The following is a 112578-nucleotide window of genomic DNA, read 5'->3' on the forward strand; positions in this document are numbered from 1 at the left end:
CTAACAAAAATCTTTACAGGGCTTTCCTCCATTACCACCCTGACATTACTTCAGGCATAGCTTGACACTATGCTTTCTCTCAGAAACACATTTTTTCTCCCTCCCCCCCCCCCCCGATAAGACATCAGTTTACTGTCCCGGTATACAAGCAGTTTTGAACTGCAAGACCGTCAGAGGTTAGTACTGCTATCTGAACTTTTCAAATATATGTTTATCATTTTGTAACGACCTTGGACACGACTGAAGAACAACAGCAGCTTCACACAGGTTGCAAACAACAACAACAAACCAACCCCCCCCCATGTGTTTACATATCTCAAACGCAGGATAAAACCTCATGCATCTGATGTACAAAGAGGACTTTGGCTTATAGCATGACCATCTGTTGGCCCCCGAGGTGCCACAAGACTCTTGGTTGTTTAAGGCAAATCACATTTCTCTACTCTTGCTAGTCTGGATTTTACATGACAAAGTCACTACTTAATATTTACACCGCAGTTGTGTTCTACTTGGTGAAAGCTTCTTGGTTAAATTTTAGAAAAGTGGAACGTCTCCCAAGAACTATAAAAATTGGATGTGAGGTGTCTATTTACAGAGATGATTATATTTGTGCCAGTACCAATAATCTGCTATCCCCTGCCATCACTCCATCGCTATAAACACATGAGCTTAGAAAACTTAAGATAACTAGTTCTCTCTGGCAAAGGAAAGTGAGGGAGAAAAAGTAGATGGATAATTAAAGCTGTATACTTCTTACGAGCTTTTAAGTTACATGGGAGGTAGATACCCAACACGTGCAACTTCCCCAGTTCTTCATACTGGTATTAAACCCTTAAAACTTTGCCTGCTTCCGATTTAAATTCTCTTTATGAGCATTGCCCAGAAAAATTAGAGACACCTATATTTGACTTAGAAGAAATTGCCGGCAAAGCTTAGCCTAGCACATTAAATGTGTACTTTTCAAGAATAATCACTGATTCCTCCTAGCTATTATCTGATGCTTGTTTTGATTAAAAATAAAATAGTAAAGGTATTCTAGTATACTCTTGTCCCCCACATCTCGTGTCTTACATACACTCATACCTGAAGACTGCAATAGAAATTCCACTCAAAGATGGAGCAATCCAAAACAGAAACGTTTTAACATTTCATCCCTCTTAAATTAATAGTTTTGTTTCTTTGTATTATCTCATCTGTCTTTCTCGTCTTAAGGCTGTAAATTGAAGTCTTGATGCACTTTCAATAAACAAATTTTATTGTAGTCTTTGTAACTTTTCCTCTTGAATATTTTAACTACTGGTTTTGATTAGTCTGGACTGGGGGAGTTCTTTTTTCACCAGTTTCAAAATCATCGTTTCAGACTCCCGTCATAGGAGAGGAATGATCCTGCACTGCCAGTGTGTGTGACACATGTTTTAAGATTGAAAAATGCAGCAAAAATGCCTGCACTCAAATGTTAGACACCACCTGCACTAGACACATATGCAAACAGGATTTTAGGGGGAACAAACTTAAATTGTACAAATAAAGGAAGCAGATCTTCCAGGGATTTCTCAAAATGTGTATTATTATTATTATTATTATTATTATTATTATTATTATTATTTTCCAATGCATATACTAGAGTTTTAGAAAAAGTTAGATGCAGCAGGTAAAGTGGATATTTACTTTCCCTTAACTGCTAGCAGGATACTCTTGTTTGCTCATAGGTTGCCTGCTTTTGCACAGGTCTGATGCAACAAAACTTCAGTTTCCCTCTGCCCTCAGTGACCTCTATTGTGGAACTTTGTTAACCTGCATTCTCAGAAGTTACTACCACGTGTGTGAAAGAGAGTATTCTTCTACAATGTCCAGCTCATAACAAATGAATGTGACCACTAGTTTGGCTAGGATAGTTGAAATTTAATTTAGCTAAATCAACTACAGTACTGAAACTTATTTTCCTGCAATGTTGTGTGTTGCTACTGCCGTTTCCAGCTGTAGGCTTACTGATATTACACTAATAATTCTTTTTTTAAAAAAATTCAAACACTGTGGCATGCAGCAGTAGGATTTATTTCAATTAAAAAGGTATTCATGAAATACATACCAGTGCCAAGGAACGTATTACATTGCCCAATAGATAATAATATACAACAAATTTAGAACTAAAAATTGGTTGATTTGGAAACAGAACCATTGGAGGGGACATTCATCTGTGAAATGTATCACACTGAAGTGCTAGAAGATGCTTGTCAAGAATGTAGTAGTCTGAAGCTCAAGGGAGTAAAAACTTACTGACAGAAAGATACCTCCCCAACTATTATTTTTCAGGGAGTTCAAATTACTTGGGCCTGAGTTACAGCCAAGTAATATTTTACAACATGTGATAACCTAAGTAAACTGATACCTATCTGATTAACTCTTGAATTGCCAGGTTCAAGATTAACAGAAATGTATTATAATGAAGGTTTCCACCCCAAACCCCACTTACTTACTTGGAAGTAAACCTCACTGAATACAATAGCACTGACTTCCAAGTAGACATGGTTGGGATTGTAGCTGAAATAATCTTCCTACCCATTATTTTTATACTACTTGTCTTGTTTTGTATATGAATAGCTTCAGAACTAGCAAATGAACTGGGGGGGCACCAAATCAGTTTTACTGGGTAAAAATAATATACCTTATACTAAACTATTTTCAAGCATGTTTCCAGATTCTAATTTGCAGGTTCAAATGATCAAACTGAGTAGAGAACTAAATAATAAGATTTAAATTCTCAAATTACTTTGTAATTTTGCAAAGTATAAAACGGCAGCTTATAATGAAGGCTGAATTCATCTGACAATGTATTTAGTATAGTTTTTCAATAAAGAATGTGTAGAAATGTCTGGCTACAAAAACAGATACAACACAAAAGAACTGCTTTGCTTCATATATATCAATATATTCCTGAATATCACATAGTGGTTTGGATCCAGACTAAGGAGCCAATCTGATACACACCAAGCTAGGAGAAAGTTCCACTAACCACATGGAACATACCTGTACTTCTGAGCAGGTATGCAAAGGACTGTGCTATAAATTAGTTGTAGCTAATTCCCATTAGGGTAGTCAGGTGAACAAAACAAGACTCCTATACCTTTAATAGTTATGAAGAGGAGGGAACATCATCAGGTGTAGCTTCTATACAACTATAAAATATATTAGAGCCTTGTCCTCTTTTTTATTAACTGACCACCTTGGCTCCATTTAAATAAATGGGACTTTAGTCATGACCAACTGTTCACATTAATTCAACAGCACAATTATACGCATTTCTACTCAGAAGTAAGTACCGTACTACTAACTTCAGTGGGACTTACTGAAGAGTTTATAGGACTGCATCCCTACTCTGGATCCAGGTTAATGGCACAATCTTAACCATGTATGCTCACAAGTAAGTCCTTCTGAATTCAGGGCTGTTTACTCCCAGGTATGTGGGTTTGGGGTTGTAGCCTAAGTGGATCTTAGTCTCAAAGCCTGCAGTCCTAGATATACTTATTTGCAAGCATATCTCACAGAAATCAGTGGTTCTTGCTTCCAAGTAAATAAGCTTAGGGCTGCAAGAGAAAATACCAGCATAACAATATTAGCAAATTGTGCAACTATAAATTGTTACTAAACCTCATAATTCAAGGTATTTCTCTCATTTTGTCGTTCTTATGAAATGTTTTAGAAAGGAATGTAATAGTGTTAAACTATCTTGACATTTTAACAAGATTACTAGTATTACATGAGTATTGCTTTGGAAACATAAGGAATCCAGTTTATCTTTATTCCTGAAATGTAAAAATATTTGCCGCAGGTATGTTGATTCTAAGAAAAGTGAAGCAACTGAGATGCAACTATGAATCTAGAACAAATCCTAGCAAGTTATTAAACAAACATTTAGGCTGAAACCCCAACACACACTTACTTGGGAATAAGCCTCACTAAACAGTGCACATAATTATATTTCACAGCTGCAGTCCTAAAATTAGCCACATAAAACCAATCAATGGTATTCACTCCCATTTTTTAAAGACTGGTAGTAAGACTGTCCATCAGCTACTTATGATGCTGAATGATGTATGGAATATCAAAATAATTTAATAATCATGATTAACTACAGGGGGATTTCATACTTGGAATCAAATCCATTGAAATCAATGAGACTTACACCCAGTTAAACAAGAATAGGACTACAGTTTATATAATCCCCCCTTTGCAAAACTTTTATTTTATTCAAATGATAATCAAAATCTTAAATTAACTGAGATTAACCCAGGCATCTGGAGTGTCTGCAGCACCTATGAAAATATTAATGGAGTGGCATTCCTAATTAACAAACACCCATCTAAATCCTACACATATTAAAAACTATACAAAACAATTACTATTATATCATATTTGCTGATCATCTTAATTCTTCAGAATCTAGGCTTTACATAAGTTTTATAAACTGTTTTACAGACACCTTGTCTACTGAAAATATAGTAGTACAAGACATATTTTTGTTTCATCTTGCAAACAGTTAACATACATTTTGCTTCAAATTTCATATATATTTATGTCACATTGCTTAATCTTTCAGGAATATTTGTTTTTCGTTTGTAGCATGTGTGAATCCAATGCAGACATGCAAACAATATTTATTTCAAACATTTTTAGCCACTTAATTGCAAAACTCAGAAGTAAATCAGTGGACAAATTGTGGATATTATTGCATGTTGTGGCTTTCCAGCTAACAGAATACAATATTGTTTACACACTTGAAAGTACTCTATTAGATTATACCAATTCCTATAAATTGCATGCAATGTTATGTTAAAAACACAGATGAACAGTTGAGCTACAATAAACCATGTAAGCAGACAAGTTAGTAATTAATTTCTATAGTGAAAAAAAATCTGGTTACTTCTGAATTGGTTATGCTAAGGAAATTACTCCCTTTAGATAACTCCAGATAAGAAAAATACATGGAACAGTAGAATGCAAACAAACATCCTATATATTAGATAACAAGTGATAACTATTCCATTGAATTTACCATGTGTTATGTTTATTTTGATCCCAACTGGTAGCACTTAAGAACCAAGCTTGTCACCTCTTTCTGGCTGTCTCTGTATGGTCCTTTTCAACATTGTGAAGACTTCCCTGGTGTAGACATGCATCCAAGGACAGCCTTTCTTTCACCTGCTCAATTATTTCCTTCTTATGCAGCTATTTAAATCTACAGAAGCCCTGGCTGACAAGAATGGTGCTAGCATGTACTGCCTTATCAAGCTGCTGCAGAAATTTAGCAGCAGCACACTACTGGACGAACTCTTAAGGTTCCACAGCTAATGATGAGACTCTTCTTTAAATACTATTTTTTTTAAAGACTGCAGAGTAGTTTTGCTTTCTTTCCTTAGATCCTCCAGAAAACTGCAGTGCACACCCGTAGTTTGAATAACGAGCCGTTCACCTCTCCTGAGCCTTTAAGTGGTCTGGTATGTCACCACTAGTCACGTTTCATTGAGACACTGCACCTTTAAACATTTCAGCAACAAACAGTGCAGCTTCCATTCGAAAAAGTGACAACTGTCAGGCGGGGGTCGGGGGGAGAGACAAGCATTGTGGGCGTTTCCTTGTTGCATATTAAGCAATATCCCTGGCTCCCAAGCGAGTTAAGGAAAGCCACAAGCCGAGCTTATAACACAATTCCCTCCCCCCATTCGAATACTGAAAGCGATGTACAATTCGGAATACTTAAAATACCCAACAAACCATCCAAAAGTGCAAGGCGAGGCTGCGAACTTGCAAAGTGTAGTGAGAAGCGGAGCTCTGTGGAAACGCGCGGGGAAAAAAGCCACGCCAAGCCAGAAGCTACAGGTTGGGGTGAAATGGCAAGCCCAAATGGGGATTCCTGGAGCAGCCATTATTGCGAGGCTGAGGGGAAGGAGGCAGGAGGGAGCAGCAGGAAGCCCCTGGGCTGCGAAGGCAGGCGATCCGCGCTTCCTCCTCTTCCTTTATTTCAAGGAGCCCCCTCAGCACAGCCAGAGGGGGAAAAGAGGAGGAGGAAGGGGAAGGGAAGCCGAGCCGCCCTTGCCGAACAAAAGAGATCCCCTAGATGCAATGGCGCGAGGCGGCGAGCCTACTTTTCGCGCCACAAAGACAAGAGCGGCAGCGGCTGCCCAAGAAGCCAGTGAATGGAGAGAAAGGCGAGCGAATCAGGGAGCCGAGGGCGCCGGCGCAAACGAGGCCGAGCGCGCTGGTAGGTGCAGTCCTCGTCCAATCGGGAGCCGGCCTTGTTCTACACACACTCACACACACACAGCCGGGGAGTCTCATCCCGGAGCTCACGCGCGGCTTACTACGATTACTACGGCTACTCCCATGCAGCGCGCGCGCGCGCTTGTTGCTGAATTGCAACCTCGTCCTGCGTGATTGAGGCTGAGGGGGGCAATTGATGGGGGGGGGGGAGCCCTGCACGCAGATCGGAAAACCTAAGGCCAGCTAGAAGAATGATCCCCAATTTTTTTTAAAAGGTTACATATAGTTTAGGGTTTTCCCCCCCCTCCCCCAGCTGCCGGTGGGTGGGGAGTAGAGGATCTGCGCGGTTATGCCATTATGACACACAGCGCAGGGGAAAGAAACGTGTCTTAAAAAGGGTGTTTCGCGCATGAGTCAGCTGTGGGTATGTTCGAGCCAATTAAATCTGTGTCCATGGCATGCCAGGGGAAGCAATACGTTATGCCAAAGGCAAAGCGAGGGGCAGGATGGCGGTGGCAAAAACAACCACCACCCCCAAACCGACGTACTGCAACGCTGATCAAGGGCACTTTTTCTTAAAAATGGAATAATGCTGCTGATAGGTTCGGGGGTTAGCTGCTTCTCCCCGAGGTGCATCCATTTCAGACATCCAGACCCCCCTCCCAAGCGCGTTGAAAAACAGCTTTCTAGACACGCGCGCTCTCCCTCCACCCCCTCCCCCCAAAAAACAGTTATAGGCAGCTCTGCTGTATTCCTAAAAGCTGGGTGAATGTTCTCCATATTGCTTGCAGAGAATCCCGGGAAACCCAACAGCGAAAAATAGGTCATAGTTCATTAGATCAGGCCCAGGACTTCAAAACAGAGTAGACAAACAAGGGTTGCTTTTTCTACAGCAAGTGTACCATTATTTAGTGTTTTTATCATTTTTTAATTGAACTACTAACAGCTTAGTCTTGGCTTTCATAGATAGCTTTTCAAAACCATTTCCAGTATTTCTACTTCCAATATTACACTTCTGCTCAGCGATAAACAACTTTTTGAAACCCATTGGCCACTTGCCATGTGACCCCATGCAAGTCTACTCAGGAGTAAGTCCCATGGAATTCAGGGGGCTTAGTACCAACTGAATATAGCATTGCAGCCTTAATTAGAAGATAAATTCCTCATTTAGGCTACTGCAACAACAAAAATCAATTTATATTTAATCAGATTGGTTTGGTCATCCAAGAATGTTTAAGCTATTTTTGGTTTCTGACCCTTAAAAAAAGAAAGAAACCAAAGACCTACAGCAAGACCTATTAACTATTCATGCTACTTACAATATTAACCTCTTCAGTCTGTTCTCATAGAAAACATTTACCAGTTAAACAATACAAATTTTGGATGTTTTTATTTTATTCCCAAGTACTGTAAAGTCAAATGAACACAGCTTATTACCAGGAAGCTCCCCAAATCAACCAAACTAATACATTATAGTCTTGGAAGTATTTTGAAACACTGTAAAACTAGACCACTGCATTTCCAGCATTAAATGTATATTTATCAAATAAATTGAAACAAATTAACTTGTAGTTAAGAAAACATTCATTTACTGTTTACTTAGTTTAATTTCTGCAAATCAAGCTAAAATTATTTGTTTACAGATTGGGCTCTTTAATTTTCTCTTAACATCAAAAATGCTTTTTATATACTATCAGGATTTTAATTTTATAAAACTAGCCAGTCCTTGGCCTGCTTCTCTTTTACAAAAATGAATTCAAGTATTTTAAAGAAAAAAATTATGGAACAATCTGATTGTTTTTTGTTTTTTTTTTAAAAGTGGCAGATTCAAAACATGTTTGTTCCAGTGTAGTAAATTCTGTTGAGCTCTGTGAAACCAATTCAGTGGAACACAATGCAACTTATATCTTTGAATAAGCTTTCTTACATTTCAGTTTAATTTAGTTTTTAAACTTGTGAATGTAAAATAGAAGAATGTTTAAGTCAAGCAAACAATTATACATTTATAGTAAGCTGTATTCGTACCTCATATTCAAAGAAACATACATGCAGTTTTTGCAAAGTAATTGCAGACCAAAACTCCCAAATTAATTATTGGTAAAATGAATTCTAGAAAAACCCATATTCAAAGACTTCCCCCTTTTTTATTCACAAGTATTCTATCAGAGGCTCAGAAACAATTGTACGAAATTATACACTTCAACACTGAACGAAGGTTAGATTTCTGAACAATGATCTAAATTAAAAGATTTTTCCATAAATTAGAACTTTTGTTCTAAATTAGAATTTTGTTCTATAACAAAGTCTAATCTATCTTGTCTAAATAAATTTATGAAATAATACCTGTTCATGAAAAATGTTGCTTCGCTATAACAATTAGTTACAGGGGCTAGTTACAACTTTTACATGGTTTTACTCTACATTTCTGCATCTTGTCATTCTCTTGCAAGTACTATCCTGTTTTCCATTTGCAAAGCATACATACCAAAACATCTGATCACTACTTTTGTCTGACAAAAGCACAGCTCTAACAAAGGCATTCATTAATGATACTTTTGTGGATTAAAATTACTTTTGCTTACTTAATAGTTTTAGGACTGGAGTTAGTAAATTATAGGAAAAACAACAACAACAACAACCCACCCTTATTTTCTCACAAAAATATAGTGAATGTGATTGTCACTATATAACTAATAAAAGTACTTAACTGTTTACTATACAGATTATGATCCAATTCCTCCCTCCCCAATCTATGCAGCATAAATGAACCCTTTTACTAAAGTGAATTCTTAAACAAAACCTACTGGATTCCTATATATTAAAACAGTGTTGGCTTTCATTTCCGTATCCTTTTCTTCATCTTCAGGCAACATTTTGTTTGCTCTGGAACAAGGCTCCTCACACTCTGACCCCTCCCCCCCACAAACCCACCATTGTGCTTTACAAATGTTGAAAATTATGAATGGTTCCTTGAACCAAGAGGAGAGGGGGGAGGGGAGAATGGGGGTAGGTGGGTGGATTTCTCTGTGTGCTATGGTAATCCGAGGGCTATGTTGTCCAATCATCCCCATTTTTTTTCTGAGCTAGAAAACCCACCATTAACTCGGTTTAAAAGAAAAAGGGGAAGGAAACAGCTTGGGGTGGAGGTGGGGAGGAAAGGGAAGGGGGGGAGGATGTGTCCGGAGTAGCACGCTCTTCTCTGCCCCTGCGCACTCCCACTTTTTAATCACCCTCCAACTGGCCTCCACCCCCTTTGTCCTCTCGGATTCATAACGTTTGAGCGCTAGAACCGCTGCAGCCAACGCTCATCAAAACCGCCAGAATCATTACTATGCAGGAAGGAAAAGCGGGTGGGGGTGGGTAGGGGGGTGGGAGCTGTTTCAAGGAGACCCTCGCTTCTCCCTCCCTCCCGCCCTCGGCGAGACCCCTCGCTTTTTCTCTGGCGCGCAGCCAATGGCGAGCGAGGGCGCAGGCAGCGCCACCAAACACGAAATCGCAGACAAAAAAGTGGCAGTGGCGCACATGGGTCGCCCCGACGAGGAAAGCATTGTGTGTGTGGGGGGGGGGGTCGTCCCCTTCCCCAATTGAGCTCGCCGGTTCCCCTCTCCCTCCCTCGGAACCACGAGCTGCAGTTGGCACCCTGCGCTAAGAGGTGGCACTTTGCGCGAGGAAAGGCAACGAGTGGCCCTTTAAGGCTGCATTTGGCCTCCTTCCTTGTTCTATCTCGCCCCCCCCCCAACCAACCCACCCTTTCCGATTGCGTTGGAAAACGTAGAGATAGTTCCCGCAGCCCTTGCTGTATGAGTTTGCTCCTTTGCCCCCTCCTCCTCCCGGCGAAGGATATATATATTTTTTTTGAACGTCGGAAGCGAAGCTTTTGATATGTGTGTTAGTGCGCGTGTGGAGCAACCAAACGCCGCCGCAGAAAGTAGTAAACAGGGGGAGGGGAGAGAGACCACGCGGTCCGGGCTCCGCGCCCATCCAACCTCCCAGTCTTAAAAACTTGTCCTGGACAGCCAAAGCCAACTTCGCTTCTCCTCCTCCTGCTGTGTGTGAGCTTAAAACCTGCAGCTATCTAATTGAGGCGTTGGGATTCCTCACGTGAGAAGTTGATTTGTAGTTTGAACACGTGGCTCATTCAAAAAGCCGGAATATTCAAGTGATTTCTCTCTCTCTCTCCCTCCTCCCCTCCCCTCCTCCCACTCTGTTTCCCCCCCCCCTTCTCTTCCACCCTTTTTGGGAGGGGCGGTGCCTACATTCACGTATTGTAACATTTTCATACTCCGCCTGCTGCTGCCAAAGGGGCTTGGGGGCAAGACAAAAAAAGTAGTTTCTCTGCCCCCTATCTCTCCTCCCTTTCCTATCTTTTCTTTTTTTAAACCGCCATCCTAGTTCCAAAAGCGTCGTGATTTCCACTATCGGTTCGGATAACGTTGTGAACCTTCAGTATTCGGATTTGGTCACGGGCTTCTTTCCTTTTCCTTTTTTTTTTAAACGTGTGTGTGAGAGGGAGTGAAAGAGGGAGAGAGAGGGGTGGGTGGGGGACGGACGGACGGACGGATACAAGCTGCAGTTGTGTGTGTTTTTAAAGCCCCTTGGCATTTTTATTTTACTCCCTGGATCGTTTGAGGGGGCGTTTATATATATATATATATATATTGCATTATTGTTACAAGACGGCGCGTGGTGGTGGCGTCGTCGTCGTTGTCGTCGTTTTTTTTTTTTTTTACAAAAACATTACTATTATTAAGCAGAGCTCTATTTTTTTAATTAAAACGAGAAGATGAACAAGCTGTACATCGGGAACCTGGGCGAAAACGTGAGCCCTCTGGAGCTAGAAAGTGTCTTTAAAGAGTCAAAGATCCCTTTTACCGGCCAGTTTCTCGTGAAGACGGGATACGCGTTCGTGGACTGCCCCGATGAGAACTGGGCTATGAAGGCCATCGAGGCACTTTCAGGTGGGTCCTTATCCTCCTCCTCCTCCTCTTCCTCCCACCGGCGTCAACGCTTTTGGTCCCCACTATTCTTCCCTCTTTCTTCCTGGGCGCCATCCTGCCCCTTCTCTCGCTCAGACCCCGAGCTATTATTCCCACCCACCCCCCAGGGCCGCTCGGCTGCCCGCAACGCTTTAAATCGAAATGACCGGCCGTGCAAGGATGCCCCGGTTGTTGCCGAGGGGAGTTGCTCGGCCAGGCGTCGCCGCGCTTGGTTGGACTGAATTTATTTCGGAGGGCTTCGGCGGCGTTATAATATGGGGCCTTGGACAAGGGGGGGGGGGAACCTAAGGCTGCTGCTGGGCCGGCCTTCTGCTCTCTTCTCCCCCACCCACCCCCATTTGCAACTCTTAGACGCACAAACTGTTGGCTTTGAAAAAAACTCACCCCCCCTCCCCTCCTCTCTTTAGAAATGGGGAGCGGGAATGTTGAGCGCACAAGGCCCCTGCGCTTGGAAGAGCTTCTCCCCCACATTCCTAGCATGAGTATATAATCTAAAAAAATATTGGCGGAGGGGTGTGCGCCCGCGAGGTGAAAAGAGAGCTGCGTTTGCGGGAGGGGGGGGGGGGGAGCGAGGCGCGCAAAAAAAAATCGCCCGTTCCGCGCGCGCGGGCACGCTCCCGTTCGCTCGCCCCAGATACATGCCAGGGCCCAGCCAGCAACCACCAATTTCCCCCCCCCTCCCATTGCGAGGGTTTCTGCGTTCACCACAAGAGTACCTCACACGCGTGGACGCGAAACCCCTCGGCCTCCGCGCGCTCTGGCGGGCGATGCCGGAGGGCAGGTGGCGGGGGAGAAAAGTGAGGGGGGGGTCCCACCACACCCCGCCAAGGGCAAACGCTCTCAGTCCGCGGCGCAAAGACGCGCCAGCCTCCCTCCAATTCGGTGCCCTCGTTCGGATCTCTCTGAGCGAGGGCGCCCGATCTTCCGGCTCGCTCAAAGCCTTAGCGTGTTAACACGAGACGCCAAACTTTGGACGTGTAAACGGAAAGCCACGAAAAAGGCCCCCCGTTTTCCCGCTCCCCACGGCGCGCTTGCGAGAGGTCGAGGCCTGGAGGCCCGCCTTACGCGCGCGCCTGCACCTTGGGGGTCATTTATTTCGCTTTCGCTTTTGGCTCTCTTGCCCCGAGTAAAGCATGTCAGTTTTTCTTAAGCTTCTCTTCTACATCCTGTTTTTGTGTGTGTGCGCGAAAGGCAGCTTGGCGGGCTGAACGAGGGAGGGTTGTTTGGTTGGGCGGGCTTGTTTGGGTCTTGGTTTTTGCTTTACTCCGCTTCATGGGGGGCGAGGGGGGGCGACTTTGGCCCAGCGGGTCGTGGTAGGAGGGGGAGTATGAAAAGAGCTTAAACGGGTGCATTTCCAGGGAAAAACGCGTGGGGAACACACTCCTTTTTCACTCAAACCACCAGTTCCTGTTTCCTCGTGACGAGTTCTTAGAGGCCTGTTAATCTCATCAGGGGAGGCGTACATATATGCATATGTGTGTATGTACAACTGAGTTTTAACGTATCACACTAGAGGATAGTAGAAGGTTAAAAGAGAGTAACTTCCTACTTGAGAGTTGACCTGAATACATTTTCAACCATTTCTCTCGGAACTGGCTCCACTGAACTTGGCCTGTGGCTATTATCATTCCCACCATGCTTCAGTTGCTGCCCTGTAACTTTTGGTGAGCAAACTCTAACATGTTGCATTTGTGTTTCCTTTGCTGTTTTACATCATCACAAATTCATATCTGGAGTAGGGGTGGGAAAGCACCCAGTTAATTCTAAAACCACTTGTATTACTGTTTGTAGGTAAAGTTGAACTGCATGGTAAACTCATAGAGGTTGAACATTCGGTTCCCAAAAGACAAAGGTACGTAATGAATTTATTTTCTTTTAGCCCCCCCCCCCCTTGTGAATGGTAATCTTCATCATTCAGAAGAAACTGGAAGCAAGTTAATCTGATGTTTAGCAGCCTAAACATCAATTATTACTTTGTGATATTAAATCACTCATTAGATATTCAGTAATGTTGTTCTTATATTAATGATGAATGCTGTCAGATAGCTGTGGATGTAAAAGTAAGTTGAACATAGATGGTCAAGAGTAAAACATTTGAACAGTTTCATATTGTAGTTAGGAAGTAGTGGAGCATTAAGAATCAGTGTGTTGAGCTGTGAAATAGACAAACGACAAACATCCTGCCCATCTCATGTTTTTGTTGAAGTTTATATTGTATTTATGTAGAGAAAGTTTTATTTGAGTCTGTAGTCCTAACCCCACTTAACTTGGGAGTAAGCCCCATTGAGTAGACATGATAAGATTGCACTGCAAGCTGAGGTATTTCTTTATCACCAGATATTTCTGTAAGGCAATGTGGGAGCCTTATTTTATTTCCTTTTTAATGCAAGGTACAGTTGATACATAGTTAACTTTTTCTGTCTTTTGTGAAAAGAATACTTTAAACTGAGTAGTACAGCTTCTGTGGGCCAGGTACATACAAAGGTTGCTTGAATCTAAATCAAAAACTTTACTGGAGCAGTTAAATCTGCCTTCATAAATGCATAGATTATGAAGCAATCTTTATTGTGCTGGTATCTCACATTTAGCAGATGCTTCTTTAAAATTTTATTCTGTACCTAGGCAAAAATACAATCCAGATGAAAAAGCTTTTCTTAAAGAGACAGGCATTTAGGCCTCTAAAATAGTTGTTTGGAAGTGTTAGCTGCTGGTGGTTATCATTTGCTTTGGGGAATTAAGATATGCAAGGCATATTGAACATTGTATGAAAATTTACATTGGAACCAGAAAAGATTTGTGAACTAATACAATTAGGAAGCAACTTCAGTTAATGTATAGAGGCATATTGTATCTATTGGCTTGCATTCTGGTATGCTTAGTACTTGTTTGGTTTACACACACTATGTCTGCATTGAAAATGGGGTAATTCAACTTCTTTATTAGTAATACGTATCTGTTTACTTAAAGGATCAATTCTTTTGTTTACCCTAGCTATTTTGTAAGTATTTTCAGTGTAGTATAATGTAAGGTAGTAAAGTAATGGTTGTAAATGAAAATTTAACTGTACTCCAGAAATATTTGCAATAGTGAATTTTAATTATGTTGTCTTGTTGCTGTGGTGTAGTAATGAAAATGTGATTTATAATACTCACTTCCTGATGAATTCTTACTTTTTTCTTCCTTTCCTCCTACTTTTTGGTGTGCAGTTAAAAATGATGTGCAATGAATGATACAAGTAGCTTCGAAGAAACATGTGAAAATTTGTTTAAAGTAGTTTTGTGATGCACAAAATTTTCTTTAAGATTTTTGCTATATTTTCATCCTTAATAGAATTTTATATAATGGAAATACAAATCTTTAATGAAATTTACAGACACATGTGCTTTGTGGACTTAAGCATCTTTGATATGGAACATTATTTAAAACATAGGCTGCAATTCTAGTTATGTTTGGGAATAATTCCCATTGAACTCAGTGGGACTTGCTTCATACTGAATCAGGCATTGGTCTGTATAGTCTCTGTGTGTTTTATAGCCAACATTTCAAAAATGTGCCATTCTTCCTCTTTGTATCTAAGGAATGGACTTTCTGTGCCATGGAGCTATCTTGTGTAGTGTAGGTTATAGATAAATTACTGTCGTAGTGTCCTACCAAAAAAAAAGGAAGAAATAATGTTATTTACAGATGTTTTTCTGAGTTCATGTAAGACTTCCAGATCAATTGATCTGTACATCATAAGATTTATCTAGGAATTTGCTGTTTTGGAACCCTGGGTTAAATTACTTCTTCACCCTTTCATTTCTTAAACTCTCTTCCTCCCTTTTTCATTTTAAACAGAGGGAGCATGCAGTTATTACCAATGGGTCAGGAACATTTGGTTGGCTAAATGCTTCAGTTAGAATTAAGAAGTAGTTTGATACAGAATATGGTGAAGTCCCGCAAAATATATTTATTAAAATGTATTGATATTTTTCAAAAAGTTCAAAGCGGTGCACAGTAGTATATTAATCTTTATCATTGAGCACTACTGATATGAACATTCTCATCTATTTAGTTATAGATCTACTTCTATAGAATATATAGTTCATCCTGTGTAGTTGTAGATATTCCCCCTTCATTCATTTTGGTGAGATTGTGCACTAGGGGTAGACACAGGGATATTGTTAATCCATATCCTCTCATAATAGTGTCAGGAGCTCTTACAAAACTAAATTTGAAAGACCAGTCTCTGTAAAGCTAGCCTGGTTTGTTATTTAAAGGGAGTTTTAAGGCTCAGCAGTTGCATTCCAGCAGTTTGGACTTTTAGATTGAACGAGGACACACCCACACTCGCAAAAGCAACCTTTATACCTGCTGTGAAAGGCTGTTTAGGACTGTGGTATTCTAGAATGGTCGTTGAGACAGGCAAATAGGCTATATTGTGATTGATTTGGGATAGAGGGAATGGTCTAGATTTTAGTTGAGAGCAGGGAGAGAACTGTTTATAATACGGCTCTAGCCAGAAACTAATTTCTGACTTACTATGGAATCCTCAAGGGAATATGAAAGGAATTTTGCATTCATAACCTCATGGATCATAGAAAACCTCTAGATACTTTAGGGAAGCTTGGATCACTTCATTCAATACTTGGAAATGGCATTGTAACAATGCAGGCTGCTAGTCACATGTTACAAAAAGAATGTGGAGTATTCTTAGCTGTGATAATCAGCTACCACAAATGTTTGGGGGGAAATTATGCAAAACAAGATAGTACATGCATATTGGAAAACTTGTGTACAAGCCCTTTAGATACTCCCTAGCTTGCCACAAGAGCAGCTGTTATCTTGGTGGGGCAATATACATACTTCAAACTGATTATTCAAATAGCACTGATGTCATTTGTTGTGTGATGGATGGTTTAGCTTGGCAGGGAGGTGGGTGGGGATCTGATACTGGCCAGCTGGGGGCTGCATATTGAGTCAGTACTTGATGAGTTTGGGTCTTGTTAAATCCTTACAGATTTCGTATTTCTGACATTTATTCACTAAAACAAGAATCCGTATTAGTACTGTTTCTGCTTCAAGGTTGGATGCCAACCCATTTTTGTATCACTTTTGTTTTTCCCTGTGGGTTTCAAAACGAAATTTCATGTTTCCCTAACCACATGGGAGTGATGGTTTGGTTTTCAGAAACTGAACCACAACATAAGGTTGGGCTGTGTTGTAATCAGGATTTCTCTTATTCATTGTGAATACCGTGCCAAGTGCAATATAGAATCTATGGAATCAGCAAATTTTAAAAGAAAAAACAGCTTAGCTTTCGGATAACATGGTCCTGAAAGTATTTAGGCAAGGAAGAAGGCTGAGGATCCAGTGATGATTTGGGGTGAGGTGGGAGCTCAGGTAGCTATTACAGTTGTTACATTGAACAGATGTTGTGCTCTATGTTTCTCTTCGTGTCTTCCATGCAGCAACACATTACGTATTTGCTTCTTATGCTTCATTCTACATCTGCCTTCCCATCCTATACAAAACTGGTATTTGCAAAACACTTCAAGTTTTGTTTAGAGTCACTTCAAGCAGGCAGGTTAAAAAATTCAACTTTATAGTTTCCAAATATTTGTTATTTAAATCTACATTAGTTATTTAAAAAATGATGTGGATACCTCAAAGATCTGTTAAAATGACATGTCCTAAAATGGGATGGGGAATTTACGACCCTCCAAATGTTGTTGGACTCCCAACAACCCAGCCCACATGGTCAGTGATCGTGAATGATGGGAGCTGTAGTACATCATCATCTGGATAGCCACAGGACTCTTGCCCCCAGTATGGAGAAAGTACAAATCTTTTACAAAGTGTGAATTTACAGTTTGCAATCCTTTATATCAAAGAAAAAAACCTTTAATGTCTGTGACAGCATGATAATCTTACTGTAATTTGGATAGAGTTCTAAGTAACATTTAATATAAATTATACTAAACATCCATAGAAAGTATATGGCTATTTGGACCTTTTTAAATGTAAGCAACTGAAACTCTTCTGACAGCTCTTGTTAATTTTTACGGTGTGATACAAAGACTGACCCTTCCAAAATGGAATGTAAGCTATGGCGCTGTTGGAAAATGTATTTTCAGCAATATGCGTTCATGTTAGTATATAAGCTTGAGGATGCTCCAGTAAGATAGTATGACTAAAAGAATAACCATGGGGAACCACATCTAGCACCTTACAATGAAGCAGGATTGTCCATTTCTAAACCATCCAAATATATAGTAATGTTGGCTGTTCTTTAAAACTCGGTTAGTAACACACAATTAGCATTTAAATTGTTTCCTTCCAGTGTAAGCCCTTTGTATATTAGTTTAGGAAATAACACTTCTGAACCTTGTTGCTCTTATTAATTGGTATCCCATTTGCGCTTTTTTCCTGATGAACGAAGCAAGCCTAAGTTTGTATTCATATAACGTGAATCTGCCCCTGGCTCCTTTGAGTGGAAGGGCAGGGTATAAATTTTATAAATTCAAATAAATCTCTCCTCTTACTTGCTGTTGCTGTTCTTCTAAAAATAGTGTTTGTAAAACCCGAATCTAGACTTAATTACATGTCTGGGTTAGAATAGGATGTTTTTTTCTGAGTAGTAGAAAATGCAATTCTATTTTGTTCAGAATAAATGATATTATTTCAGTAATTCCTTAAAGAACTGAAATGTGGCATTGCTGAACTATTTGACTGCGCTTTGCAAGTTATAATTCAGGAGGTGATCACCAGTGCCTTTCTCCCCTTAAAGCCAGCAGAAACAGGGTGCAAGGATGTGCAGCTGCTAACTACTTGCTCTTGTAGCTTCTTTTCTACTTTGTGGCTATAAAGTCAGATGGCAGGGGAGGGACTCACAGTCTTTGGTTGTATATGTTGCTGTACTAGGCTTCCTTGCTAGGAATAAATGCCAGCATACTGTGGCTGCCCACGAACTGGGCACACTCTGTTCCTGCCAGGTCTGAGGGAGACAGCACAGACATGGCAGCCACTGTGTAATGCTGTATTTCACCAGCTGGATTAACACAGATGAACATTCTACAACATATTCTGAGGGGGCCCTCAGGCCCTATAATTAATACTTGTAGATAATTATTACTTAAATTTATTTGTTAAAATAGCTTTTCCAAAAGAAGTTTTCCAAATTGGTTTATGTAACAAAACACACAGGCGCCAAACAAGAAAATTATATAAATAATAGTATAAAAACAGGCGCAGGGATAAAATTCTTACAAAACCTTATGGAAGAAGTGTGCTTTTTATTTTTTGATTGGGGAGAAAGGGTCTAATTAGGTTGTGATTACTTGGGAATCAGATCTCACAGGCATAGTAGGTAGAAGGCTGAGTAAAATAAGCGGTACAGTGTGGTGTGGCAGTGAAAAATTGCAAATTAACTTGTTAGGAATTGCTGGGTAAGGAGTTGAAGCTTTTAAGTACATGTGACAAAACGTTATTGAAGGGGAGAAGAAGGTCAAGACAAAGAGGATAAAATTGCTTTCGTCCTTTTACCATCCCGTTTTCCCACATTGCCCTGCTCAATAGCTCAGGTTCTCCTCTGGTTGAGCAAAGGAGTCAGAGTAGTGGCCATTCAGTCCCTGCAATGCCTTTGTTGGCTGAATGTTGTATATAGTATGTGAGCTCTCTCACCCCCTGACTAAGCCCCAAAGTCATCTTAGGGGTTTGTCTTGGAAATGAACATAGCAAAGCATGCTGCCGATCTCAAAACACTCAAAACAGTGGCATAGTTAGTAAGGGGAAAGATCAGTTCTCATTCCCTTTCTCCTCTGGCAACCTCCATATTAAACCCAACTCCAAGGGAAGCAAATTTTGTGATGTGTCAGTTCCTGATGCCAGCACACCTTCCCATCTTTTACGTTTTGAGATGGAATGGTCCCTCACAACTTGAAAGATATTCTTTGGCACCTTAGGAGGTGCCCATTTCATAGGGCCAATTTCATTTAACCATGTGAAATTCCTGAAGTTGAAGAATAGGTTCACTCTGGTCATGTGGCGAGGTGGTAGGTTTGATGAGGTGCATATTCTCCAAGGCTGCATATTTCTTTTGCCTCAGACATGAAGGCCTGCCTTCCCTTCAGCCTGGATTCCATAGCCTTTGATTTTCCATGGCTGCTGCCCTCCTCCAATGCCTGTTAGTGTCATGTATGTATGTATGTAGTATAGGATGTGATGGTTGAACATAGAATTCCATGTGTGATTCGGTTTCTTCCCAACCAAAAAAGAAGACCTGGGAAAAGTATAATAAATGAAATGACGAATGCTTCCCAGAGAAAGGAAGCTTAATTAATGCTACCTGTACCTCTGGGTGCCGAGTTAAATAATACCCAGAAGAATCTTACTTTTGATCAGTGTTACATTTAGTTATATACTCATCCTCCATGTTGATTGTTGTAATGTGGTGAATAGAGTCCACGGTATTTGTCCTCCTGTTTTTTTAAAAAGTAAATCAGAAAGCTGCAAAGCAAAAGTTGATACTTGAGAGTGGCTTCGCTAGATATTGTGGACCTACTTCAGGATTTCTGATATTTACTCTGCTAACTTGGATTACAATCATTTAAATGGAACCCAAAGGTTCAGGTTGCTACAAGTAAAAAGTAAAGTGCTTGCAGAACAGGTATCACCAGTTGACTGAACTGGCTGTTTTCTTTAGAAGATACAGTTGTACCTTGGAAGTCAAACAAAATCCATTCCGGAAGTCTGTTCGACTTCCAAAATGTTTGAAAACCAAATCATGGCTTCTGATTGGCTGCAGGAAGCTCCTGCAGCCAATCAGAATCCCCGTCGGATGTTCGGCTTCCAAAAATAGTTCTCAAACCAGAACAGGCACTTCCGGATTGGCGACATTCGGGAGCCAAAACATTCGGGAACTAAGCTGTTTGAAAACCAAGGTACGACTGTTCTTCATTTATTTAATCGATACATTGACTACTTTGAATGTGTACTGACTCTTGGACCCACTGTATTTTTCGGTCCATAAGAGGCTCTGGACCATAAGACGCACCTATTTTTTAAAGGGGGAAAACCAGGGGAAAAATATTTTTTCTGGTTTTCCTCCTCTAAAAGGCTGGGAGGGGGAGCGAAGGAGGCAGCAGCAGCGGAGGGACTGGGAGAAGAACATGCTATGGGCCTCCCCTGCCTCCCCCACCCTGCCGACACCAGCGAAAGTGGGGTGGAGAAAGGGGAAGCCCAGTAGCGATGCTGTAGGGCTTCCTGTTTCTCCCCCCCCCCCACTTTCGCTGGTGTGGGGGAGGTTTAAAGATTTAAAGACAACTGGGGAGAAGGGGTGAGCTCCCTTTAAAAAAAATTCCAGCTGCTTTCTCCACCACCCCGCTTGCTTCCCCACCCCTTCAGAGGGCTCATCCCCGCTTGCTGTGAAGGGAGCTGGGGACGAGGGGTGAACGCTCACCCCTTCTCCCCAACTCCCTTTAAAAAAAGCAGGGATGAGCCACTCTGAAGGGGCACCACGCACCCCTTCAGAGGGCTCACCCCCGCTTTTTTTTAAAGGGAGCCGGGGAGGAAGGGGTGAGCAGTCACCCCTTGTCCCCAGCTCCCTTCAAAGCAAGTGGGAAGAGCACAGGGCGTGGGGTGGTGGAGAAAGCAGCTGGAATCCCGGCTGCTTTCCCCACCTCCCCGCGCCGATGCAGAAAGCTTGCTTTTTGGATCGGCGCGGTGTTCTGGGTGGTGGAGAAAGCAGCTGGGATCCAGGCTGCTTTCCCCACCACCCAGCACCCCACATCAATCCAAAAAGCCTGATTTCGGGTGCTGGGTGGCGGGGGAAGCAGCTGGAATCCCGGCTGATTTCCCCACCACATGGCGCCGATGCAGAAAGCCTGCTTTTCCCAGCACCCCACGTCGATCCAAAAAGCCTGGATACAGGTGCTGGCTAGTGGAGAATGCAGCTGGGATCCCCGCTGCTTTCTCCACCACCCAGCACCCCTTGCCGATCCCAAAAGCCTGCTTTTGGGATCGGTGGGCAGCGCGGAGGTTGGTGGATCAAGCAGCTGGGATGTTGCCGCTTCCTCCACCACCCCACAAGCTGCACGCCGATCCCAAAAGCCTGCATTTGGGATCGGCGGGCGGCGCGGAGGAGGAACTTCTGGATCCACCCCGCAGCCTCCATTCGCAGAAACAAGCATGTTTCTGCGAATGAAGGTGCGTGGAGGATCCAGCAACATCTCCGCTGCCGCCTCCCGCCGAACGCAGGGGTGGGGGAGGCAGCGGAGACCTAAGCCTTCGCTCCATAAGACGCACCAACATTTCCCCTTCCTTTTTAGGAGGGAAAAAGTGTGTCTTATGGAGCAAAAAATACGGTATGCACATCTCTCTTTAATGGAGAAGTAACAAATACCAAAGTTGCTCTAGTCAAATGTCTGCATTTACTAGCTCATCATGTACAGTTTGCATATTAAGAGTGGTTGCCAAAGTGCTTAGTCCTGGGTTGACTGTGAATGGCAGTGGACACATTTTCCTATATCTTAGAAAAAGAAAGAAAAGAAACACACGGGCACAAGGGCTATTTTGGTGATTAATATTTCTGCGCTGGCTGAGTAAGCTAACATTGTCTCAGTGGGATGGTTCATTTGAGATTCCTAATGTGAAGTTTTTGGAAATGCAAGTGCTAAAACTTATTGGAACTGGACAGATGTTCTTCAGTACTTGGAGGTCTAATCAGCACACAAAAAACACCGGAAGCTCCATGTGAACATTTTCTAAGTATTATACCTGTGCATTTACATTTTGCTTTAACACTTCATCAAGAATTCCTCTTTAAAGAGAGTCTGGAGAGCCTGTATTAGTGGATGCTTTGGATTATTACTCCTTGTCCATATAATTTGTTTCCCTCCTCGGTCAAATGAAACGTGATTTATTTAATCCTGAATAAGGTGTTCCTCTTTCTCTGGCTGTGTGCAGACACAGGGTACGCTCAGAGAAAGAATGATTTGCTGCTTGTAGTTTGTGCTTTTACTCTGTTGGTGCACTTTGAGTTTTATCATCCTTTGGTAGTACACAATCATCAAATGTAGATGATTCTATAAATAGTCATTCTATAAATAGGCAGGAGTAGAAGAAAGTCACAAAAAGCTACCGGTAGTTTAAATTGTGTAGAGAAAATTAACAATATGTTTTTAGAGAAGCTTTCTGGTGTTGCTTTTATAAGCCATACAAATGTTATTATTTTCCTGCATCTTTTAAATAAAAGTTTTAAATACTTTATGTTAGAGCCCTTTAATTCTAGAAATCTAAAAGATGAGTCTGTTAATGGAGCTCAGTTCCTGCCTGTCAGATGTGTCTGAAATGGCATTTCCTTTACATAAGGAATATTTTGAAATGTTTAGTTTATATAGAAGATGTCATTAATTTTGGCTTAGATGTAGCATATTCATGTCTTGCTTCACACTTGAAAGCACTTATCTATATGTAAGAATTTCAGGGAAACTACAAAATTTATCTAAACGTGTGCTTTAATACTGTTTTTACACTGTGTGTATGCCTGCTAGGCATAAGTGTGTATCTTTGAGTATCTGTATGTGGTTATTTTTTTATTTGCTTGGGAAAATGTATTAACTGCTTAATCAAATAGCTTTCTAAATGATGTACATAATAAAATTGTAGATAAAACAGTTAAAATCCACAAACTGTTTTTAAATATATATACATAATTATAAAATAAATAAAATCATTAAACTTTAAAAATTAATATAGTAACTGTATAGGCTTGCTGCAGCTAAAAAAAACTGGCAGGTGTGTAAGGCAATGTGATGAGGGTATCTGCCTAGTTTTACACACAAATGCCTTTGAACTGGGATTCGGTAAAGTGAATTGCTCCTCACTTTTTTGAGATGTGTGAGATTAAAAGCCTCAACAGTGCATGCTGGTTTAATTGCTTGTGGATGTGCCTAGAACTTTTCTATCCTGGAGGAAGCAGTGTAGAACTTCTCTACGCTGGAAGTGTATTGTCTCATGGATAAGAATTTTTAGCAAGCTTTTTAAAATTACAAGGTTGAGTACTGTTAAGAACAAATCTGCAAAATGGCTTTTTGTTGACTCTATGCCCTTTTCTTGATCAAAGCTTCCAGAAACTGTCTAAGGAGCTTTTTAGTATAATAGCTGATTTGGTGTCTTTTCTGTGTTTGTGCTTTTTAAAGTATGTACTGCTAAGTTGATATTAAGCAGTTCCAAGTTTGTGGTGCATATGTTGTCCAATAAAGTGAAAAAGTCACACTGGATAATGAAGGGGAAATCACATTTTAAAAACCTTTGTCTATATATAGAAATCACTTTGCTGACAGAAAACTAGCAACTGCAGGGAATGAGCAGGATAGATCTTTTTCCAGTGGTGCAAAGGTGTTTTCACTTGTGGGAAGTTTTGAACATGAGAGAGCAGTAACCCCCCCCCCCAAAAAAAAAGAAGATTTGAACTGGTGTAGTCCATTGCAGCACAGAAGATAGTTTGGGATCTACTGGTTGCATCTTGGAATGGGCTTCCAGTTCCCAGTGGTTTAACCATAGCAACAATAACTGCTTTGACTGTATAAACACTATACCTTTAAGGCACATTTGAAGCATATTTCCCTCCACAAAGAATTCTGGATACTGGAGTTGTAAGGGCTGCTGGGAATTTTAACTTTGTAAGGGGTAAGCTACAGTGCGCAGAATTGTTTGTGCTTTAAAAGGTATACTGTGTGCGCAGCCTAGTGGGCTGCTGAAATCTAGGAAGCTTGAATTCTCAGCCTGAGCATGTTCTCAGAGCACCTTGTGTCACAATTCTGTGTCTGCCTTCCTGAGCCACACTTCACAGCTCTAGTTAGTGGGAAAATGAAGTGCCTCTCGCAAGCCTTAAAGCTGCTCACCCTCTCTGTTGTCTTAGGACTCTACCGGAATCTGCTGCATTTAGATGCTGTCAGAATGCGACAGCAGCCACACCCTGGAAAACTGCTTCATCTGGCTTGCTAAACCAGGTGAGGGTAGCTGATGGGTCTTAATCCCTCAGTGAGTTAGGCTCTGGTGGATTTAGCAGAAAAGACAAATAGTGGATCCAACGGTCAAGAAGGTGGTTTCTGCACATGGCGCCAGATGCATTTTGCACCTGTCTATCAACCACTTGTGACCAAGTGAACATGCACTTGTGCTAGGATGGCGTCTGAGGTCTCCACCATCTAGAGTTGCATGCCTGGGGATCCTTGGATCTTTCCTGTTTTCACACACTAACAACACATCCTGTTGAATTCTATTTGTGGTATTTTATCTGCACCATCAGAACAAATTTCAGGAACCAAAAAGTCCTGTTGAAAAATAAGATTTTCAAGCCATCTGGTCCCACGCTGGCAACCAGACATTCTATTTTGGTAACACTAACCCTGGTTTAAGGAGCCATTTGACATCTAGCATTTTGAGTTTCTAACATGGCTAGGAAGGTAGCCCATCTAAAACCTCTGCTGCCTTGTGGGATCTCTTCGGGGGAAGAAAAGACTAAGAAGTAAATCCTACTCAGATCTGCAGTTGAGTCCCTAAGATGGTTGGATGGCACCTTGCATACCTCCTTCCAGCAACTCCTGCAGCCAAGCTCTGCTTTCCTTTGGACCACATCAGCAAGGCTGAGGGAGGGTGTTGTTGTCTGAGCAGCCCAGGACCTCCATACACACTACCCAGGTTTTGTTTCCCTGGAAGGTAACTTCAGTGCTGCTAAGTCAATAGTTTGACCACCCCTGGAGGGACACTCCATTGTCTCTTGAGGCAGATGGATGCCTTCAACAGCAAGAGGCAAAGCCTCACTTAAACCAGTTGTCTGTAGCTTTTCTTCTTACATTTCTTTGTTTGGCTTCTCTTTATGTATTACTCCCCAAGTTGTATATATAGTAAATAAACCACTTTTTCCAGAATAAGAATCAGTGGTTGAGAAACCTTTTAAATTTGCGCTAACGTTAAGGAGGCGAATATGGTATGTACTGTATTACAAGAAATAAATTGGCTAAGAGATTGATGAAAGATTGATACATGTGTGTCTTTCAGCAGTAGGCAACTGGGGATCACCTGTGGAATTGGGCTAATGCTGGAAACTTTAGTGCAGTGAATACATGCATGCAGTGGAAAGAATAATATAACATCAGAACATTAATGCTATTGTGCTATCACTCTTCCCCCCAGTCTGGGTATCCCCCACCATTGGCTGGAGAAACAGGGTGCATAGTTTCTTGGTGTGCTCTGCAGTCTTGGTTCTCTGTAGAAACATGGTCATTTGTATGCAAAATAGAATAGCTTTGACTGTTTTGGGCTAGGAGAACTTAACAGTACTACATAGAGGAAACACTGAAATACTTGCAACTGATCCCTACTGTATTTAGCACCCCTAGCCTTCACATTTAGGCTAGCGTTTGCACAGAGAGAAGTAGGTAAACAGTATTTTAATGAAAATATGTCATTATCCCATTTGCATTTTGTGTCCTTTTCCCTATAAAGAAATTATCAAATATTGGCAGGGCCCTTTCAGTATGTTTGATGACAACTGAGGCAGAGTGTTCAATTCTGAAAGAGCTTTACCAAACGCTTGCTATTCTCCCTCGTATCCCAACACCAAAAATTGTAATTTTAGTAATTATGGTGTTCCCTGTGGTATTGAGTTAACATCCATTTTTCAATAAATTGATTGTTATCCATTTCTTATTCCATCAAAACTCATTAGCTTTACTATTTATTCTGTCTGTCAGGTAGCTCTAAAAAGTTATCTGAAGGTTTCACTGTTGTTCCTGCATATAATAGATACGAAATAAATATTTAAATTCTACGCTTCAGATAGTTTAAAAACGACAGACGACTCTAGTAATTCACATGCCCCAAATCTTTGTAGTTGTTATAATTATGTGTTTAAGGAAAGCTCCATTTAAATTTTTTGCCCTGCGACTCCATACAAATAATACCTTTTTAAAATTGGACATTTCATGGTTTTAAATGGCAAAACAGCTTCTGGAATGTGCTTCTGTTTGATTTCAGTCAGCCTTCCAGTTATTGCAAAGTGCAAGCTAAGCTAAGGTTTTGGTAATAGTGACAATGCAGTTGCATGTGCATTAAAATGTAGTTTAATCTTATTTTTAAGGTATAGAGCCAGCACTAGTATCTTTACCTGGGTAACAAGAAAACTATACCTCTGTTAGAATACACATTTCATAGTATTTAATGTCCTTAGTTCAGATTTGTACTTTCCCACCATAACTGTTTATATGAAACATTTTGGAAAGGGGATATTGCCACTTGGTGAAGAGCTTGCTGTGTTGCTTGTTTTTATGCTGTGTAAAGCTCTCAAAATGTAGATTGCGACTATCAGCCATGTTGGCCATAAATTGAGTGCCTTTCTTCCATCCAGCCCCCTAAAAACAGGTTAAAGAAATAAGAAGCCAAAAATGGATAACATTCAGTTTCAGGATTGGGCCCGACATAAAAAGTTATTGAAATAATTTTGGGGAAGCTTCACTATAAAGATGTAAGACAAAAATATATTTTTTTAGATTTTGCTTATGATAAAATTGTTCCTACTCTGTCTTCAAATTGTTTATCATTTACCCCCATTTACCCTGTTATCTGACTCAGTCATTATTGACTGGTTATACCCACATTGTGACAACATTCCTGGTGTAAAACAATACTATTTCTTCCCACCCCACCCCCTGAAAATCTGTCAGCACAGTTCCTTCCAATTACATGGGCCTTAAAATGGGGTTGTCAGTACCTTGTGGAATTAAGCTAGGTACTGTTTGTTTTATAGCTTATGATCCTAGTAAACTTATTAGCTGTAATGCAGGTCAGTCATGAATAGATATCACAGAAAAAGCACCTTGGCAAAATATAACCAGATTTTAAATTAAAGCTCTTATTTATTCATCCTTTTTGAGGTTTTGTGTCTGCAAGCCCTTTTGATTTTGTATTTGGTTCCTGTCATTTTGGTTTGTTACTTGGTAAAGTACTGTGTCTAGTGCTATTTGCATTCATTTTATTTTCCATATTTATATAGCAACCAAACACTTTGGGTGGTTTGCAAGTAAAAATCAAAGCAATAAAATGTCCAGAAAAGCATTTACAGTTTTCAGGAGAAATCAATTGATTTCTCCTGGTGTTTTGTGGCCAGTTGATCTGAAGTGGCTCACAAGTTAGAAGCCTCTCAAATTATATAGAAATAGGTCCAGGGTTTTTTGTACAAGTGATATTTAAAATTATGGAATGTTTGTGGGGGACGCGGGAGGAATTTGCTGTGGTAACTTTGTAGGTTCCAATTCAATATCCTCATACATGCCCTAGGTTGTACTACAGATTACTTCAGCATCCTTCTGCTTAAGCAAAATTGGGATTGGAGAGTTCTGATAAAATCATTACCTCTGATTACAAGCTTGTCCTTTCTCTTCCCTTCCCTTCCTCCCTCTACTCCCTCTACTCTAGCGTTTTCAGTGTATGGTAAACTTAACACTATTTTCAGGTTTATCAGATACTTGTGTGCTGTGTTTTTTTGAGGGGTGTGATCTGAAGTGCCATGAAATGAAGTCCTTAATTTGGTATGGAGAACCTTGGACACACCCAGCTTTGCTGGATTCTTTGAATCCACTGCATGCTGGTACTAAATTAAATGTTTAATACCAACACTCTGAAGTGGGTGCAGAAAAAACTGGAAATCAGTTTTTACACAAAGCATTGTCAATATATGACTGTATCAGCCAGTCCTTGTGGGCAATCTTGCCTCCTTCTCTTCAACCAGATGATGCTTCCAGACCACATCCCCATGTATGGTACATTGCAGTAGACCAAATGGATAAGTGTAGCTAGGCTGTCTGTTTAATAGAGTTGTACGGTAGTTGATATTGAGTCACAGAGCCCAGATCACCCTCAATACAGTGGTACCTTGGGTTACAAACACTTCAGGTTACAAACTTCACTAACCCAGAAGTAGTACCTCGGGTTGAGAACTTTGCCCCAGGATGAGAACAGAAATTGTGCGCCGGCTACGGGAGGCCTCAGGTTAAGAATGGACCTCCGGAACGAATTAAGTTCATAACCAGATGTACCACTGTATATGAATCTGATAAATGATACTTGAAAGCACTCACAAGTGTTTCAGAGAAGTAATATTTATTCAGATGAAACTGGTGATTTGTCCCATCAGCAGATATTGGCTCAGTATCCAAGGTAATCGGTTGTCATGGGGAGATAAAGAATTTGGGTTTCTCTTGGAGGTTTAATGTTGCCAGCCAGTATCTCTCAGCTCTGGTTCCTCATCTGTAAAATTGTAATAATAGCCTATATGTGGGGATTCTTAACAGCTGCTGAGCTTTCTCAGGTTTTTTCCCCTATCCCGTCAGTGCGAGATGACAGTTGTCTGCTGTTGTTGCCCAAGGATAATGCGGGAAGTTGCTGGTCATTTGGGAAGTTGGGGCCTCGGTTTGATTTATTACCAAGCTATATTGCAGTTGTTATTTTGGGGCACTTCATTGCATAGTCAAAACTATGCCTTAAATACATTAACTGAAATGGGAGGCGTGTATGATACACTTTAATGAATTATTCACAAGAGAGAACAGATAAAAATTAATGCTTTAAAATTTACGCACTTTTTCTGATATACTTTACATTAATTTTAAATTACTTATAAACAATATACATTGAAATGTCAGATCTTGGCTCATAGTGTGGTTGCTAGTGGTTTTCTGTTGATTCATTGAATCTCCCAACTAACCTACTCTGGGAATTTTAAAATTCTTAATCATTAATGTTTACTCACAGATGCAAACATTGTCCTGTCTTTATTGATGGAAAATTTTTTACTTTTAGTGTTAGATTCTGCCGCCACATATCTGCATGCTCCCCATATGCTTCATTGGATGAGGAGTTGGTGCTAAAGGGGGGGGGGGAATCCTCCATTTGTTCCATGCTCATATAAGTACTTTGTTTATGTGCATGCTTACACAAATGTCCTCTCTGTATCTGGCATTTGTTTGCAACCTAAGAATTAAATAGAGATAAATTGAACTCGCATGTAAAAACTTATCAATAAGATATTGAAGAATATATAATTATGCAAAAAGTGCATTCATAGAAATAATTTATGTACCAAGTGGATTTAGATAAACTGAATAATAAGTAATGGTAAAGCTAATGGACGATGTTTTGAATATGATCCTTTAAGTGTAGCCTCTGACCTGGTTTTAAAGAGTGGTCCTGTGATTTGAAATATTGCCATCTGGCAGTTATAGTAGGACAACCTTTATGACTCTCAAAATGAGATTGTTAATTTTGAAGATTTTGTTTTTGGTGTGTATTCTTGGGTAATACTGGAAGCTTAAAGGAGAAAATAAAATAATTAAAGCATTGCTTAAAATACTGCTTTTGTTCGCTAACGTAGATCCAGCAAGACATCTTTTGTATTCCAGCTCTACAGGAATTGAAACTACCCTCAATCATGTAGTCTATTATGAATGTATAGTGATTGATAACTTAATGGTAAACTTCTATATGTGTAGTTCTTGAGTGCTGCATTTGTAATTTTCATTAAATGATGAAAATTCATTAAATGATCTACAAATTGGGAAGTGTCAGAAAGTTACCAGTTCATAGAAATATTTACTTAATTGACTATGCTTATGTGCTGTACGCTGTTACGAAGCTGCTGTCAAAGCTTCTAGAGTCCAGGGGAAAGAAATAGATAAAGGAAAGGTGAAGCATAAATAGCAGTGTTTCCTGGTTGATCAGACGAATGAATGTTCCCTGGAATTTTTATATATGTTACCCCATTCAGCAATTGCTTGACCCGCTTAGCCTATTGCTAAGAGGTTTGCTGGTTTTTATGTATTGAGATGGGTGAAATAATTGATTGCTGAGGAAATGAAATCCAAGGATTTTAACCAGCAGAAGAGCAAATGAGGAAATAGGTCTTGGAAGAGGAACAGGTTAGCCCGGGGGTCAGCAACCTTTTTTAGCCATGGGCCGGTCCACCGTCCCTCAGACCTGGGGGGGCAGACTATATTTTGAAGGGGGGGGAATGAACGAATTCCTATGCCCCACAAATAACCCAGAGGTGCATTTTAAATAAAAGCACATATTCTACTCATGTAGAAACATACTGATTCCCAGACTGACTGCAGGCCAGATTGAGAAGGCGTTTGGGCCGCATCTGGCCCACGGGCCTTAGGTTGCCTACCCCTGGGTTAGCTCCTTCAGAAGAATACAGACATTCCCACAATCATGACCACCACTGCAAGAGGCAAGAGCTACTTTTATGGTTTTAAGCACAGGAGGGATCCATCTAGCAGCCTTTCTAGAGATTTGCATCATTCCTGTTGTGGCCCAGTTTTTAGGCATCTAGAAGAGCATGGTCATCATCCCCAAAGTCTCAGTCTATTCCCAGTAAGAATATAATGACAGGAAGAATGCTCACACTTCTCTCAACTCTGGAAAAGGGAGAGGTGGCACTGTTTTCTGAATGTCTGCAAGGTTTAATTTTATGGAAACAATCCCTTGCCTTTCCTACCCTTTCCAGCTGTGACCTAGGGCATAGAAGTGATCCTTTCTTCCTTTAAGGTAGATGTAAGTGTTGAGCTCAGCTTTTGGTTGTTTTAATACTTTCTCTGCAAAATAGGATCAGACTAGGTAGAGGGAGCATTCAATTCCAAGGTTCATTTCTGCTTCCTCACATAATGTCAAGCCATGGTTTTGTGTTGCATCTGAACCATCACATTGGATACAAGACTGCTGATGATATTTTTTATGTTTGACGTGTTTACTAGTGGGGATTTTAGTGATTTGCCTTGACTTTTTAAAACATAAATTACCACACTCCAAAGTACAGTAACTAGATTGAAAACCGAATTAAAATTTATGCATTTTAGAATAAACAGTGAAAATAGACAGGAAATAACATTTCTTTCTTAGGAGTCCAAAGGACAGTCTTTACAAATGGAAAAGCACCACCTCCTCTTAAGGAAATTCCTTCCTTCCTTCCTGGTGCTTTGTTATGACTTGGAAGCAAGGTTGTTCTGTGGTAATTATTCCACTATTTTTCCTTCTCCCCACCCCACCCCAAGCACTGTGCCCCTTTCCTCACTGGCCCAATGAAGGATTAGGGTTGAAGGAAACACATGGAGGGACTCTTTGTTACAGGGTTTTAGGCCACAAAGGAAAGTTCCCACCCAACACTTCCTTTCCCCTGAGCTAGTAGGGTTGGGGCTTGACAGTTGAGGCATTTGGATCCATCGTATCAAGAGAGGAGTAAGTGACAGTGTGAAGAGATGGGAAATCTCCCATGGTTGAGATAGCTTATAAAGGCACTTGGTATTGAAATTTGTAAAAGAGGCCTTGATAGTTTAAAATAATTCTTGATCTGAAGTAGAGTTGTCTGTCTGTCGTAGTGCTTTGTGCACTTTGGTGAAAAAGCAATCCATATTTCTTAACGTGTAGATTCTCAAATATATGGTGGGGGGAAATTGGATGTGAACCATTTTGCTGAAAATCAGAATTAAGAATGAAAGTAAGATGATGCAGTGTTGATAGATTGCAATGTTTACCATAAACCATGTAAAGTTTTCTATCACTTTTAAAATACTTCTTTCAGTTGTATTCCATTATGGAAATTGGTAGGAAAATGCAAAGATGTATTTAAGTACTTGGCACAAGAGTTATAGCTGCTTTACTAAATCCTTTTGCTAAGTCACACTTGGGAATGATCAAATTATGAATGTAAGTTTTTATAGCCTAAGAAGTGTGAAGAACAGTTGGAAGTCCTTGTGCAATACTTTCAAGTACACATGTTGTACATAGGACAGCACTATTATAAGCTTGACTCCTTACAAGCATGGGGAAGTTGGCAAGTCATGTGCAAGCAGCCTTCTTCAACCTGGTTCCATCCAGACTAAAAACAGTATTCAAAATATTGGAAGGGTACCAGGTTTAGAAATGCTGCTGTTCAATTTTCCTTCCATGTGTTGACCTCATTTTCACTTCTAATTTTCATGATGGAAGATACAACTTTTCTACTTGCATTCCATCTTGTATGGAATTGCTTAATATTTTTTCAGTTGCTTGTTTTTACTATAGAATAGTGTGGCTGGTATATTTTAGCTCTTAGCCAATATGGTTCAGAAGGAAAACATAGTTCCATGTACCCAAGGGAGGTTGTGGTTTTTGTTTTTCAAACAGCAGGCCACCTAGGAAGACACTTTTGAAATTGAACCAAAAGTGGTTGTTATGGGCAAGGGTCTACTTATTGAAAGGGGGAAAATCGCACTGGGCATGTTCCAAACCCTTGGATGTGTCTAAAATAGCTCTTTTGATCTCAGCCATGTTGTGCTAGTTATAATTCAGCATCCAAAATGGTTTGCATGTGCCCAGCAGTGTGTCATTTTTTGTTTTGTATGTTTCTGGAAATTTGTCTTTCAGTGCAGTCTTATACTCCAGTGGTGGCTAATCTGTGGCCCTTCAGATGATGTTGGACTTGGACTTCCATCATCCCTAGACAGCATTACCAGTGCCTATAGTCCAACAGCATAGAGAACCACAGGTTAGGCACTTCTGCCATACATGTCTACTCCATTAGCCTATTGAGTTCAGTGAGATTTACTGTAAAGGTGTAGACTGCTAACCTTTCTGGCCTCACAGACACATTTGGGATATTAGGAGGACCTATGCCTCATATGTGATTTTGCACCATGACAGTACTGAGGTCCTGATTAGTGGTTTAATGGTTCAGCCAGTGGAGACAGATGTAATCTATTATTTGATTCGGTGGAGGAAAGCTTACACAGTGTCAGGAGCATCCATTTTATGAGATCTGAAGTGATTGTGCATTTGCATCCTTTCTGGCACTCTCCTTCTCGTCCTGTGGTGCTCCATTCCTGTCTCTCCACCCCTGCCCCTGTTGCTCCCTTCCCAGTCTACCCAGATCAGTCTTATTTTCTTCCTGCCCTCTCAGTCATTCTGCATTCAGATTAAGCTGCTCGAATGCCAGTCAGCGCCTTGATAAAGCAGTTATGGAAGAGGAAGTGGGAGAGAGCATCACTCTTCTAGCTTTCTCCTTCAACCTTATGTACAATATTAGCTACCTAATATTGAAACTAGAAGGCTAGTATAGAGGGTGGAAATTCTTAAAATAACCGTGTGAAATTTGTCCTAGCTGCTTTTGATTTTGGCATCTAAAAATACTTCTGTGGAAGAAAACTGCTATATTGTGTTTATTCTTGAAAGGACATTTACAGCACAATCACATGTATGTTTATTGAGAACTAAATTCTACTGTGTGCTGTAGGGCTAGCTACCAAAAAGAGGTGTGAAGGCTCAGGAGGGGAAAAACAGCAGTGGGGAGGAGTACCCAATGTTTTTTTCTGAGACTTCTCCAACCTTTTCAGTTGAAAAACTGGAAATTTATGGGGATTGCTGCTGCTGCTGCTGCTGCTGCTGTTGTTGTTGTTTTTAAAAAATGAAAGCCTGCTTGTTCTTTGGCAAGCCAGGAATTTTATTTATTGACTTTTAAGAATAGTGCACAATGCAAGCTCCCACTTGAATGGGTTTAAGTGGAAGCAATTCCTTCAGAAAGCAGGCTTGCATTCAGCAGTGATGAGTTGGTTGGTGCTTATTGCTGAGATTGGCGGCACTCAGGAGTTCCCTATCAGGAGCTCCCAAGTGCATGCCCCAATTTTGGCAGGAATTTTCTTTTTAGCAAGGAGAACTGCTCTTTTGCATGTGCCATATGAAGCTGTGTCTGCAAGGGAAGAAAGAAAAGAATCAAGAGCACGTTTAGAATGTGCCCCGATTCTTTGCTTTTGAAATTGGACCACCTGACATCATGGTGTCATCATGACACCAGGTGATTGACAGGTGCATCACCGTCAGGGGGGTGTATTGTAAGAGTGTGTGTAAAGGTACCCCTGACCGTTGGGTCCAGTCGCAGGCGACTCTGGGGTTGCACGCTCATCATGCTCTATAGGCCAAGGGAGCTGGTGTTTGTCCGCAGACAGTTTCCGGGTCATGTGGCCAACATGACTAAGCCGCTTCTGGCGAACCAGAGCAGCACACGGAAATGCCATTTACCTTCCCGCCAGAGTGGTACCTATTTATTTACTTGCACTTTGACGTGCTTTCAAACTGCTAGGTTGGCAGGAGCTGGGACCAAACAGCTTCCATCTGCTTTAAAGGTATTTAAAGCTAAAGTGATCGCGACAATGGCATATGCTGCCCCGTTATGGGGAGCTTCTGTAAACCTGACTCCCTTGGCGATAGTTCAGAACCAATTCCTGAGACGTATGTTAAAACTGCCGCAGTGTGTAAGCAATTCAGCCATCCGTTTAGAATTAAAAACGACCCATGGAGGCGTATTTTTCACTATTGGTTGTCCTTGTGGCACAGGCTTCCTAATCTTTATCTTATCCAATGTCTTTGGCGAGACGAATTTGTTAATCCATGGGTTGAGAAAATTCATACAAAAATTGTGTTCTATGGATTGTCCCCATCGGACCTACTGAAATTAGATCTCGCCTCGGCCAAAATAATTTTATCACAAAAAATGGATGATTTTGATCGCCAGCAAAATACCATAATGGGAAGTGGTACATGTTCACCGCTGAATCTTGGGTTATGGCTTACACTGCAGATTCCAGATTACCTGTCATCTCTAACAGTCGTGGCCCATAGATTTGCTTTAAGATTTAACGTCTTTCCATCTAACGTCATGTGCAATAGGTTTACTAAAGGACAAATTTCAGTACTATGTGCAAGTGACAACAAAACTATAGAATCTCTCCATCATATATTATTCTGTTGTCCCTTGCACATGGATGCCCGGACCAGATTTTTACTCCCTTTAATATCAGAAACTTTGGATGAGACCCTGGAGACTCAATTAATACATCTGCTATAAGACAATGTTCCGAACAGAACACTGCTCATAGCAAGATATTTGATTACAGTTCTTTCGTATAAAAGGAAAAACGGTTTACTTTATGATTATTGACATCTTAATTTACTACCTGATTTATAGTAGAGATCTCCTGAATTAAATGTACTGTCGCATTTATTTTAGCTAAGGGATTTATATAAATTATAATTGTATATATGTATTGAATTATTTTAGTTATTTTATCTACATATTTTTGTTTCGTTTCGTTTTACTCTGTTTCACTTAGTGTTGATGTATATTGTTTTGTATATGGTTTTATATTGTGGACCTATGGTCGTAAATAAATATCTGTAATCTGGGACCGAACAACGGGCGCTAACCCCGTCACAGGGATTGGAACCGCCAACCTTCTGATTGGCATGCCCTAGGCACTACACACACACACACACACACACACACACAATATTACATACCTAATACCGGTATGCATTTGTGCACCTAGGGTACTGCTTTCATGAAAGGAGAAAGCAGGGTGTTCTTGCTTGTGAATTGCTGCTTGCCTTCCTTTGGTGGCCATTTGATCTAGTGGCTTCTACTTTTGAGTGTCTACTTTTTGCTACTTCTCAGACAGCAAAAAACTAAGATGCATGTGCTTCAATACATGGTGCAGCTACTCTCCATTATTAAGTATATATATATTTACAATTATGCTGATAAAGAACCCAAGGCATGTATACTTTTGAGGTCCTGTGCACACTTGCCTGATAATAAGCTGAATTAAACAGAGTGCATCTTACTTCTGAGAAAACCTGCATAGATAGCTTTACAGTGTTAAGAGCTTAATTCGTTCTGGAGGTCCATTCTTAACCTGAAAGTCTTCTTAACCTGAGGTACCACTTTAGCTAACGGGGCCTCCTGCTGCCGCCGTGCGATTTCTGTTCTCATCCTGAAGCAAAGTTCTTAACCTGAGGTACTATTTCTGGGTTGGCGGAGTCTGTAACCTGAAGCGTCTGTAACCTGAAATGTCTGTAACCCGAGGTGCCACTGTATACATCTCATAACCCAGCTAGTACTATTGCACATGCCTAGTTATAAATGATGTAGAAAAGCAGATTTAGGTTTCGTATGACAGTAAATACAGAATATATTTCAATTTCCCCCTCAAATTAGTTTTTCCCCCTCAGAGGGCTGAGATGGCAGAAAAAAACCCTTATTTTCTCATGTCTTCCAAGTTTCAAGAAATCTTAACATTTCTACTTCCAGGTAAGCATGCATAGGATTGCAGCCCCAAGTGCTACTTAACAGGAGGAGTGACATTGTCCTTCAGCTATGTTCAGCATAAAGTCTAAATACTTATTCTGTTATCAGACAAATGTTCTCAAGCCTAAGTATTTTGGTGAAATGCACCAGGCATGCACTCTAATTCACATGAGCACATTTCAGTTAATCCTACAGTCTTTCTGTTAAGTATATACTGTCCTTGGTTACAGACTCAATTGAATTCTGCTGCTTTAAAGTAGTGTGAAAATTACAACAACGCATTAGTATTCTGATTATGTTCAAGTATTTAGTAATGACATAATTCAAGCTGCTAAAAGTTTAGTACGCAGTTGCTTCCATAAATTACTTTTAAGATTTATGCACCTTGGGTACATAAGCAAGAAGCTAATCTTAACTGGGTAATATCTAGTGTTAGTCATACACAGTGTAGACTTTTTGAAATCAGTGGATTTAAGTTACATATGTTCTTTTTCAGTTTACTGATACCTGACAACTGCATATGAACTACTGCAACTAACGCTGATTTTACATATGTGATCACAGCTTTATACAGATCCTAAATAAATAAATAGGGGATGGGAGGCTGTTACCGGTACTTATTGGGCTCTGAAGGCTCTCACAGGGCCCTCTGAGATCTCGTGGGAACCTCCCAGAGCATTTGCACAACCATCTCGGAGCCCGCCAAACTTTTTGTACAGGGAAAATTTGCACAAAAAAGCTTTTTTAAAGCTGTTCACCTTACTTACCAGGCTTTGGGAGGCTCTGAGTTCTTGGGTGGTGTGAGTAGTTCTGATTTTGCTTTTACACTCAACCCCTGGTAGCATAATCCTTGCATATGTTATGATTGCACTATACTTAAATACAAAGTCTAATTTAAAAAAGCAAGTTATTGTAACAAGGTTATTATATGTTAGGTGTTCAGCGCTGATACTGGGGATAGTGGACTGCTAGTAGTTATGAAAACTTCACCTCTCAAATACAAGTTTGACCCTCTCGACTAGCATGCTTCCCCAGTAACAAATTATATTGCCCAAATCTTTAGCTTTTCATTGCCTCTTTGTAGGCATGCCTTACACACTGTTAAGCACTGGCACAGTGGTTTTGATGGAGGATTTATTATTATTATTATTTAAAATCGTAATAGCACGAGTAAAGATACTGGATTCATTTAAAAGCAGTGGGTTTGGACTACATCTTGTCTGCTGTCACACAGTCCATAAAACTAAATTGCTTGTGTTCGAGTTAGACATGAAATGTTTAAAGCAAAATAGATTAGAAGGAAGGTCCAAAAAGGACACCAAATAGTTAATGATGAAACTTAATTAGGTAAGTTAAAACCTCTTTTGTAGGAAAAGAGAATTTATTCCATAGCATATCAGGTGGGACGCGGGTGGCGCTGTGGTCTAAACTACAGAACCTAGGGCTTGCCAATCAGAAGGTTGGCCGTTCAAATCCACGCAACAGGGTGAGCTCCTGTTGCTCGGTCCCTGCTCCTGCCAACCTAGCAGTTTGAAAGCACGTCAAATTGCAAGTAGATAAATAGGTACCGCTCCAGTGGGAAGGTAAACGGCATTTCCATGTGCTGCTCTGGTTCACCAGAAGCGGCTTAGTCATGCTGGCCACATGACCCAGAAGCTGTACGCCCATAGCTGTCAACGTTTTCCTTTTTTTGCGGGAAATTCCCTTATTATAGCAGTGGGGAACAGCAGGGAGGGTTGACAGCTATGTGTACGCTGGCTCCCTCGGCCAATAAAGCGAGATGAGTACCGCAACCCCAGAGTCGTCCGCAACTGGACCTAACGGTCAGGGGTCCCTTTACGTTTATATCAAGCGGTAGTGCATGCATTTCTCTATGCTCATTTATGTGAGGCTGCTAGAATTTATGTTTAGGATTATTGCTGTATCTTTTAAGGGGTATAGATAGACCTTGGAATAGGAAATATCGGCACTGAAAGCAAAGCCTATCTAGAACTTAACATATCTGTTAGGAAATTCTTCTTTCAGCAATTCTTGCCCAAGAGAAATTTCTTTTGTTGTTTGGTTTGGTTACACTGCTGGGTTGTATGTAGTAGAAAAAGCTACTACTGCATCCCTGCAATATAACAAACTAGAATCAATTTTTTTTTTAAAAAAAACTTTTTCAGGTTCTTCATTTAGTCTATAGCAGCCTTCCCAACTGAGTGCCCCCAGATGCTGTTGGACACACCTGTCATCCCTGACTATTGGCCATGCTGATGGGAGTTGTAGTTTGACAAGGCTGGGAGTATAGCAATTCACCTAATGCAATTTCCTGATGCTCCTTAAACACTAGCATTGATTGTACCATACAACCTTTCATTAGTTTACATTCCTTTTCATTAGTGTAATCCATGAAAACTTAGGCCATAATTAATGTCTTAGCCACAAGATTTTAGTTGTTTTAACCTAAATCCAGTAGACGAGTGAGCAGTTTTTACGTAACATTAAACCACAGTTTAAAATATAAAGTATGGTTTAATGTGCACGAGAGCTTTACTTCCACCACATTTCTGACTGTGCCACACAGGGAGGGAAGCAAGTGAACCCTAAACAAGTCAAGAGTCTTGTGGGTCCTGTGGGCTCATATTTTGTTTCTCTCCAAAGAAACAATGAGAAATCAACATGTTATGAGTGATAAACATTTCATGGCGACCAGGCTTTGACTTGTTTCCTTTCTCTCGTGTGGCATAGTCAAGAGTGAGGGAAGAGTGAATTGCTCATACACATTGACCATAATTTATTTTGTATGTGTTGTATACAACTAAGTTATACTCATTTAAGTCAGTGGATATGACAAACTTAAGTTTGGTTTCAGTTTGGTTTAACTTTTTGTGAACCACACCAACGTAACATTTACAGTACAATCCTATGTCTGTCTGTTCAGAATTAAGTCTCGTTAATCTCAGTGGGACTTTTTACTGATTACGTGTATAGGGTTGTTGCCTTGATTATATTTATTGCATTCTATATTTTTGTCTAACTCAAGAAAGCTCCTTAATTGTGATTTTTTCTGAGTTCTTGTATGAATAGCCTTTCTAGCTTTGAGGAAGTACATAGACTTCCCATGTGATGTACAGAACCTTTTTTATCTGCTCATTGCTCAAGATCTCAAGGTTATGTGGCATTCTGGGTGTGCATTTACTCTTCTTCAGGTGAAAAGGAATGAGAGGCGAAGAGAGAAAAGGTTTGGCTATATTCCATTCAGGATGCCACTGGGCCTTGTTTATACTATTACAAAGCAAATGCTTTCATTGCAAGATAGATGAGTGAGGGCCAATATATTTTTGAAACAAAGGTGACAATACAACAGCTATAGTCAAGATTTCAGAAGCATGGAATGTTAGGAATTCAAGTGCTAATTAAACTGACCATGGTTTTAGAATTTACATATTCTTTCTTTCTCTCATGCACTATTTTGTGAAGTTTCAAATTTGGGGATAGTTTTTACATGTCTAAAAATAATGCCACCATATTTAAACAGTATGATAGGAGACACAATATTCTTGAAGCAAAGATGTTTCATGTGTTAAGAAATGCTTCAATGTGTCAAGAAAATACTGTGAGGAGGAGCTTTTTTTCTCTTCAATTGACTCTTACTGTTGAGCATAAGGTATATAATTATTTGTAGGCATATAATGAAATTATTTTGTGATAATTGTTTCTTACTATAGAACTCATTTTGACCAAGTAATTCTCAGAGATGTGTTATGGAGTGTACATTTTTTGTGTGTTTAAATAACAGGCTCTCTCTCTCCATCCCCAGGAGTCGAAAACTTCAAATCAGAAATATCCCGCCACACTTGCAGTGGGAGGTAGGCATTCATCTTTGTTTTCAACCTGTTTTAAGAGGATAAATTGGTGCTTTGTTTTTCACTTTTTGCCTCTTTCGCCCTCTCCCTTGTTTTCTCACTCCTTTTTCTTGGTCTTCTAACACATGCAAATTGTTGGCAAGAGCAATTTTGTTCTTTGAAGGATAATTTGCAAGACTGAATAACAGAACCTTCCAGATATTTCTTAACAGCTGCCCTTAATGTTAGGCAGTTGGAGATAAACTTCAGGGTTCTACAGTACATTTTCAGGTGAATGGCAATTTCCTGATTCATTTTCTGTCTCAAAAGCTGATCTGGGTCTTTCTTCTCTGTATAAACATTAACATTTTAGCAACTTTTATAAATAGAAACTCTAGCTTTTTCTTGTAATTCTTCTGCCACTAGTTATTTCCATAGCAGCACACCATAATTTCAGAAGCTCTATGATAACTAGGTAACAGAATACAGATTATTATAAAAATGTGCCTTTTTATTTGTGCCTCTTAACCTTAATATAGCTAGATATAAACGAGACCCTTACTGCTGCAATTGGATGACACATGAATTGTATAAACAACTGATCAAGCAGAGGTTGGTGTAGAGAAGGTACTCAAGAACTGGCAATATTTTTAAAGCCAAAATTAGTGAATATATGTATACAGTGGTACCTCGGGTTACGTCCGCTTCGGGTTGCATTTTTTCGGGTTACGAACCCTGCAAACCCCGAAGTGAATTTCGCCGCGCAGAAGCGCGATGTCGCGCTTTGCACATGCACAAAATGGACGCTCAGGTTATGTACTTTTTGGGGTGCAAACGGCACCCTGGAACGGATCGGGTATGTAACCCGAGGTACCACTGTATTAACTTACAAACTTGTATGCCACTCTTTAGTATAATATTTCCAAGATGACTTTTAACATAAAAGGAAAAAAAATTCGGTGAATTAACAGAACATTTCTCAACAATAAAACAGAAGATAAAACAACAGGATTAAAACAACTTGTAAAAAAATTTAAAGGCCTGGGGAAATAAAAAGGTCTTTGCTTGATGCAAGAAGGATATTGGAAGAGGTGTAACGCAAACCCCCACCGTCACCCTTTAGGGGAGAATTTGTATGTGGGGTGCCACAACTATAAAAGCCCTTTCCTTAGCCACTACCTATGTGGCAACTTCCCTCAATAATGATGGGAGTGATGTAATGTGACTGGATTTTTTAGTGTTTTTAAAATGTTCAATCTCTCTCTCTCTCTCTCTCTCTCTCTCTCTGTCAGAACACTTGAAAGGTCTGTTATTATTTCTTAATAACAAGTAGCAAGGTATGACAGTTATGTGAAAGGAGAATTTGTCCTCACCCAGAGAATCAAAGTAAGGATGAGGCACTTTCAGAATAAAACCAGAATTTTATTTACATACAGACGATGAGGGTTATATCTTAATAATTACTCTAATAGGCACAACACTTTGTTTCAGACGCATGTTCTTTACAGAGATAGCTAAAAATATCCTTAAAATTTTCACTTTAAACCTGTCTCTGAATTGACTAATGACTCTTAGAACTTCTTGTAGGATCTTTACCTTACCCTCAGGGATACAATCTGTCTAATTACCGGTAATCCCTAATTCAGCCCTAACAAGGCTCAAAACAGCTCCCTATATAGGCATTTACCAAGTCCTAACTACTACTCCTACTACTACTACTACTACTAATAATAACAACAACAATAACAATTTTATTATTTATACCCCGCCCATCTGGCTGGGCTTCCCCAGCCACTTTGGGCGGCTTCCAACAAAATATTAGAATACAATAATTCATCAAACATTAAAAGTTTCCCTAAACAGGGCTGCCTTCAGATGTCTTCTAAAAGTCTGGTAGTTGTTTTTTTCTTTGACATCTGGTGGGAGGGTGTTCCACAGGGCGGGTGCCACTACCGAGAAGGCCCTCTGCCTGGTTCCCTGTAACTTGGCTTCTCGCAGTGAGGGAACCGCCAGAAGGCCCTCGGCGCTGGACTTCAGTGTTCGGGTAGATCAATGGGGGTGGAAACGCTTCTTCAGATATACTGGACCGAGGCTGTTTAGGGCTTTAAAGGTCATCACCAACACTTTGAATTGTGCTCGGAAACTAACTGACAAACAAGCCCTATTTGACCGTTTAATGGTTCTAACTTTAGCTCACTATTCTCTCCTGATTGGACGAAATTCCTCCCAATCCTGATTGGTTTCTGGGCCACCAGGAGGCTGACCCAAGGTCTGTCTGTTATCACAACCTGCCTCACCTTAGAGAGCAAGGTCTCCTGGAGCAGGCAGGCTTATGTCGAAAAAGGCTTTGTCACTGACACCTCTTGGCTTTCTAGGCTTAATCTATGAGCATTCCCCAGACTGCAGAACTGATCCTTTGGCCAGGGTGGGGTGGTGGTGGTGGTGGTGGTTACAACCCTGTCCGAACACAGTGAACACTACTACCTGAACCAGCTGCCCACTAACTGTAGTCGCCATTTTGAATGAACAGAGAGAAGAAAGCATATCTGTTTCCTTTCGGGGTTACCAGCAGCTAAATCTCAAATTAAATTCATAGTATAAAACATGGCTGTTCAATCTTACTTAGTAGTGATCCACATTTTGTAGGTTTTTCTACAAGTTTATTCAAAACATTGTCTCTTTAAAAAATATTTTGAGGCAGCCAGCTTGTACTGTACTAAGAAGGACTTATTTGAAGGACTGCCTGCAGTCCCTATCGTAACCTGCCTGGGCATTGAGATCAGCCTCAGAGGCCCTGTTTATGATCCTGCCTGGCAGACATGAGAGATGGAGCCTTTTCTGTGGTGGCTTCCATGCTGTGGAACCCTCTTCCCTCAGATCTGCATGATCTCTGCACTGTGGGTTTTTAAAATGGTGTATAAAAAGTAATATTTTTTAAAATGTCTTTTATTTAAAATAATTCTGCAGAGATATCTTTTGTTAGTTGCTGTACTGTACTGGCATTTTAATAACTCAGTGATGTTGCCTTTGTTAATTTGGATTATTTTAGATCACTGTATTTATAGTGTTGTAAGCTGTTTTCAGTGGGTTATGCCCCCAAAGGCAGTATGTGAATTACTTCATAAGTAAATAGAGAAAATAAACCACCTTTGCAATGATTCTTTGTGGTAATTGACAGGGATGGGGCAATTCCTTGCTGTGGTTAACATGTGCAGTTACTAAACGTGTGTATCTGATATTTCTAACACAAGGTTGCCATAGGGTCTGCTTGGCTTGGTTGTGACATTTGGTTAAACCTTGATGCCCTTGGTGGATAAGGTCTAGAATTTCTTGCCTTGTCGATTGTCGTTCAGAAAAACCAAAAATAAAATACATTTCCATTTTGTTATTAGGCCTTCCAATTCACTCACTTGTCCATGGTCAGGAATTACTTTCTAGTCATCTCTGACACATTGCTAAGGTATTTGATCTGATATAGTATAAAAAGTTGTGAAGTTTTGGAGCGCCATGAATAGTTGTTTTGATCTAGTGAAACTGACTTACAGATGGTAATAGAGAAGCATGTACAGCACAAATGTAAGCCTTAACCTCCTTCTCTAACTTGTGTTTACTTACATTGTGTGGCAAAGTATCTGCTGTGAGGAGCTCTTTTCCAGGAACATACTGTGCTACTGGGTTGAATCATTCTTCTTAGAAGATGTTGGCATCATAATTGTACTTGGTTCAAATAATTTGTTTTCATCAAGATCACCAAAGGTTTATAGTCTGTGATGAGTCATGTCCCTTTATCCTTTCCAGCTTCATTTTCACCTTGTGGAGTAAGGGATTGAGGATTCCACAGAGTGTTTGTACACAGCATGGTTTGTCATAAGGGCTTAAAACAATGTCCATAAAATCAGCTTTTAGGAGTGTAGATCAGTGTCTCCAAAACATTCAGTTTACTCCCATTGTTTTCAGCAGTTCATTCTAGCAGTTACTCCACAACTTAGTAGATTGTCTTATGTTTCTAGGTTAGGACCTTGTATCACATGCATGTTGAACACAAAAATTGCCTGCTCATAGCTTCTTTGTGTGGTATCCTAATAATAATAATAATAATAATAATAATGTTTTAAAAATTGTACCCCACCCATCTGACTGGATTGCCCCAGACATTCTGGGCAGCTTCCAACATATATAACAACATAAGAGATTGTAGGTGATCTCTTCCTTGTGCATGTGTGAAGGGTTCTGAAATCCTACGTACCAGTACATATTCTGATGTCTGTTCCTGAATTTATTTTTAAATTAGTTGTTGTACCAACAATAGTTAGGTTTGTTCTCCAGAGTTAGTGCCTTTATCAAATATGATGCCTTAGAAAAACTTGACAATAGTTAAGTTTGTTCTCCAGAGATAGTGCCTTTATCAAATGTGATGCCTTAGAAAAACTTGTGATCACCAATACCAATACAGTGTAAAGATTAGATAATCAGACTAGCACACGGGAGTAGGCATGGGGTTGCAGGTACAGTCACAGGTAAACTTGCTCAGCCAGTGCTCGAAATTCCCCAGTGCGTTTTGTTACTGGCTCGGGTCCAATTGCAACCAAGTGGAGATTTCTGGGCACCCAGTTAGTAACTGACCTCTCCATCGAGCCATCTGACTCGCACACAGTCCTCCATCACCACATCAAGGAAAGTAAGGACAGAGCTGAGTACAGATATATTTGACACTCATGAAACCTTTCCACAGGCCACCCAAATGGAACTAACGAACCACAGTTTTAAAACCTCTGCCTTAATCCATAGTTAATACCATTTCCATTTCCAATGTGCATGTTTCTCCTTTTTGCATACTGGGACAAGTGAATTGTTGAAAGAGCAGGCTACAGCCAAGCAATGTAGTTGAGACCATATAATTGCAGGGTTGGAAGGGACCCTAAGGGTCATCTGGTCCAACTCCCTGGTGAATAGACATTCTGGTGTGGTGACTAATCTAGATTTAAGATGCCATTTTGCGCCTAGCAGATAGATAGATAGATAGATAGATAGATAGTTTCTAACACTGCTTGCTCTTGACCTTGGGAGGGCTAAGCTAGCCAGAGGGCCACGTCAAGGGCCTGCCAGAGTTATGCTGTCATGCCAACAATGGCCATTTTAAAGCTTTCCTCCCAAAGGAAGGGAACCTTTGACTCAAACCCTTAGTTTCTGCAGACAAAGTACAATAATAATGGAATGACATATTTCATTAAGTCAACAGCAGGTTTCTGGTCTTAATTTTCATCAGCCCCATACTTACCACATCATACTACAGTGCTCAGTGCTTAAGTCTCGCCATCGATTCCCCACTTCTTTGCTTATAATTCAAGCTTTCCTTCCAACTATTCAGTCCCTTTCATATTCCTTCCTGTGCACCATGCCAGCCCCCCTCTCTGTCCCCAGTTTATGTAGTTCTGACATATTGCCAAGCATACTGAACTTCTCATTCTGCCTAGTGCGCACAGCAGTAGAAGGAAAATTTAGTTGTTTTGCTATGGTTAATCAGGTTGAGTAACTTACTGATGGGATTTGTTATGTTGCGACCAGGGACGAAGCCAGCTTGGTCTGGGGCTGTTAGTTTGTGCAGGGAGACTTAGGCAGTTAGCCAGGATTGATGTGAATATTTTGTACTCCTGATTTATCAGTGAGATTGGGTGATATAATTCTACTTTGAGGCTATCTTTGAATGGTTTTGGAAGAGGTCCAGGTTTTTGGGATGGGGGCCCCTTATAGGATGTCAATAAATAGGCGAGTCATGTAGGGTGCTAGACTTACCTTGATTTTTTAAAATAGAACTCTGCTGTGAAGCCATCTGGGCCTGGGATTTCAGATTTTTGAGGAACATCTCTAATTCCTCTGAGGTGATAGGACTCTCCATGAATTCTCGTTGCTCTGCAGTTAAAATTGGCATGGATAGTCCTGCTAAAAAGGTTTTGATTTCTTACTCATATGGGTTCTAGGAGGAGTATAGCTTAGAGTTAAATTCCACAAATTCTGAGGTTATTTCTTTGGAGGATAATGTTATGTTTCATCTTTTTTAGTAATGCAGTGTACAGGTAGTCTTGTTTTAAGTGATTTTTTCCCCTGCACCTGTTTGTTAATACAGTGGTACCTCGCTAGACGAGTGCCTCGCTAGACGAAAGGCTAGCGAAAGGGTGCTTTGCAAGACAAAGTTTCCTGTGGCCGCGACTCGCAAAACAAAAACGTTTTGCAGTTTTTTTCGTAAAGCTGTGCTTCGCAAGACAAAATTTCCGCTATACAACAGCACTCGCAGAACGAATTAATTTCGTCTTGCGAGGCACCACTGTAGTCTGGAGTTTTTCCCTCCATACTTGTAAAATCGTGGTTTTGAGTATAGAATGTTGATCATTTTTTAATTAATTTCTAGTGAGTCAATCTTCCTTCCTTTTTGTTCTATGAATTTATGGAGTTTTTAAAGCTCCTGCTTGTTTGTATCGTGTTGAAAGAGCTGTGATGTCTTATTCAAGTTTGCTAATTTTTGAGGAGGTTTGTTTTTTAGTGATGCTTTCTCTTTTATGCAAGCTCCTCTAGCGACCAGTTTCAATGCGTCCCACAGAAGGGGGCTTGTTATGTTGTCTGCATCATTTTCCTTGAAATAGTTTTGAGTTTTCATGACACTTTCTCTAGTTACTTGATTTGTGGTTAGGATAGGGCTAAAGGACCATGATGGAGTGTTTTGTGTTCCCTCTCCTAATTTAAGGGTAGTTTCCACAGGGCATGGTCTGTTACCTTGATGTTACCAATGTTCGTTGTTTCAACCAAGGGGATCAGGCCTTACGTGAACAGAATGCTATCCAGTCTGAACGTTGTGCCATGGTGCCTGGACTGGAATGTGTGACTGGTGTCTCCTGGGTTTTTTTCACCCCAGATGTCCTATAGGCCTCCGTTTTTTAAGCATATATTAATGATTTCCATGGGGAAATCCTGCCAACCTCTCACATATGTTGGAGCTTGTTAAGTAAAAGGTACCGTAAGAATGAAACCTTGATAAAATCCTTGATTGTTTCTTTGCCTCCAGGATGCTCATTATCCTAGCACAAAAAAATCAGGAAGGGACTGGTATAGTGGATTACAGCTGTCCCATTCCTAGCTATGTGTATTTGAATCCTACTGAAGACTGAGCTTGTGTGTGCTCAGTGTAAGATTGAACCATTGTTTTTAAATAAGCTGATCACTCTAAGACACTCCCTATTCACTGCCAGAGCTGGCGAATAAGCAAACTAGTCTTAGCGTTCTTCTGTGGATAAAAAAACATTACACCTCTTTAATTTGTACAGTGGAGTAGAAAGCTAGCAATGTTCGTAAAAGAACTAACAAATTTAAGAAAGGCTTATTTCACTTACCTCTTGTTCTTCCTCAAAGGAGCTTGGGGCAGTGTATGTGATTCTCCACTAACCAAGTTCATCCTCTCAGCATCCATGTGATGTAGGTTAGGTTATGAAGTGGTTCACCTACTGAACAGGAATTTGAACCCAGGTCTGTCTGATCCTAGCCTGAGCCACAATTTGGCTATTCCTGCACGGTTCACTATTTCATAATTCTTCTATCATATTATTTTCACATACATATCCCAAATGCTACTTTCAGTTTCTCAGAAGGAAAGCGAGATGCATTCTAGATAAAGTCCAAATTGAACAGGTCTGGGGAGGGGAGGGGTGATTTCCTTACTTACTTTATTACCGGTAACTAAAGCAAACTTCGGTTCCAATGGTTTTCCTGAACCAGTACGCTGCCACCATTTAATATCACTTACAATCTTTGCTGTCTTAACTCAGTGTTTTTCAACCAGTGTTCCGCGGCACACTAGTGTGCCGCGAGATGTTGCCTGGTGTGCCGTGGGAAAAATTGAAAAATTACTTTATATATAGTCAATATAGGCACAGAGTTAAATTTTTTAACATTTTCTAATGGTGGTGTGCCTCGTGATTTTTTTCATGAAACAAGTGTGCCTTTGCCCAAAAAAGGTTGAAAAACACTGTCTTAACTTACCAATACTCCATGGAACAAAGCCAATCAGGTCTAGGTACTATATTTAACAAAGATATTAAAAGTTTTATTTAATACAGGATTATATATTGCACAGGTTTGTGTGGCTATGTACTTTAATATAGTACTGTCTCTTTAAATGGATCTATCGATCTATCTATCTATCTATCTATCTTACTTATTAAATTTCTATCCTGCCCTTCCTCCCAAAGGAGCCCAGGTAAACATTGATAACTTGTTACTGTCGCTTTAAATGCCAACAGCTTATTTTGCACTACTGTTACTAAACTAAGAGAGCTTAGAGGACACAGTCATTATGAAAGCTCTTCTGCTAGACTGCCCTTGTAATTACTGCACCCCATTTAAGGCCCACCAACACATTTGAGAGCTCTTATTTCAAACCCTACTTGACCTATTGAATCGCAGGTCTGTTTTGCTGTCCTGTCCTGGAATCTTTTCTCTGCCTCTCCTGCCAGACACCAGTGCCTAGTACATTGGTGCCCCGCTAGACGAATGCCTCGCAAGACGATAAACTTGCTAGACGAAGGCATCCGTCTAGCGGAAGGCTGCCCCGCAAGACGAATTTGTCTATGGGGCTGCCTCGCAAGGCGAAAATTTTTCGTCTTTTTTTTCTCATCTAGCAAAAGCGCGGCTGTCATCGCCGCTTCGCTAGACGAAAAACCCGCTAGATGAAAATTTTCGCAGAACGAATTATTTTCGTCTAGCGGGGCACCACTGTATTCCATACTGCCTCTCACTTCTGCTCTTCATAGACACTAGTCACTCTGCCTTCCTTTCAGGTCTTCTTCCTTCCCTAATTCTTCTCCTTGGTTGTTGTCATCATCTTCTGCATTCATCGCAGAGGCCAACCATCAACCCAAACAAATCCTGACTGACTAGCACCCAACCATATATTCATTTTTCTGCCCCCAAACCCCCAGTCTAGGTCCAGTCAGTCACAATAAGAATTATGAACCCGCAACCACCAAGATACTATGCATACTTTCTATCCCTCTTTTGCATACTGAGAGTTCTGTTTCCTACACTTGATCTTAGCCAAAAGGCCGAGAAGCGATGAGAGAGAGTTCTGTTTCCAACCCCTACTCAGCTGTCCCCTCAGTGACAGATAAACCAAAGTTCACCTTACCAGACTTCCCCCATCAAACACATTGCAACATATATTACAATACGAATGACACAATATCCATTAAAAAGCAGTTCAAACAAATTGGGTTTCTTTACAAGGTCTAAAAGGGGTAGGGGGATTGTGGTGTACCTCCAGTCCTGCTACTGCTGTATGTATACTAGCCCTCCCTTAAGAAGAAATGTGCAGCTTCAACAAAAGTCTGGAAGTTTGTGCTGCCACAACTGTAATGGCATCCTGTGTAGGCAGCTTTTCTCCAGCCAGTATCTCCTTTTGTATAAAGACCAGTACTGTGTAAATCAAAACTTTTATCTATCCTACGCATGAAGAATCTGGTTTGATGCAGATATCAACTAGTGGCCAGCTACGCATTTCATGTTGAGCATACTCTCTGTGCAGCAAAGCTGCTAGCACATTTGCAAAGTTAAGTAGGGTCCGGTATGGTTTCACATTGGATGAGGAGACACGTCTTGCAATTCCTGCATTGCAGGGGGTTGGACTAGATGACCCTCTGTGCCCTTCCAACTCTGCAATTCTGTGATTTCCATTTTTGCCAACCAAGTTGCTACATGTGAGAATCTCTTTCCTTTTTCCTGAGATAACTACCACTTTCTATCATCACTAGCTTTCCATTAAATTACAAATATGCACTAAGTACGTTTGGATGTTCTTATTCCATTACCCCCATTTCTAGACTTTAGTTCTGTGGTCTAGCATTAAAATTTAAGAGTGCCTGTGTAAAAATGTGTAGAGTTGCCTTTTAAAACAAGCTGTTAAAAATCTTCCAAGTATTGTTTCATCAATGTAGCTTGAAAGCATAGTTTTGCTTATGGTATTCCTTTTAAATATTAGTCTGTATTGTAGTTTTTAAAGCCTTTTTTGATTTTCATGTGTGCAGTTGACCCTGTGCTATAGTTTTAAGTTGCTCAGCTGACAACCATCCTCTTAACACCTTAGCAACAACTGTGTGAATGAAAGATCACTCCATGTGTGTGATAACTCTAGATATAGATATGTATGAGAATGAATGAGAAAATTAGGTTTGAATTGAAACACTTCAATTATTAACTCCCCAAGAGTTTTGGTGTAGGATAGTACTGTTTATAACACAGTCAAGAGTTGGCTTTTAGAGTCTGATGAATGAAAGTCCACAGTGTAAGACTGCAGCTTTTTGTGTGCAAGAAAGAGGCATCTGTGTTATAACAAGAGGAGGAGACCCAATTTAGACAAAGCCGGGGTTCCTTCATAAAAAAGGAATGAATTATTTTCTAGCTGGAGTAAATATTTATACAAACAAACTTCTTTTCAGCTGCTCATCAGGATTGCTATCGCACTACCAACTTGGCTAGAAAATTGGTTTTCATTGCCCAACACGGCTGCACGTGGTGATAGGGAGGCGGATGAGGAGTTCATACAAAACTGGCTTGTCTTAAAGTAGAGAGAGAGGATTTGGCTGTTTGAAATAAAATGTAAAGTGATGGGAGGGGGAGGGGGAGGGATATGTCCGAATCAAGCAGGAAGCAGGAGCTAGATAGTATGAAAAGTGTGTAAGGAAACTCAAGCGTATAAAGAATCTAGAATGCAAGAAAGCTAATTTTAATTAATGCTAAAGGGGTTTCTAATGCATTCATATACATGTTGATTTAAGATGTGAATCTTTTTATACCAGTGTTTTAGTGCTTGAGGCATGCTGGTTTTCGTGGCATAGTTCTCTCTTGGAGGCATGCTTATTATTTGTTTTGTTTTCATGTGATGGTGTTGTAATTTGGCCTTGCAGTTTTCCAACTCGTCCAACATGAGCAAGGGTGTTATTGTGTGCTAGTGAACCATGCGCTAAATATTTGGTGGCAAATTCTCATACTTATATGCAAGCTTAGTTTCTCATATTTCCTTAAGTCCATGAGGGTAACCAGGGGAACGTGTGTGTGTGTGTGTGTGTGTGTGTGTGTGTGTGTGTGTGTATACATACTTACTACTAACACATCCTTGGAAATGGACACAATTTTTTATGTATGTCAACACAACAAACTGATAAAGTCTCCACTATTTCAGTATGCTGATCTTTAGACTCCTTAACTATTTGGTCATGCTGTAATACAAATAACACCTTCAACCATGTCAGACACCTAAACCAGATCAACACACAAGGCTGCTGAAAATTAATAAACAGAATCTCCATTAATGATTTACCCAAACATTTCCATAACATTGTATCTATTTAGAAATGTTTATATGTGTTGTGCACATGTATATAACTTTTCTAAAAAGAACAACAACAACAAAAGAACAGAACTTTCATTATAAACAGCACAGTAGTTTATCTTGGCATTATTGCCCCCCCCCCCAAAATTTTTTTTTACAACAGCCTCTATAATTTCCTTTATAATCCTGAATTTGTGGCTGATCTTTGAAGAATCAAGACATGTCTTGAAGAAGCAAGACATCATATGACACCCCCCCAATAATAATATAAACAGTATTCAGCTGTCTCAAACATTGTATTAATAGTAAGAGAGGAAAACTACACTTCACTCTATTACACTCTCATACAAGAATACTGTTTTAACTTAAGAGAGAGGGAACAATGTTATATCAAGACTGCTAGCAAATAGCTATGGTATTTTTCTTCCAGTGTCCAAATACTGTAGAGGTTTTAGCTCAAAAGTGTTACTACTGTATTTCATATATAAATAGCATAATGCAATCATAAAAGTTTGAAGAGCCTTTCCACAGCTAAACATTTTTATTATTGTAAACGTATCTATTTATTTAACTGCATTTTTATACAAATCGTGAATAAAACATTTAACCTGCTTACAAATGTAGCCACCAAGAATTTATCATACATTGCCCCATACTAAATTGTTGGTCACACACAGACATGCCCAAGCCACATCAAATACCTTAAATCATTTCTGCCACCTCCACCCTTTGTTGTATATCAAAAATGAAGCAAAAAGCATCATGTTACTTTATCCTGGGTAACTTTACAATGTTAGTCCCCCAAATCATTTATTTTTATTTAGCAAAAACTATATACCACTTGATTGTAGTGAAACCTCTAAGCAATTTACAAAAAATATTAAAATTATCAATAAGAACAGTTAAAAACAATTAAGATAAGTAAAATTAACAGTTAAACTGGCTAGCAAGCTCCAAAGCAGCCTAATGCTTATGGGGCAAAAAGCTGTATTTCCAAAGGTTAGTTTCCTTTTTAAAGAAAGGGGTCTTTTGCATCTTAAAATAAGAGGGCTAAAGTATAAGTAGCTTTTGTGATGCTAAAATCTGAGGTGTGTTTTAAAGTCCTTCCAAGTACATTGGCATTGTACCTAACGAAATATTCTTAATTCTTGATGAATTTAGTCTTGAGTATGATTAACGAAGATGCTGTTTGTTGGTTGGACTTGAAATGTTACATTCCAGGCATACACAAGTAAATTCTTATTCAGATGTCAGTGAAAATGTTTAAATAATATCATTCATTTGTTAATAACTTTATGATGCAGTCCTAAACATATTAACTACCATGCAAGATCCATTCAAATTAGTGGGATTACATCTCACTGAGTGAACAGGTTTATAAAATAAAGATTGTAAAGTACTTTTTACATCAGATGACTTTTAGTAAGTAGTGGATATAATAACTGAGCACACAAGGTGCATTTGAAATATTTCAAGGGTTGCTTATTTCGAACTTTATGTTTAATGAGCATTTTCAGTTTTAATCGCACTATGATAGTTATGGTTGTTAATGTGATTTAACAATTTCACTATAAGTACCAAAATTATATAATAAAGAATAATTTGAAGACTGATATAGGAGCAGAGAACTGTAAATTTACCATTACACCAACCAGACTAGTTCCTAGTTTGTATTTTATTCTATTTTCTCTTCTTGTCTAGATTTTTTCCCCCATTCATAGCTATGGAGAACTGACTGACTTGCTGTAAATGCTAGTTTTCACAATAGGTTTGTTGTATGCATTCATTTTGTTGCTTGTCCTTGAGCTATACTTGGAGTTCAAATAGAGAACACAAGATGGAGAAGCTTTAGGGCGGTTTGGGGGAAAGCCATACCCACCCAGTAGCTTTGTAAAAAGCAAACATAATTTGGGGTTTCTTGCAGGCTGTTTTCACATACAGCTACCATAGAAACTAATTTTAATGTGCTCTTTTTTCACAGGTGCTAGACGGATTGTTAGCACAGTATGGAACAGTGGAGAACTGTGAACAAGGTAACACTAAAGTCAAACAATTAAAGAAAAAATTTAGAGACGTAAGCATAAAATTAAATCCACCCCTCCAAAAAATAACCCTTTTCCTTTTCTTTCTTTTTCTAGTGAATACGGAGACAGAGACTGCAGTAGTTAATGTAACATATGGTAATAAGGATCAGGCCAGACAGTAAGTGTTTATTTACTTTGATTTTATATCTGAGACTTATATCTGACTAAACGTGGCTAGGATTATACTATAAGGTTCAATTCTGTGGACTAAAATTCAAAATTGTGGGCTAACACAATTGCCATAATTACTTGTCTGATCGAATGGCAGTTCCATTGAAGCTGATAGAAATCTTAATTGGCATTTGCAGAAAATTCCATAAAAGTTCATGCAACATATATGTAAAAATACAATTTATATCTCTGGTTTGACACAAGTCTTCTAGTCCAGTATTACCTTTTGGAGGATTAAGCCTGTTCCTAATTTCTAGTTAATATATCCGAGGATTTCAGAATTGGATGTAATGTAAGCTTGTTACATCGTCTGAGCATTCATAGTATTCTGTTTCATTCTGAGGGGTCAGGGAGAGGGTATTAACATTTATCAGTGACTTTACAGCATGTCTGATGAAATATACATTATGATATAAAACTTCTGCCATCACCCAAAATGGTCTGCCTTTAACCTTGGCTCTTAAACGCTAGCTCAAGCAAAATTTTAAAGTATTCTGCAAAATGATCAGGGTTCAAAATTTGCTTCCTGCAGAAGCGAATTCCATAGTAGTAGGCAGCCACTGGGAGCAATATTTACATGCCCTTGCTTTTTAAATACCGGTAGCTTCTCTGTAAGTAAAGTCAAGAAAGTGCTTTTAAAGGTCACAGTGGCACATAAGTGAGGAAGAAGTCTCTGAGATATGCAGGTTCAAAGGTTTTATAAGGATAAAACACCAGTTTTATTTATGCCCAGATGTTTGAGCTTTAGTGTAATGTGTTTTGGTTTGTAGTGCATTGTCTAGCCTCTGCAGCAACAATTCAGTTGTTGAGGCTCATGAGCAGGTCACAACAAAAGGGAGAGTTGATAAAAAGATACCCTGATCACAGTTGAAGATAATTTTCTAGCCCAACATTGAATGCTTGAACATCTCACACCTTCAAAGCTGCATAGCCAGAGAGATGGCTGGAAAGCATCAATGTTCAGAGTATTATTACTCCCATTCTCACTAGCTATGAACATTTGATTTGATGAGCTTAGTTGTAGCCTTGCCTAGATCCAGTGTACTGAACTATATAAATGGTCAGATCCAGAGTTCTGTGAACAAGGGTAAATTTGAAATGCAATAATGGCTGGCTTGATTTGATTCAGTGACCTGGTAGCAGTCAGGGAAATGCCTCTGACAAAGACCCTAAGAACTGCTGCTTCACAGTGATGATAGCACTAGAGTGGACCCACCTTTTTATTTGTGACAACGCAAGTTGGGTCTTTTGCCCTGTATTTGTATCCAAGGCGGCTGTCTACCAGTTCCATCTGGTTCCTACCTGCCTGCGCACTGTCTCACCAGAATGGTGCATGCTCTGGTTATCTCCTGCTTGGATTACTGCAATGCACTCTACATAGGGCTTCCTTTGAAGGTGACTCAGAAACTACAACTAATCCTGAATGTGGCAGCTAGACTGGTGACTGGGACTGCCAACAGGACCATATAACAACCCCACTCAGCAGCAAATTTTAAAATTCCTGCTCTATATTCCACCAATCTGCTATGTTAAATTGGATGCAGAGAAAATGCATGTATAAGTGTACCTTCTCATATGGATGGTAATGCTCTTTAGACACTTTAGATAGAATTCTGCATCCTGTGAGCATAATTATTCTCTTTCCCCACCCCTCACTTTCACATGAACTTCATAAAAACAAAAATAAGTTAAAAGACACAGTAATAGTCTGTCTCTTTCAAAACTTGCACTGTCTTGGATATCTTGTTTACTGTGCTGTTGCTTTGAAATAAGCTGCTCCTGACTGTTCTTCCATCCTCCCACCCGTTGTGTAACATCCTCTAGAAAAAATGTATAGCTGCATTGCTGTGGAAAGCAAGCTTTAAACTGAAGCAGGAGTTATAAAATACTTACCGTATTTTTCGCACCATAAGATGCACTTTTTCCCTCCTAAAAAGTAAGGGAAACTCTCAGTGCGTCTTATGGTGCGAAGGCTCCCTGTCGAGCAAGCTGCCCGCTGCCCCTTCCTGCTCCGTGAAGCATCTCTGCTCCCCCCCCCCACAGCTGTGGCTTGCAAAAGCCTGCTTTTACAAGCCATGGGGGGGGGAGATGTTGCACGGAGCAGGGAAGGAGGGGCATGCGGCAGCCACCCACCGCCCCTTCCCTGCTCCGTGAAGCATCTCCTCCACCTCCCCCCACCTCCGCTGCGTTCAGTGAGAAGCAGGGGATGGCGGAGGGATGCTGCTGGTTCTTCCCTGCCAACCCCGTTCGCAAAAACAAGCCTGCTTTCGCGAACAGGGTTGGCAGGGAGTGCAGGGGGGGAGGCAGATCAGCCCGGTGGCGATGCTGTAGCGGTGCTACCGGGCTCCCCCTGCCTCCCCCACCCCTTTCGCCGGACTGGTCCCTCCGCCGCCGCTGCCCCCTCCGCTCCCCCTCCAGCGTGCCCCCCCCCAGCCTTTTAGAGGAGGAAAACCAGAAAAATCTTTTTTTCTGGTTTTCCTCTAAAAACGAGGTGCACCCTATGGTTCGGTGAGCCCTATGGAGCGAAAAATATGGTAAACTACTCTCACACTGTCCTGGTAAACCACTACAAAAGAATTAAAATGATATCCATTGGGAAACTGAGAAGGAATTAAAGAACTGTTCTGTTACTTTCATGTAAGAATGTTACAAAGGCGATACTGAGACCAGTTGTGTGCGTGGTGAAAAGCACCCCATCTCCCATGAGATCTGTTCTGGATCATATACCATGAAGTGGCTTATTGAATGCTACAAATTGGTCAGTGCTAACCAACTGACAGCTTAATGCGCCTTTATGTAACATTGCAATTAGCTATTTACATGATTGCTTGTGGGGAAGTAGCACTTGCCTCTAGGCAACCAGGTGCAGCCCTACAGCAGGTGTGCGTGAGCAGCAAAAGAGGCAGGGAGTGAGTTTGCCAAGTCTGGTTGGCTCCTTGCCCTGCCTGGAGAAAGTGAGTAAGGGTGCTGTTCGCTGCTGTGTCTAAAAACTCTAATCTGTAACTGACTGCCTTTTATTATATACAAGACATCACTTCATTCCCCATTGCCTAATTTAAAAGTGAGTACATCCTGGTACATTAAAAGGGCAAATTATTGAGGCATGTGTTTCGGCTGATATCCGTGTGTGTGTGTGTGTGTGTGTGTGTGTGTGCGCGCGCGCAAGCAACATTTTTTAGGTCAAAGGGTGCATTCCCTCAGGCGAAAGTGATAATGGAATCATCGAATTGTAGAGTTGAAAGGAACCCTGATTGCCATCTAGTCCAACCTCCTGCAGTGCAGGAATCTCAACTAGACCATACATGACAGGTGGTCAACCTCTCCTTGAAAACCTCCAGTAAAGGAGATCCCACCACCTTGGACATAATCTCCAGCACAAAATCCAGCATTTGAATCCCATTGATTTCAGTGGAAGTCAAACATGCATTCCGTTTTCCAGTTGTAATAAATGGGTCTTTAAAAGAGCTTAACTGGCTGGATCCTGCACTTAGTTGTTCATCGATCTGCTTTGCAGAAGAACCAGCCAGATTAAAAGAAAAAAACTTTCTGAGGGATTTCAATTTGAAACTCAGATCTTTATAGATCAGGTGTCGGCAATCTAAGGCCCATGGGCCACAAGCGGCCCACAGGGGTGGTTTAACCGTCTCACAAGCCACCCTTGAACCAAGCTGCCCACTTGGTGAGTCACCGCACTAAACCAGTGCGGCGCAGGGACTCACTTCCACAGCGATGGAAAACTCACCTGCACAGACGCTGGAAATTGCGGGCACGCGCGTGATCTGGCCCACAGAGGGATCTCCACTGGAGTGAATTGGCCCAGGCGAGGTAAACCTTGCCGACCCCTGATATAGATAAGCAGCACTTTCTCTTCCATCAGTTTGCTGGAATTCTGTAAACGTGTATTTCAGTCCACTTAGCACTAGCAAATCATTTATTGGGGCTCTGGTCTCAAAAGGCAGAAAATATGAGTTCTGGCCATGATGAGATAAAAAAACAAACCATTCTACATTCCAAAGTATGTTAATAATAAAACATAAGTAGTGATATATTCGTTGGAACATAGGACGCTGCCTTATCCCAGGTCAGATTGTTCAGCAGCGTAGTTCCGTACTGGCTACTGACTGACTGGCAGTAGCTCTAGGATTTGAGGTCGTTACTTTCCCCATCATCTAGTACCTGATCCCTTCTACCTGGTGATGCCATAGGCTGAATTTGGGATGTTCTGCAAAGCATGTGCTCTGCCACTGAAAAATCATCCTTCCTATATGTTTGGAAAGCTAGAGTTTCTCCTGTGTGACCATGGGAATACATGGAAGAGTGGTAGGCAGTCAACAATCCCTTCATGCTTACAGAATTGATTTTGAAGCACTGAAGCTTAGTCCAACATTGCCCACTTCAGGCCATCACAAAAATCCCACTATTGAACAAGGCTTTTAAACATTTGTTTATGTTAAAATTCTATTATAATGCATGCTACTCGGAGCAGCTCAGTTGCTATGGAAACTTTTAACTTTCCTGAATTTCCTGAAATCAACACTGTTGGTCATTTGTGTTTTTAGAGATGTTTGTTACTATTTGCTTTCAAGTACTCCATACAATTGTACTTTAAAGTAACTCAGTACAGCTAACCAGAAAGGATTTGGCCATGCCTTTTCCTACATTGAGATTGGATCTTTTTCTACACCAAGGTAATGTGTATCCAATGCTTATTTTAGAGCCCCAGCCTTATTCAGTTTCCCATCCCTATGAATATGCCAAACGCTGTATAAAATTGAGCTGTCAGTTGTTCACTCACGTACAAAAGATTGTGTGGTGTGATAAAAGTCAGAGTTCAGTTTCTAACTGAAACCTCTTTTTCATCTCTGTACCTTACTTCTTCTGAAGACCAGATCACACTCATGTGTTTCAAAGAGGATTTTACTCATTTGCTGAGGTGGTTAAGTACTACTTCAGAATTTTACCATAGTTACTTACAATATGATGGTAAAGGAGTTGTTTTCAGGTATGTTTACTTCTAACACCTTCCTTTACAGTTGTAGGGAAAGCAACTCACACTTGTCACACAGGTAAATGTGACAGATTTTAGCAGAGGTCGAAAACTGTAGGAACCACAGAGAAAGAACTGTATTTAAGCAGGAGGGAGGGGGGCTTCCATTAGCATGCCTGAATTGATTCCCAAAGGAATTGTTCTCCAGTACTTAAAGGCTTGTGTGCTTTATGGGCTTGTGAAAGTTAGCAGAACCAATATAAACCGTAGTGCAAACTATGAAATTTGGTAATTAGGCCGCGCTACTTGACCCCAGGTGTCCTGATATTTTGAGGTCCTTGTTTCACAGTATGGAAAATCGTAGGATTGTTAAATAAATAATGAAAAGAACAAATACTATTTAATCAAGTGCTTGTTTCTTGTTTCAAGGGCATTACTATGTTTTACATGATGGTGAATAAAATACTAGAGCTCTCCCTACAAGCTTACAGTTTAAAACTGTAGGAATGGAAGGCTATGATGATCTCATGGTATGGGTCTGTTATTTGTGAGCGAAAATGCCTAACATAATGATTTCTTGTTCTGCCAGCTCCCACTTACAAAATCTTCCTTTCCTTGCAAACCTGTACAGAGCAATAGAAAAACTGAATGGATTCCAGCTTGAAAACTACTCACTGAAAGTTGCATATATTCCTGATGAAATGGCAGCACAGCCACCTCCTCAACAGCATCCACAGGGGAGACGTGGATTTGGGCAGAGGGGTCCTCCCAGGCAAGGTTCGCCTGGTGCAGGTACAAGGCAAAAACCGCAGTCTGATGTTCCACTACGGATGCTGGTTCCTACCCAGTTTGTAGGAGCCATTATTGGAAAAGAAGGAGCCACCATAAGGAACATCACAAAGCAGACACAGTCAAAGTAAGTTTTCCCATTACATCTTTCTAGGTGTTTTTATTTCATGGTTGCTGAGGTTTTGGTAATAAACTAGTTCAATAGTTTAACAATTTGGGTGTGGTAATATATAGGAAGAGAAGAACTCTTTTCTGTTGGATCTTGTTCAGCAGGTCATGTGAGCAAGGATTCTGGTCCTGACCAGGCATGCCCCAGTACTATTGTTGTGAACTTTCGCTTTACGGTATATTACCAAATTTGAGAAAATAGATCAGTATTAGGAATATTTCATACTGATGCTATGAGTGCTGAGGCCTCGGGTAATGAAAGTGAAACAGAACTGTCGAAAGAAGTACCGGTATGTGAAATAAGATTAATGTTATATAGCAACAGAGATGGGCAACATGAAGCCTGCCTTGTACTCTTGCCCTTTACATCCAAGTTAGCATTGTTAATTTTGGTGGTCAGGGCCAGTGTGTGAAAGCCAAGTACTACTTGCTTTGGCCATTTTCCATGGAGAGATACCGCTACATTATAGAAAATTACTGCTGTTTTGTTGGCAGCTACAGCTGATGGCATGCAGTGAAATGTGGCTTCATTTGTCAAAGTAGTACTGCTTTTGTTTTAAAACATTGATTTTGGAGCTACAGGATTATATTATGTAGTTTGATTATGGGATACTTACAGCCACTTGCAGTTTATCTCTCCTTTTCCCAGTTTTGCCCCTCTATTATTCTCCAGTGGCAGCTAGATATGGTGCAGACCTAAATAATGTTTCCCAGAAGCCAAGCCAAGTTATCTACTCCATATTTTTATGTCTTCACCTGGCCATTATGTTACAAACATGACCAAGCCAAGCGTTGCATTACATTCAGATACCTTTTTAAACCAGGTTGTTTTAAAAATCATTTAATATAACTGCTTGAGTCTTTTTGCAAAATCTTTTATTTTACTCCACCCTCAATTGCTATTACCACTTTCTCATCCTGGTTTCAGTTTTCTGTTTAGTGACAACCTACTGTTAGTGATAATTGTTATGTTGAGCCATACTTAAAATGTGAATTAAAGAGGGGGGGATTTTCAAGGGCAAGGCAGGCGAAGAGGGTAGGAGCATGCCAAGCTTGTAGGGTAGGTCCAGTGTCGATCTGTAATGGATTCTCATTAAAACTTAGTCAAGGGACTTTGTATTTCAACTCAGTGCAGACTTTTATTTATACAGCCATGTTGGTGCTCTAGGATTATTTCAGAACTTCTTCTAAGTAAGAAATTCAACTGAATTGGAGGATTTGTAGTAGAGCAGTGGTACAAGTAGTGAAATGAATGGCAAGCAACTGACCAAAGTTTGACTTGTCTTGTCACTTGCAACAGAGAAAGAGCTTGAGGGTAGTGGTTTATAGGAGGGCGTAACAAGATGCAGACAGTCCCTTGATAATAATACATTAGTGGAACTGACCAAACTGCCCATGAAGTTAACAGCTTGAGCAATGTGTTGCTTTATCCAGTTTTATTGTGGTGAGTGAATATCATTTTTATAGAATTTTGCTGGATACTCAAACTTTAAATAGAATCACTTTCTCAGAGTTGCCATTGTTCTGATGCTGTAAGAAATGTGTACAGAAATTGTTTTCTGCATGCATGCACAGCTGATGATGGATGACCACTCTTTTTTCGTATTACAATATTCATCTGGACAGGATAGATGCTTTTTTTGGTATGAATGAAGATGCATATCCACATCTGGAACCATCAGTTGTTGCATGCAACCTGAACTGTATCAAGGCGCACGAGTTCATAGGCAATTTTATCTACCAAAGCAGAACTTAAGACTGCTCTCTCAAGACTGAATGCACAATTTTTACTACTATTTCTTTCTTTGCAGAATTGATATTCATCGTAAAGAAAATGCAGGGGCTGCTGAAAAACCAATTACGATCCATTCTACTCCAGAAGGGTGCTCAACCGCTTGTAAAATTATCATGGAGATAATGCAGAAGGAAGCGCAAGATACTAAATTGTGAGTAAAGAATGCTTTTATTAAGAGGTCATTGGGGTTTTTAATAGTCGGTCTGAAGTAGATAATTAACAGTTTGTAAGAATGGGACTGAAAAGTGAACCCATAAGAATGCCAGGTCTTGATCCTTGGGCAATGTTTATGTGTAATATAATTATAAAATAGCAGAAGACGACAACTGGTGAGCAATTCTGAAACAGAAAAGTAAGAGATTTTTGTTTGTTACACCTTTCAGCACATTTTTGTGCAATTAAAAGAAAATGTAAGAGGATGGATGGTTGCTTACTTTTCAGATAAATTTCTGACATTTGATGGTAAGGGACGATACTCCTGAACCAGGCATACAGGCTTCCATACTGAGCCATTCCCAGGACACCTAGCAAAGGTTAAGTAAATAATGTCTGAAAAGCCAGATAACTAGTAGCAGAAGTAATTGTTATGGTATTCAAGCCTAACATGCAGCAAATGAAAGACAAATATCCTTTGTGAAAGAAACTTATGGGAGAAGGGCAACCTTCTCTCTTCCCACACTTCATGCCTGTTTTTCTTCACTTGTAAGCTGGAAGAGGGGAATACACCTGAGTTCTTGCTTAAGCTCTGTTGTATCAAGTTGAAACTAAAGCAGCAAATGCCGTTACGGCTGTTGACAAACTCATTCTCCTCTCCCTCTCACCCCACCCTCAAGCTGGTGTCCAAGAATGCCTGTGGCTGTTGGGTAGAAAAGAAGACTGAGCTTTCTTTGGTAATTGAGAATACATGAAGTATAACAGATGCAGCCTGCTCTGTTTTCTACCCAGAGATGGAAGGAATCTGCGTCTAATAGGTGTGAAGGAATCCCGCTCAAGGGTCATGGAAATGGCAGAAACTTTCCTTCTGTAAAACAGCCTTTTCCATTAGTTATTCCTATGGATTAAGCAGAACAATTAATTACACTTGAGGAAATCAAGCAGGTTTTTTCTTGACTTAGAGGAATTTATCGTGACAGTTTAAGAGTCTTCTGATTACATGGTTAACTGTCTGAGCCCTGAGTCATTGGAGAATGACTCAACTTTTTGATTTGTTACTGATAGTGAATTATGTGACTCTTGAGTTCATGCAATTCTCTGGACTGCTTACAGTACAGAAGAAATTCCCTTGAAGATACTAGCACATAACAATTTTGTTGGCCGCCTCATTGGCAAAGAAGGAAGGAATTTGAAGAAAATCGAGCAGGACACAGACACTAAGATCACAATATCCCCGTAAGTATTCAGTTATTGTTAAATGGTGTATCTTAGTTTTTTAAAAGTGATATCACTTTTTAAGAGCTTTCTCCCCAGGTTTCAGCCACAGAGCTAATACAAATTAACAGATCCATAAATCAACAACCAAGTCCATTTTTTACTGAGGATAGGATGAAACCTTTTCTAGGAAGCCATATGATGAGCTGGCAACTTCAAATGGTATTTTTATCAGAACTATCCTGGTCATTACCTGTTTGTGCCATGAAACTGTTGAATTTGTAGTTGTGTGCGGAAGGGAGGTCAGTTGGTGGTATGGGGTTCCTTTGTTGTGCTGTGTATCGTTTTCTTTACATTGCAATGTAGTTGAAGCAAAATTCCAAGTATGATTGATACTTGGCCAATAAAATTATTCCTTCCTTATTCCTTCCTTCCTCTTGTCAATTCTGCAAGATCTTTGTGTTTTCTACATAGACAAACTGGTCACCCAGACAGATCTGCCTGCCATTCATGTGGGATATTCTGTGTTTCTCAATAGCTTTGTGTCTCCTGCTTTTATCCCAGTCCTTAGGAGAACAATTCGCATGTTTTGCATGCTTGTAGAATGATCTGGATCTGGTGCCTTTACTTGGATCCTCCTTGGAAAGAGAACAGAATACCTTTAGAAGACAGAAGGGCAGCCTGATCACTCATCTTAGCTTGTTCTTGTGAAACCTTTCCCAGCGACTGCTAGGGGCTTTTGGTTTGCCATTCTAGTTCCTTGACTGCAGTACCACCTGGAACTCAAGCCAGCCTTCCTCAAGAGTCTTTGGAGGAGGCCACTTCTTTTGTCCCCACTGTTTCTCCGCATTTTTCTCCCGTGTTTTCCTTTTTGGAGATGCTAGTTGATACAAGAAACATTTTCATAGGACATAGTTTTATTTTTTTTAGTGTAGTTTTTATGGCACTTGGTTGGCTACTGGGAGGGGATCTTCCCCACCAGAATAGGCAAGAGGTTGATCAGCTCTGCCTCCAGAGTTCGGTGTGAGACGTAACTCTCCCCAGCATGGCCTTCTTGTCTCTGGAGAGAAGGAGCACTGTTCAGTGAGTCCAGTCCTCCATTCTAGTGTCTTGAAAGGTTGCTGTAATTGCTTTAAAGCCCTGCTTCTGTGGAGGTCAGGCAAAAATGCATTTTGACCATTGCATCAGCAAATAAGAGCAACTACTGATCCTAACTTTTTGGGGGCAGGGCTGTTGGAAACTTAAAGCTTTTGCTTTATGGCAGTGATGGCCAAACTTGGCCCTCCAGCTGTTTTGGGACTACAACTCCCATCATCCCTAACTAACAGGACCAGTGGTCAGGGATGATGGGAATTGTAGCTGGAGGGCCAAGTTTGGCCATCACTGCTTTATGGGGAATACCCCCCAAAAGTTTACCAGGTCACATCCTATAAATTTATTGTAATGTTCTGCTGTAGTTGATCTGATTTAGAGCCTTTTGCTTTATAGGACAGGAAAGGTAATTTTATCTTGGTGTCTTGCCGTCGAAGATTGTTAACAAATGTTTATAATTTAGATACATTTCATTTCTGTCTGAACTATATATGTTTTGTTGGATTTTTGTTGTTGTTTGCCAAGTTTATGGCTGGTAGCAATACAAATGAAATGAAGTGTGAAGTCCTTTTCAGCTGTAGCAAATTGAATTCAACACACATATCTTAAACAAAAATGCAAATCATTGTGCAACACTAAGACACAAATCACAACAAATTATGTTGTGTATTTGATGTACCTAATATGCAACAATGTGTCCTTTGCTAAACAGTAAACTGATTTGAGAAGTGATTGTCATTTAGCATACATATGGGTATCTTTAAACTAGCAAAGACTGAAAGCTCAGACTCCTTCCTCACCTCCAGGGGCTAGACGGATTCTTGGCTCTGCTATTTCTCTTTGGCTAGCCGGGCTCCACCTTATGGTCAAGGCAGGAACAAATGCTTTGGAAGTAGGTTGATGCTACCATGATGCTGTGATTTGCTTCCTGCCTTCATTGAATTCAGTCATGGTTGCTGTTGCCTCATGTATGTTCTCCTCAGACTAGTTATTCTCAGCGTACTTTCTATCTTGTGCCTCCATCATTTCAACTTGTGTTCTCTTCCTCTGCCTACCTCAGCTTTGTCTGTGATGTGTGTGTACTAGTGTTATACTTTTATTCCTGGTGTCCACCCGCCATTTTAGTGCCCATTTCCACCACCATTTTGTTGCATCTGCCATTTTGTTTCCACCCCCTCAAAACAAAAATACACACTTTCATACTCCTTTCAACCATTTAACTGTTATATAAGCTCTTCTTCATTTTCTTTTTTCTGAAATTCAAGGAAGGGAAGAGACAAGAGTGCCTTTTTCAATTGTTTTCTGAGTGGAGATGGGGAAAGTGCCCCTTTAAATCCGAACAGTATATCTGCTTGCAATCCATGGGTGGTTTTTTGTATGTATGTATGTATGTATGTATGTTTTGCTGCCTTATTAGAGACACCTCAGCAGGGCAAGTATAGAAAAGTAGGAAGGCAGATGATTCCCATTAGATTGGTGCACAGGAGAAGGCTCCTTCCTTGAGCCATCTAGTTCTGCTTACTTGGTGTGTTGCTCTGGCCAGATGTGGTTCTCAAAGGAGACTGTGCCTGCTCCAACAACTAGTAGTTTGGTAAGGCCCAGCTATATGATGCCTGAAGGAGGGCTGGCTTGCAGGCAGTCTTGGCCATGGGATCCCACAAGCAACAGTTTCAGGGACTCCTCTCCCTGGGGCTTCAGTAGCTAGGATAATTGGGTAGTGCACATTCCACAGAGTGCAGTTCTGAAGTTTTCAAGGTATAATTACCTTCTGTTTCAGCTTTAAATACAAACCATTACATGCATAGCAGTTGACTGCTTTCTGCTTTGTAGATTACAGGACTTGACGCTCTATAATCCAGAAAGGACCATTACTGTTAAAGGCAGTATTGAAACATGTGCCAAGGCTGAGGAAGAAATAATGAAGAAAATCAGGGAGTCGTATGAAAATGATATAGCTGCTATGAATGTAAGTTGATTTCTAATTTGGGGTTTGGGAGGTGGGTAAGTTAGTCATTTATTTGATTTCCTCCCAATAAATATATTGTATCTTTTTTACTTCAGTGGAGGAAAGCATGCAGGGGAAGACTGATACACAACCAGCAGCTTCATAGAGAGAGACTGGTGCATATGCTTGTCCCTTCAGATGGAAAACCAGTCAGTCTAGTTCAGTACACACACATCAAACCCATCATCCCTGGCCATTCACTGCATTTGCTTGGGTTGATGAGTGTCTCCAACAGTATGGAGCCACCATTTCCCCATCCCTGTTGTAGGGTGCTTCTGAAAAATGTTTCACTACATTTGTTGAACGAATATGAGTCTGTTACTGGCTGTGCTGCATGCATTTCACAGTGATTGCTTAATCTGACTTGCAATACTGCCATAGTACCATAAGGTGCATTTTATTTAAACCTCTTTTTTGCTAACCCAGTGGTTCATAGTGTCAAAGTACAATTGCTTCTTGCAGAATAGTGACATCTGCCCTACTTCACGTTGAACATTAAAAACAATTATACAGGATTTTGACACTTGTTGTATGCCAAGTTGGATATCTCTAAGTTAAAACATTTTGAAATTTGAACAAGAACACGTTATTAAGAGGGTGTGGCTAATCATCTCCTGTATCATTGCAGCTTCAAGCACATTTAATTCCAGGATTAAATCTGAATGCCTTGGGTCTCTTCCCACCTTCTTCTTCAGGGATACCACCTCCCACAGTAGGTGTTGCTTCAGCTGCTGCTGCCTCTTCATATCCTCCATTTGGGGTAATTATATATCTTCCTTTATTGCAGGTACTTGGTTATAGGGGCATAGGAAGGGGGGCGGAAGAGACGGAGCACCCCCGGGTGCCACTCTGGGAGGGGTGACAAGATGGCCCCTGCCTCCCTCTAGGTTTAGAGCGACCGAGGGCACGGCAGCCTGTACGGCCGCCGTGCAAGCCACAGCCCATACGGACTGCACATGTGTGGCATTCCGTACGGACTGCACATGTGCAGGATGCTGCACATGTGCAGTCCGTACGGGGTGCTGCACATGTGCCACCCTGAGTGCCAAAGAGGGTTCCTCTGCCACTGCTTGGTTATATAGCTCTTCATGTTTTTAATCACTGGTAGCTATAGGTGAGAATTGGGCTTATCATTAGATTGTAACAGGGTGCTAGGTTGTACCTCACCATGTGTTCTGATCCAAGAATCCATTGAGCAGTATACAAACAAGAAGGAATGAAAATATGTAACAGACATCATATGTAGGTGACTCACCTTTTGTATTTTTGCGTGATAAGGGCATGCCCAGCCATGTCCCCCGTGGAGCAGACATTAGTGTTGAATACTGAGGTTGATCTATGTGATTCCTTTCCCTATACATCTTGTTAAGCAAAGCAAGTGATACAGGACTGCACAACATCCCTATGATCCCTCTAGTGTGCAGTGTATTAAGTAATGTGTAAATTCAACACAAGAGGGAGTAGTAAGGGGAGGTGAATAACTGAAACACCATTAACAAAATTAGCCAAGTCATTGGACAGCATTGACACATTTGCATGTTTGGGAAATTGGCAATCTGCCCCTTGTGAATGGGGTTGCATTCCCTCTGAAGGAACAAGTGCATAACTTTCAGGTACTCCTGGGTACATCTTTCTCACTAGAGGCTTCAGTGTCCTCTTTGGCTAGGAGTGCCTTTTACCAGCTTCATACCACCAACCTGACCACTTTAGTCCAGGTGTTGGTAATCTCAAGGCTGGAATACTTTAATGCACTCTTATGTGGGGCTGGTTTGTAAGTTCCAGCTGGTGCAGAATGCAACAACCAGATTGCTGATGGGAGCTTCTGGTCAAGAAAATGTGATACAGTTGTTAAAACAGCTGCCCATCTACTACCAAGCCCAGGTTCAAAGTTCCTGTATTAATTTGCAAAGCTCTGATAAATTTAGGACCTGGGTAGCTCAGGGACTGCCAGAACCCTGATATCCCAGCTGAATCACTGAGATCATCTGCAGGAGTGTCAGTGGTCTTTCCCCGGCTTGGTGAGGTTCATTTGATAATGAGAAACCGAGCCTTTAGTGTCATCTGCCAATAGAGATTCAGCAGATGCCTTCTGTGCCAACTTTCAAACGCCTGCTGAAAACTTTTCTATTTTGTCATGCAGGCAATTAAGAGTACATCCTACCACCGTGGTTTACTGATATTTATTTTTGAGTTGTTTTAAACTTTTACTGTACAGTTTTATGTTTTTACTGTTGTAAACCACTTTTATATAGCTTTATGATATAGCGATATACTAATATTTTTATAAATAGCTCATACATGTGATTATTGGCTACCTTTTAGGGCATAGCCATTACAACCATCAGCTTAAATAATCCAAAATACACTAGAAACAAGAAAATTCAGACATTATAAGCGCAACATATTTATTTACTTTTTAGGCCACTTAATTGAAACATTAATGCAACAGCAACATGGATTCTATAACAGAGGAGGGAAGATAAAAGATGCAGTGAGAAGCCCTGCGTTCTTCCCTAAATCTGTTGTTGGTGTACAATGAAATAATGAAAACGCCTAAATAATTAGAGCACACTACATGGTGGTGTGAGGTAACAGAAAGGGATGGAACTACTAGTATCATTGGCAGTACAGAGGAGAAGCTAATTGGGGGATTAAGTTTATTCCCCAAAGACATCCTTTCTAAACTCGCTTTGATGGGAGGACGGCAACCGGCATGGGAAGAGGGCCTGTCCTCTGGGCTGGAAAGGGAGTCTCCAATTTCATACCATAGGAGGCAAAGTCTCAGCGCTCACTCCCAAAACAACTTCTGCCTTTGACATAAGAGGCAGGTTCCAGCTAGACTGTGTTCTAGTGAGCTTGCCAAAAGATGACAGGCACATTTAAGAAAAGAAGAAAACTGGAGCGAGGCAGAAGAGGGAGCCATCTAAAGATGTTGTGTAGAACTATGCAGATAATTTCAGCATACCTGATTTTGTCCATTCATGGGAATGAGGGACAAAATAGAAATGTGCCAAAATAGAGAGGGAAAGGGGGAATTTCCCCCAAGGTTTTGAGGTGTTAGGTGTGCCTTGCCCTAGTAATTACTAAGACAAGGGAGGAAGCTCTCTCCCCCCCCCCCCCGCTTAAAAAAGTGTTGTATGCCAGCTCACTCCAAACCACATTCCACATCTGGGTAATGATTCCATGGAAATTCTGGACCTGGAATCCTGGAAGTGGAGTGCATCACAGAGGCTTGGAAGGAGATGGTGTGTGATATTTTTCTTAAAAAAGAGGAGCTACAAATGCTCTATCTTGTTTAAATATAAACCATCCCCATCTCAGCCCTGTGGGGACACAATCTGCCATAATACTAAATATATATTTGAAAGAAGGTATTTTTAAGCAAAGCCACCACCATCCTGAAAACCTCTGAGAAATGTTAACCCATTCCCTAACAGCAGCAGAAATAACCCTGGGGGGCACAAATGGTCACTCAAAAGAGAAGGGTGATTTTCAGGACAGTGTTCATGTTGCCACTCAAAATGTTGTGCAGGCAAGTATTAACAGTTGCTTAGGCATCTAGAAATTTGCAGGTCCTGGAAGGCATCCTAGTCCGCACTGTAATCTCTTCAGGAGCTTTGCTTTTACAATGACAACCAACATCACATGATATCAAACAAGCTGGGCTATTAATGGGTGTTCTGGGCCTATTGTGATAGTTCTTCTCCCCAGCAGTTGTCTCATATTTGCTCCAGTCCTATTGGCACTCACCATCAGAATTGGCTATTAGAGGAGCTTATACCAAAGACTACATAAAAGAGTTTCTACTAGTGAATAAGTATGCATATGGCAACATATATGACGGGGAAACTTGTGGTGTTTGATCCAAAGCTTTTATTCCTCCACAGGAACCTTTGGAGCTAACAAATTGTGAAATTGTTTTAGCTATGCTTAACATAACTGATTATTTTATATGTGTTTACTAGCAATATTGTTTGTGCTTCTTTCAATACGTGAATCAGAGCCTACACTAGTGTTCTAAGTTCTGTCACCACCAAGAAGTTTGTGTTTGGTTTTGTTCCCTGGGTTTTCTTTGTGTGCTTTGGTTTTCTGTTTTTAAATATAGCTGAAGCATAGTATGTCTGCATAATCTGACTTCAGTAAAGATAATGAACACATTTTATAAGATTACTTCAGGATGTATTGGACATAGTACGGTAACTGAGTGCAGAGGGATGTCTCTTACAATAAATGACTGAAAAAACAATTTGTTTTGTGCTACATATGGCTTTTCAATAGAGGTAATAATGGAATTGTGTATTAACAGAAAGATGTCAACCCAATATGTCAGACATTGTAAATCATTGTGTATTAAATAGAACACCTTAATCAACCAGTTATTCTTTATAAATCAGTTCTAAGATAGACAGATATACAACAATGAAGTTAAAGTCCTTTTTTAATGTTATAGGATTGCTGCCAAGAGAATCCAGGTGCTGCACGCAAGAGACTTCATTAGTAATAATAATAATAAAATATTTATACGCCACCCTACGGACAGGGTTGCCCCAGCTACTCTGGGCAGCTTCCAACAAATGTAAACATCAAACAGTTTAAAATATCAGACATTAAAAACTTTCCTATATAGGGCTGCTTTCAGGTGTCTTCTAAAAGTCAGATAGTAGTTTATTTCCTTGACATCTGGTTGTAACCTTAAAGTTTGCAGCTGATCATGTAATGCAATTTTTTTTGCTACATTTTGTTTGTTCCAAACCTCTTGTGAGTAGTTCTTAAAACACAAAAATCTAGAGTTGCATATTTATAAATCTGGTGGATTTAATCTTTCAAGTAGAATGAATTTCTTTGTTGTTAGAAAACAGCTACCCAGCCACACATGGTGGTTGGAAATAAGGCGTATCTGTTTGCTTTCAGTTGGCAACTACAGCTTGATTGCTACAGTTCAGATGGTTCATTGCCTGACCTTTCCCCCCACTTACCTATTCCAGCAACAGCCAGAGTCTGAGACTGTTCATCTGTTCATCCCAGCCTTGGCAGTGGGTGCCATAATTGGCAAGCAGGGGCAACACATCAAACAACTTTCTCGTTTTGCAGGTGCATCTATTAAGGTAATATTAAACTGATCAACTTTGAATATCCCCAATCTTTATAACTGTCAGCAAGTTTCTGCAAGTTTGCTCTGCTCCTGCCTCTACCTTAGACACCCTGCTTTGACTGTAAAACAGTAAATGGTACTCTCTCCTTCAGAGACAAGATAATTGCAAACATGTTTCTAGAAGTTCTTTGAGGGGTGAAATATAAGCTGTTAAAAAAATACACTTCCACCTTGGTGGGCTTGACTTTTTGTTTTTTAAGATGGTTTAGACCTTTGGGCCATGTTTTTTAATTGAAGCTTATTTTGTCATAATTTACAGAGCTAAAAATGAGATTTTAGTTAACAAACATGAAAGTAATTTAATTGTTGTGCTTCTCATGTTGGTTCAAATGTTTTTAGTTCAAAATAAGATGAGTGTATAGTTTGCCTGTGAGGTGATTAGTTTTGAAAATCCACTCTCTAGAATTAAGGCTACAACCCTTACTACCTGGGAGTAAGTAAGCCTTGTTGAACTCAGTGGAGCTTTACTTTTGCATAGGCAAGTATAGAATTGTGCTATAAATACAGTTCATTATCAACAATCCTGAGTCTGCCTTGATTGTTTATCCAGCATAGCAGAGGGTATGTGGGTAGGACTTGCATTCACCTTTCTTGTTTTGAAGTGGGGATAAGAGGTTATTGGTTAGAATTTTTCTCTGTTAATGTTCAAAGGATTTTTTCAGTGATTGTGTCATACAATGTATCTGACGAGTGATCTTACCTCTTCATACATCATTCGCCCTGTCTCTTCCTGCTCCACCCCCCCTCCCAGTTCTGCTGGCACTACTGAAATTTTCCATGATCTCACCTCTCAGCTTTATCCAGCTCTATTTTCTAGGAAAGTGGTATGGCTTATAATCACAAATACATGGATGGAGTAGTAAGATTGACTGACACCAGGAGCACATTATTTCCCTTTTTAAAAGCAATCACCAGTGGATTTGTACCACCCTCATATATGGGTTCACAATTTGTAGGGAAACATTAACACTAATATCCATGCTTAATGTTGCCAGTGCATTTGCACTGGGATAGCAGGATGGTGGTGGTTTTCATTTAAAAACAACAACACCCTATTATTCATCTCATTGAGTAGTGAGGAGAGGGCATCCAATAAGTTCTTAATCTGTCACTTCTTTTCTAGATTGCACCTGCTGAAGGACCAGAGGCAAAGCTGAGAATGGTGATAATCACTGGACCACCAGAGGCACAGTTCAAGGTACAGTGTTCAGCAACTATCTGGCTCTTGTGCTATCTTGACTTTCATTAATAGTTTTAAGACAAAACATGCATAGTCAAGAGAAGGTGAAAATCCTTCTGCCTCGTTAATTGAGTAAGTTGCTTAACTCATTTTTAAATGTAGGTAGAAGAAACTATGTGGCGACTGTTTTAAATGCAGCCAATCAGAGAAATCATGGTAGCGTTATTTGCAGTCCTCAGTTCAAATTGCTCATTTGCAGAAACAGTGCTTCCATGTCTCTGTGCACTGTGCTTCCATAACTGCAAATTCAATCCTCCTGGTGTGGTTTAGGGGTTTTCTTTTTCTTCCTCCTAATAGTTACTTCCACCCTCTTTTGTCACCACCAGAAGCTTGTACATTCTCATCCTGATGTCATTTGTGTCAGGCGCCAAAATGTAAAACGATTATATGAATGTATCAAAACTGTAATTTAATTTTTTTGAACATAATCTTCAGATTTGTTTCTACCATTATGCCTATTGCTGATAACATGGAATTAGAAAAGAAACATGATCTTTTCATGGGGTTGGTATGTAGGACTGAATTTAGTGGCAGACTGATTTGATTGGCATATATTTTATTTTAAAGGCCCAAGGAAGAATCTATGGGAAACTTAAGGAAGAAAATTTCTTTGGACCTAAGGAAGAAGTGAAACTTGAAGCTCATATAAAAGTGCCGTCCTATGCTGCTGGTAGAGTTATTGGTAAAGGGGGCAAAACGGCAAGTAGCTGGCAAAAAGTTGACTAATAAACCAATTACTTTTTTTAAAAAAAAAACAACAACCCCAATTTATATTATAAAACATGGTACAGCAGTGCAGTGATTGTACAATTTGTTTTACACAGGTAAATGAGCTTCAGAATTTGACAAGTGCCGAAGTTGTAGTTCCTCGTGACCAGACACCAGATGAAAATGATCAGGTGGTTGTGAAAATTACTGGACATTTCTATGCATGCCAGGTAGGTGTAAACAGAGACCTTTGATTTTTTTCAGTGATGTACCCCAAAGATGAGAATAGAAATTTAATTAAAAATGAGCTGGCATGAAATTTTCCATTGAACCCATTGAAATGTCACCATTACCTTTGTAGTCCTGACAAGAAGAAAACAAGGGGGAAATATTGTTACTAGTTCAACTATCAGTAAATACTGAATTATTTTAAATTGTGGGATTCTCTCTTTGTCCCCTCGCTTCCTGTCTTTTGGTGGGCAGCAAAAACTTATTTTTACACATTTGGTTCTGTATAAGTTAATGATTTTTATGTGGCTGGTTTTATACTGGTATATTTAATCTGCTGCTGAGAGAGAACATTTTAATGGTTTAATCATTGTAGCAGCATTTTTCAGGGACCAGGTGTGCTATCTGCTGTGCCCAATTATAATTGCAGTCTTCTTTATTTTGAAGGTATTTACAGTCGCAAATGCATTTGAATAACAGAATTGTGGGGGGCGGGGAGAGAGAAAGAGATGAGAAAGCAAGCGGTACGAAAGTCAACCTAACATGACAGGTGATGGTTATAATTTTGTTAACTCTCTGCAGCTTGCCCAGCGAAAAATTCAGGAAATTCTGGCTCAGGTAAGAAGGCAGCAGCAGCAACAAAAGACAGCGCAAAGTGGACAGCCACAGCAGAGACGGAAATAAAGGTTTAGGAAAAGACCCTTCGGAGACAGATGCCAGACCAAAGAGAGAGACTGTAACGGACAGGTTCTGGGCACCTGTTGGAATGATATGCAGATGTTTCACAAAGCCAGTCACTTGTTTGAGGACCAGGCCACAGTTGGCATGCTGTCTCTGAGAATGTATTCTTTAGGCTCTCTTACTTTTGAAACCCAGCTTTAAACTTAAGGACCCCTTCACTTCCCTTTTGTTCTATTCCTCACAGTTTAACATAAACTTGTTAGTCTTCTTTTATTGTTCTTGCTATTCCCCAGCAATTTTAGAACTTGGTTTAATGAAGCTTTCTCTTTTGAGTTCACTGATTTAACAAGAAAAGGCATTGCTCTTCTAGGTCCACTTGTAAAAGAAGAAAAGACAATTGGAGGGTGGGGTTTGGGGAGGGAGGGAGGGGTTTAGAACAAGGGCATTGACAACGAGGTAACGTGTTACTCCCAATGTTAACCAAGTGGCATTTCTTTTAAACATTTGGTTGCATTTTTACATAACACTGCCATGTATAAACTAAGGGAAGTGTTCATTGGTGTTGGCCAGGGCATGAAAAGATAAATATGCATTTTACTAAACTACCTCAGGCATTTAATACCTCAAATAAGAAATTGTTCCTTTTTTTTGCTTCTTTTTTCCCTTTTTTTCTTTTTGGTATTTTGTATACTTTATAAAGCTAATAGTTCTTAAGCATTTTATTTTTTTAAAAAAAAGAAAAATTTGATCAGCCAATAGTCAGGAGCACTACAGAGTTTATTGAGCGGGGGGAGGGAAAGAAATATAGTAGATTGCTTCTAACTGCTGGCTGACAGGAGTGAGATGGAAAAATAGAGTCTTTGATTATATCTGAGGGTGTCAACACAATCATTTGGGGTGGGGAATCAGTGAATGTTCAAATGATACTTAAACAAATGCCAACATTCTGATAGCAGCAATGCCATTATTTTTTCTTTTACGATGGGATGAAAAAGTTTGTGATGGTACTTTTGTTGGGAACAGAACAAGGAAGTGATGGCAAGAGGCTGGGGCTTGGGGGTAAATTTTAGGTCTTTTGGAGACTGGGCTTTTTTTTTTCTTTTTGTACTTGATTGAATGCATGAACCCTTTGTGCCTTTGACCATCACAACCTACCTACTAACGCTACACCTAGACATTTGCAGCCCATTTGTACTTTGCCAGTTCTGTTTCAGAGAGCAAGCTTCATCTTCAGTTTGGTAGGATGCTTCATCTGCTGGAGCAGTTTAGAGGTGTGGATTCTCTGCGCCTCCAGCAGATAGCTCCATACCGTTTTCAGTTACCATAAAATTGGGTGGGGGGAGGAGGAGGAGGAATCGAACGCTGTTTGAACTCATTTAAAGGTATTGAAAGGCTAAGTTTACATATCCAGCCGCTACTAAGGGCCACACTAAGCCACTTCGAAGGGTTTTTTTTTTTTAATAAAAAAATAAAAAGTATACAACCTCAAGCTTGGCTAATTAAATAAGATAACAGCAAGATTTATGCACATTCTGCAACTGACCACAAAAAAGGAGGAAGAAAACTTATCAAAAGGCAGGGATCGCAGGAAATTTACCAAATTTATTTTTATTTTTAATTTCAGAATGTAATTTGAATCATGATTGTGGTAATATGCATTCGAGTTTCTACAATAAACTTCAGTCTACCTCAGTTTTAACAATGTGGCAACACATGGTGCATAAAGACTGCTGTGTGTGTACGCGCCTGCCCGTGTACACAAGCCTTGCTATTACCTCGGACCCTTTTGTTTGTGATGTTTCTGTGCATGAGAGGATTGGAACTGCTACGCTGCACTGATTTGAGGGGCACAATTAGCAAAAAAAAAAAAAGTTTGTTTCACCATTTTGTTGATCTACCTCTTAGATTGATACTAAAATAGAGGCATTTCTTCATAGAATAGATCGTTTTCCCAAAGATCGTTGTTGTACAGGTTAGATAACTTTTGAAAAATGATCTCTCTCTCTTTTTTTTTTACTGGGTCTTTTCTTTACTAATTGGTTTAAAAACCACAAATCTTTGTTGTAGTTTAGCAGAAGGGAAAAATGGAAGTTTCTTTTCTATTTTGGACATTACTTAACCTAATCTTTAGGAGACTTTTCTTACAATGAATTTACAATTACTGAAGAATTGAGAGAAGGTCATAGTGTGAATTTTTGTTGTCTGAATTCAATATCCTTTTCTTAATATTGGGGAAAGATTGACTTGTTTTCCATAACAGTTTTATTTTGCAAAATAAGTGCTGCATTTACATCTGCTGGTTTAATAAATATTGTAATTTCTCTTAAATTTCTAGGCTTTAGAATGGTAAAATCATGTCTTTTACTTTTCAATTGAGACTTGGTAATTTGGAGTACTTGGAAATAGGTAGGAAGTGATTCTGTAAATGACTTCAGTATTCACAAAAGTATTGATCATTTCTCCTCTGTAATGTGCCCCTAATGCAGCTTCACTTGCCAGATGCCTCTGAATGGAATAAAGAGTTTAACTCCTATTATCAGACATATGTGACTGCTTTTGTGTTCCCTTTCCACAACATGGCATTTAAATGATTTGTTGTTGAAATGAGATCTTAGCCTTATTTTGCAACCTTACAGAGAAGGCACTGGTTGTTCTGTGATACAGCACCCTTGCCTACCTTGGTTAACACTGACTAGCTGCAAACTTCTGAAATTTGCTTAGGAGATTTGGACTTGAAGAGAGCAGTTTAAACTGCCCATCAACCCAATACTCTCCCTTTACAAAGACCTTCAATATAAGCTTAAAACTTAGCAGTCATAAGATAATGGGGATGAGTCCTCTTCCAGTGGCCTATGACAAGAACTTGTTTTATAAAGGCCGATGAGATGCAGCATAATGATGCGCATGGAGACAGTTGCAAATTTACATGCATGCACAGTGTTTCTGCAGTCATCAGTGTGCTGATGGGGCAGTAAAAACGACAAATTGATATGCTAAGTGCCACTCTTCAAATAAATGTCAAGCACCAGAATGCAATTATAAATCAATAGCGTGTCAACATTTAGAAGACAATGGACATAGTTCTATCCCAATGTAAACTTGTTTCATACCATGTGCCACTTCATTAACAAGATATAAAGTAAGGCTGTCAAATGCTTGCTTGCTTGCTTGCTTGCTTGCTTTTAACTCTCCTAATGTTACATTTCTCTGAAAGAGAATTTACAGCACTTCCTTGGAAGTAGTGTGTGAAGTATCGCATGCAGGGGACAGCTTGCACTTAGCCAACAGCAGCAATGGTGTAGAAATGAAAAACAAAACCCCCAGTCCAATGGTAGAAATGGGGGGGGGGGGTGAGAGGACAGAACCATTGCAATATGGCTGCATGTTGCTGTATACTGGTTTTTGAGTTCGTGATCCTTTAAAAAGCTAGAATGGAGAATGACACCCACCCACCCAAATCACTTCTCGGTAACAAATGCCACTTTAGGGTCTGCACTGTTGGGTAGTGGTGGCTACCTAAGGACCACTTCCAAGTGTTGCCTTAACCCTCCATGGGTTACATGCCAGTGGTGCACATTACCAAAATGACGCAATATACACTTCCGCATGCAAATACAGGTGTGTGTGGAGGAGAGTCCTAGCCACCACAGTGCTGAGATGTAAGGAGAGGTTACATTGGGTGCAAGCCTTAGTTGTCAAGAACTCAACTTCCATTTTAAAGTTCCAGCTGCCTTATGAGCGCTTTTTCTTGTGGCGGTCATTTCACTTATGTGCAATAATAGCTGTGTTTGAAAACCATTTCTTTTGACGGTTTTAATGAAATTAATGCTTGCCACATTTTTCTAGAACAGAATGGAGGACTTCACCAGTGTGCCTGGAAGTTAGTCCTTCTGTGTAAAGAAAGAAAGCATTGAATCTACCGTATATACTCAAGTATAAGCTGAGTTTTTCAGCACATTTTTGGTGCTGAAAAAGCCGCCCTCGGCTTATAGTCGAGGCGTGCGGCAGCTCCTATGCCTGCTCTTGCAAGTGGCAGGCAAGGGACAGGCACAGGAGCCCTGACAGCGGCAAAGGAGGTAGCAGCCCAAAATGGCTCCTTTCGGGCTGCTCCTTCCTCCACCACCACCGCCTGCACACACACGCACACCTAGCTTATACTCGAGTTAATAAGCTTTCCCAGTTTTTTGTAGGAAAATTAGGTGCCTCAGCTTATATTCGGGTTGACTTAAACTCGAGTATTTACGGTGTAAGTTGTATTTGTAGCAAGGTTTTATTGCTCAAAACTGGTTGCTCTTTCAAACAAGCCTGTATTCATCATGAATTTAAATTCACTATCCTAGAATATTTTCTTCCAAGTTACCTTTAATTTGTTTTATCTATTGTACATATTGCTTACATTCAAAATATAGAAGCATTTATGCTTTCTTGAATTTTCCACGTTTCCAATTAAAGTGATGGCAGAGGAGGAAACTAGCCCTTAAGTTAGCCTGAAAGCCTGTACTCATACTGGCTAAGACAGGCATCCCCAACCTGCAGACCTCCAGATGTTTTGGTCTACAACTCCCATGATTCCTAGCTAACAGGACCAGTGGTCAGGGATATTGGGAATTGTAGTCCAAAACATCTGGAGGGCCAAAGGTTGGGGATGCCTGGACTAGGATAACCACACTTGGGCCACTAGCCATCTAGCACACAACAACCTTCCTGCCTAAATTAGTTGGATTGACCTTTGAGTTCCCCAAACTTGGGTATGTCGTAGAACTTGCAACATTTGTGTTGAGACAGTTCAGTTAGAAGTGGCTCACTTTTGTGGTTTGTGTGACAACAATGGGACACTCGTACAGCTCTGGGTGGCTGTTGAATGGGATGGTGGTGGTTGGTGAGTAGGACAACTCAAAGCAGTTCTGTTGCTGCGGACAGGTGACTACATGGTAGTAGGTCTACTGAGCTTTCTAAACTCTGCTGGGCCTATTAAAATGGTCTGCACCAAAATCCAAATGGCCCTTGTGGCTTCTCCTGTTTGCTCTTATAAACCTCTGGAAAAGGAAAAGGGAGTTGCCAACAATTACTCCCAAGCTGATGTTATAGGAGCAACCTATAGCAGGCATAGGCAACCTCAGCCCTCCAGATGTTTTGGGACTACAACTCCCACCATCCCTAGCTAACGACCAGTGGTCAGAGATAATAGGAATTGTAGTCTCAAAACATTTGGAGGGCCAAGTTTACCTATGTCTGACCTATAGCAATAGGCAACATGGAACAGCGAGCCCAAGTTAATGAACAAAACTCTCAAACCATTTTAGAATGACTGTATTTCTTCCACTTTGGGCTATATTACTCACCAAAATACCTTTCAGACAGACTTTCACCTGTCATCAATAATGTAATACAGCAACCAACTTTCGTTCCACCAGCAACTACTGATAAGAAAGACCCAGGTTCCGGGGGTGGGTGGGGGGAAGAAAAATTATGACTAGGCTCTCAAAAGTCGACCACTGCTTTATACCCACAACATATGCTTTTTGCAATACGTAAAGCAAGTTTCCTTTTTTATATGCCATGAATTCACTTGAGGAGTATTCTGTATGATTCTGCTTGCCACCAAGGTCTCCAACTGGCGCTTCTGTCCTCTCTTCCTGCTACTGACAGTTCCCAAGAACTGACACTCAAGTCTCAGCTGTACAGTATATTTCATGCAGACCTGTTTTTCCCGCTACTTGTGAGGCCAATCACTGCTGTTCAGGAGTTAGCCCAATTATGAAATCGTCAGGCAAGGATTCTGGCAGTATCTGTGCCAACTGATCATCGTAAGATCGGAGTGTCCACAGCTTTTCCAGTTCATAGATTTCGCGTGTCTCTGGCAACATGAAATGGATCACAATATTGCCTGTGAGGATGAGAAGAGTTGCAGTAAGCAACAGTGAATTTGATCTATACGGTTCTCCTACAGGTAAGAGTGTTTTGAGTTAGACATATCCCCAGTAAAACTTCTAATCAACCCACCAGCTAAGCATCTCACAGGCTTGCTATAATTGGGGATGAACTGATGTTAGCACTCCCTTTTCCCTGCCCTCCTTTGCACACGAGAAGAGCAATATAAAAGCTTCCACTTGACTAAATCACAATTTCCTGTTACATGTAAACTCAAAAACCATTTTACTTAATTTAAAGCAGTTTAGTCCATAAGCTAAGAGGAAACTTCTTGTCAAAAGTGGCAGCTGTTGGCATTCCTCCCCCAGCTTGCTCATCCCTGCTCCCCATGGACCTGAGTGGTGGTTGTAATGAACAAATCCAGCAGGTTATTGTAAATTGCCCCCCTGCAGGCATGTGAGGTGCCTGACCATGCCAGCTCTCAACACTGGTCTGCTTTCAGTCTATGAACACACATCGACTGGTGGAATGGGAAGAGGGGAGTGTAAGAACCAAAAGCCTGACACAACTTCCTCTACAGTTCAAGATTGAATCAAGCCACCCACTTTCATTTCCCCTTAAATAAGGGCAGGAAACAATACTTCCTCCTACTGAAAAGGCATTTAAATGCTTTAATTCTCATTAAAGTAAACCAATTTATTTCTGATCTTCAGGGGAAAGTATCATGCTTATGTAGCATGTCTGTAGCAATGCAATTTGGAAGGAAATGTAGAAGAGTGAATACTGCAGCTCAGGCTCTGAGTACTTTACAAAAGCCCAGAATACTACTGGGCACTGAGCCGAAACATTTTCAGCCCCACACAGGCAGCAGGGTTGAGAGAGTAGTATACAACAATCCTGCAATGTAGTTCACTGCTACAGCACCAGAATTTAAGTACTTGGTATCCAAGTCAGAACAACTCACCAAACTGGCACATGCCTTCTTTAGGGCTAGAAAGCAGGATATTAATACCTGTGTTAACAAATTATGCCTGTGTTGCAAGAACATGCACCATTGTATGTTTGTGTGCAAGAAGCCACTTCTATCCAAATGTGTTCTGATAGTTTGTAGTTATACCCAGGATGCTCTCACTCTTACTCTTCATTATTAGAAACAAAATGATTTACCAAAATCTATGCAAATCCAATCTTCGTTATCTTTTCCTTCAATTATAACATGAGGATCCCAGTCTGTCCTCAAATGCTTGTACTGAAACAGAAAACAAGTCAGTGTAAAAAGTTACGTTCATGGGCAAGAGACTAGTAGTTATTAAACCCATTAAATGGTTGCTGCCACTCACAAGTGTGGTATGCTATACATCGCCAACATACAACTTTGGCAGGAAACGTGACCTATGTCACAATTGTTTTAATGTTTGGTGTTTTACTATGTTTTTATATATGCTGTAAGCCACCTAGAGTGGTTGGGGTAACCCAGCCGGATGGGCGGGGTATAAATAATAAAAGTATCATCACCATCATTTTTTGTAGGTTATTTGGTTTCTGCCATTTCATTATATTTCTGTGCTGCATTTCACTCTCACAAGTCGCAAAGTGGCTTACATACAATAAATAATAACATAGTAGAACATCACAAATGCAACATAAATTACATTAAAAAATAAAACAACTACCTTCTACATAACACTATTAACAAAACATAAAAAATAGATTAAACAGCACAACCACACAAAAAGTCATATTGTAAAATTCGCAAAGCATTACAACACCCATAATCCACAAAACAATATTAACGTTAACAAGCAAAAACAAAACAAGCACTGCTGAATCCACACACGTGTGCAGCTTCCGTGACCTGAACTTAGCGGAAGACTACATCAAAACACATTCACATAATGGCCGTGGGAGCAACTTCCTTCTGAAAGCTCCGAGGGCTGGAGGATAGGTCAAGGCAGGTGGAAGAAGCTCTTCCCTGGTGGCCAGCATAGAGTCCCATTCCCCTCTGGAAACTCTTCCCTTATGAAGGCAGGAGGGTGGGGAAAGACAGGTGGAAAAAGCTCTTGCCTGGTCAGCAGAGTCCCATTCCCCTGCTGGCCCTGAAAAGTAACTATTTGAGAGCAGTGTGGTGCCAATAATGGCAAGGAGTTGCAGTCCAGCAACATAGTGAGCCAGGGCCCCCCCATCTATGAGATAAATTGTGCCTTTTCCTCCAGCCTTTCCCATATTCCTCAAATTTCCTGTTGGGGCGCCTTTTTTCCTGGAACCCCACTCTTAGTTGAAGCCAATTTATCTCCTCTGTAATTCAGAAATCTTTGGTATACTCAGGGCCTTATATTTTATTATCTACTACTGTATTTCCCCGCAATGGGCAAATTTGCAAGTATACTCTGTATGCACCCAGCAATCCCTGTTAATAAGGTTCTCCAAGCTAAGAAGAGTGCAGAGTAGTTGACTTACCATTTTGACAAGGTAGTGAGCCATGGCATGGAGGTGCCTGGGAGATGACCCGCTGACAATTACAAAATAATTGCTGTATTTCAGTTCTGGAGGCAACTCAATAACGCAAATGTCTTTGGCATTTTCTTGTCTCAGAAGCGATACCATGTAGTCGATGCTGAATACTGAAGAGACATGATCTGAAAGAGGCAACAGAATGATAAAAATGAAACAGTGGGGGAAAGAAAAAAGAGAGGCTATTGGAGGGAGGAAAGGGGTGCATGAGCATTCCTGAGGTTCGTTCCTTATTTGCAAACTACAGTTTACAAAGAGTGCCTCTGTTAACTCTGGACTAGGATTTTGGAATATGCCGTTCCATTATTTGGTTTGCCAAACTCAGACTGGATTATAATCTACAACCCATTTCCATTCTGCGCTAACTCTGGCAATTTTTAAACTTGACACCAGTGTGCATGAAAAACTTTCACAAGTGGAATCTTGCACACATGCTGCTTCTAAGCTGGGTCAATTCATCTAAACATACATTGTTAGCATGCCAGCATGTTTTCTACCTGGACCACTTCATACTACACACAAATACACACACAGTGGCTGAGACCCAGTTTAAGCAAGATACTGAACACAGGGAATGCTGCATGGGAACACCACATAAATACAATTTTTCTTACTGCATATCACTTTTAAATGTGTCACATTTGAAGAAAAAGCAGTCAGGCAAATCTGTCTTTGACCATTGCTAAGTCATCCTTTCAAACTGCATAACAAATCCTGGGGGGAAATGTAGAAATCTCTGGAAAGAGTTAACTGTTTAATATTCTGAAGGGACTAATTGAGGTAATCAGTGAGGTGACGCAAATAATGAATAATCCCCCAAAAGATTATATTTACAATTTAGCTCAATGTGTTGTGTGTTACCAACAAGAGCAGTTGAGATCCCTCATTGCCTGTAGGCAAAAGGACATGCTATTGTTTCACAGTTTAAACTTTCCCGCAACCCCTTGAAACTTGTGATTGTTTAAATTACAAATGGTTTGAATCTAATTCTGGAATGGAATTTGCCCTGAAGCTGCACTCCTGCTTTCAGCCCCTTCTCTTCCATTGTTACACCAATGTCACAGGTTACATACACATCATAACTTGGAAGCCCACTCTTTCCCTCAAATAAATGTGGGTTGACTTGCTTCTATTCTAACAGGTTTAATAGACGGAAAGCAGCTTTTCATGGAATGGCGCTAAACCTAGTGTGGATCAAACTACAGGTCTTGATAATATACGTCGCCTTTGGGGTGTCAGCTAAAACTCGGTGCCTGTTGCCCACTGAGCTTCCAAGGATCTGAAAGCTCACTAAAGAGGAAGACTTTTTGAAAGCGAAGTCTGGTGAGCTATGATGCTTTTGGATCTGCTCTGGTGGGAAGGGAAAGCAGCCAACGAACTTATCCCTTGCCATTGGCCTTGCTGGCTGGGGCTTTTAGGAGGTGTGGTCAACAACGTCTGGAGGGCACCAGGTAGGAGTTGGCTCCTCTACTTGTACACAAGTATAGAAGCAGTTGGCCAGCTGCCTCTCTTTCTGCACTAGCTATGGGGAGAACATTTGAATATATTACATTATAATGCTTTGATGTATTTAGTGTATTTATTTTGATTTTTTAAATGAGCTTGTGGTTTAGATATATATTTCTATAAATAAAATTAAATATGCATAGTCTCTAGGGGTATTAATGGAACATAGCCACCACTTCCACGAACAGGGTGGATGTCAAAGGCTTTGGAACAGTATCCCTCCAGATCTTTTCAGACTACAACTCCCATCAGGCCTGACCACTGGCTGTGCTGGCGCTCAACAGCATCTGGAGGGCCATGCATGTTCTCCATCCGTGATGTAGCAGAAAGTCCACACTGCAGTTTCTACAAACTCTTCTTAGGGCAATAGCATCATGCTGTAAATCCTGCACTGCAGGGGGTTGAACTAGATGTCCCTCGGGTCCCCTTCCAACTCTATGAAAGGAGGACCCATCCGCATCGCACGTCGAAAAGCTTAGCAGGGTTGCCACTACAGACGGCCAGTTGTTCTGGCCCTTGATCATAGGAGACCAGCGTGCACCGCCCAAACTACCCGTGCTTCCAATGCACCGATGCCCACACGAACAGGCAGCGGCGCTCCAAGGTTTCCTTCCCGAGCTCTACCTGGAGATTCCCGGGGCTGAACCCCGGGACCTTTCGCTCCCTGACCCTGCACCACCGCGCGAGAAGGTTACAGCTTCGACGCTACTTACCAGACGCACGCGTGGCCTCTCCGGCACCGGAGCAAATGCGCTGCTCTTGCCCGGCTGCCCCGTCTTCTTGCAAGCCTTGCTCTACCTCTGTATCCCGCAGCTCCGAGCTGCCCGCCGCGCTGAATCTCCGCAAACCCAACGAGCCCACGCGCGCGGAAGCGCGGGGAGCCGCCGCCGCCGCCTCACGCAACCCGTTGCTTCCTCCTCCTCCTCCTCCGGCAGCTTGCCAAGACCTCAGCCTCAGCAGCACCCGTAAGCAGCGGCTGCTCTGCCACATGGCGGGCCGTCGGTTCCCAAGAAGGAGCCCCGACGTTCCGCGGATGGAACTTACGAACACTCAACGTTCCAAATGGAACCTCTCCGGGAAACTCCCCCTCTCCTCGACGCAGCGGCTGACGCGAGTGCCGAAGCCGCTGGCGATTGGCCGAGCGCCTCCTCACGCAAAAGCTGTGGGGCGGCGAGCGCAGGCGCACAAGCTTTCCGGGAAGCAACTCCAGGAGTAGGGGGTGAGGCTGAGCTTCAGGAAAGCCTTTGTTTCGCCACTGCGCGGCGCGCTCCTTTCCGGGAACCTGCTCCGTTTTCGCCCTGCCCTGCGGACTGTGGAGCAATTCTACTCGATGGATTGAAAACACAAGCCGGCTAAGAAAGTTTGGTGGCTGCCCTGAAGACCAACGATGCAGCTGATGAAATGGACTCCAGCCCACAAAACCGTGTGCCATCATAAACTTGCTGGTCTTAATGGGGCTTAACGAGACTCTCGGCTCCTCCTTGGAAATCGAGTTTCTTAAAACTCTTAATCTCAGGGTCGTGAGTTAGAGCCCCAACTCTACAGTTCTGTTATTTTCAGGTGAAGGAATTGGACTCCGTGAAAGCCATAAAATCAGGCTGCACAAAGAGTGCAGATATCTCATTCTAAGTGTCTTGGAACCGCTATCTGGGTACCCTAAGGACCAACTTTTTCCTTCTGATAATCTGCAGTCATCATCCGATACCTTGCTCTAAAATGTGAGAGGAGCTCTGCTGGATATAGTCCAGCATCCTGAGCTCACAGCAGCCAACATAATGCCTATGGGAAGCCAGTGCGTGGAACATGAGCACAAGGACCATGTTTTTATTGTGTAGCACACACCTATATACAACTAAGTCACATGTTCAAGGCTGAGGTGTTAACTGGTCATAATGTAATAAGGTAATAAAACCCAGGTGCACAATTTTTGAAAATCCAAGAGAGGAAATTTCCATTTTGCAGAGCGCTATTTTCAAGCTTAAATTTTCCATAAAGAACTTCAGATACATGATAATCCTACGATGCTAACATTCTTTTGAATTATGTCAACCCACACACAACTCCCAACGGAGGATAAAACCTCATACAACTAATTCATTTCCAGTACCTTCAGAGGGGTTGCCCTCTTAAGCCTGTTACAGCTACAGCAACAATAAGGCTTGGGGCATTTATTTATTTATACAATGTTTTATTTGTTTTTATGATAAAATGGCATTTATCAACTCCAAGGTGTTGGAGGTGTTGCAAGCAGACATCAATCACATGGGGTGTGTGGAATTGAGCAGGGACATTGTTAAATAACTGAATCATTGAATGCATTGCCAAGGCTTCCAACTAAGTTTTAATTGAATTTTTAAATTTGTATTTTAATCTGTTATTTTAAATTGATCGTTTTTATGTTTCTTGCTGTGATTTTAATTGATGTTAGCCGCCCTGAGCCCGGTTTATTATTATTATTATTATTATTATTATTATTATTATTATTATTATATCTTTGGCATAGCCTGTCTATAAGTAAGTGTGAGCGATATGAGGTCTAATATTAATATCACTCCTGTTTACAAACAGCTGATATATGGGAACCAAAATCACCCTGATTCTTTTGGCCTCTAACACTTCTCTATTGTGTCATGCACAGAATGAGCCAGATCCCAAATTTTCCCTTGCCATCCCCATCAGAGGATCTTTCCAATGGGAAGCAACCTATGAACAGTGAGCAGCATGGCACCTTATGTTAATTGGGGGGGGGGGAAGTCAAGTGACGAAAAGGCTGGAGCAGGGTTTGTGGCACCTGAGACCAACATATCTCAGCTGGTAGAGCATAAGACTCTTAATCTCAGGGTTGTGAGTTTGAGCCCCACGTTGGGCAAAAGATCCCCACATTTGTAGCATATGAAGAGGCCCTATGTAAAGAATAGAAGTCCTTTGATCTGTACATTACTTCTTACCCATTGGGGAGTGGGGAGAAAGGCAAAAGAAGTCACAAAAGCAGATTGTCTTCAGACAGGGATTGATATATAGCAACTTGGTCTTGGAAAATGTAGCAAAGGACTTTAATAAAATCTGAACAATATATTAGATAAAATCAATACCTTTATTGAGAGTTGCAAGAGGAAAAGACAGAACAGAAAACATACATTTTCTCTTCGAAAGGAACCTGTAAGATTTTGCAAGGATCTCCATAGACTAAAATATCAAACACACTACATTTCTAAGTCATGCCAGGAAACGGTAGGTTATAAAAGACAGAACCCAAACTATAATAGTGCAACTTTCTATTCCAAGTTGCAATAAGTGGGGCAAATCATTCTTATTATGTCTTGTCTCAGACTGAAATAGTGATGTTTCGGTGTAAGGCAAGACGCGTTCAACTTACAATTTCTTCCATGACATTAAAACTATAATCATTTACACTTCCTCCTCTTCCTAGCCTTTTGTATAAAGGTATGTGTACTTGTACAAGATAGAAAAATGAAAGTTGATAATACTAATTCATACTTCCAAACCTTTAAAATATACTTATTCTGTAATGCTTGTAGACCCATCATACTATATTAAGACTGCACACTTAACTAAGTGGGACTTCTGATCTGAGACATATATAGGAGTGCACTGTATGTGACATTTTAATTTCAGTGTGGCTACCTCTGTTTAGAACCAGCATCGGGTCATGCAGACTTTAAACAGCTAAACTGTCATTTGCAATACTGAAGATTTCTCGAACAACATTCAGGTAAACATTTGTCCAACATTCCAGTTCCGTGCCTTTGGTAATTTAGGAGCAGTAATACTTAACACTTCTATAGCGCGCTTTCAAGTCTTCAAAACCATTTAGCATGCATTATCTAGATGCATTTTGTACAACAACCCTGTAAGCCACTATATTGCTTCAAGCCGCTTAATGAGTTCATTGCAAAAAAGAGATGGTGCAAAATAGGGTCTTCCAGATTCACAGCTCAGACTCTTGCCACTATGCTGCACCTTAGTTAGTAAAAGATGTTTACACCAATGTGACATACCAGCCAAGTGGTACAAAACAGCAGTTGTGTGGGATTAAAACATTAATACAAAATCATTAACTTTAAATTGCCTGCATGAGTATACTCTTAAGATCACATACGGTAACATCCACAGTACCATGATAACTATATTGTTGTTAAAGTTACAGGAGAACTGTGCTTCTTTGCATCTAGAGCTCACTGTGCCTATTTCTGCAGGGAAAACATCGCTATCAAAGAGGACACTACCTTATATCATAAACACCACTGCAAAGATTAAACTGGTTGGGAACAGGTGCTGTGAGGCAGTGCAAAGTGATTGCCTCCAACTTTGGGTGCTATTGCCATGTTTTCAACACCTGGAAAAATTGTGAGGTGGGAAAGGGAAGGGGGAAAGGACTCATATTTTTTTGTCCTCCTATCTTCCTCCCTGTCCCATCTCAATAATTTACAAAGAAGAGGGGAAGCTGACAAAGGAATAAAGAAAAGGCTTTCCCTCCTTCCTTCTACCCTGAAGTTCCCAAATCCTTCAACATCCTTTGTGTGCTCCCTTCACCCCAGTAGTTGAGAGGAGGGCTTGGTTTCAGATATAAAATGTCTTCAGCAGCCCTCTGTGGACATGAGTGGACCAAAGCATTCTACACAATCTGCAGGATCAGGCAGATACCTAAGCAGCCAAATAACTGAATCAAAAGAAAGCAGATTTATACTGAACAGATTTAATCAAAAACCCTTTATGCATTTTCCAGAAAGGCAGGCAGATAGTTCCACATAATTTTCTTTAGTGGAAAAAGCTGTAAGATGCAGAAAGTTCTGAAGCCAACCATATAAATTTTGCATTATAAATGGCATATTGCATAACAGTATTTCATAAATCCTACTGTGTCTATTGTGCTACCCTCCTTGCCGCAGTTTTCAGCCAAATATATTGCTTATTTTCAAAGTCTTCGTATTTCCAAAGTTTACAGCATTGCTAAACTCTGATTATGTAGTACTAGAACAAACTTGTCCTGTGTGCCAGTGTGAGTTTTCCAGCTTGAGAGATAGCATAACATAATTATTGCATAAAAGCAAGCAGTACCAGGGAAGCATTGCTTTGTCCTCTGGTTTCAGACTGAAATTGTGCAAATATATCTTTGTGCTAGGGCATATTTCTAAGAGAACTTCTCACACTTTCCGCTGAGCGCTTTGCCATTAAACCACAGATGTTCAGGAAAGCTATCTAGTAAAAAAACAAAAAACACCATAGAGCCATGTAGGATCACTCCATGTCAACACCACATGGCATATTCTGCTGAGCAGAGAAGTGGGGACTAGTGTGGCCTGAAGACTCAGGAGCATGTAGACTAACAGTCCCACACAAACATCCCAAGGGAGCAGAGCCATGGATATTTCAGTGCACATTGCCTACTGCTCCTTTGGGTGCAGAAGGAAGATCCTGCTCTCATGTATCTCAAGTATAAGGAATATAGTTGGCAGAGGAAACAGAACCAAGAGTGGTCATCTAACTGCAAGTTGTTCAACTGATGGAGAATATATTGGGTATGTCTACTATTCATCTGAAGCCATTGGGGTAAGTGATGCTACATGCTGGTCATTTCTTAGGTACCTTTTATAATTTTCAAAGCAGCCACATCATCACTACCTTAGGGAAATTCCAATTTAACAGCATTATCCTCTGCATGATTACCCCAAAGCAAGCTCCCTCAAGTTTGGTGGGACTTGACTTGCTAGGATTTCAGCCCAAGTTTAAATTCTTTGGAGAAAATATCTTTCTGCCAAGAAGACACTTAGCGATACTCAGGAGGAGTAACTAGTCTAGGAAACTGTATCAACCTTAAATGATTTATTAGTTAATATACCATAGCAGATTCAAGAACATAAAATGCATGATCAATTTCTCCATGAGATGCCATTTTAACCTCCTAAGTCAACACAACACCAGCCATTCTATAGTACTATAAGTTTACCACATAAATCCTGATTTTAACATTTAGGTATTCTTCCATTGAATGACAGTTCAATGTGAATCCCCAAATGCATACAAATATAAGCGATTATACTGATGAGTTAAACAATTCCTGGCTTATTTTTCAGCAGAGGATGTTTCTCATTGTTTGCCGGGAAGAGGACAGCCTTGACATTGTTGAAATAAACACTCAGTCCCTCGTTACTGGCCTCGTCTCCAGTTTTTCTTTCAATAGGCTTGTATTCTTTATATCTCCTGAAAGGAATTTTCAAAATTAATTTACTGAAAAGTATTCCCTTGATGGTGCATTGCTATGCCAGTAGTGTAGCTGGGATGAGAACAAACAAAACAAGCCACTTTATTCTCCTGTACAAAATGTTGTTGTCCAGGTCAGTATTTTGAAAAATTCTATGGCATGTGCAAGAGCTTCTTGCCAGGGAAAAAAACTGGTCAGTGTGTGTGTATAAAACAATCTATTTGATGCTTAGAAAGACTTGTGGTGTGGTGTGCTTCTCACCCGTCAACAAACTACTCTGCAAATACTTTCCATAGGCTAAACCATGAACGAGAAAAATTATATTTGGTGTTGTTGTTCTGTAACCCTTTTTTTTTAAAGCAATCCAATGTGATGCAGTGGTTAGAGTGTCTGAGTAGGACAAGGGGTGGAGGAGGGATTCATTTTGGTAATTCACACTTCTCAAACAATGCATGAACCAAAGGCACACAATTTTGTGGGGGCACGAACCAGGCACCCGCATGCAGGGATCCCCGTTCCACCCTGCACACCGCCAGGAGTCTCTGGGCCCTGGAGACTGGACTGCCTCGCCACCAGATCCCAGCCTCCCTTGCTGAATGGCCTTCCAGCGACTGGCATGAGTTTGGCCAAACTGCGGGAGGCAGTGGAGGATAGGGGTGCCTGGCGTGCTCTGGTCCATGGGGTCACGAGGAGTCAGACACGACTGAACGACTGAACAACAACAACATAATTTATACATAGATAAAACAAAACGAAATCAGTACTCTTGCAGGAATCTCCTTCCAAGTTAACACTGATTTCTCCTCAGATTGTATAACTGGGCAATCTGTATTGTCAATGTTCCTGGAGAACATTGAAAATTGTGAGAGCACTGGATATCGTAAAATAAACCGACTGTGTTTTTAAGGTCTGGGCCAAGCAACTTACTTGTAAAGGAAAAAAGTCGCAACGGCAACAAACACCACCAAGAAACCGCAAGCGAGCAGAACACCTTCTGCTGTCCTTGAAAATGACCCTGCAGCTTGAAGGACAAAGTTAAAGGCCATAATGTTAGTTCACACTGCTTAACACAGAGGTCAATACTCTTATAGCAGCCTTTGCTAACCTGGTACCCTGCAGATGTTTTGGGCTACAACTACCATCAGCCTAGCTAGCCTGACTGTGCTGGCAGGGGCTGAGGGGATTTGTAGTTCAAAACATCTGGAAGGCACCACCTTGACAAAGACTGCCTTACAGCATAAAATATCTCCGCAGTCTACATGTGCCTGATGCTACCACTGACACTGGACATCATTGCAGCTGATGGGAACTGCTGTAGACAAAGCGCACATTCTTTGTTGGAATGGAGAAATGGCACATGTCTTATTCTAAAGCTGCCCAAATAATTTTGTGCCCCCCTCCAAGTCACGGTACCTTAGTCCAGCCAAGTCGTAGGGAGTGGGTGGCGCTGTGGTCTAAACCACTGAGCCTCTTGGCCTTGCTGATCAGAAAGTCAGCAGTTCAAATCTGTGCAACGGGGTGAGCTCCCATTGCTCTGTCCCAGCTCCTGCCAACCTAGCAGTTCAAAAGCATACCAACGCGAGTAGATAAATAGGTACCGTTGCGGCGGGAACGTAAACGGCATTTCCATGCGCTCTGGCACTTGTCACAGTGTCCCGTGGCACCAGAAGCAGTTTCATCATGCTGGCCACATGACCCGGAAAGCTGTCTGTGGACAAACGCTGGCTCCTTCAGCCTGAAGTGAGCTGAGCGCCACACCCCATAGTTGCCTTTGACTGGACTTAACTGTCCAGGGGTCCTTTACCTTTACGCAGTCAAGTTATTTTGGCCACTGAGGCTGAAGATCCCACAAGCACCTCTCTCTCCTTGGTTATATAGTTACAATAATAATACATTAAATAACAAAGCATTTCCTGATCTTTCAAGGCATCCACAATTAGTTACCTGAGGCGGCCACCTGACTAACGTTAGGGCCGGCCCTGCATGTGACACCAATCCTCCACTCTTGTCAATACAACTGCACAGTCCTGACCTTGCCACTGCCTGCCTCCATCCTGTCCTGACAACCAGCAGCTATGGGAGTGTTGGGAGACAACCTCACCACACTTCATGACTGCAAATGAATGCAGATGTTCAGTCAGGACTCACCTCCATTGATGGATATCAAAGTACTTGTGAGAGCCAGGCTTGCTGCATCACCCAGTGTAATGTTCACACAATAGGTTCCGGATTCGTTAAAGGTCCGTCTTATGGTCAGCAGGCACTCATCTATGTCAACAGGGTCACATGCCTCACTCTGTAACACCTGGCAGGTGGGGTCAGCAATTATTGTGCAGGCATCTGTAGGAAGACTAGGGCGCGGAAAGAGAGAAAGATGGATGAAATTATGGACTTTTCATCAGTTTTCATTTCGCAGAAGTCAACACGTTTGTTTATCACATTTCTGTTCTGCTTTTCAATGAAAGCTATGTTCAGAAGGATTTATCTTAAAAGATACCTTTAAAACCAACACAACACAATAAAAAGCAGTGAAGTACAAAAATCAGGAACCGAATGAAAGATACACTCTTTATTACAACACAGGAGTAAAAACTAGCGGCATTATTCGCCAAAGGTTAACAGAAAATAAAGGTTTTCTATAATATTTAACAATTCACAAACCTTGGTGAACCAGCCTTTTTATAAATCCTGATGCAAAGTTTTTATGTGAGCAGGGACAGTTAGCTGCTTTAAGAACTTGGAGCATGGGCTCCTGAAACAAATCTATATAAAATTTGCACATGCTAATCTATCCCTGTATGTGCCTCTGGGAGACTAAGATGGTGAGAGGGTCTCACCAATGCTGCCCTATAAGCATAGGGAGAAAGAGGCCGGAGATCTGGTGACTATCACAAAAGACCTGGAACTTCTGCTACGTGGACCATCCTCAGCAATACCACTTTATCAGCAAGAAGCTCAGTGAACTAAGATGAGTGCTGCTGCAACTGAACAGCTTAAATGTCTGTAGAACTCCATGGTCTAAAGTTTTACAAGAAACAGAGTTATCAGAATTAACGAAAGCACTTACCTCCCTTGACAGGTTACCACAAAATCAACCATGGAGTTCTCAACCTGAGTAGTTGCCACCTGGACACTTGTCATTTGGATAATATTGACCCCAAGGATCCCCTCTGGCCGAAGAAACAAATTGGCAAAATGTCAGAATTTCTGAGACAAGAACTTTGACAGCAAAAATTAAAAAAATCCCATTTGGAAATGTAGAGAATGAATTGTTTTAGACTGATCTTAATTGGATCCGAAGGCTGCCTGCAAATGGAGCTCACTTACATTTTGTCATAGTGGATACGCAATTCAAAAAGAGTGTGGAAATGCATTGCAACTTATTTCGTTTTGACCATTGTATTAGATTCCTGCTGCTCCTGAAATTAACATTTTTAAAGCACCTCAATACTCCAGACACTTTGGAATGGTCCACACCAGAGTTTACTGTGTGTTTGCAGCTGTTTGTGTTCCTATTTTATTTGCATAGTCCACATTGTATTACCCTCACAACACCAGTCTCAATGCTTTCCCCTTGTAAATTCAGGCTTACCATACAAGGATAATCCAATAAACTGTGGGAAATCGGGCTGCAAAGTGCTCCACTTGGGGTCACAGACTATTTGTTTCAGTGTTTTGGAGTGGGCAGATCTATCATCAGTTTTTGCTGCTCCCCTTCACACACCCACTAGTTCCTCCGTACATTAATTTCTTCCACAGCCACGCTTGGAACTATTTCCAGAGTACTCCTGAACTATATTTCCCCACCTACAATCCCTCAGATTTGCAGAAAACCAGAAATCTGCACAAGCAAACCACATTAGAATTTTCTACACTAGATATTGCACAAGTAAGTTATTCTGAAAAGTGGGTGCCAAGAAGTTACAACTGCTTTAATATATTTCCCGGATGATCTCTTCTACAGGATTTTCATAGCCATCTGTTTGGAATGGTAGCTTAAGCTTGCAGCCTTGAGCACTCCTAAATTAGATGTAAGTCCTGTTGAAACCAATGGGCTGTCAACAATATCATTGGAAGAAGGACTTTAGCCTGAGAAAACTACACCGCCAGAGAGGTGATGAGGAACAGCTGCATCAACATCACAAAATGAGGCAACAGCATTGCAGAGATGTTGGAGCAGTGGGTGTGTATAGGGGACACCCAAGAAAGGCAGGGAGACTTCACAGACCATCTCCTAACCAAGAGAAGACATTTACAGGCGAGTATGTTTAGTAAAAAGTTCGACAGACATTGCTTTGTTGACTTGGATTCAAAGATTCCCTCCTGTGAATGGAAGGAGATTTGTTGTTGGGCAGAAGGAATCTTCCTCAGGCCCTCCTGTTAGAAGAGGCCTCCTTCAGTTCACAGAAGGGATTTTTTGGATCCAATCCACAATATCTTCTGCATGCAACCTGGCCTGCAAAAATAAGAGAGCTGATCTTGCCAACAGTGGAGACTGGTCCATTAGGACAAATGGGGCACTGCCCCACCAACCTTCAGCCAGACCTCACTTCCCTGGCTGTCCTGGTTGACACCTTCTTCCTCCTTAATCTTAGTGTTTCTCTTGTATAACTCAGCAGGGAGGAGGATGGGAAGAAAACCAGAATGGGTTGGTTCTGCCTGTCCTTGGCTCTGGCTCCATCTACAATTGGTCTCCTGCCCTGCCAGCTGCCACTAGTTGCCAACTATTGATATTTTTTATTGGGACTCTTCCAAAATTTGTCTCTTAAGCAAAATGAAACAGCTGCCAGCCAGCAAGAGCAGCTTCAGAAAAGCCACTTTAATGAGATGCATAAGTTCAAACAAATTCCCTTTGTTACCTATCAAACCACTTTATTTCCTTAAGGATGTAGAAGATGCATACCTGCAATGAAGAGGAATGCTTTATAAGGTCCAGATCGAGCAATATGGCATCCTTCGACAGGAGACTGTCCTGTTGGCACCTCTGTTAAACTATTGAAGGTGGGAGTTACATTTGAAGGCAGCGGGGTAGTTACTGAAACAAGGGAAAGGGAAATGAGTTCATGTATTTGCACTTTTAGCAAAACATTTTGAGCATAACAAACAGAATTTATCTGGAACACCTCCACGTCTTGTACTCTTGCTTAGCTCCCATAAATTCCAATCGGACATGTTATGGCTGGATATCAACTGGATTTGTGTATTTCACACAACTAAGGGGAGGCAAGTCAAACACTTACTACACCTGTTTTCTTTAGCCTTGGGGGTTGGATGACAGACAGACAGACAGATAGATAGATAGATAGATAGATAGATAGATAGATAGATAGATAGATAGATAGATAGATAGATAGACAGACAGACAGACAGATATAGTTGACTATACAGAAAGAGTTTGCCTTATCTAGAAGGTTTGTATGTATAACATAATCTCTATGGTGACGCTAATTTAATTATGCATTTATTATTGTATACACTGCTTGATGCTGTGTAACCCACCTTTTGACCTTAGGTGATGGGCAGAATATATATTTTTAATAAATTACTAAATATTTGTCCTCTTGTCCTTCACTTTTCTGAATCCATTATTTACATACCTTATTACACCTTCTAATTCCTCCCCCAACAGCTCTCTTGCTCCAGTTTGCCATACTTAAAAAAATCCTAAAAGTTTTACTTCTTCACATGTTTTCCCAGCTTTATTTCTTGCTGGTCCCTAGTTTTGAGTACACCCTCCCTTCCTCTTCTTTCTTCACTTGCATCTAGCCCCAGAGTCTGTAAACTTATACACAGAGAGCCAGTGTGGTATAGTGTTTCGAGTGTTGGTCTAGGTCTAGGACCAGGGAGACCCAGGTTCAAATCCCCACTAAGCCATGGAGGTCAGTGGCTGATCTTGGGACATTTACTCTCACTCTCAGCCTAATCTAGCTCAAGGGTTTCTTGTGTGGATAAATGCACCATGTGCACTGCCTTGAACTCCTTGGAGGAAAAGTAGAAATTAATGCAGCAAAAGCAACAACATCAGCATCAGCATCAGCATCAGCATCAGCATCACCATCACCATCACCATCACCATCACCATCACCTTTACTTTACTTTACTTTACTTTACTTTACTTTACTTTACTTTACTTTACTTTACTTTTGTAGCTTTGGTGCTGCATAAATCATAACTTAGGGACAGTGAAAGAAGCCACTTCAATATTCTTACTATATATTAAAAACATTTGTCCTAGGACACTGAAATGCCAGTGGCCTACTTCAACTATTCCCTTCCAGCACTCCTGTAAGAAAGGGAATAGAAGTCAAACACCGTAAGCATGCCACAATTCTTTGTTAATCAATATGCTCATTCTTATCATGAAAGATTGTCTGGTTAACTATTCCACATAATGAACCCATTTGTTTTCTTTCAACTTAGCCTGGAGCCATGGCCTCTGACCTGGTGGAAGAGGTGTTGGTGGTCCACAAGGGGCGGGTATAAGAGCGTGGACAGACAAGTCAAGGCTGAAATTTCCCAGAAGTTTATATGTGTGCATCTCCACAGAACTGTTGGAAACAAATAAACCACTGCCGTCTCCAAAATTCCAGCGGTAGGAAATAGCAGAGCGGTTCAGATAGTGGCTAGGATCGTGAATCTGGACATCAAACGTAATGGGGATATCCTTGATGAAAATGTAGTCTGAGGCGTTGCGATCATTCTTCTGGGTCATGTTCACATAGAAAGGGATTTTATCTGCATAGAAAATGAATCCAAGCAAAAGGATGAGATTGTGGTTGGACTCAGGGAATCCCTGGGAACTGAAAAACCATAGAGGTAACAAAATTTGACGAAGCTCTCATATTTAGGAGAGGTCTTCACACAAACCAGTGTTTGTCGTGGTAAACAAAGTTCACATGCACACAATACAATTAATGCACTCTTGTATTATGTTATTTAAACCAGATTTGCTAAGTTATTATTTATTTAACCTACCCACTTACCTGTTACGACATAAACAACATTTGCTGTGGCTACTGGTTGAAACGATCGATAATTTCGCCTATAAACTGATACTTCCATAATTTGATTGCCAAGCGTGATATTTGTTGTGTTGACGGACACCATAGCTGAAGAACCTCCCGTTGTTTGATAATACTGGCCTGCGAAAAAGGGGAAATATGAAAAAGAGGATTGTCGCTGTGGAACTGGTCAGGCTTGCAATTTTTTTTCCTTTGAACAGAGGCGCCCATTTAACTTGAGTAGGTAAACACATTTATCCTTTCCCACAAGTAAGTAAATAAATCAATAAAACTTTCTGAAAACAGTTCTAAAATGGGATTGCATTTGTTCCAATCATTATTACACAGAGATCAGGGAAATGTATGTGGTGGTTTTGCCTTTTTTCCTCCACAGCTCTTTGGGATGAGATAGGGGAGAAATTGAGGTGACCAATGTCGCTCATTTAAGTTCATGACTGTGCAGGAATTTGGATATAGGTTCCCTCCATCCAAGATCAATGTTCTATCCACTTGCACTTAAAAGCCCAAGACAGTCTCACAGTGACTGTACAAAGTTGAATAAACCAATACTGACATTGACTATCAATAGGTGTAAAACAGGTACTCCACCACTGAATTAGGATCCCGCCCCATTGTTTTCTGTTGCACAATCACTGCTCATATCATGGAAGGCGTAAGAGGACATACCAGGGGGAGCTAGAAAATAACTTTATTATCTCTCACCAACAAGATCAAAACAGACAAGAAACTCTTGACTCCACCAGGTTTCAGCTAATGTCCAGAGATATCTAGTACTTAAACTGTATAATGACACTATCTACACAGCTAGTTAGCTCATGTTCTGCATTGCTTTGTGTAAAGGTTTTGTATTAAACAGTATTTAGGGTTGTTTTATTCTTATTCTTATTCTTATTATTTAATAGACTTCTAGATCACCTTACAAAATATAAACATCTTCCCAAGGTAGCATATACAATATGGGGGACACGTTTTAAAATTAAACATCAAAAGTTAAAAGAAAATAAAACAGAGCATTTCAAGCCAGCAATCCCACCTTAAATATGAAACTCTCACGGCCATTAAAAATGCACAGTATCGAAACACCTCCTAATTACAATCACATATCATAATTGTATATATCCTGCTTTCCCAGAGTTGTTTAAATGCCTGCCATATTGAGCTGTTCTCCTATAAACTGTAAATCCACTCAAGAAAGACTGCATTTGAAAAAAGGCGTCTGACTTCCGAAATTCATAAAAGTCAACAAAACAGCTTCTGTAGCCTCAGGGCAGCTCTGAACTGACTGTCCTCTCACATGAGGACCACATTATCTCATACAAGTCTTTCTTTATATATAAATAAGTTTATAAAGCATCTTAAGTGTCTTCTTTTTAAAGCTAACTAATTATTGTTATGATTTTATTAGTAGCAACAAGTACTACTAATTATTAGTAATAACACGGTAAGCTAAAGGTGCATTTTTAGGACTGACCAAGAGTGTGAAACACATAGATGAAGTTTCTCCTCCTCCAGTCTTTGTGGTGAGGGAAAGGTCTGCCATCTGGAAACACATTGTGACTACTGTTATGAGAGCAATTTTGCCCGTCACAATCGTCAATCCACTGAGTCCAGTTGTAAACATACAGGTCGGTAAGATTTGCATAATCAGAAGAACCTTGAAGCAAAGGAAAGGAAAAATGAAAAGAAGGCAACCTTTTCAGGAGAGTCAGTAAAGACTCAGGTGGAATCTAGACACATATAAAAACCGCTTTGAAAATGCTTTTTTTTAAAAAAGCATTTAAAAAAAATACATGGATTTTTCCATAAGGCTCGCCACCACCACCTAGTGTCACATTGTATATTGCACTTAAAACACACTCAAAACATTTTATCTGCAGCTGTGTAGCTGAACACAGCAGGCCTTATTTCTGAGTAAACATGCGTAGGATGGCACTGCACTTGACTATGGACTAAAACAGCAACCTGGCATTTATATGAACTTGGAGATACCTTGCAATGCCACAAAACTCCCATCAAACTTTTGTAACATAAATACAAGGAAGCATCATAATTATAACCAAAGAAATCTCATCTGTTATGAGCGGTGCATCCCACAAGTTACTCACAGCAAACTCATAATGTCAGGTATCCCATATATCATGTAAGAAATTGAGAAAGATGGAGAAGTAAAGAACTTTCCTAGTACATCAGGAATATGTCTGCCCATCTCCAGGTCATCCCATTGGAGTCAAAGCACAATGTCCATAAATCTCTATGAGTCTCATCAGGACCACCACCGAGCCACAGAGGCTCTGTCACTTTGCTTTTTTTGTACAGAATATAATTTCTGAAAACGTACAGATACAAGATGCAGGGCAAAGCTTGAGACCCATTCACATTCCTAGCATATGCAGGTACTTTTATTACTTGCCGTTGATGCAGTGTCGATCATATATTATATTGCTGTCATTATCTTCTCTTTGACATCTGGGAAACTTGAGGATCACATTAAAGGATACATTGGATCCCACCAGAGCTGGACTGTCACTGGTCAGACTGGCCACAACCCTTCCCCCTGAGGAGGTTAAGATGCATTTATTTATTACTTCCGGTTATATCTCGCATTTCATATAGGATTTCAAAGTAGCATGCAATGTTTTCTCCCCGCACCCCCACTCCATTTTATCCTCATAGGCAACCATGTACATTATACAAGATATTTCCAAAACATTTCTTATTCATTTGTGATCTTCAAAACAACACTGTAACATGGAACAGATCCCCCCTTTTTCAGAATGTTATTTAATTGTATTAATTTATATTCAAATAAAGCAGCATAATGTCACAGGTTTAGAATTCAGTTGCATTGCAGTTTGTTTTGTTATGCTAATTGCCACCTCCACTTATCTGCATGTAGGTGTCTTGCATTTATTGCGTCTTTTGCAATAATCAATTTTGCAGGTGTTAGTCTGAAACTATTGAGCAATGTGATTTCAATATGCTCAGATAACTATTTTTCTAATAGCATTATTTAAAGACCTATGGAACATTTATATCTCGTTATAAATGTGACGCTGTGGTCTAAACCACAGAGCCTAGGGCTTGCCGATCAGAAGGTCGGCAGTTTGAATCCCCGCGATGGGGTGAGCTCCCGTTGCTCGGTCCCTGCTCCTGCCAACCTAGCAGTTTGAAAGCACTTCAAAGTGCAAGTAGATAAATAGGTACTACTCCAGCGGGAAGGTAAACAGTGTTTCTGTGCGCTGCTCTGGTTCTCCAGAAGTGGCTTAGTCATGCTGGCCACATGAGCACCGCAACCCCAGAGTCGTCTGCGACTGGACCTAACAGCCAGGGGTCCCTTTACCCTTTACCTTTATTCTCTTAATACCTCCAATGTCTGTCTCAAATATGTGCTCCCCAGTTCTAAAGTCACTCCCTGGACAGATCTGTCAGCACTCAAGTTTGGCTCCTTTCAGAAATCAAGGTTGTGGCTTGCCAAGGGTGCTGAGAGTTGTTAGGAGACCCCGATTGCCCTCACAAAGCTACAATTCTCAGAGTTCCCTGTGAAGAGGACTAGATTGTTAACCCACTGGGAATTCTAAAAAAAATATTCAGAAAATTTAAGAAAGCAATTGCGTATGGCTCCAAAAATGGATGGGAAAACACCGCTATTAAGCTAAGAGACCAGATAATTCAGAAATGACAATAAATAATATTTTCACAAATACAAAAAAGATTTTAAAGCCGAAAAGTTCTCATTAATTTTTTTTTAATGAAACCAGCCACAGCTGGTGTGTATGATCATTGGACTTCCACTGAAACAAGGCAAAAGCACAACCAAGGGTCTCCAAAAAAAAATTAAGAGACAGTGCGGAGGGGCCACAACTGTACTGTTCTGTCTTCAGTTGCACAACAGCTGCTGCAGCTGTTGAGTGATGGTAAAGGACTTAGGCCTGAATTCCAAGGTACAACATTCCTTCACTGAAGCCTATCATTTAGCTCCCCTCTTTACATTTTCCACAGCTGAAAGCTCATGCTTTAAAAAAAAAGCTCAGAGGTGCAGCAAAGGCTTTGTGTTCTACCACTCAAAACAGACAGAACTGAACTAGACGGACCAGTGGCCAGCTGGCCTTGGTCTGAGGCAGCTTCCTATGTTCCTAAGTGTTGGCATAAAAACAAGAGCCATTTTAAATGTTAAATGCAGAACAAAAATACTGTTCTGACCTTGTTCCTATTTGCAATGTGTCATCAACATTATTACATACAGCACTGACCCTGCATCTCCTTTCATTGAGCCAGGCTGATCTTTCATGTTTTACCTTTCCAGCAGTCTTTCCATCTGGGATCTCCTTCTTCCCAGTATGGGTAAAGCTTGTCATTCCAGTTGTTGTGATCGGAGGACCAGCTCCTCAGCCCCCTATGGAACTTGGCGTGAGAAGATGCCCTTCCTCGACTCATCACATCTCGAAATTCTAGAAAGAAGGGTTAACAAAGGAGAAAGTGTTAGCACAGTGGCTTATGTGACATACTGGTGAAACTTGAAAAATTAGAATATTGTGGAAAAGTCCATTTATGTCAGCAATTGTTTTCATTAGCTACTGGAGTTTAATATATGAGATAGACTCATGACATGCAAAGCGAGATATGTCAAGCCTTTATTTGTTATAATTGTGATGATTATGGCGTACAGCTGATGAAAACCCCAAAGTAGAAATTGTTAATTTGGGGTTCTCATCAGCTGTACACCATAATCATCACAATTATAACAAATAAAGGCTTGACATATCTCGCTTTGCATGTCATGAGTCTATCTCCTATATTAGTTTCACCTTTTAAGTTGAATTACTGAAAGAAATGAACCTTTCCACGATATTCTAATTTTTCGAGTTTCACCTGTACACTGAACTGCCAAGGCAAACCCCATAACAAAACATTGTAAAGAAAGCACATGTCTATAACCTATGACTCTCTGAAGTTTTTCCTTTGCCTGTGGTATGTTCAAAAGGCTAAAAAGGACTTTTGTAAATGCAGAGGGGAATGAATGAACATTCTATAATGCTCATCTTTGCTTTCTCAAGAACACTCCAAAAATGTTTTTTTGGGGGGGGAGGGGTTGTAAATGAGTAACAGTTGCATGCAAACCAATTGCAGCTGGATGTTTGAAGGAACATTACAAAATTATATTTAGAAGTTTAAAGAAGGCATGTTTGACACGTGTCCATGTTTAGAATGCTACATCAGTCCAGATGGTTGTATATATCAGTGCGTGGGCAAGAGAGAGAGAGAGAGAGAGAGAGAGAGAGAGAGAGAGAGAGAGAGAGAGAGAGAGAGAGAGAGAGAGAGAGAGAGAGAGATGTGGCTAAGGGTCTTAAGATGGAGAGTGGGAAGCAGCAGACACCCCAACTGTGTCAAGTGATCTTGATCTTGCAACTCATAAGCCCTTTATGCTCTTTCCTGGAAGAAAGTCTGATTGATCTCATGATCGTCAAACTAAACAATCCTAGGACTGAGGCTGGGCTGAGAACTGTTCTCCCCCTCCTGGACTCGCCTCTCTGCTCCAAGCATATGGGCTGCCTCTTGAGAGAAAACAGCAAACTTAAGAGCTCTTTGTGCTCCCTCGACACAGCCCTGGTTCAGAGAGATAGGAATTGTTTGACATTCAGGGTTTCAGAGGACGCGGGAGGAGCATACAGATTTTGCAGGAGTTTTGAGCACATTCCTCCTGCACATCTGATGGTCAAACTAGGCGTAGCCTTCAGCGTGCACAACCCATATGCACATCCACAATCCCCTCCTAGTCACCTTGGGGAAAGGGCTGTAGCTCAGTTGGAGAGCATCTGCTTTGAAGGCAGAAGGTCCCCGGTTTAATCCCCAGCATCTCCAGATAGGGCTGGGATAGGACCCAGTCTGAAACCCAAGAAAGCTGCTGCCAGTCAATGTAAACAACACTAAACTAGATGAGCCAATGGTCTGATCCAGTATCTGGAAGCTTTGTATGTGCCTATGTAGGTTTGTTTGTTTTTATCAATAGCAACCACCGGGGAGATCAACCCAGACTGGGACCATGGTGTGGACAGAGGGAGGATTGAACTCTGTCCTGGTCATGGTCCCAAGTCTAGATTCCCTCTTCCCCATGGCTGCTGTATGCCTCTAAAGAGAGCTGAATCGGTGTTACTGGCACCAATAAGACCTGCAGGGCACAGAGCACCCAGCTCATGTCGATTTCCCAATATGCTCACATTGCACGCTTAATAATATCCTAGGTTTTGAGAACAGAAAAGCAGCTTTATACTGAGTCAGACCACTGGCTCATCTACCTCTGCACTGTCTACAGTGATTGGGATTCAGACAGGGGATTCTCTTAGCCCTGCCTTGAGACCCCTGGGATCGAACCTGGGACCTGCATGCAAAGCAGATCCTCTGCCACTGAGCCCTTCTCCATATCCTGAGCTCCACATGTGCAGCACACATAGAAAGAGGAAAATGATGTTTGCTCTTGCACCATGCAAAGCTGTATCTTGTTCCTATAGGTCCTGCATTCCACACGTCTGGTTTCATATTAAAACACTAAAGTGCAGATAAATCCCCAGTCTCTTATCAGGGCCAGACAAGCGATGAAATCAACTCTGAGCATGAGAGGTGGGGTCAACAGAGAAGGAAAGTTGCAGTCATATCATCCCCGTGCTCCTATATTAACTATTGCTGTCATTTTTGCGCAGTGCTTGCTCAAATCTTTCTTCCACTCATCCATGTCCCTAAGGGGCAAGTGACATGTTAGGGACTAAGGTGTGCAACAATGCCTCAACAATTGTTTTAAAGCAGGAGAGTGGCAGGAGAGGGTGCTGCTCTGCTTTCTCCCCACTTCCAATTTCACAGATACAAAATTGGCTCCCCGAGAGATCCTCCCTACTCCAAGTTCAAAGTGTGTGCTTGCACCCTCACACATGGGGGGGGGGGGAGAGAAACTGGAGCGGGAAAAGCAGTGCAACCCCTCTGCCATTTTAACATCCTCTTTCTTTCTTTCTTTCTTTCTTTCTTTCTTTCTTTCATTTTTCAAAAGAATACTGCTGAAGCATAAGTGGTCCCCCTTTTGGCAACCTTATAATATGCTGCTTAGAAATGATGGCATTAAGCAGCGTGCCTGGATAGCTCAGCTGGCTAAAGCATAGTGCTGATACTGTCAAGGTTGCAGGATTGATCCCCATATGGGACAGCTGCATATTCCTGCATTGTAGGGGGTTGGGATAGATGATCCTCAGGGTCCTTCCAATTCTACAATTTTATGATTCTGTAAATGGCTGAACTACATCAAGAATAAAACAAGTGGTTACATGCATGAATATAACAATAATCAGGCTGGGTTTCCTAGGAGGGGAGTATTTAGTATGCAATCAGCCCCTAAGGGACATCACTGAGTGAGGGGTCCACTGGAGCCCTGCTGGAAAGAAAGATGGCAACAGCCCTGTATCCCATGGAGCAGTCAAGAGAAGCGTTGTCTCCCTCAATCTCTGTTGCTACAGGAGGCAGAGGGAGTTGGTATGCAGTGTATAGCTCTGCAACCAACCAAAATGCCATCACTTATCCAGTCCAGCAACGTTTGACGAAGTCTGGAGAGTGCAGTTTCAGAATTAAAATCATGTTCACGCCACATGCAGACTTCGCACTCCATGTTAATTAATTCAGAAGGGTTAACTCCCCTCCTGTATCCCTTATTCAAAAGTATGAATCAGAACTCCTGCCCCCTGTAAGCAAGCATTGGAAAAGAAGGGGAAATTCTCATTACCCAGAGTAATTGATTAAAAGTTAATAGAGGTTAATAACAACAAAAGCAACAACCTTTTTAAAAAAAAAAAAAAAAAATTATACCTCGCCCATCTGGCTGGGTTTCCCCAGCCACTCTAATCTGGACTAAGTGATCTTGAATATGGAATGCAATCGTGCAAACCTATACTTACCCTCTCAGAAGTAACCACACTGAGCTCACTGATACCCCCAAGTAGGTGGGTATAGCTCAGGTCTAGTGATGGTGAAACCATCACCATCTTTCCTAAAACTCCATCTCTGCAAATGGGTGATGCCCCCTTTCACCCTGACCCTTGATCCTGTGCTTCTAGCATCTTGATCTGGATGCTTCAGCTTACCTCTGGGCTTGTTATTCCTACAGATCAACCTGTTCTTAAAAATGTAAGAACAGTGCTATTGCTGAACAGTGCTATTGCAAGTAATATTTTTGCTGTGCTAGGGAGCATAGAGAAGGGGAGCAAGGCACTCACGTCTGGTGGCCACAGCAGATTGAACTCCTTCAGCTGCAAGCAGGTATCCAAGGAGGAAGAAGAGGCAGACCCTCTTCATAACTGGAAATGCACAGCTGGACTCACAAGCACAGAACTTGCATGGACCAGCCTGCTGTTTGTCCAAACCTCTTCAGAGCAAAACTGGGAATAAAGTTTGCCTGCTGCCCTCCTCCCTTCTGATTAAATTAAAGCCCCAGGGCTCATCATGTGATGGCATTAAGGAGAGATGCGTGATTTTGTGTCTTCGGCTTTCCTTTCCCCCCTTCCAGCTCATGTGCTTATGACTCATGCGTCTCACTTTCTACATCCACTGGGATTTTTAACAGTGTTGCTTAGATGCAATGGCCTTTTGCCTCTCGGGCATTTCTGGAGCAATCTTGCACCTTTCACAGAGGGTGTAGCTGTTCATCTTACACCAAGTTGTTAATTCCTACAGACGTTCAGGGGTGACCAGCCCCTGCATTCTTTGGAGACCATTTCTGCTCTCCAGAAAGTGATTAAAGGATCAGGAGTACCGGTATATTTGGAAAAGTTTTTTTTATATATAATGGAATCAGTGCCACCTAGCAGCAAGAATTACTGGAGCTAATATGCTTCAGGAATGTGCAAGGCATTATAGAAAAACTCCACCAAGAAGTCTAATGTCAAAATATAGTATTTCTCATTTTCTCCAACAAATTTACATATTATTACATGCGGTGGGAATGCCCTGTTGTGGATTCATTATTGGGTAAAGCCTTTGAAGCAATATTATGGAGCAAAATATTATTGTTTGATGGACTCCAAACTGACTGTATCAGCCATGTTCCAGAAACTGAATGGAAGTCCAAGAAAGGGGTCTTGTCGTCTGGGCAGCCCAATGTGGGGCTTGAACCCACGACCCTGAGATTAAGTCTCATGCTCTGCTGACTGAGCTATCCCACTTCATTGATCTTTATTGCTCCCTCGGCCAGTAAAGCGAGGTGAGCGCCGCAACCCCAGGGTCATCCGCGACTGGACCTAATGGTCAGGGGTCCCTTTGCCTTTACTTTTTACTGTGGCTTGTGAGCCCAGGACAGCTGTTATGTTGAATTATGTAATGTGTGTGAGTTGTTATAAATGATAAAAAAGATGCTGTAAGCATTTGAGGAAAAACTTTTATATTGACCAAGTTCTAAATAAAAGCATTAAATTGTGGGCCAGAGCCACTTTGTCGTATCCATGTTTGTCTGCTGGCTCATGAGTCTAAGCAAGACCCCGTTGCGTGTCAGTAAAAGTTGTGACACAGTGTCATCGCTTTGATCACAGTGATGCAGAATTCAAGGGTGGCAAACTTGCCTTACCTTCTATGCCGCTTTTAAAGATAAAGGAAAGTCTTCACAAGCTATTCAGGATTATTTTGGTGTGGAAATAGGGTTGGAGCTATTTTTGAAAAGGTATGGGGGTATCATACACTCTGTATGGCTGGTAAATCTGGATGCATATTAAGGAGTGGCAGCCATAGCTGTCAAGTTTTGGATTTGAAAATAAGGGATTAGCACCCTCACCTGTCCTGGGGACAGTCTACAGTTCTCAGGGACAGTCCACCCTGCGGTAATCCCCCCCTCCCGGCTACAAATTAATTTACACCAGGAAAGAGCTCCCAGGAAAGAGAAATCAGGGCAGAGAAAAGAAAGCACTTATTCACGCAGCACACGGTTAACCTCTGGAACTCCCTGCCACAGGGAGCAGCGATGGCCACCAACTTGGATGGCTTTAGAAAAGGATTAGGCAAATTCATGCAGGAGGAGAGGACCACTGATGGCTTCTGAGCACCTGTTGCCAAGAAACATTCGTCTATTTTATCTTCTTCTTTATATATATGTCTGTCTGTTTGTTATTAGGTATTTATATTCCACCTTTTTCTCCAAGGAGCTCCCTGGTCCTAGTGCTCATTTAATCCCCACAACAGTCCTGTGAGGTAGGCAGGTAGGTAGGCAGGCAGGCAGGGCTGAGAAAGGCAGGGACCCAAGGAGTCCCCAGACTCTAACTCTCCTTCCCGGAAATAAGGGAAATTTAAGGGATATCAACAATAAGGGATAGCTGCGGGAAACAGCTTGGAATAAGGGAGTTTCCCGCAAAAAAAGGGATACTTGACAGCTATGGTGGCAGCTCATTGTGACCAACTCCTACACGTAGTTGACTCCACATTAAGAAACCTTTATTCAAGATTTAAAATGGCAGCCATACAACTGCTAGAGGTTCAGTCCTGCCCCCCCCCCCAATGTGTATGACTGGAAAACACACCAGCCTGTTCTTATAGGCAGGTAGAGGCTACAGTTCCTCTTCTCCCAAAGATCTGTAAGCAAACTTCATATTGACATAGTACTCAGAAGCAGCTCAGACAACAAAAATGTCCATGCATAACTGATTGTTTGTCTGATTACACACAGAGATTTATATCTATATACTTTGAAGACTTGTCATGTGATAAATTCCAGAGTAGTGACTGTGTTAGATTGTTGCCACAAAAGTCTGCATGTTGTCATATGATACAGCTCAAGCAACTTTGCGAACTGGAAAATGTAGGTTTATGTAACTTCCCTTTTAGCTCCTTGTCCCTCACCCTTTCTGCCATTCCTACCTGTGTTTTGTGTTAGGCAAAATGAAAAATTTAATAGAAGCGTTAATGATGAGAACAAATTGATGGCTAAGACCCAAAGAACAATAAAACAAATTCCGTGCGCTCACGGGAAATCTAATCCAAGCACAGCGTCCCACACGCCTCATGGCAAGTCGCTTTCAAAAGCGACAGACATTTCAAAAGCAGTTTGGGATGTGACATGGAGATCGACTGCTCCAAAGAAAGAAGTTTGTTAAAAACAAAACAAAACAAAACACTGGGTTCTAGCACAAGCCCTTCCAGTGTAAATGTGAGGGAGGTGGTTCATGATCAGCTCGCCCAATATATTTTTATTTACTTCAGAACTGCTATGGAGGGCTCTAATTTGATTGAGAAAGTGATGCCCTCATACATAAACCAATGAGATTAACAGTTGAATCTTCAACACTGGTGATGATTCTGGATCCTCCATCACATTTAAGGGCAGCAGGCTAGCTCAGAGGGTGCTGGGCAGGTCACAAGCCACACACTGATCTGTCCTTTAACACCTTGCTGTCAGTTCCTGCCCCCCAAGCACCTGCCACCTGAGGTAGCTGCCTCATCGTACCTAATGCCCAACGGGACAAGAACGAGAATGTCTGTTTTTTTCTGTGTGATATTAAACAATACACTCACAACATCACTCCTGTTCTCTCTATTCATTTGTAACTCAATGAACAGCAAACTAAGCGACTTAGCAGTTTTCTAATCTTGAACATCAAATCTGATATGAAATTGCTAATTACATGGCTGCAATATGTGTAATGAGCTTGGTTGCGCTGCTTCTATTTATTGCGACTGACACAAAGACTATCATTCATTCACTTTTACAAAATGACTGTAAAAGCACTACTGTGGTGTCACAATAACATCTCACTTGTTTCATGCCATTCCATCATGATGGCATCTATTTGACCATCTTAGATGGACTCAAATCTTCTGTGCTTTAAATTAGGGCTGCGGTTTGAATATTCATAGTTGATTCCTCTACTGTATTGCTGTAAGCTACCCAGAGTAGCTGGGGAAACCCAGCCAGATGTAGGGGCACAATAATTTTATTATTATTACTACCACTAATAAAAACTTTTACTGATTTACCTCAATGAGTTGGTATTAGCTAAGAGTTAAGGGCACATTTGTTTATTGGCTTAAGTTATTTTGCTCTGATGAGGCCTGAATCCCGACTGGAAGGGATCCAAATGGTCTGTTTCTTCCAGGCGTGCCTGGAGTTGTTCAGCAACCACTTGCTCAATCACCTTGCCCAAGAATGGAAGATTTGAGACTGGGCGACAGTTGGCCATACTGGCCGCATCTAAAGATGGTTTTTTAAGAAGCGGTTTAATAACCGCCTCTTTCAGCGGGTCTGGGAAGGCTCCCTCACAGAGAGAAGCATTCACCACCCTGTGAAGCACATGTTATATGCTTGTGCTGTAGATGTACAGCTCAAAGGGGTTAAAACAGGGCAGGGCAATCAGTGCCCTTCCAGATGTTGATGGACTCCAAGTCCCATCAGCCCCAGCCAACCCATGAGGTCAGGTGAAGCATCCCTCCCACCCATCCTGCACCATCCATTCCATAGTGGGGGGTGGGGTGGGCAGAGGAAGGCACATTCCTGCTTCACCTCAGGCATTTTGCAAGATTTGGTCCAAAGATATCTGAAGTACCTGAGATTCCCCTCTCCTGCCTTTAAGAAAAGGTAGAACAATTTTTGAGGTGTTGTTGTTTTTTTAAAACCATTTAAATCATTGGGATTTTTTCCACATCTGAAGCTCATCTGGAAGAAAATGTCATGTGCAGTGAAAAAAATAAATCTTTCCAGGTTGTAAAACAGCTTGCACAAAAAAATGATGCCACACCAGTGACTGAATCCAAATGCTCCCTGCAGACGCAAGAGCACATGAAGCTCCTCTGTGCGCAATGGCGTTCTCTCTTTCATGAAAGGGGCAATTGCTCTTATCGCAGGGACAGGGGTCTGCAACCTTTAAGACAAAAAGAGCCACTTGGACCCGTTTCCGAAGGGAAAAAAAATCTGGGAGCCGCGGCAAAACCATTGCGACATTTAAAAGCACTATTTACACCCCCCCCCCTTTTCTGTACTTCTGTAAACCTTGGGAGCTTCCCATCACCACCCAAAAAACCCTACAAAACAACTTTGGAACAAGAGACATGTTGCTATGCCCTCCTCCTCTGCCTGCTGGAGAAACTGACAAGCCTGGCATCGAAAAGAAAACTTTCTCTTGGATTCGGGGCTTTTCCACAAGCCCCCACTTCCTGCTGATGATCCATGCACGCAGCGACAGGCCTCTTCGCTGGCTTCGCCACCCCCTTCCCCAAATTCAGCAACTCACCTGGTTTTCACAGGCACAGGTAAAAATGGGGCCCCTCTCTACTCCCCCCCTGCATTATCAATACCAAAGGCATTAAAAGGCAGGCCGCCACATACCGAGATACGCACGCACGCACCATAGCTGTCAAGTTTCGGATTTGAAAATAAGGGATCAGCACCCTCACCTGTCCCGGGGACAACTTCTCAGGGACAGTCCACGCCACGGTAATCCCCCCCCAGGCTACAAATTAATTTGCGCCAGGAAAGAGCTCTCAGGAAAGAGAAATCAGGGCAGAGAAAAGAAAGCACTTATTCACGCAGCACACGGTTAACCTCTGGAACTCCCTGCCACAGGGAGCAACGATGGGCACCAACTTGGATGGCTTTAGAAAAGGATTATGCCAATTCATGCAGGAGGAGAGGACACTGCAAGCAGGTCCCATTTGTAAAAGAATAAAAACTAAACAATAATAACCTCAATGAACAATTGTGTGCCATCCCAAAGCTTGCCTCCTGCAATTACCAAAAGAAGTTTAATTTCCTCTCCAATCCGTTTTAGAAATTAAGAAAAGTTAAGAGAGCAGCATCTCTTAGAGGTGACATGGGAGAGGAATTCAATTGCCCACTCAGCCACAAAAATCCCCGGAAGGCTGTTGGCCAGTCACTATCTCTCAGCATACCGTACCTCAAAATAGTGTTGTATGGATAAAAGGGGGCGCATGAGAACCATGCTTTTGAACTCCTGAACAACAACAAAATATGGCTCTGAGGTTTCAAAAGCAACTTAAAAAACCCAAACCAGAAGCTTGTTTGTTACAACAAATGAGGAGGAGCAGGAGTAAGACTGGGCAGGGAGGAAAGACAGAGAGAGTATGAAAAGTTTTGAGAGAGCAGAGTGAGAGAGAGATCGATGGGGGGGGGAGATGTTTAAGAGAGGAGAGACGAAAAAAAGAAACTTTTTTTAAAAAATCGGCACTGATCGAGGGAGAACCTCCAGGGTCTTTCCAGCGCTTCTCTCCCCCCCCCCCGCACACCCCCGCTTTTCTTTTGAAAGGCGTTCGTTCCGAATGATTGGAAAGTAATCATCGCATCAGTTTCGCCTTTTCTCATGCAAAGTGAGTGTCGCAGGGAAGGCTGCTGGGGGAAGGAGGGAGGGGGAGCGAGCGAGCAAGCGAGTGAGCGAAAAGTGTGGAGAGGTGGAATCGTTTGAGGCATAAATCGGAGAGAGACTGGAGGGGAAACAATCCAGCGAGGGAAAGATCCACAGAGGGGGCAGCGATGGGGCTTGAGGAGGGGGGCGGGAAGAGAGGAGGAAGGAAACCACCCAGGACTCGAACCATCCGCAAGAAGTCACAACTCCAGCTGATCAACTTCACGCTCTTGCTTCCTGGCCCGGAGCGCCGACGGGGCCACTGCGCCGCGGCTCCTCCACCCCCCGGGCAGGTGAGGTGTCTCGTAAAGATCTTACCTCGTGGAGTCGTTGCCTTGTTGAATCCACCAGCCCGCAGCAGCTCTACGGCGGCGGCAGCAGCCAAGCACCTCCTGGACATGCGCCAAGGAGGGAAACTGCTGCCTGCTGCTGCTGCGCCTGCACTGGCAGAAACGAGGCACAGCAGCAGCTTCCGGCCAGCTGGAGGGCGGGCTGCCGCCGGCCAGCCGAAGCGGGCAGGCGCGGCGGGCCAGGAGGACGGCGCGGGGGGCGCAGCCCAGGAGCGCAGCGCAGTGCCCCCACCACTCCGCGCCCCAGGCAGCCGCCCCGCAGCCGGAGGAGCGCCTGTTGCGCGCTCAGTGGCGGGCCGCGGCGGAGACGGCCCCGCTCCGCCAACTGCGCTGCCGCCGCCGCACCAGGCCCTGCCCCCCGCGCCTCCCCCTCGGCTGCCCCCTCCCTCTCTCTCTCCCCCCTGCAAACCGCCCCTCCATCGCGTGCAGGGCCGGCGCGTCTTCCCTCCGGCCGAGGAGTTCTCAGGCGCAGTGCCCCCACCACTCCATGCCACCTCCGCGCCCCAGGCAGCCGCCCCGGAGCCGCGAAAGAGCCGCATGCGGCTCGGGAGCCACGGGTTGCCGACCCCCGCGCAGGGACCTGATCAAGAGCACTGAACACACACAACTGTGGATTGGGCAAAAGTTTGTAAACATAGATTGACAGAGGACTTGA

At 41.3% G+C, this 112578-nt stretch overlaps 3 protein-coding genes across 4 annotated transcripts; 1 reads left to right on the forward strand and 2 right to left on the reverse strand.

Moving 5' to 3' along the window:
• Window positions 1–10943: 10943 nt before the first annotated feature.
• IGF2BP3 (insulin like growth factor 2 mRNA binding protein 3) lies at window positions 10944–74352 on the forward strand. 2 transcript variants are annotated; one of them, XM_033166146.1, is made up of 15 exons: window positions 10944–11216; window positions 13047–13107; window positions 40211–40259; window positions 53588–53639; window positions 53745–53808; window positions 59480–59764; window positions 61617–61751; window positions 62867–62989; window positions 65891–66026; window positions 66694–66825; window positions 71051–71170; window positions 72341–72415; window positions 73025–73156; window positions 73282–73395; window positions 73976–74352. In XM_033166146.1, the coding sequence occupies exons 1-15, from the start codon at window positions 11042–11044 to the stop codon at window positions 74075–74077; spliced, it is 1755 nt and encodes a 584-aa protein (XP_033022037.1). In that variant the 5' UTR covers window positions 10944–11041; the 3' UTR covers window positions 74078–74352. The 2 variants fall into 2 exon arrangements, with proteins under 2 accessions (XP_033022037.1, XP_033022038.1); XM_033166147.1 differs by having other exon boundaries at window positions 66694–66777.
• Window positions 74353–79533: 5181 nt separating this feature from the next.
• Window positions 79534–85047, reverse strand: MALSU1 (mitochondrial assembly of ribosomal large subunit 1). Its single transcript, XM_033165898.1, has 4 exons — window positions 84676–85047; window positions 82403–82581; window positions 81113–81194; window positions 79534–79961 (listed from the first exon to the last, which is right to left on the reverse strand). Exons 1-4 carry the CDS (start codon window positions 84950–84952, stop codon window positions 79804–79806), a joined length of 696 nt encoding a protein of 231 aa, XP_033021789.1. The 5' UTR covers window positions 84953–85047; the 3' UTR covers window positions 79534–79803.
• A 3043-nt stretch (window positions 85048–88090) lies between these two features.
• On the reverse strand, window positions 88091–105687 carry GPNMB (glycoprotein nmb). Its single transcript, XM_033165728.1, has 11 exons — window positions 105457–105687; window positions 101503–101655; window positions 99618–99761; window positions 98679–98861; window positions 97169–97327; window positions 96627–96920; window positions 95089–95220; window positions 93253–93355; window positions 92334–92536; window positions 91113–91206; window positions 88091–90184 (listed from the first exon to the last, which is right to left on the reverse strand). The coding sequence occupies exons 1-11, from the start codon at window positions 105533–105535 to the stop codon at window positions 90031–90033; spliced, it is 1698 nt and encodes a 565-aa protein (XP_033021619.1). The 5' UTR covers window positions 105536–105687; the 3' UTR covers window positions 88091–90030.
• Between the last annotated feature and the right edge of the window lie 6891 nt (window positions 105688–112578).

This window comes from Lacerta agilis, chromosome 12, assembly GCF_009819535.1.
Source record: "Lacerta agilis isolate rLacAgi1 chromosome 12, rLacAgi1.pri, whole genome shotgun sequence".
Taxonomy (NCBI): Eukaryota; Metazoa; Chordata; class Lepidosauria; order Squamata; family Lacertidae; genus Lacerta; species Lacerta agilis.

Excerpts from the sequence above, each read along its gene's own strand:
- IGF2BP3 (XM_033166146.1), top strand. The coding sequence starts at position 11,042 with ATGAACAAGCTGTACATCGGGAACCTGGGCGAAAACGTGAGCCCTCTG. Across the intron at positions 53,809-59,479 it reads AATAAGGATCAGGCCAGACA|AGCAATAGAAAAACTGAATG; the intron begins GTAAGTGTTTAT and ends AAACCTGTACAG. Across the intron at positions 62,990-65,890 it reads ACTAAGATCACAATATCCCC|ATTACAGGACTTGACGCTCT; the intron begins GTAAGTATTCAG and ends TCTGCTTTGTAG.
- MALSU1 (XM_033165898.1), bottom strand. The coding sequence starts at position 84,952 with ATGTGGCAGAGCAGCCGCTGCTTACGGGTGCTGCTGAGGCTGAGGTCT. Across the intron at positions 82,582-84,675 it reads AGAGGCCACGCGTGCGTCTG|ATCATGTCTCTTCAGTATTC; the intron begins GTAAGTAGCGTC and ends TGCCTCTTTCAG. Across the intron at positions 81,195-82,402 it reads CTCACTACCTTGTCAAAATG|TACAAGCATTTGAGGACAGA; the intron begins GTAAGTCAACTA and ends TTTCTGTTTCAG.
- GPNMB (XM_033165728.1), bottom strand. The coding sequence starts at position 105,535 with ATGAAGAGGGTCTGCCTCTTCTTCCTCCTTGGATACCTGCTTGCAGCT. Across the intron at positions 95,221-96,626 it reads ACCAACACCTCTTCCACCAG|TAACTACCCCGCTGCCTTCA; the intron begins GTCAGAGGCCAT and ends CCCTTGTTTCAG. Across the intron at positions 90,185-91,112 it reads GCGACTTTTTTCCTTTACAA|GAGATATAAAGAATACAAGC; the intron begins GTAAGTTGCTTG and ends AATTCCTTTCAG.